Source organism: Myxine glutinosa, chromosome 9, assembly GCF_964187855.1.
Source record: "Myxine glutinosa chromosome 9, kmMyxGlut1.1, whole genome shotgun sequence".
NCBI classification, from domain to species: Eukaryota; Metazoa; Chordata; class Myxini; order Myxiniformes; family Myxinidae; genus Myxine; species Myxine glutinosa.
The window spans coordinates 83,813,621-83,957,799 of record NC_136269.1 but is presented as its reverse complement, the minus strand read 5'-3'; the positions used below and the strand labels follow the sequence as shown (position 1 = coordinate 83,957,799).

Here is a 144,179-nt window from a genome sequence, read left to right as displayed (position 1 = left end):
AAGAATATACAGAAGACGAAGAAGCAGGACACAGGGCAGCCTTATTCAGTCTTACTTAGCAAACGCCCAGACAGAACGAACACACGTACACTCAAAGGGATGGAAGGGAAGGAAAGGCAGGAAAGGAGGAGCAGGTCCAAGCAGATGGCACCGGCGTCGAGGTCCGCTCCAGGTCACCCTCCGGTCCACGCTCCGGGCTTGAGCAAAAACCCGGCGGCAGCTGCGCGTATGGTTTGCACGCGGTCGGACAATGCCAATATATTTCTCGGGGAAACTGGCCTCGTGCATATGTAATAGGTCGACACCGCGCTTCTCTTCTCTTGCTCGAACCTCTGGTGTCGCCGTCGTGCTCATCTGCCAAGAGCTCATCTACTCTTCTTCTCATCTCAGGAAGCAGTCCCTCGTGGCCGCTTTTATGGGGTGTTTTCAGATCAAGCTGCCGGCTCCCAGGACACGCCCAATGGTGAGCTTGCCTCGGCCATGGTTGGCTTTCAGAGCTCACCGGTCTGCCCCTTGACGAGACGTTGACAGGGCCATGCCTTGTTCTTGGCGCCCAACTTACTCCTCCCCTTTTTCCTCCAGAGGACCGAGCGCGTGATGGCGTTTGCACGGGTCGTAGAAAAGCACTCTTACTGTAGCGGCTGCCGCTGGGGTTTCACAATCGCCTTGCACCTATCAAGGACGCGGAGCGATCACCATGCCGGGCTCGTCCAGGACGCCCGGGCAGGCCCGCGCTCAACTTGCCAGGCCTCGGTCGGGACGCTGGGCCACGCCCCCTGGCGCCGGGCCTGGGCAAACCCCCTGGGTTAATAGATATATATTGCTGACCGATAAACGGGTTTTCAGAGTGCCTGAGTGTTTGATTTCATTAAAGCAACTCGGATGAATTCTAGCTTTTTGTCGCGTCCATTCTTCCGATCGACGTGGGAGCCCCAGCTCCTTCATTGGTGACCTATCGACATGGACACGGCAGTCGCCCTTAAACTGCCTACCTTCTGGGAGGCTCACGCGGCGGTTTGGTTTGCACAGGCGGAGTCCCTGTTCGCCCTGCGAGGCATCACGGCCGACGACACCCGCTTCCACCATGTGGTAGCTGCGCTCGAGTCGGCTACCGCGGCACGCGCCCTGAGCCTCCTCGAAAGCCCGCCAGCCGCTGACAAATACGGCGCGATTAGGAAGCTTCTCCTCGATGCTTTCGCCCTCCCATCGGCGGAACGCGCACGGCGCCTGCTCGATCTGCCTGAGCTCGGCGACACGCGCCCTTCCGTGCGAATGGACTACATGCTTTCACTGCTCGGCGAGCACTCTCCGGCATTCCTGTTCCGGGAGCTGTTCCTCCGTCAGCTGCCTAACCCGGTACGCCTCGCCCTGGCAAGCACGACGATCACAGATCCCCGGGCCCTTGCCAGAGAAGCCGACAAGATCTCCGCCGCAGGACAGCGCATCGCAGCGGCGACATGGGACCCACCGCCGTCCGACGCAACACCCAGGGCGCCCGAGCACCCGGCACGGTCGATGGCCGAACTGCCGACGCCATTGGCGGCCGCTCTACCGAGCCGACCACCTCCAGCACGACGACCGAGGCCTCCACCTGACGAAGCGTGGTGTTACTATCATGCCAGGTTCGGACAGAAGGCCCGGACATGCCGACCCCCGTGCACCTTCGGCAGGCCGGGAAACGGCCGGGCCGGCGTTCATTACCAGCCATGAGCGCCGGCCACACGGGCAACTTACTGTTCATCACGGATAAAGCGTCCGGACGGCGCTTCCTGTGCGACACCGGCGCCCAACTGAGCGTCATACCCGCCTCTGACCAGGACAGGCAATCCGCGGTTTGCGGCCCCTCCTTAGTTGCGGCCAACGGATCGACTATCCGCACCTTCGGCCCACGCAACGTCACCCTCTGCTTCGGCGGCCAACGCTTTGCTTGGACGTTTGTAACCGCCAACGTGCAATGTATCCTACGTGTTGCTCGTGGACTAGCTATCGGTGCGATCTTTAACGTTGGACAAATGGGGGTATTTACAGGGGATTATTTATAAGGGAACATTTACAAAAATTTACCAAGTGGAGGGTTCTAAAAACCATAACAATATATTCTTTATTGTGGTCCATGTAAAAACATGGAAATTTTTCCTTCCACTGGCAATTCAAATACAAATAAATTCTCCTTGAATTTTAATTTATTTCACGTAATTCTGAAGGGTTCTGTTTGTTTCTCGGCTTAATCTAATTCATCTTTAAAATGCCAAACTGAATGGCTTCCTTTGGACGCGGGTGCGATTTTTTTTACTCTGTCTGCCTGCCTGGTAGTCAAACAAATTTGAAAATAATTTCAAACGGGGAATTGACTGTTTTTAAGAACATCATAAAGGACACAAACACATACACAAACAAGAAACAGCAATCAGAGATTGCTCCCTCGCCAGGACGTGTTTTAGTGGTTTTAAAGGCTTTTGTGTTAAAACAAATATGGCGGCCGAACCACGTGACCGATGACGTCATTTTTCTTTCTCCACCAATTTATCGCTAGGTGACGTTTAACAAATTCCATCCTGATCGGAGGAAATTTTTAACTTGTAGAATTATGACGTCATAATGGAGGCACCTATGACATCATCATTAACGCATTTTATTCCCCATTGAGAGTTCTTTACAATGAGCCATGTCTCAATTTTTTCTATGCAGCGCTTTCGGAGATATAGAGGTGCAAGGTTTTTCGGTTTTCTCAAGATGGCGCCTGTACCACGTGACCTATGACGTCATAATTTTACAAATTATACAGGAGGAGTTGCACCTATGGTGAAATTTTTCTGTCAATCGGACCAACGGTTGCAAAGAAAATCATAATTATTCTGTGGGGACAAACAGACAGACAGACAAGCAAACAAACGGCTCAAAGGCAATACCCTCTCCTCTGGCGAGGATAACTAGAACGGTACTCGGTAGTGTGCATACCTCCGCTAGGCTGAACAGTTTATGTTTTGTATCACACTGATCTAAAACTATCACTTAGTATTATCTTATCGGTAGAAACTCGGTAGAGACTCCATTTCTCGGTAGAAACTAAACTTATCACTTAGATCATATCACTAAAAGAGCGTGCACAGCTGTAAGGACGAAGGACGGGAACAGTGGTGAGTTTGAGGTGAAGGTGGGAGTGCATCAGGGGTCGGTACTAAGTCCATTACTATTTGTAGCTGTGATGGAGGTGCTGGCTCAGAACGTAAAGGAGGGTTTACCGTGGGAGTTGTTGTATGCAGATGATCTGGTGTTGATTGCGGAAAGTATGGATGGACTGAAGGAAAAGATGAACAAGTGGAAGGAATGTATGGAGACAAAAGGTCTGAAGGTGAATATCGGAAAGACAAAGGTGAGGGCAAGTGGTAAAGCATGTGGTGAGGTGGAAAGAACTGGGAAGTGGCCATGTGCTGTGTGCAGGAAGGGTGTCGGAGTGAACTCCATTCAATGTACAATGTGCGCTGAGTGGGTTCATCAAAAATGTAGTGGTCTGAGAGGGTCATTAACCAGTGTGGCAGCTACATTCAAATGTAAGGTGTGCACAGATGGAGCTGCAGATGGAGGAAATGTTGAGTTGGATCTTGGAGACGGCGTGAAGCTGGAAGGTGTGAAATCATTTTGCTACCTCGGAGACATGCTGAATGGAGAAGGTGGATCAGACTCGGCAACGGTTGCTCGAGTGAGATGTGCATGGAAGAAGTTTCGGGAACTGAGTGGCGTGCTGACGAGGAGGGGAGTGTCGTTGAAGCTGAAGGGAAAGGTGTATGCTGCATGTGTGAGAAGTGTTATGATTTATGGGAGCGAGACATGGGTATTGAACGTAGAGCAGCAACGAATGCTGGAAAGGGTGGAAATGCGAATGGTTCGGTGGATGTGTGGAGTATCGTTGAGAGAGAGGAAGACAAATGATGAATTGCGAAAGATGATGGGAATAGAGCCTGTGATTGATGCTGTGAAGAGGAACAGGTTGAGGTGGTTTGGTCATGTTTTGAGGAAGGATGAAAGTGACTGGTTGAGCAGAGTGATGGAAATGAATGTAGAAGGAAGTAGAGGACGGGGAAGACCGAGAAAGACTTGGTTGAAGATGGTGGAAGAAGAAATGCGGGCAAGGGGGTTAACAAGGAGAGATGCAGAAAAGGGCAAAATGGAGAAGATTGTCATGGGGACGGCAAGGCTATCCCCCGCTCTCGCAGGGAAAATGGCCTTAAAATGCATGTTGTTGTTGTTGTTGTTGTTGTTGTATCACACTGATCTGGGTTTGGACCTGAACCAAAACCTCATCGGATTGTTCTTGTCACCGAACCAACTCGTCCACCAAGTTTAGTCATAACTCGTCCATAACTTTTTTGAGATATCGTGCTATGTATCGGTTTTAGCCCGATCTCTCAATGGTGAAGAATCACTTCTTTTTTTTGTATACAAGATCGAGGCTCGTGAAAGAGCTAACATTAATCACACAAAAAGTCAAACCGACACACAAAACACAAAAAACAAGGGGAGCTGCAGACAAGATGGGAAGAAAGGGGGAAGGACACAAACAACATTTGAGAGCAGGGACATCGGGAGGACTTGGGGGGAGGTGGGAGAGGTATAAAACATATGAACACTGCAAGGACTCTGGGGTGAATTACCGGGGGTAGAAAAGATCAAGGTTTTGGATGGGGGAAGATAAGAGATGGCGGTGAACAGCTGATTTAAAGACCTGGAGGGAGGAGTGGGATTGAAGGGAGTGGGGGAGTTTGTTCCAGAGGCGGGAGAAAAGGGGAATGAAAGAGTGAAGGTGAGCAGAAAGCCTAGATTTTGGCAGTTTAACCATAAGAGGGTTGCAGGCAGATCTTGTGCGACCTGAAGGAATATTGGGGGGACAGAGCACAGAGAGAGCTGGGGGAGCAAGGCCGGAGAGGAGTCGGTAGAAGACAGAAAGACCACCAACCTGCCTGCGGTGAGTGAGTGAAAGGCCCTCGGAGTTGACTTCATCGCAGGACATTCCAATGATTCTGAAAGCTTTGGCCTCAACAGCGTGAAGTCGAGCTAAGTGTGAGGCAGGAGCACCAGCCCAGAGGGGGGAACAGTATTCCATTGAGCTGCGGATGAAAGCCTTGTATGTGGTGAGGAGCTCAGGTGTGCCAAGGAAGGACTTCGCACGACGGAGGATGCCCAGTCGGCGACTGGCTTTGGAGGCCAGCTTGGAAATGTGGTTTTCCCAAGAAAGATCATGGCAGATAGTGAGACCCAAAAGCTTGAGCGACAGAACTTCTTGGAGAGGATTGTTGAGAAAGTAGATGGGATGGTTTTCCAGTCGGTCCTTTCGGAGAGACATTGTAAGAGTGTGAGATTTGTCAGGATTGAAAGACATGTGCCACTTGTTTGACCAGTCTGTGATTTTGTCCAGGTCTGCAGAGAGTGAGGAGGCTGCAGACTGCCGATCTGAGGGATGAGGAATGGAGCGGCAGATAGTGGAGTCATCAGCAAAGAGATAGAGAGGATTTTCCAGAGAGTCAGAGAGATCATTGATGAAGACCAGAAATAGCACAGGGCCCAGAACACTACCTTGGGGAACTCCAGCCAGAACAGGAAGGGGAGATGAGAGAAATCCATTCAGGGCCACACGTTGCCTATGACCAGAGAGGAAGTCCGCAAGCCATGAGTGGAGATTTCCATGAATACCATAGGAGGTGAGTTTGGTGAGCAGAACTGGGTGCCAGACCGTATCGAAGGCATGTGATATGTCAAGTGAGACAGCTCTGATTTCCTATTTGGCATTGAGGACCTCCATCCATTGTTGAGACAGCAGAAGCAACATGTCCAGAGTAGAATGACCTGGTCTGAATCCAAATTGATGATCAGAGATCAAGCCATTGGAGAAGAGGAAGGATTTGATATCTGAAGCAATGATGGATTCCATGACTTTGCTGATAATTGGGAGCAGGCTGATTGATCTGTAGTTGCAAGGATCTGTTTTTGCACCTTTTTTGTGTAAAGCTGTAATGTTTGCTGATTTCCAAGATGCTGGCAGATGACCTTGAGCAAAAGAGAGGGTGAAAAGAACAGAGAGAGGGTGAGATAGAGCGGAAGAGCAGGATTTTAGGACCCGTGGGCTGATGCCATCTGGTCCAGTTGCAGAATCAGAGTCGAGGTTTGATAAAAACTTCTCCACCTTGTCAGGAGAGAAGGACACAGAGTCCAGGAGCAGTTGGGTTCGACTGGGAAAGGTGGGAAAAGAGAGAGATGGGTTTGGGACACAAGATTTTGAGGCAAACACAGAGTTGAGGCATTCGGCTTTGTCACGTGCGGTGTCAACTGTGTAGCCCTTTGAAGTAAGGGGGGGGGGGGGGATGGAGGGGGAACAAACACCAGAAACGGATTTGACCAAATGCCACCAGGATTTGGAGGAAGGAGACAGGTTTGAGAGTTCAATCTTGAGTGTGGAAAGATAGTGCTTCCTGGCACTCCTGAGGGTAGAAACACACTTGTTTCGAGCTTGGTGGAAGGAACTGAGATTGCCTTCAGTTGGATTTGCCTTCCAGGACGCAAAGGCAAGTTGTTTCAGGGCAACTGCCTCACCACAAGATTCATTGTACCATGGACGGGAGGAATGGTAAGACAACTGAAGACGAGATGGGATAAATCTGTGCATGAGAGAGAGCAGTTTGCTTTGGAAGAATTCCCAGGAAGAATTGATGTCAGAGGTATTAGAGATGGGAGACCCGTCCAGTTGATTGATGGCTGCTTGCAGACCATGCCAGTCGGCCTGAGTGAAATGCCAGACTCGTCGGCGCTGAGGAGGCTCTCTGAGAATGGCCAGTGAGATGTCCACTTTAACAAGCACATGATCAGAAGAACCGAATGGAGCAGAAGAAGAGCAGCAGACATTTGCAGGGAAGTTAGTCATAACCAAGTCCAGAAGAGAAGATACTCCATTGACTGAGATCCGGGTCGGGAAATTGACAGATTGTGTCAGTCCCAATGAGTCACAGAAGTCCTTTGCTGAGGTGCCATGGCTGGTGAGAGATGAACCCACACCCAGCCAGCTGGCATGATGACAGTTGAAGTCGCCACATATGAGGAAGAGAGAGTTTGGATGAGTTGATAGAAGTTGGTCCATGTTGTCCGACAGCGAAATGTAAATGGAGTCATCACTGTTTGGAGGACGGTACAGAACACATATGAACAAAAGGTGGGAGCGAAGAGGAAGCCATAGCCAGAGGTACTCCTGTGGGTGGGGTGGAGAGAGGGCAGTGCAGGGAGAGTGAGGAAGAGAGTTTTTGATAAAGATAGCCACCCCACCACCAGGACGAGGCTCAGGTCTATCGTACCGGAGGAGGGAGTAACCAGGAAGAGATATTAAGGAATCAGAGACATCTTGAAGGAGGAAAGTTTCTGTTAAGCAGATCAAGTCTTGGTTGTCAGAAGCAACCTGAATGGAGAGATCAATCAGGTTTGAGCGAAGGCCCCAGATGTTTGAGGTCCATACCGTTAGTGAGGAGAGAGGGGGAGCATCGGGTGCAGGACAGGGGAGGGGAGGGGTAGGGTCAGATGAAGGGTGAGAGGGGGATGTAGGAAGAGCAGTTGATAGTGTGTCAGAGATTACAGAAGAGTTACAAGAAAGGGAAGGATGAGGAGGACGAAAGGTTTGATGGTGATGGGATGAGGCACAGTGAGAGTTTGTTTGAGGGGGGGCAGAGGAAAGTAGAAGGTTGGGGGAGGTGGAGGTATGACATAGAAGGGAGACGAAGTGGGGAGGAGGCAGCTTTGAGAAGGAGGTGGGAGGAGGGAGAATTTGGGAGGGATGGTTGGGGGGGAGATTTGAAGGGGAGGGGTTGGGGGAGAGTTTTGAATGGGAGGGGCAAGGGGGGAGTTTAGAAGGGGAAGGGCAAGAGAGGAGTTTAGGAGGGGAGGGGCAAGGGGGGAGTTTCGGCGGGGAGGGGCAAGGGGGGAGTTTAGGAGGGGAGAGGCAAGGGGGGAGTTTAGGAGGGGAGGGGGGAGATTCGGGGAGGAGGGGCAAGTGGGGAGATTCTGAGGGGAGGGGCAGGGGGGGAGTTTAGAAAGTGGATGATTAATGAAAGATGAACATATATAACAAACTGGGTTTGTTGTGATTTTCAAGTTAGCGATTCGTTTAAGAACGATGGAGGAGGGATGGAATGAATGAGAATTTAGAGCATGGAGTGATTTGGAATCATAAGAGATTGAATATTTTTTTGAAATGGAATGAGTTGAAGAGGAAATTGAAAGGAGCCTTTTAAATAAGAAGAAAAACAGCGTGTTGTAATAAACCACTGAATAAAACACTGAAGGGGGTAGTTTAAACATATTTAAACAGAACTGTGAAGAACAATCTTATATTCACAAAAATACCAATGGGGAGAGGAAGCCTAGAGCGACGACTACGAGTCACTTGAACAGGGCAAAAGGTGGAAGGCAAGGGGTAAATGGGGGCGGGGCGAGACAGCGCACGTGGGCAGAGGCAAAAGCACATGAGGATAAAGGGAAATAAAAGTTGTTTTTTGTTTGTTTTTGTTTTTGGGGGGGGGGGGGGGGAGGTTACAACGTTGGGGTCAACGTTAGACAAATAGTAGATGTTCAGTGAAAGTTTGGGGGAGAAGGGAAAAATAAAAAAACCTAGCAAAACCAGCAAGGGAAGAAACAAACTTCGACGGGGGAAGCCTGAGGCTGCAAGGCCTCACACCCCGCGCGGCAAACAAACGATTAATTTATTAAAGATAAACACCGAGAAACATCCAAGGGACTCCCTATAAGTTCACACGCCGAAAGATAAAATACAGTTACGACAAAATACAATTGTGAACAGACTTAACTTTGAAAACGTGGAGACCGTGTGGAGCTTCGAAAAATTCGTGACGTCGTCAATTATTAACTAATTAAACTTAAATAATTAAATAATTATCGTATCCGAATCCATATTCAGATCTTCACCAAAATCGAATCGATTCTTCCTCGTCACACACCCAACCTCTCCACCAAGTTTCGTCCAAATCTGCCCATAACTTTTTGAGATATCGTGCTTTGTATCGGTTTTAGCCCTATCTTCCAATAGTGAGGAAACACATAAAAATTCTACTAACATGATCCGGATCAGGATCTTCAGCAAAATCTAATAATTTCGTCCTTGTCTCATACACTACCTCTCCGTCAAATTTCGTCCGAATCTGTCCACAACCTTTTGAGATATTTTGTTCACAAACAGACAAACAAGAAGACGTCATGCAAAGCACGATACTTGCAAAATACACCCCTCCCAACCCCCCTCCTCTGCCCAAAAGGATGCCATGATTCATCAAATTGTCCATTTCATCAAGATTAAAATTGACGATCTCGATCAAAGCTCGGGTTAATCGGATGGAAAGTGACCATTTTTCAAATGAAGATTGATGCTTTTAGAAGTTTCACCTTGAGTTGACCTTTGACATTTTCACCTCAAAATAGTTGGTTTCCCAATAAAGTGAGGCGCTTTGCAAATGCTGTTAAATTTTCAAGTCAATCGGATGATAATTGATGATTTTTCTGATGAAAATTGATGATTTTGGAAGTTTGATCTTTTGACCTCAAAAATAGTTGGTTTCCTTATTTAGTGACTCAATGTGCAAATGCTGTTCAATATCCAATTCAATCGGATGATAATTGATGATTTTTCTGATGAAAATTGATGATTTTGGAAGTTTGATCTTTTGACCTCAAAATAGTTGGTTTCCTTATTTAGTGACTCAATGTGCAAATGCTGTTCAATTTCCAATTCAATCGGATGAAAATGGATGATTTTTCAGATGAAAAATGATGATTTTGGTAGTTTGACTTTGAGTTGACCTTTGACCTTTTGATCTCAAAAATAGTATGTTTCCCCATTCAGTGAATCAATCTGCAAATGCTGTTCTATTTTTAAGTCAATCAGTAAAAAATTGACGGTTTTTCAGATGTAAATTGATGATTTTGGAAATTTGACCTTGAGTTGACCTTTAACGTTTTGACCTCAAAAATAGTTCCTTTCCCAATTCAGTGAGGCAATATCCAAATGCTGTTCAATTTCCAAGTCAATGGGATGAAAATTGACGGTTTTCAGATGTAAATTGATGATTTTGGAAATTTGACCTTGAGTTGACCTTTAACGTTTTGACCTCAAAAATAGTTCCTTTCTCAATTCAGTGAGGCAATATGCAAATGCTGTTCAATTTCCAAGTTAATGGGATGAAAATTGACGGTTTTTCAGATGTAAATTGATGATTTTGGAAGTTTCACCTTGAGTTGACTTTTGACCTTTTGACCTCAAAAATAGTTGGTTTCCCAAATTTAGTGACTCAATGTGCAAATGCTGTTCAATTTCCAATTCAATCGGATGAAAATGGATGATTTTTCAGATGAAAAATGATGATTTTGGTAGTTTGACTTTGAGTTGACCTGTGACCTTTTGATCTCAAAAATAGTATGTTTCCCCATTCAGTGAATCAATCTGCAAATGCTGTTCTATTTTTAAGTCAATCAGTAAAAAATTGACGGTTTTTCAGATGTAAATTGATGATTTTGGAAATTTGACCTTGAGTTGACCTTTAACGTTTTTACCTCAAAAATAGTTCCTTTCCCAATCCAGTGAGGCAATATCCAAATGCTGTTCAATTTCCAAGTCAATGGGATGAAAATTGATGGTTTTTCAGATGTAAATTGATGATTTTGGAAATTTGACCTTGAGTTGACTTTTGACCTTTTGACCTCAAAAATAGTTGGTTTCCCAAATTTAGTGACTCAATGTGCAAATGCTGTTCTATTTTCAAGTCAATCGGATTAAAAATGGCGATTTTAGAAATTTGACTTCCAGATGACCTTTGACCTCAAAATCAATAGGCTTCTCTAATGTGACGATCTCTACAACTTGGTGAAGTTTGGTGACGATCGGTTTAGAATTGTGACCTGTAGGCCGGTGACAAACAAACAGACAGAATAACAAGAAGACGTCATGCGTAGCACGATACTTGCAAAATCCGCCCTCCCCCAAAAGTTTTCCAATGATACATGATGGCCTATGTTGACCTTTTGGCCTATGGTGACCTCAAAAATACTTGGTGGTTGAATTCAGTAACCAGATATGCAAGTCCCCTTCAAATTTCACATCAATTAGATGAAAATTTCGGATTTTAGAAATGTGGCCTATGTTGACCTTTTGGCCGATGTTGACCTCAAATATACTTGGTGGTTGAATTCAGTGACCAGATATGCAAGTCCTCTTCAAATTTCAAGTCAATTGGAAGAAAATTGAGGATTTTAGAAATTTGGCCTATGTTGACCTTTTGGCCTATGTTGACCTTTTGGCCTATGTTGACCTCAAAAATACTTGGTGGTTGAATTCAGTGACCAATTATGCAAGTCCTCTTCAAATTTCAAGTCAATTGGATGAAAATTGAGGATTTTAGAAATTTCGGCCTATGTTGACCTTTTGGCCTATGTTGGCCTCAAAGATACTTGGTGGTTGAATTCAGTGACCAGATATGCAAGTCCTCTTCAAATTTCAAGTCAATCGGATGAAAATTGAGGATTTTAGAAATTTGGCCTATGTTGACCATTTGGCCTATGTTGACCTTTTGGCCTATGTTGACATCAAATATACTTGGTGGTTGAATTCAGTGACCAGATATGCAAGTCCTCTTCAAATTTCATGTCAATTGGATGAAAATTGAGGATTTTAGAAATTTGGCCTATGTTGACCTTTTGGCCGATGTTGACCTCAAAGGTACTTGGTAGTTGAATTCAGTGACCAGATATGCAAGTCCTCTTCAAATTTCAAGGCAATTGGATGAAAATTGAGGATTTTAGAAATTTGGCCTATGTTGACCTTTTGGCCTATGTTCGCCTAAAATATAATTTGTGGTTGAATTCAGTGACGAGATATGCAAGTCCTTTTCAAATTTCAAGTCAATTGGATGAAAATTGAGGATTTTAGAAATTTGGCCTATGTTGACCATTTGGCCTATGTTGACCTCAAAAATGCTTGGTGGTTGAATTCAGTGACCAGATATGCAAGTGGTCTTCAAATTTCAAGTCAATCGGATGAAAATTGAGGATTTTAGAAATTTAGCAAAGTTGGTGACCTTTGGCCTATGTTGACCTTTTGACCTATTGACCCAAAAACAATAGGCTTCTGGCATTTGACCAACTCTACCATTTGGTGAAGTTTGGTGAAGATCGGTTGAAAATTGTGACCTGTCGGCCGGTGACAAACAAACAGACAAACAAGAAAACGTCATGCGTAGCACGATACTTGCAAAATACGCCCTCCCCCAAAAGTTTACCATTGATACAGCAAATTGTCCATTTCATGAAGTTTAAAATTTACAATCTTGATCAAAGCTCGGGTCAACAGGATGAAAAGTTACGATTTTTCAGATGAAAAATGATGATTTTGGAAGGTTGACCTTCAGTTGACCTTTGACCTTTTGACCTCAAAAATAGTCAGTTTCCCTATTTAGTGACTCAATGTGCAAATGCTGTTCAATTTTCAAGTCAATTCGATGAAAATAGAGGATTTCAAAAATTTGGCCTATGTTGACCTTTTGGCCTATGTTGACCTCAAGAATACTTGGTGGTTGAATTCAGTGACCACATATGCAAGTCCTCTCCAAATTTCAAGTCAATTGGATGAAAATTGAGGATTTTAGAAATTTGGCCTATGTTGACCATTTGGCCTATGTTGACTTCAAAAATTCTTGGTGGTTGAATCCAATGACCAGATATGCAAGTGGTCTTCAAATTTCAAGTCAATCGGATGAAAATTGAGGATTTTAGAAATTTAGCAAAGTTGGTGACCTTTGGCCTATGTTGACCTTTTGACCTATTGACCCGAAAAACAATAGGCTTCTGGCATTTGACCAACTCTACCACTTGGTGAAGTTTGGTGAAGATCGGTTGAAAATTGTGACCTGTAGGCCGGTGACAAACTAACAGAGTCACAAACACAACCGACCAATATACTTGAAAAATCTTCGATTTTGCAAGTAACAAACAGACAGACAGACAGACAGAACCACAAACACAACCGATCAATATACTTGAAAAATCTTCGATTTTGCAAGTAACAAATGCAACCGACCAATATACTTGAAATATCTTCGATTTTGCAAGTAACAAACAGACAGCGGTGTGTAATGTAATAACTCGTGTAACATGTTAAATAAGGTGGTGTAAAAGATGCTGCATCAACGGCAGTAAACTTCCGAAGTTCTTTTTTTCTACAACCTTTAAAATCCTTATTTTATTACCCCCCGTTTTACTTAGTCCGAAACGGGGGCTTATGGATTGGGTCTCATTCGTCCGTCCGCAACCATATCTCGGAGATGTATCGACCAACTTTGTTCATACTTAACACAAACACAATAGATGATGGGATCAAAGATGGCCGACTGGTGGCCATTTTAGTTGAAAAAACCTGATGTTAAACACGTCGTCAACCATTTCTCAGACATGCATTTACCGATCTGGCTCAAACTTTGCACATATATGATGAATGATGGCCTGCATATGCACGTCTTTTTTTTTGAGATCAGATCCAAGATGGCCAACTGGCGGCCATTTTGTTAGTTAAACGCGTCTCCAACTATTTATTGACATGCATGGACCGATTTTGTTCAAACCTGTCACAAAGACGATACATGAGAGTATACAAATGCAGAATTTTTTTTTTTGTAATTCGACCAAAGATGACTGACGGATTGCCTTTAACTCCGTACAGCAAAATTACTAAAACTACAGGGATATTGAAGTGCGCGGTGCTACGCGCGCGACTTGCTACCAAGGAGGAAGCGGCCAACGCGGTAAGTTTAATGTTCTTTATTAAAAGAGGTCACTGTAGCACTGGTGCGCTCTGGGCTGCGTGCCCGGTGTATATCCTGAGGCCACGCCTACCCCTCGGCGTGGCCGCCACCCACTTGGTGCGCGGAATGATGTCACCACGCCAGTGAGCTTCCGTGTCCGCCACACGCGCCCCCCCAGAATTCCCGCGCACCTGGAGGGCCAGTTTGCGGGGCAAACGGATGACCCGGCCGAAGCGCCCTCTGGCGACCGGCGGCGTCCGGGGTGCAGGGATGCCAGGTGGGATGCCCCCGGCTGTACCCGGGATGGGTGCCGGACCGGGGGGGGCGGCGTGCCTGCGGTCCACTCGCAGGGGGGCGGCCCCGACGCGGGGGCCGAGCCACCGGCGGTGGGTGGTCCACGTCGAGGTGGGCTGGCTTGAGGCGGTCTATGGAGACCCGGTCAGGAGTGCCGCCGATGTCCAGGGTGAAATGTTTCACCCCGGTCTCCAGCACGTAGAAAGGCCCGTCGTACGGGGGCCGCAGTGGTGTCCGGTGGGCGTCATGCCGGACGAAGACGTACTCCGCGGTGCGAAGCGCCGGGGCGACGTGTGTAGGAGGGTGCCCGTGGTGCGCCGTCGGCAACGGGGCGAACCTGCGGGCGGTCTCCTGCAGCGCAGAACGCTCCTGCGCCGCGGACCATGGTGCCGTGGGGTCGGGGAGGAACTCGCCCGGCACCCGCAGTGGTTGTCCAAAAACCAACTCCGCCGCGGAGGCGCGCAGGTCGTCCTTGGGCCGTCCGGAGGCCCAGCAGGACCCAGGGGAGCCTGTCGACCCAGCCGCCGTCGCGGAGGGTGGCCCGGAGCGCGGCCTTCAAGGAGCGGTGGAAGCGCTCGCACAGGCCATTGGCCTGGGGGTGGTAGGCCATGGTTCGGTGCAGCTGGACCCCGAGCCCCCGCGCGACCGCCCCCCACAGCTCCGAGGTGAACTGGGGGCCACGGTCAGACGAGATGTCCGAGGGGGCGCCGAACCGGGCGACCCAGGTGGCGATGAACGCCTGTGCGACGTCCGCCGCCGTCGTCATCGCCAAAGGCACGGCCTCCGGCCACCAGGTGGTGCGGTCCACCATGGTGAGGACATGGGTGAAACCCCGCGAGGGGGCAAAGGTCCCACCAGGTCTACGTGAACGTGGTCGAACTGACGTTCCGGCACCGTAAATGGGGCCAAGGGGGCCTGGGTGTGTCGGTGCACCTTTGCACGCTGGCACGCGAGGCACGTCCTGGTCCAGCCGCGGACGGCCTTCCGGAGGCCATGCCAGACAACCTTGTCGGCGAACAACCTCTGGGAGGCCTTCGTGCCCGGGTGGGACAGGCCGTGGATGGCATCAAAAACCTGGCGCTGCCAGCCTGCGGGCACGATGGGGCGAGGCCGCCCGAGGGAGACGTCGCAAATGAGGGCCGTGCCCGTGCCGTCGAAGGGCACCTCGGTGACGCGGAGGCCCGTGACGGCGGTCCACAGGGCCTGGACTCCGGGTTCGGCGGCCTGGTCCGCCGCCATCCAGGCATAGTCGATGCCAAGGTGGACTGCGTGGGCGACGGCCCGGGAAAGGCAATCGGCCACCGGGTTGTCCTTTCCCGCGACGTGCCGGATGTCCATCGTGTACTCGGACACGGCCGCGAGGTGATGCTGTTGCCGGGCCGACCACGGCTCGGCGACCTTGCCCATCGCGAAAACCAGCGGCTTGTGGTCGACGAAGGCCGTGAACGCACGGCCCTCGAGCAGATGGCGGAAGTGCCTGACCGCCAGGTGAAGCCCAAGCAACTCGCGGTCGAAGGTACTGTACCGGCGTTTGGGCGGGCGAAGCTGCCGGCTGAAGAACGCCAGCGGTTGCCAGGCACCACGCACCCATTGCTCGTACACCACGCCCACCGTGTAGTCCGAGGCGTCGGTGGTGAGGGCGATCGGTGCATCGGGCGCCGGGTGCGCGAGCATGGTGGCGTTGGCCAAGGCGAGCTTCGCGCCCGAGAACGCCGCATCCATTTGCCCGGTCCAGGTAACGTCACCTTTGCCCGGCTTCCCTCGAAGGGCCTCGTGTAAGGGGCGCAGGAGCTGGGTGATGCGGGGCAGGAACCGATGGTAAAAGTTTACCATGCCCAGGAACTGCTGGAGCCCCTTGATCGTGCGGGGGTGCGGAAACCCCTTCACTGCCTCCACCTTGGCCGGTAGGGGGACGGCCCCGTGCCTGGTGACGCGGTGCCCCAAAAAGTCGACGCTGGTGATGCCAAACCGGCACTTGGCGGGGTTCACGATGAGGCCATGCTGGTCCAGGCGTTCGAAGAGCATGCGGAGGTGATGAAGGTGCTCTTCGCGGGATGCGCTGGTGACGAGGATGTCGTCCAGGTAGACATACAAAAAATCCAAGCCGCGCAAGACGCTGTCCATTAGGCGCTGGAACGCCTGAGCCGCATTTTTCAAACCGAAGGGCATCCGAAGAAATTCGAAAAGCCCGAACGGCGTGATGACAGCCGTCTTCGGGATGTCCTCTGGCCTGACAGGAACCTGATGGTAGCCGCGCACGAGGTCCACCTTTGAAAAGAAGGACATGCCCGCCAACCGGGCGGAGAAGTCCTGTATGTGGGGGACGGGGTAGCGGTCGGGGGTGGTGGCGTTGTTGAGGCGCCGGTAGTCCCCACAAGGTCACCATGCCCCGCCGGGCTTGGGCACGATGTGGAGCGGCGACGCCCACGCGCTCTCGGAGCGCCGCACGATGCCGAGCCGCTCCAGCGTGGCGAAATCCGCTTTCGCTACCGCGAGCTTCGTCGGCTCGAGGCGGCGTGCCTGGGCGTAGACCGGTGGCCCGGCGGTGGGGATGTGGTGTTCCACCCCGTGCTTGACGGTCCCCGCCGAGAAGGTCGGCCGCGTGAGGGCCGGGAAACCCGCGAGGAGGCGGGCGAATTCGTCCGCTGCCGGAAGCGTACAGATCAACCTGGCCGGAACCGAACCGCTCAGCAAGCCGCTCGGCGAGCTGCTCAATGAGCCGGGCAGCGCGCACACGAGCGAGCTGAACGTCTCAGCCTGGACAAGCCTTCTGCGCTTTACATCGACCAGTAATCCATTAGCACATAAGAAGTCCGCGCCGAGCAGTGCCATGGGCACGTCGGCCGTAACGAACGACCAACGGAAAACCTGCCCTCCGAACCGCAGGGAGAGACAGCGTTTTCCGTACGTGCGTACAGACGTATCATTGGCCGCAAGCAACGCGGGACCTTGGCCCGCGGTTTGCTTGTCGGACATACCGGCAGGAACGACACTCACCTGCGCTCCCGTGTCGCACAGGTAACGGCGCCCGGACAAGGTGTCCGTTATGTACAGAAGGCTGTTTGAATTGCCGACGCTCACAGTTGCCACCGAGCGTCGGCTCGCCCGTTTCCCGACCTGCCGAATGAGCACAGCGGGCGACACTGCCGAGCCTCGTGGCCGAACTTGGCGTGGAAGAAACACCAGGTGGGTGGCTGCGGCGTCGGAGGCCGCGGTTTTCTTTGCGGCGGCGGCGGTGGTGGTGGGCGTGGCGTGGCGGTGGACATGAGGTGCGGTGCATCAGAGAAAGCCTCGGGAGCCTCGGGAGCCTCGGGAGCAGCGACCGCGCCAAGACTCGCCTGCGTGTCCAAAGCCGCGTAGTATTTGTCGGCTTCGGCAGCGAGCGCACGGGGTTCCGTTAACGCGGAACCGGCCAAAGCGAGGCAGACTCGTGCTGGCAGCTGGCGTCGAAATAACGCCCGGAATAGAGCGTTTGGGGTTTCGTCGCCCATGAGCGCCAGCATATGATCCATATGGACCGACGGTCGCGTGTCCCCGATCTCGGGGAGGTCCAAGAGGTGATCGGCCCGTGCGTCCACCGTAAGGCCGAACGTGGCGAGGAGGAGACGCTTGACTGCCTCGTACTTGCCGTCGGCAGGTGGATCCCTTAGGACCGATACGACGCGGGTGGCCGTGCCGGGCCCGAGGGCGGTGACCACGTGGCAGTACATGGTCTCGTCCACCGTGATGCCTCGAAGTCGGAACTGGGCTTCTGCCTGCAGGAACCAAACTTCGGCTTGTGACTCCCAGAATTCGGGGAGCTTGATGGAGACTGCGTTGGTATCCATTGTTGCAGCGCTTTCGGGTGGTCAGCGACGGCTGACTCGAATGTCGGAGGTCACCAATGAATTGCGCGGTGCTACGCTTGCGACTTGCTACCAAGGAGGAAGCGGACAACGCGGTAAGTTTAATGTTCTTTATTAAAAGAGCTCACTGTAGCACTGGCGCGCTCCGGGCTGCGCGCCCGGTGTATATCCTGAGGCCACGCCTACCCCTCGGCATGGCCGCCGCCCACTTGGTGCGCGGAATGATGTCACCACGCCAGTGAGCTTCCGTGTCCGCCACAATATGACGTTTAATGTCTTTTCTTCTTGTTTCAATTTAATTATATACGTGAACAATGTAGAACACAAATTGCCTTTTGGCACTTTCAAAACCCTTCCATGTAGCAGCACTTGAACAAAATATTACAGCATTTTACGTCATCATGACCAATCAAATTTGCTTGTCGTTGACCGCACAATGTCCTTCTTTTGCAGGACCGCGTCACATGGGGACAGATGTGATGCTGGGGTGCCAGCCCGGAGCAGAGAGCAGTACCCCACAGCCAAAAGCTTCATACGTAGGCATTGTAGATCATGAGTACCTCTGATGTTCTAAAGAAAGAGTTGGATCGACGAAGGATGCCCAGGCTGTGACTGATTTTGAAGGCTTTGCTATGTGGTTGGCCCAGAAAAGATCATGGCTGATGGTAAGGCCTAGAAGTTCAACAGACTGAACCCCTTCCAGTGGATGACGAAGGAAACTGATAGGTGGGTTTGTTAGTTTGATGATGATTCCGGAGTGATCGAGTTAGACTGAGATTTCACAGGATTGAAGGACATGCTCCATTTATCAGATCAGTATCTAATCATTTCCAGATCTGCAGAGAGAGACATGCAGCTGCTGTCGGCCTAGCAGAGGGATGGGGTACTGTACGACGCAATGTGGAGTCATCTGCAAAAAAAGAAGAGAGGGTTTTCCAGAGCATCAGATATTTCATTAATATAGATGCGGAACAAAACTGGATCCAAGGATGCCTTTCTCTATGTCCTTCTGACTTCCCTGTCTTTTCTCAGTTGATTTATAATATATAGATCCCTTAAAGTGATGCCATCAATTTTAGCAAATTAATTATATGTGGACAGAATTCAGTTACGAATTTGTTCTACTGGTTGGATATTATTGAGGCCTAGCTTGTATATGAAGCAAATGCTAGCAGATGGGTGTTCACATGAAACACGGGAACCATCGCATGAATTTGGTTCCGGTACAGAATCTTCTGCCAAGATAGCAGCAACCACACTCTAACATATAGTAAGCAGAGCTATACCTGGTGTCAGTGAACTTCCAAGAAGACCAAAGCACTTGCTATACCTGCAGTCCAGGCAGGAATTTGTAAATTGCTCAAACGTTGCCCCACCGGTGTTGTGTTAGTTGGGTATAGATCCCATGCTTGAGACAGCATGGGATCTATAACGTCCACCAACGACCAGTGCTGGCGAATGGGTCTTTTGATTGAACGTCCATCTGATGGAGGGGGCATTGATAACTGGTTCGCTCTGGAAATAGCAGGGAGGCCAACTAGCTCAGTCTGGATACAGCAGGAAGCCATTTATAGCTATATGGGGAGGGGGAGGAAGATCAGGTGTCTTTTGTTACCTGCATGGTCAGCTAATGAGCTGGAGAGAATAACCACAATGCAATTGAAATTGGTTTAAAATATCATGATACTGTTTAAAATACCTTTAGTTGGTATAGTATAAGGCATTCTTCTACCAGGTGAGCACTCAGGGGTATTGCTCCTATTATTTTATTTCTAGTAGGTGTGCGAACCGACTCTGAGCCTATACACCGCCACGTGTGCGCAATAAAAATGCACATAACTCGGAATTGTGTGGACATTAATACATTATAAACTCCACCACCGAAGGTACACGGTGGTTATGTTTTCACCCATCTGTTTGTTTGTCTGTTTGTTACTTGCAAAATCGAAGATTTTTCAAGTATATTGGTCGGTCTTGTGCGTTATTCTGTCTGTTTGTCTGTCTGTCTGTCTGTCTGTATGTCAGTCGCCTACAGGTCACAATTTTCAACCGATCTTCACGAAACTTCACCAAATGTTAGAGTTGGTCATAAGCAAGAAGGCTATTGTTTTTGGGGTCAAAGGTCAATAGGTCAATATAGGCTAAAGGTCACGAACCTTGTCAAATTTCTAAAATCCTCAATTTTCATTCGATTGACTTGAAATTTGAAGAGGACTTGCATATCTGGTCACTGAATTCAACCACCTATTATATTGTCGTGTCCCCGGATTTAAGACCCCTGGGTGACGGATGACCGAAACGAGCTATAATTCTGAGGCGTATTCCGAACTTGGCGGGATTATCTTTTCGCGAGTGCTGGAAAGCCCGAAGCCTTACTTGATAGGACGGCTGACACTGGGTTAATCCGAACCCACAAACACAAATACGGGACAAGCAAAATCCACAATACAAGAATGGAATGCAAAAATAAAGGATTTAAAGAAAATAAATGCAAGAGACAAAAATGAAAGGCGAGGTAAAAACTATAATTCCTAATTGAGACATCTCCCCTTAGACTCATATACAGACAAGGGGAAAACGAAAGTAAAAATAAATAATGGCCTTCTTTTATAGTATCGGCACGTATCTCTCTCCACGAGGTCGTTGAAGGAAATAGTAGTTCAAGGTGGCCCGAAGTTGCTCGTGTGGGAACCGCTCCAACAATGGCGACAAGACGCTTTTTCGTTGTACCCTGACCGTGAGGTAATCCGTCAGGCAGCCCTCCTTTGCTAAAAACGGCTCAGGTGATCTCTTTGGCACACACAGTCGAGCGCCCGTCGTCCTCCCACGCAAAACAACCAAGCAACCACCGCGATCAAGACCAGGACAAGAGAAAAAGGCAAACGCAGCCGTCCTCTTTGAAAGCTAGCACAAATGAGAGAGAAAATGTCGTCTCCTGTTACTTTTTCTCCGAGCATCCTGATGACGTCATCCTTTTGACCAATTGCCCAGTGCCATCCAATCGTCCCAACCAATCGTCCTTTGGGACGTGGCTTCATGGCCATTCTTGACACCCAATGACGAAGCTCAGGGTGTGGTCTGTCAATTCCGGTCCTCCAAGGCAGAGCCTAGCCGTCCTTCAGAAATGTTCAGGGGCGGGGCTCCCTTGCCAATCGGCAAATGTTGTTTCTGGTGGCCCTGGCGGCGTGGTTGGCTAATGGAGCCCATCGCCTGGGCGGCTGGGTTTCATAAGAACATTAGGGAAAAAACACAGGGAGGCAATACATACTGGGAATTATTAACCATAAGCCCTATAATTAATTAGCAAAAAACCACCCTCCTTATGGCGACATGCAAACACTCTTAACCTGAACATTTACCCTGCTTATGTACATCGAGATGGGCTTCTCCTTCTTTGCGTCACACGGTCCATACTAAAACCTACACATTCATACTTTCCTAAGGTATTTCATGCCTACTCCCACTAACGTAACAATATTTTGGTCAACATAGGCCAAAAGGTCAACATAGGCCAAAAGGTCAACATTGGCCAAATTTAGAAAATTCTCAATGTTCATCTGATTGACTTGAACATTTAACAGCATTTGCACATTGAGTCACTAAATTGGGAAAACAACTATTTTTGAAGTCAAAAGGTCAAAGGTCAACTCTAGGTCAAACTTCCAAAATCATCAATTTTCATCTGAAAAATCATCACTTTTCATCCTATTGACCAGAGCTTTGATCAAGATCGTCGATTTTAATGTTGATGAAATGGACAATTTGTTGGATCAATTGCAACCTTTTTTTCGATTTTGCAAGTATTGTGCCCCACATGCCATGCCGTCTTCTTGTTTGTTTGTTTGTGAACAGGATATCTCAAAAAGTTGTGGAAGGATTTGGCCGAAATTTGGTGGAGAGGCTGGGAATGTGACATGGAAGAAATGATTAAATGTGGGTTATGATTAAATGATTAAAATTAAAATTAAATTAATTCAATAAAAATGATTAAATCCGAATCCAGATCCGGCTATTATAATTTTCTAAGTGTTTCTTCACTGTTGAGAGACAGGGCCAAAATCGAAATATAGCAGGATATCCCAAAAAGTGTGGATAGGTTCGGACAAAATTTGGTGGACACGTTGGGTGTGTGACAAGGAAGAATTGATTCGATTTTGGTGATGTTCTGATTATGCATCTGGATACGAGAATTATTTAATTTTTAAGTGATTCTTCACCATTGAGAGATCGGTCAAAAAGCGATATACAGTGTATATATATACAGTCACGTGAAAAAGTAAGTACACCCCATGTAAAGTTTAGACTTTTTCAACATATTTCAACATACAGCTATTTGATCTTCATTTCAACAATATTGATAGATAAAGGTGATATAATATAACAAATATCATGAAACATTTACATTTTGTAGTCCATTGTATAATTTAAATAAACATAAATGCAAATTTCGCTTGTGGAAAAAGTAAGTACACCCTTGGCCCTAATAGGTGGTATTGCCCCCTTTGGCAGAAACAACCTCAAGTAGGCGTTTCTTATAACTGTCTACCAGTCTCTGACATCGACTGGGAGAAATTTTTGCCCACTCCTCCATGCAGAATTCTTTCAACTGTGCGATGTTTGAGGGGTTTCTTGCATGCACAGCTCGTTTCAAATCCCCCCACAACATCTCGATGGGATTTAGATCCGGGCTTTGACTTGGCCATTCCAGAACCCTCCATTTATTTCTTTTCAGCCATTCCTTGGTGGATTTACTGGTATGTTTAGGGTCATTGTCATGTTGCAAGGTCCACCTTCAGTTGAGCTTCAACTTTCTGACAAATGGCCTCACATTATCATCAAGCACCCTCTGGTACAATGAAGAATTCATAGTGGATTCTATGATGGTGAGCTGCCCAGGCCCTGATGCAGCAAAGCTGCCCCAAATCATAATATTTCCACCACCATGCTTTACAGTTGGTATCAGGTTCTTGTGGTCAAATGCTGTCTTTGGTTTTCGCCAAACATGTCTTCTGGTACTGTGGCCAAATAGCTCTACCCTTCACTCATCTGTCGAGAGCACATTGTTCCAGAAGTGCTGGTCTTTGCCTCGGTGTTCATTGGCAAACTTTAGTCTTGCCCTGATGTTCTTTCTGGACAGCAAAAGGTTTCCTCCTGGCACACCTCCCATGTAGATCAAATTTGTGCAGCCTCTTTCTAATGGTAGACTCGTGCACTTTGACATCAACAGTGGCAAGAGCTACCTGTAGGTCCCGTGATGACATTCTGGGGTTATTAGAGACTTCTTGCAGCATCTTGCAGTCTGCTCTCGGGCTGAACTTGCTGGGGCGGACTGGCCTGAACAAGTTGGCAGTTGTTTGGAATCTTCTCCACTTGTAGATGATCTTCCGGACAGTTGAATGATTGATTTCAAATTGTTTGGAGATCTTTTTAAATCCCTTCCCAGACTCGTAGGCATCTAAAATCTGCTTTCTGAAGGCCTCAGAGAGCTCTTTTGATCTAGGCATGGTGACGCCGCACACTTCAACAACAAAGAGCAAACCAAACGAAATGTCTGAGGTTTAAATAAGACAGGTTCCTCCAAGATCCTCTCTAACGATGTTCTAATCATTTGCACCTGAGCTGGTGCACCTGATTCTAATTTTAGGTATTTGAAGTCGTGATAAATGTAGGGGTGTACTTACTTTTTCCACATGCGAAATTTGCATTTATGTTTATTTAAATTATACAATGGACTACAAAATGTAAATGTTTCATGATATTTGTTATATTTTATCACCTTTATCTATCAATATTGTTGAAATGAAGATCAAATAGCTGTATGATGAAATGTGTTGAAGAAGTCAAAGCTTTACATGGGGTGTACTTACTTTTTCACGTGACTGTATATATAACATGATATTTCAAAAAGTTGTGGACGAGGACAAAAATTTGTGGATTCGTTGGGTAGGTGACAAGACCAAACTGATTAGTTTTTGGTTCAGGTGTGGATCCAGACCTGGCCTATCAATGGGATACAAAACGTAAACTGTTCAGCCATTGGAGATCTCGCGAGATCACGGCGAGGTCACGTCTTTTCGAAGCTGCTCCATGCGCTCACGCTCTCGAAGCTAAGTGATCTTTCACAATCGTGTTTTTGTCGAGACTGTATCTATCTTTCGGTGTGTGTACCTAGAGCGTATCTTTTGGAAAATTTTCGGTGCTAATTTTTCGTACATGTATACACAATCGTCGGTTAATGGTATCGAGTATTCTGCGGCCTAGTACTCGTAGGCTTAGACTACCGTACCGTCTCCGACCTTGTGGTTTTGTTTTTCTCTCAGCGATTCGTCGAATGTGCTGAAATTATTTTCGTTCTCTGTTTCGTCCCAGTCGTTCACCCCGTACCTCCTTGTTTAATATCTGTACTCACAAAAAAAAAAAAAAACCCCCAAAAAAAATATTTCCTTCCCAGGTCTTATTCGTTTATTTGTTGTTCTTTTTGTTCGTTTGTTCTTCGTTCGCGATCACGCGGTTAGAAATGTATAATCTCTCCCCTGAACAACTATTTTCTCTCATATATTATAACACCCTTTTCTTCTTTTCCTACAAAAGGATGCTTTCGTCTTGCTCACCAAATCTATTCATTCCAAAAAATATATATAATACCATCTCTTACAGTTCCTCCTTTCTACATTCCCTAAACTATCCAGAACTCCACCCCTCCTCCAGTGTCCTCAAACGTATTTTTGACTCGAAGGTCTCAAACTCATTTTGCAAAAAAATGTTCGTTTCCCATGAATCGTACACTTTTAAAATCCAATCTCACCCCTCCCCTCCAAATCCTCCCCATCACCCATCCCTTTCAAATCTCCCCCCTTGCCCCTTCCCTCCCCTCCATCCTAAACTCCCCCCACACCCCTCCCCTCTGAGACTCTCCCTCGCTCCTCCCCTCCTAGACTCCCCTCTCACCCCTCCTCCTCAAAGCATCCTTCCTGCTTCTTCCCCCTTCCAACTTTCACCTTCATCTCCCCAAACCTTCTGCCTCGCTCTTCCCCCTCCTCAAATAACACCTCACTGTGCCTCACCCAATCTCCATCAAACCTTTTGTCCGCCCCATTCTTCCCTTTCTCCAAGCTATTCTGAAATCTCTGAAATCTCTGACACACCTTCAACAGCTCTCCCTACCTCTTCCTCCTCTTCCACATCTTACCCTACCCCTCCCACCCCTGTTCTGGACCCGATGCTCCCCCTTCCTCTTCATTAACGGTATGGACCGCAAACATCCGGGGCCTTCGCTCAAACTTGACTGACCTCTCCATACAGGTTGCTTCTGACAAACCAGATGTGATCTGCGTAACAGAAACTTTCCTCCTTCATGATGTCTCTGATGCCTTGGTATCTTTCCCAGGTTACTCCCTCCTCCGGTATGATAGACCTGAGCCTCGTCCTGGAGGTGGGGTTGCTATCTTTATAAAAAACTCTCTTCCTCACTCGCCCTCCACTGCCCTCTCTCCACCTCACCCCCAGGAATACCTTTGGCTACGGCTTCCCCTTCGCTCCCACCTTTTGTTCATATGTGTGTTGTACCGTCCACCAAACAGCGATGACTCCATATACATCTCACTGTCTGATAATATGGACCAACTTCTATCTACCCATCCCAACTCTCTCTTCCTCATATGTGGTGATTTCAATTGTCACCATGCCAGTTGGCTGGGTGTGGGTACCTCTCTCACCAGCCATGGCTCTTCAGCAAAGGACTTCTGCGACTCACTGGGACTGACACAATCTGTCAATTTCCCGACCCGGATCTCAGTCAACGGAGCATCTTCTCTTCTGGATTTGGTTATGACAAACTTCCCTGAAAATGTCTGCTGCTCTTCTTCTGCTCCAATCGGCTCATCTGATCATGTGCTTGTCAAAGTGGACATCTCTCTGACCATTCTCAGAGAGCCTCCTCAGCGTCGACGAGTCTGGCATTTCACTCAGGCCAACTGGCACGGTCTTCAAGCAGCCATCAATCATCTGGACTGGTCTCCCATCTCTACCGCCTCTGACATCAACTCATCCTGGGAATTCTTTCAAAGTAAATTGCTCTCTCTCATGCACAGATTTATCCCATCTCGTCTTCAGTTGTCATACCCTTCCTCCCGTCCATGGTACACGGAATCTTGTGGTGAGGCTGTTGCCCTGAAACAACTTGCTTTCGTCTCCTGGAAAGCAAATCCAACGGAAGGAAATCTCATTTCCTTTCACAAAGCCCGAAACAAGTGTGTGTCCACCCTCAGGAGAGCCAGGAAACAATATCTCACCATTCTCAAGACCGAACTCTCTTATCTGTCTCCCTCTTCCAAATCCTGGTGGCATCTGGTCAAATCTGTTTCTGGTGTTTGTTCCCCCCTCCATCCCCTCCCTCACCTCAAACGGCTTAACGGCTGACTCCGCACGTGAAAAATCTGAATGCCTCAACTCTGTGTTTGCCTCTAAATCTTGTGTCCCAAACCCATCCCTCTCTGTACCCACCGTACCCAGTCATACCCAGCTGCTCCTGGACTCTGTGTCCTTTCCTCCTGACAAGGTGGAAAAGTTTCTGTCAACCCTCGACTCTGATTCTGCAACTGGTCCTGACGGCATCAGCCCACGGGTCCTAAAATCATGTTCTTCTGCTCTTTCACTCCCTCTTTCTGTTCTCTTCACCCTCTCTTTTGCTCAAGGTCATCTGCCATCTGCTTGGAAATCAGCCAACATCACCGCTTTGCACAAAAAAGGTGCAAAAACAGATCCCAGCAACTACAGACCAATCAGCCTTCTCCCAATTATCAGCAAAGTCATGGAATCCATCATTGCTTCAGATATTAAATCTTTCCTCTTCTCCAATGGCTTGATCTCTGATCATCAATTTGGTTTCAGACCTGGTCACTCTACTCTGGACATGCTGCTTCTGCTTTCTCAACAATGGATGGAGGTCCTCAACGCCAAACAGGAAATTAGAGCTGTCTCCCTTGACATTTCACGTGCCTTCGATACGGTCTGGCACCCTGCTCTGCTCACCAAACTCTCCTCCTTTGGTATCCATGGAAATCTCCACGCATGGCTGGCGGACTTCCTCTCTGGTTGTAGTCAACGTGTGGCCCTGAATGGGTTTCTCTCATCTCCTCTTCCTGTTCAGGCTGGAGTTCCCCAAGGTAGTGTTCTGGGCCCTGTGCTTTTTCTGGTCTTCATCAATGATCTCTCTGACTCTCTTGAAAATCCTCTCTATCTCTTTGCTGACGACTCTACTCTCTGTCGCTCCATTCCTCATCCCTCAGATCGGCAGTCTGCAGCCTCCTCACTCTCTGCAGACCTGGACAAAATCACAGACTGGTCAAACAAGTGGAACATGTCTTTCAATCCTGACAAATCTCACACTCTTACAATGTCTCTCCGAAAGGACCGACTGGACAACCCTCCCATCTACTTTCTTAACAATCCTCTCCAAGAAGTTCTGTCGCTCAAGCTTTTGGGTCTCACTATCTGCCATGATCTTTCTTGGGAAAACCACATTTCCAAGCTGGCCTCCAAAGCCAGTCGCCGACTGGGCATCCTCCGTCATGCGAAGTCCTTCCTTGGCACACCTGAGCTCCTCACCACATACAAGGCTTTCATCCGCAGCTCAATGTAATACTGTTCCCCCCTCTGGGCTGGTGCTCCTGCCTCACACCTTGCTCGGCTTCACGCTGTTGAGGCCAAAGCTTTCAGAATCATTGGAATCTCCTGCGATGTAGTCAACACCGAGGGCCTTTCACTCACTCACCGCAGGCAGGTTGGTGGTCTTTCTGTCTTCTACCGACTCCTCTCCGGCCTTGCTCCCCCAGCTCTCTCTGTGCTATGTCCCCCCAATATTCCTTCAGGTCGCACAAGATCTGCCTGCAACCCTCTTATGGTTAAACTGCCAAAGTCTAGGCTCTCTGCTCACCTTCACTCTTTCATTCCCCTTTTCTCCCGCCTCTGGAACAAACTCCCCCACTCCCTTCAATCCCACTCCTCCCTCCAGGTCTTTAAAACAGCTGTTCACCACCATCTCTTATCTTCCCCCATCGAAAACCTTGATCTTTTCTACCCCCGGTAATTCACCCCAGAGTCCTTGCAGTGTTCATATGTTTTATTCCTCTCCCACCTCCCCCCAAGTCCTCCCGATGTCCCTGCTCTCAAATGTTGTGTTTGTGTCCTTCCCCCTCTTCCCCCTCTCTTTTGTGTCCTTCCCCCTCTCTCCCTATCTTGTCTGCCGCTCCCCTTGTTTTTTGTGTTTTGTGTGTCGGTTTGTCCTTTTGTGTGATTAATGTTAGCTCCTTCACGAGCCTCGATCTTGTATACAAAAAAAAAAAAAAAAAAAAAAAAAAAGCCATGCAGAGAGAGGTATGTGTTCTTTCGGGTGTCGGTCTCGTTAGCAATTGCACTGTCCGGACGCAAGAGTTCGTAAATGATGTATCATTCAGCATTGTACGTGCTGTGGTTACGACGTTTACCCTGGGCAGACGCAATCAGGCAACCTATTTGTATATACATGGAATATATATATATATATATATATATATATATATATATATATATATATATATATATATATATATATATATATATATATATATATATATATATATACATATATATACATATATATATATATATATATCCCTTGTTTAAAGATATCCTGCATCACACAGATTAATAAAGAAATATATTGTTTGTTTTTGAAAAGACTGCTCTCTGTTGTTGTTGGCAAAGTCAAACTTGTGGATTCATCAGAAAACAATTGTTTACATCATGACTTTATTGGAAAGAAAGTTTTTTTGCTTAAGTTTGTTAATAATTACTCGAAAATGCGGCAGATTTTAACATTTGACGCGTTGCAGTAAAACTTTCTGGGGCAGTGAGTGCAAAGGTTTGTTATGGCTCGATATAAATAAGGGAGAATCGTAAAGTTAACGGGCTTGGGGTTGGGGGTTTTCATGGGTAGGTGGTTTGAGAGGTAGTTGTGTAGTTGGAATTAACACTTGCACCGAGGCCAAATGCTGATATCAGGAGCCAAAGGACGAATTGCACGACGTATTTAGATTGTTCAAACTTTTGATTCGAGTGACATCATTCGAATGATGAAAAACTCCAGCAGGCGACGCGCGACGGTGCGCGCTGCACCTGGCGCTCGAGAAGTCCGGTTTCAAGTCGACCGTCATTGGTCCAAAACCGACGGCCTTCGGAAGCCGGAGCAAATCAGGGAGCAGGGATGAGCGGCCCTCGCGAGGAGGTGGAGGTGGGGTGGCGCGATCGGGCCAGCGGGGCATGCGCAGTGGGCGTCCCGGTATTCCGCGGGGCAGGGCAGGGCAGAGAGATGGGGTGGGATGGGACTCGCTCCGCTCGCGTTTTTTTCCCCCATCTCCGGGCGCCCTGAGCCGCCGCTGCCCCGGACATGTCAAGGCGCAAGCAGGCGAAGCCCCAACCCCTGCGGACGGGTCCCGACACGCGGGCGCTCTCGGAAAGCGGTAAGCTCCGTTCGCAGTTTGGACGCTCTTTGCCTCTCCAACTCACCGTCCTTATCTCGCACCGCACCCCCGGGGCAACTTCGCGACGCCGCTTGAAAAGCTTGAGCGCGCCCCCCGCGCCGGTACCTACTAAAGTTCGAGCAGAGAGCAGGGGTTCGGAAATCGCGGAGCTACCGGGACGCGTCTCCCCGCGGAACGCGGTCAAGTTCGACAGGCACATTATAGGTACGTAACAGAGACATGGACTTTTGAGGAAGAAATGCGATCCGACCTGCATGACGGATTGACCCATTAAACCCGCGCTCTTCTCACCAGAGCAAAGAGCAAAAGCAAAAGCCAGAGCAAAGTCCGCGTCGCGTGTTCAGCTCAGGCCCCTGCGCTACCCCGCACGCTGACCCGGGTTCAGCTCAGGCCCCTGCGCTACCCCGCACGCTGACCCGTGTTCAGCTCAGGCCCCTGCGCTACCCCGCACGCTGACCCGGGTTCAGCTCAGGCCCCTGCGCTACCCCGCACGCTGACCCGTGTTCAGCTCAGGCCCCTGCGCTACCCTGCACGCTGACCCGGGTTCAGCTCAGGCCCCTGCGCTACCCCGCACGCTGACCCGTGTTCAGCTCAGGCCCCTGCGCTACTCCGCACGCTGACCCGGGTTCAGCTCAGGCCCCTGCGCTACCCCGCACGCTGACCCGTGTACAGCTCAGGCCCCTGCGCTACCCCGCACGCTGACCCGGGTTCAGCTCAGGCCCCTGCGCTACCCCGCACGCTGACTCGGGTTTAGCTCAGGCCCCTGCGCTACCCCGCACGCTGACCCGGGTTCAGCTCAGGCCCCTGCGCTACCCCGCACGCTGACCCGTGTTCAGCTCAGGCCCCTGCGCTACCCCGCACGCTGACCCGTGTTCAGCTCAGGCCCCTGCACTACCCCGCACGCTGACTCGGGTTCAGCTCAGGCCCCTGCGCTACCCCGCACGCTGACCCGTGTTCAGCTCAGGCCCCTGCGCTACCCCGCACGCTGACTCAGGTTCAGCTCAGGCCCCTGCGCTACCCTGCACGCTGACCCTTGTTCAGCTCAGGCCCTTGCGCTACCCCGCACGCTGACCCGTGTTCAGCTCAGGCCCCTGCGCTACCCCGCACGCTGACCCGGGTTCAGCTCAGGCCCCTGCGCTACCCCGCACACTGACCCGGGTTCAGCTCAGGCCCCTGCGCTACCCCGCACGCTGACCCATTTTCAGCTCAGGCCCCTGCGCTACCCCGCACGCAGACCCGGGTTCTCCTCAGGCCCCTGCGCTACCCCGCACACTGAATCGGGTTCAGCTCAGGCCCCTGCGCTACCCCACACACTGACCCGGGTTCAGCTCAGGCCCCTGTGCTAACCGGCACGCGGACCCAGGTTCAGCTCAGGCCCCTGCGCTACCCCGCACGCTGACTCGGGTTCAGCTCAGGCCTCTGCGCTACCCCGCACGCCGACCCAAGTTCAGCTCAGGCCTCTGCGCTACCCCGCACGCTGACTCGCGTTCAGCTCAGGCCCCTGCGCTACCCCGCACGCTGACTCGGGTTCAGCTCAGGCCCCTGCGCTACCCCGCACACTGACCCGGGTTCCGCTCAGGCCCCCGCGCTACCCCGCACGCTGGCCCGGGCTCGTCTTCGGTCACTCCGCTACCCTGGGTTGTTTCTGTACACAGCCAACTAAAGGCGCGCCTCTCCATACGGTTATGAGCACATGGTGTTTGACACAGAACACGATGGCTGCAGTGGTTAAATTAGAACAACAACACAAACATACACACAGCAACACACACGCACACACATACACACAAACACACACACATATATATACACATACACACACACATACACACACACACACACACACACACACACACACACACACACACACACACACACACACACACAACACACACACACACACACACACACACATACACACACACCACCACCACCTCGCCGTTATCCATAATCTTTTTCCGAACTCCCAATCGCTGGCGCGTTCGTTTTTAACATTAACCTGGTGGATGTTTGTATTGTAATGAAATTGGAGCAACAGTTGTGCCAGTTTTCCTGTTCTTGTTGCGTTGATATTGGGGTTGAAAATGAAATGCGGCCAAACGGGTCAGTGATTTATTTAGATAATGATACTGTATATTCGTCGTTATGAATTACACGTCATATTTAACCACTACACAAGGTTATGTAAAGGAAACCTGCGGGTGGAGTATACAGTAGTTGTAAAGGTTTGTTGTTTTTTATTCAAATTACAGTTATTTATATAAACACTCCAGTCAAACCCAATAATTCAAACGACCTTTTTCATTCCACCAACCCCCTACCCACCCCCCCCCCGGCAATATGATGATGTCGCCGATATAATAATTATTTATGTGGTTGGATTCGTTAGTTCGGGCGCCATGTTCTGGTGAATAAAATAACAGCTGCTGTAAGTTCACGTGTTTTAAGGAGACGCGGAATCTAGATGCTGTATAGGGGGGGGGGCGATGGGGGTTGGTTGGTGTAACGTAAGAGTAGGGAGGGGTAGGGGTGTGTGTGCTGATAAGGGTAGATGGGAGTCGGGGTCCGTGTGCTGTTTCTGAGAGAGGAGGAGGTGCGCGGGTCTAAATCCTGACCACGGTGATGGGAGACAATCCGTTTGTTGTAAAAGGAGTCCATGTTCTGTGTCAAATGAACTTCCATTTGCCTTGAGCAGGGTTTTGTTTGCTGGAAGGGTGTCCGCACGATGAAAGGAATACGCGTACTGCGTGCAGAGCGGCTCCGCATGCCGTAAGGGGGTCCAGCAGCAGTATCCGGGGGTCCGCATGGTGCGCTAAAATAGGGCGCGCTGTGAACATGATGTAACCTGATTCTCCCTCGCCAACGCCACCTTCGGCACCTTAAAAACCACACCTGACACCTTAAAAACCGTGTTTGGCTGGCAAATCATCTCATAGCGGCTTGGACAACTTTCGGCTTATCGTCACAAATACATATCATGAGGTAGATTTTACCCAAAAGAACTTATCATATCCATGAAAAAGTTTCCGAATTACTCGTTTTATCTCTGAAACAACAAGAAGAATCTGCAATTGCTTATTAATTTAACTGATGCAATATATACTTTATATATGTACATGTAAAAAAAATTATACATATATATATATTCACACATATATACATATGCACAGCGTGCATGCATTGTTTTAACGGGAGCTACATCAGAAGGGAAGTGTCAACATAAAGAATAAATGTTTATGAAGCCGCTATGAGCGCACTATTTTCAAAGGATTTACAGAGGAATTCAACCCGTTGTACATATATATATATGTGTGTAGTATTAATCAATCTGAGTACATTGTTGAATGTAAATTGCCAGTACGTGCTTTATATGTTGTGAAAGTTTAATAGATGGTTGGCCAATATGACATTCTCAAATGCATTCCATCCGGACTTTCACTCCATTTGGAGTACACAGCAAACAAGCCACGTTTGAATGTACCGATTTGACCCCTGTCCCAGATCTCATGTGTGTCTGCACGTGTGTATAATACATATATTTGTGTATATATGTGTGTATGTATATATTTATATGTACATGTGCATATATTAAAATAATAATAATAATAATAATAATAAATAAATAAATAAAATTGTATATATGTATATATACATACAGTCATGTGAAAAAGTAAGTACACCCAATGTAAAGTTTTGACTTTTTCAACATATTTCAACATACAGCTATTTGATCTTCATTTCAACAATATTGATAGATAAAGGTGATATAATATAACAAATATCATGAAACATTTACATGTTGTAGTCCATTGTATAATTTAAATAAACATAAATGCAAATTTCGCATGTGGAAAAAGTAAGTACACCCTTGGCTCTAATAGGTGGTATTTCCCCCTTTGGCAGAAACAACCTCAAGTATGCATTTCTTATAACTGTCTACCAGTCTCTGACATCGACTGGCAGAAATTTTTGCCCACTCCTCCATGCAGAATTCTTTCAGCTGTGCGATGTTTGAGGGGTTTCTTGCATGCACAGCTCGTTTCAAATCCCCCCACAACATCTCGATGGGATTTAGATCCGGGCTTTGATTTGGCCATTCCAGAACCTTCCATTTCTTTCTTTTCAGCCATTCCTTGGTGGATTTACTGGTATGTTTAGGGTCATTGTCATGTTGCAAGGTCCACCTTCGGTTTAGCTTCAACTTTCCGACAGATGGCCTCACATTATCCTCAAGCACCCTCTGGTGCAATGAAGAATTCATAGTGGATTCTATGATGGTGAGCTGCCCAGGTCCTGATGCAGCAAAGCTGCCCCCAAACCATAATATTTCCACCACCATGCTTTACAGTTGGTATCAGGTTCTTGTGGTCAAATGCTGTCTTTGGTTTTCACCAAACATGTCTTCTGGTACTGTGGCCAAATAGCTCTACCTTTGACTCATCTGTCCAGAGCACATTGTTCCAGAAGTGCTGGTTTTTGCCTAGGTGTTCATTGGCAAACATTAGTCTTGCCCTGATGTTCTTTCTGGAGAGCAAAGGTTTCCTCCTGGCACACCTCCCATGTAGATCAAATTTGTGCAGCATCTTTCTAATGGTAGACTCGTGCACTTTGACATCAACAGTGGCAAGAGCTACCTGTAGGTCCCGTGATGACATTCTGACGTTCTTTTAGACTTCTTTCAGCATCTTGCGGTCTGCTCTCGGGCTGAACTTGCTGGGGCGGCCTGGCCTGAACAAGTTGGCAGTTGTTTGGAATCTTCTCCACTTGTAGATGATCTTCCAGACAGTCGAATGATTGATTTAAAATTGTTTGGAGATCTTTTTAAATCCCTTCCCAGACTCGTAGGCATCTATAACCTTCTTTCTGAAGGCCTCAGAGAGCTCTTTTGATCTAGGCATGATGACACCGCACACTTCAACAACAAAGAGCAAACCAAACGAAATGTCTGAGGTTTAAATAAGACAGGTCCTCCAAGATCCTCTGCAACGATGTTCTAATCATTTGCACCTGAGCTGGTGCACCTGATTCTAATTTTAGGTATTTGAAGTAGTGATAAATGTAGGGGTGTACTTACTTTTTCCACATGCAAAATTTGCATTTATGTTTATTTAAATTATACAATGGACAACAAAATGTAAATGTTTCATGATATTTGTTATATTATATCACCTTTATCTCTAAATATTGTTGAAATGAAGATCAATTAGCTGTATGTTGAATTATGTTGAAAAAGTCAAAACTTTACATGGGGTGTACTTACGTTTTCACGTGACTGCACATATATACACACATATATATGTGTATGTGTATGTGTATGTATATAAATATATATACATACATATATATGTGTGTGTGTATGTATATAAATATATATATATGTATATATAAATACATATATACACACATATATATGTGTATGTGTAGGTATATAAATATATATATATATATATATATATATATATATATATATGTATATATAAATATATATATATATATATATATGTATATATACATACATATATACACACATATATATGTGTATGTATATAAATATATATACATACATATATACACACATATGTATGTGTATGTATATATATATATATATATATATATATATATATATATATATATATATATATATATATATATATACATGTATATATATATATATATATATATATATATGTATATATATATATATATATATATATATATATATATATATATATATATATATATATATATGGTATGGATATGTACATGTACATATATATATATATATATATATATATATATATATATATATATATATATATATATATATATATATATATAGACATACATACACATATGGGTCAGAGGTTTGAAACCTGTCGGAAACACACCAAGGACTTTTAAAAGGTATGTGCTCCTAATGCTGAGCATTTGAAAGGATAGTGCACGGGCAAGCAATGCTGGGAAGGTAATGGCAAACCACCCAGTATAGCCCTTGCCAAGAACCTGCTTCGACAGCACTAACGCTCTGCAAGGGGTATGGTACATCAGAATCAAAAAAGTATATGGATATGCATATAAATATTTCATTTCTTCTTCCGGCCCTGTCGAGAGTTTTCAATGGAATCCTGAAGCGCAGTGTTTGCAGCTACAAATAAACAGTTTACGCGATGCAGCCATAACATGAACTCTCGAAGTCGCAACATGATGGCTGCCAAAAGTTTGCGCTGCGTGTGCTTTTGATTGTTTTAAATTTTTATCATCAAATTGCCCCTATTTAGTTTTGTTGGAGCTGTATTCATTTATAACAGACTTTGTTTTCCTCTGTCGATGTGTGTTCTGCTACAATAATGCAAATTTTCATTATCACCAAAAGCTTTTTACTGCACCTGAAGCAGCCCAAGTTTTTGGAATGCAACACCCTAATGACCCGTCGGTGTCTCTCACCATGATCTGTAATACAATATAAAAGGTGAGCAGCAAAGCAGTGCACCATTGAGCTTGGAAGGGGCCTGTGATTTGTAAATCTGAAACTCCGCCAGATTTGCCTTTCCCACGCTATTTGCAAACGGCCAGAATTGCACAAAATGCTCCTCGGGTTACTCATTGGCAACCAGCGCCCGTGGAACGATTCGGCTTTTCAAAGAACTCGCAATAAACTAATTAAGGATGTTACGGTGTCTCGTTTTAAAGGTGCAGTACCATTGTCCTCACTTTCTCGTTTGTCTGTTACTTTTGCACAGCCATGGCATCATCCGCATTGTGGGTGGCTGGAAAGAAAATGAGGTTTCCTTTTATTTTTTTTCGTCGACCGATCCAAATAATTCTGGGTTATTATAGGAAGGTTGTAGTTTTTGGACGCACTTCATGAGAAATCCCAGGAAGGTGGTCTGCGTGTTTGAAGGTGTCTTCTCGCAGCAGGTGCATTTACCTGTCGATATATTATGAGGCGTAATCAACCAAACGTGCAATTGCAGAGTTGCGTTGCAAAATGGGAATTCTCATCGATCAATTGCCATGGAATTCTCATCTGATTTTACTGCAACAATTTAAAAGGAAGAAGAAGGAAGTTTCATTAGGTTGCCATTGAAAACAGCATTGCTGGAATTACTGGGAACTCCGATATTGAGCATAAAAATTAATTAATTAATTATCTATTGATTGAGTAGGGAGGATGTTGCTTGCCTTTAGTGATTGCTTTATCGCTGGGAGCAGTTGTTAGCATGAGGATCAAAGACAAATCGACATGTCTGTTGAGGCCACAGATCGAATTTCCTACCTTCTTTGAAGTACCTGTGATGAAAGATTTTTTTTTTTTTAAACACCGTGAATAAATAATAAGCTGTGTTGTGTAATTCAGCTCATAATTCAACCTTGTGTAATGCTGTGCCTCAAATGCTCACCCTATCCCTCGGCTGTCCTCAAGCAGGTGCCACGGAACCTGGCGCAGAGTTTTGCGGGATGTTGTGCTTTTGGCTTGCGCCAGCTGCCAGCAGGGACAGTTGAGGGGATAAGGGGGAGGGAGGGTCAAGCCCAGGGGCCGGGTGGCACTGCACTGTGCCAGTTGGCCGGTTTGTGCGCGTTCCTCGGACAGCAGGCGCGTGGTTGTGCATTGTGGGATTGTATGGCCGCTATCTCCTGGTTGAATTCCAGCGCTGTTGTACGAACTCTCATAACTGTATAACAACTTTTTGTTTGACTGCTCATTTTATTCTTAACGTGATAGCTCGAGTCGTAGTAATAATAGTAATAATCCGGATAATGGCAATCAATAATGTATGAATTTAAGTACAAAATTGTGTTCCTCCAAAAACATATTAAACCAATGGCAGCCATGAGTTTTTGGAGGTTTGCGATTTATAAATTTACTCCAAATATTTACAATAATAATAATAATCATTATTTTTACATTATTATTTCTGTTATTATTTTATTTTTCAAAACGAAATCTGGTGCTCTGCCTCAAGGCCTATTCAGTGCTTCCAAAAGCAACCTCATGGCAAGGGTTACACTGGGTGGTTTACCATTACCTTCCCAGCCCTCAGTCATAGCAGGAATTTGTTATCTGTTCATGGTGCCGGCGATAACTCGCCTCCTCTTAATGAAGTACACTGTGGGATCTTTAATATCTCTTTAATATCCACCAACCAATGTAGATGGGATACACAGTTTAATGTCCATCCGAGGGATTAGGGATAGCACACATTGATGGATTACCCAGTCTGTGAAACACCAGGATGACAATCTACAGCTGGGTCGAGATTCGAACCAAGGCTCGACAGCTCGCAAGTGAATGAGAGCAACAGCTACGCTTCCCTGCCGGCCCGTTAATTTTTCATACCAAGTAATTTTTATACCTATTTATACATATCAATATTATTTCAGTCTACCCACATCATTTTGCAAAAATTATTGTACTTACCAAAGCACTATTAATTCATATGATGCATTGAAAGTATTCTCAATTACTTGACTTTTTACCTCCACCACTGAAGGAGGATGGGGGGGGGGGGGGGTGAGGTTATGTTTTCACCCCGGTTTGTTTGTTTGTCTGTCTGTGTGTGAACAGGATAGCTCAAAAAGTTACTATAACTTTTATATTTTCAAAAATTTGAGTTTTCTTAAAAAAAAAAAAATTCTCAGAAATGTACGTTTACTATAATTTTAAAAGTGATTTATCAACACTAGGGCATGCCCGTACTATATATATATCTAAAAGTATATCCCCCCCCCCCTCTATTTACATGCAATGGTTTGGTCCAAAGCTAACGGCTTGCGAGTACGGTGACAACCCCCCCCCCCCCCTCTATTTACATGAAATGGTTTGGTCCAAAGCTAACGGCTAGCGGAGTTTGGTAAAGAAATCGCCATAGCGTGCACAAATGCGCAGGAAAGCGAAAGAATCGCAAATTAGTTTTAATTAGTTTTAAAACATAGTTTAACGCCAACATAGCGGCAACATAGTTTGCCAACGTGAAATAAATGAATACGCTCTCAAATGTGCCAAAAAAAAAAAAAAACGCTACCCGTACGCTCTACCCCGCCCGTACGCCCGTAAACAAAAAAAACAACGCTCTTCGCTTCCGCCCTTCGCTCTGACTGAATTGGGAGAAATAATGCGCATAAGAAATCGAGAAATTATTATTTTCTCCGGAAGAAATCGAATTACGTACCGTAATGGCGCACGCGCTGGGCTCAGCATCAGCTCGCTCTCACATCGGCCACGCCTACGCAATAACGCGTTCTGTGATTGGATGCCGGAAGTGCAGTCCTCACTGTCCGGAAGGTCGTATATCGCAGTTACGATGAATCGCAAATTAGTTTTTATTAGTTTTAAAACATAGTTTAACGGCAACATAGTTTGCAAACGTGAAATAAATGAATACGCTCTCAAATGTGCCATCCGAGGCAGAGTGTGTCCGCCACGTTCGGCACACGCGATAGCTCGCTGCTCTCTGATTGGTTGAATCGTTTTTTGGACATAGCTCGGTAAGTAATTGTCCGATTAATATGAAACCTTGAAAAGGCACATCCTCGGGTCCCCAGCAATATACCTGGCAAGTTTCAAGTATATCGGACCGGTAGTTGTCGAGAAACAGCGGTCACAGACATACAAACAAACAAACAAACGTACAAACAAACATACACACAGAGATTAGTGGAATTATAGATAGATTGAGTGATGGTGCCAAAAACGGTATATAGCATGATATATGAAAAGTTGTGGACAGATTATGACAAAATTAGTTGGATGAGTTGGTTAGGTGGCAATAACACGACGATTCGATCTTGGTTCAGGTCCGGTGGGATACAAAACGTAAACTGTTCAGCCTGGTGTAGGTATGTGCTCTACCGAGTGCTGTTCTACTTCTCTGTTTGTTACTTGTGAAAATCGAAGATTTTTCCAAGTACAGTTTATTGGTTGGTCACATGTATTAATTATTCTGTCTGTCTGCTAGTCTGTCTTTCTGCTTGTCTGTTTGTATGTCAATCGCCTACAGGTCACAATTTTAAACCGATCTTCAAAAACATCAACAAATGATAGAGTTGGTCGTAATCAGGAAATCTATTGATTTTGGGGTCGGAAGGTCGACATAAGCCAGGTTTCTAAAATTGGCAATTTTCATCCGATTGACTTGAAATTTGAAGAGGATTTGCATATCTGGTCACTGAATTCAATCATCAATTATTTTTGAGGTCAACATAGGCCAAAAGGTCGACATACGCCAAAGGTCAACAACGTAGGTGGAATTTCCATAATTATCAATTTTCATCTGATTGACTTGAAATTTTAAGGTCAAAAGGTACAAAATAACTAGAGATCCAAAGGTCAAAAGGTCAACATGGACCTAATTTCTAAAATCATCAATTTTCATCTGATTGACTTGAAATTTGAACAGGATTGGCATATCAGATCACTGAATTCAACCACCAACTATTCTTGAGGTCAATTATTTTTATGGATTTCACAAGTATCATGCTATGCACGACATCTTTCTTGTTTGTATGTCTGTCTGTGAACAGGATATCTCAAAAGATTGTGGATGGATTTGGATGAAATTTTGTGGGCAGGTTGGGTGTCTGACATGGTCAAACTGATTCGATTTTGGTGTAGATTCGAATCCGAATCCAGATAATCTGGATACAAATCTGGAGAATTGTTTTTATTTTTCAGTCATTCTTCACCATTGAGAGATAGGACCAAAATGATATACTGTATAGCATGATATCTCAAAAAGCTGTGGATGGATGCAGACAAAACTTGGTGGATGAGTTGGGTAGGTGACAAGAACAAGCTGAATAGATTTTGGAGGATCCGACATATCAGTGGGATACAAAACGTAAACTGTTCAGCCTTGTGGAGGTACGCGCTCTACCGGGTGCCGTTCTAGTTCACCATGTGTCTTCATTCTCAGATAGTAAACATTCCACCTTATGAGTCAAAAGTGTTGCTGTTTTCACTCATTCTGATGTCATATTCATTACCAGCCATTTTTGCAAATGGGATGATGGGATTCCATAAATGCAAATGATATTCCATTGGTCAGAAGTGGATTTACTACATGGATTTGACTAGAGCGTGGTGGGTATGTGGTACCTGAATTAGAGGATCGAGGAAATGTGTTAAATGTAAGAGATGATAATTATTATTGTTAATATAAAAGGTTCGTTTAACATTGCTTCCATAAATGGTGGCAAGACATTTTCATCCAAGTATCAGCACATGGGTTAGATAGATAAACATTTGGGATGCTATGAAAATAAGCTCGCAACAACCATTTGCTTGCAAATTCCACAGATCGCCGGTGGACGAGGGTTAAGTAAGCGGAGCAGGCATCTTTATTGCTGGGCTTGTCAGTGTAATTGTGGAGTGCAGCTTGCTGGCCTGGGCACATTCCAGCACGGGTCACACCACACGCGGAGCGCCATACGGCCACACACACGCTTGGGTTGTGACCCCTGCACTCTGACCACGGCCCGATTGCAGTCTTCTCGGTAGAAGAGCACTGGTGCAGCCAGACATGCCGTTACTTATCGAAGCGTCCTGCAATGTCCGAAGCTCAGGAATTTGAAATGTCTTATCCTTATGCCCCTACAACTTCAGTAATATAGTTTAACAAGTCTGTACAGTAGATACATATGTATATATATATATATATATACACATACATGGTGTTGCTATATATATATATATATATATATATATATATATATATATATATATATATATATATATATATACACATACATGGTGTTGCTATATATATATATATATATATATATATATATATATATATATATATATACACATACATGGTGTTGCTATATATATATAACTGTGAGAGATTTCGTTTGAACTTGAGGAAGACTGAGAAGAAGGCCTGTCTGGCCGAAAGCTTGTCAGAAAATAAAATATCTATCGTCTTGAAGCTACGTCCATTAAATTTCTTCCGATTATATATATATATATATATATATATATATATATATATATATATATATATATATATATATATATATATATATATATATATATATATATAATCCCTTACAATGAACTTTGATGCAGGAGGAGGCCATTGGGCCCATCAAAGCCTGCACTATTATTACCAACTTATGGTTGTTTGTCCATACTCGATCCTTTTTAAATATGGAGTGTAAGCAAGGAAGCAACACGTACCATTTTAAGGTATTTTGTATAACTCAGCTGGGGGTTGAACCACAGACTGCCCAGACTCAGAGGAGACACTCTCACCATTATGCCATCGAGACTGGTTTAAATATATTCATACTAAGATATGGCAGTCCTCTGTATGTACATCTGATGATTATATAACTGTAAATGTCTGAGTCTGCAAATCTCTACCCAATTTTGCATACATGCTCGGAGTACCCAGATGTCATGAGCACAAAATAATTCCTCCCTCATCGCCCCCCACCCCTTCCCTCTCAGCAAGATTAGTGAGACAACTTGCGATTTTTGCCTGTACACAGTGAATATTGCAATTGGTTAAACCACTGATGCTGAACCCCTGTCGGGGGCGGGGGGGGAGGGGAGGGGTGAGCGGTTGTTGACACCTTTGGTGTTGCTGGAGAGAGTGGGTGTTGATATTATTAGAAGACATGCATGTCTGTCTGTCACACGAAGAAGAAGCAGGACCTCAAGCTTTAATGTAGCAGTTTCTGCTGTCATAGAATAATCTTACTATAATTCACCAAATGTCCGTCCGTCCGTTCGAAGGTACCGCAAAAACGGCTCAACCGATCGCAACGATATTTTGGGTGGGTATTCCTGGGACCACTGGGAGTAAAATAGGCTATATTGTTTTTCCAATTTTTCCAAGTTTTCCAATTTTCCCAAACATGATGGAATAATATTTACCGATATGAACAGTGATGTGGCTTTTGTTGAAATTCTACAAATACTGTTTATTCTACGTACCAGGAGAGAGTAGATAGACTCCTGACGAACCCTTCCTATATAAACGTGGGGCTCGAAGTAACATGGCAGCGTGTGCAAAGTGACTGAGAAACAGGTGTAGCGGCCGCTTCCGTGTTACAGATTCGGCGCGCACTCTTCACACATAAACGTGCGACTGAGAAAGACGTGTAGCGGCCGCTTCCGTTTTGCAGAATTCAATCTTTTTTCAAAATGTGCGCCATGTACTGTTTAGATTTTGATGATTTGCATGCGATACGATTCAACGGATGTTTATATGAATCGTTTAAAATAAAAAAAAGCCTTCAATTTCTGATATTTTGCCTTTTCATTTGGGCCTCCCAATTGAAGCCCCGCCCATAGGGCGGGTACCGTTGCTAGTAAAGATAATAAAGCTCATTCTGTTGGAAAACAATTTACTTGGAACAAAAATTTGTGTCCGTTTAATCACAAAGATGCTTGTTTTTCAAAGCCTGTCTTTCCGGAATTGGAGAAGAAGTGGGAATGGAAGCTTAATGCAGTGGTTCGAACGACACAACAACACAACAGGCATTTTAAGGCCATTTTCCCTGCTAGAGCGGGGGTTAGCCTTGTGGTCCCCATGACAATCTTCTCCATGTTCCCCTATTTTCTGCATCTCTCCTTGTTAACCCCCTTGCCCGCATTTCTTCTTCCACCATCTTTAGCCAAGTAAGTGGTTCTAACGATAACATTTATTATTCTATGACAGCTGAAACCCTTTAGATTTTAGGACACAGAAGGAACACACAAAAGCAAAATAGTAATACTTCTCAAAGCAATAAAAAAAAGTACATGGAAGAAGCACAAAAACAACAGAAGCACACAAACATGACGACAGCAGCATCTAGAACGGCACTCGGCAGAGCGCATACCTCCGCCAGGCTGAACAGTTTATGTTTTGTATTCCACTGATAGGCCGGATCTGGATTCAGACCTGAACCAAAATCTAATCGGCTTGTTGTTGTTACCTAACGAATTCATCCACTAAGTTTAGTCATAACTCGTCCATAACTTTTTTAATATCATGTTATATATCGCTTTTCGCCCAATCTCTCAATGGTGAAGAATCACTCTGAAAATTTAATAATCCTCGTATCCGAATCCATATTCAGATTTTCACCAAAATCAAATCAATTCGTTCTTGTCACATAGCCAATTGGTCCACCAAGTTTCGGCCAAACCCGTCCATAACTTTTTGAGATATCGTGCTATGTATCGGTTTTAGCCCTATCACTCAATCGTGAAGAAACACTTAGAAATTAAATAATTCTCGTATCCGAATCCATATACAGATCTTCACAAAAATCGAATCGATTTGTCCTTGTCACACACCTAACTTCTACACCAAGTTTCGTCCAAATCCGTCCACAACTTTTTGAGATGTCCTGCTATATATCATTTTTGGCTCTATCTCCCAATAGTGAAGGACCACTAAAAATATTCCAGTAGCCGGATCCGGATCCTGATCTTCACCAAAATCGAATCATTTAGTCCTTGTCACATCCGCTACCTCTCTGCCAAATCTTGTCCGAATCCGACCACAACTTTTTGAGATATCTTGTTCAAAGACAAACAAACAGACAAACCAACAGACAGACAGGGGTGAAAACATAATCTCCATCCACCTTTGGTGGCAGAGGTACCAACAATAATAACGTGTTATAAAAGAGCCTTTTTCACACGTTTCACTTTTTGTATGCATATGTATGTATGTATATATGTATGTATGTATGTATGTATGTTTGTATGAATGAATGTTTGTATGTTTGTATGTCTGGACCTCAGAATCAAACGGCTTGTCCAATCTCCATCAAATTTTCCATACGTGCCCGTGTCAGGTCCTGGGCACAAATACCACCCCCATTTCCGAGTTAGGGTGGGGAGACAATACATGTGGAATAGTGCAACTGGTTCAACAACATATTTCACTCCTGGAGGGAGCGCGTATTGCTAGCATCACAAATTAGGAGAAAATATGAATTTTTATTTTCTAACTTTGACTACCAATTGTTGATTTAATTATTTAAGTCTTTAAGTGCCACATTGGCATCTTAGAATATTTTCTATCAAGCTTTGTCAAATCAAAACGTATAATTGTGACTATTGGAAGTAATTATACTTCATGTAATGACTGAACAATAAAATAAAATGCTGTAAAATATATTAGGAAGTGAATCCGTTTCTAAACTGAATGGTTATTCTAAAATAACTTGAGCCTCTTTAAGTTTGTGTGCCAGCTTTTCCAAGATGGAGATCTCTATGACGTCTTCCTCTACTACTCAACCTCCCCCTTCTTGCTGCTCACTCCAGTTGTTCCTCTCCACCTCCCTCCATTTTCCTCCTTACCTTCTACAATATTTTCGCATAGTGACATTTCAGTTCATACCAGTTAGTTATCTCGGCATCAATAATTATGATAAAAAATAATCATTGCAATATTTCATGGCGGGAAGTGATGTCATTGGCGGTGCTCTTTGACAATGTGAGAAATGAAAGTGTATTTTGCCTTTGCATTTTGATTCTCCATTCAATTTCTGTCTCCATTTCTCTGCAGAAAAAGGGGAACCATTTATATACTACGTGTGTAAAATTTTTAGAATTATTAACCCTTCTGTTCCCACATATAACAACATCTTTCTTTCCGCCATCTTTCTTTCCGCCCTTCCATCCTCCCTCGTCCTCCTTTCTCTCTCCAATTGCTCAAAACTCCCTTTTCTCTGTCATCATCCCTTCCCTTGCTTTTCTTCATTAATTTTTCTTAATTCCCTTACCACCCCCACACCATTGTGCCTTCCCAATCTGATACATAATTATCTACTTGATACTAGAGTATTTGTATTGTAATTATCATTGAGGTTGTCACCATCTTAAAAGCTAGACGTTAGCTTGCTTTCCGTTAGCGTTCCATAAACATTCTTGCCTTGCTGATGAGAAATCGCTCGAATTTTTGTACGCTTGGCCTTTAGGTTAATGGGCCTCTAAGGCTATGTTTCACAATTATTTGGACTAACACGTGTGGCAGGTCGCCTTTTTATTATATGATCTTAAAATTCTTGTATTAAAACGTTTTGATAGCTTTGAGTAATCGGACAACAACGTTGTTGACGTAAACCTTTCAGACCCTTGCACACTGCCCCTTGGGTAATGGTTCTGATCTTGGAATTCCTTTTTCTCGTGGTGTTCTTATTTCTCATTTTTCTTTCTCTTCTAATAACCCTCTTTTATGCAAGGGACTAAAGGGTCATTTTCATGGAATAAAAGTGGGACTGGGATGTTGCATATGCTGTGTGTAGTGGAACAAGTGAGGAGCATAATCGTTGATATTAGGAATCTAATAAATCAATATTTTAAGCCGGGCTTATTCACTTTTTAACTGTTCAAAATGTGCGATTCTTTCCGAATTGATATTAATGAGAGGAATCTATCCAGACAATAAACCCTAATGAGAAGGGTGCAACTTCAGCATACTTGCATGCATATTTTTTGCCTTCAGTGTTCATCAGTAAGATTAGTTAAAAATGCAGAGCTTACAGCTGTATACTTTTTGATAACACTTGCCATATAGGGTACTAGTAGACAAAGTGAGTCAGGATTCTTCTTTTGCATAGTCTAACACATCATCACTGACACCATCATTACATCAAGGTGCTCGAACGATCAATTGAGAGATCAATAAACTGAATTCACCAATCCTGAGAGACATCTCTCCGTAGACATTCCTAAACGGAAGTATGCAAGCTCACCAGTTTACGCATCAGTCTTGAACATCCTTTTCTGCCTTCAGGCTTCATGAGCATAGAAGGGATAAAGGAGGGATAGGCTTATGCACATGTATGGGGTGACACCTGTGAGAATGGGTGCCCCCGCATTGACAGATAAATGTAGAGACTACATTTGCTACTTCCGTTATTCATATATTCTCGTCCATGTTCTAACTGAGCTATCAAATGTCCACCAGATCCATTTTCACTTCTGTTGCTTTCTTCATTACCCAATGATTTAAACATTACCTTGTTTTACCTTTATCTCAATCTATATGACAAATGCATATCTCTGAGGAAGATTTAATTATTAAATCGATTTGCTCATTGCATCCTTACTAGGTTGTGGCTACACTGCTCATGCTGTGCCCCATAAATTTGGGCAGGGATTAGGAATTTGCCCAACGTAATGGCGCATAATGTCCCACTCTTATCAAAAGGTCCATCGAGATCTTTAATGTCCACTATGCCGCAGTGAAATCTTCAGATTAGTACACATCACCCAGTCCAAGGCAATAAAATAAGACAAAAACCATTGGGATGTATTTAATGAGCCTGACTTACACATCTGCACATATACAGGCCGTGGAGCGTGCGAGGTGTGACCGTGCGTCGTCTGCATGGAATGGCATGGATTTCTAAGGCAAAAAGGAGCGCCTGTTTTGGTTATAATCAATTTGATTATAATTCGCCAAACGTGGTAATGGCATGCTGATCACGACCTTGCTTCTTCAACATAAGACCGCAATGCTACATGAGTTGGTGAGTGAACATTGGGACAGTTTTACTGGTTTATAGCGTTTTCAGGAAGTCATAAGCTTCATGTAGTTCATCCAGTAAACCGAGGGAATGGCGAAGGTCTAGGAATGGAGGGAAGAATGGTGGGAAAATGAAGAAGAGTGTGGAAGAATGGCAGCAGTGCTCGTTTTTTTTGGATCATGTATTTGCTTGCTTGTAAATTGTCCACCCTCGCTTTAAAAAAAACAGTTGAAAATATATTTATTTTAAAATGCTTGTGACTTTATGATGTTCGGAATTCAAGGCTGAGTAGTTCTTCAATCCTTGTCCGAGTCTCGTCATGTTCAACATCGTATAATTGCTCCGTCAGTTTCAATGCGAACCAATTTTTATTTTTCGAATACGCTTAACTTTTTAATGTGTAAACTGCAAGCAATTTTAAAAATCATTTTCATCGATAAGTTTTGCTTCCATGTTTATGAATATTTTTCTGTTGAGCATGTAGGCCCTCACTCATTCTCTCAAGAAAATTAGCTTTAAAACAACGACAACAAAAATACCAAATTGCAAAATGCCATCCAAAATCATCTTAGACTGCAAGCTGATTGGTCGTCGAGTCTCCATTACAAACTTTCACTCAAACAGACGGTACCATCATTCCTAGTTAAAGCTTCTTGGAGGAAATATATGGTATGAAAAATATATTTGGTCTTATTATCTGCTGTGCCGTGATCTTTCCTGGGAAAGCCACATTTCCAATCTGGCCTCCAAAGCCAGTTTCCGACTGGGCATCCTCCATTGTGCGAAGTCCTTCCTTGGCACTACTGAGCTTCTCACCACTTACAAAGCTTTCATCCACAGATTGATGGAATACTGCTCTTCCCTCTGGGCTGGTGCTCCTGCCTCACACCTAGCTCGGCTTCACTCTGCAGTAACCAAAACTTTTAGAATCATTGGTATCTCCCACGATGAAGCTGATCCTGAGGGTATTTCACTCTCTGACCGAAGGCAGGTTGGCAGTCTTTCTATCTTCTACCAACTCCTCTCCGGCCTAGCTCCCCCTGCTCTGTCCCCCAAATATTCCTACAGGTCACACAAGATCTGCCTGCAACCCTCTCCTGGTGAAACTGCCAAAATCAAGACTCTCTGCTCACCTTCACTCTTTCATTCCTCTTTTTTCCCACCTCTGGAACAAACTCCCTCACTCTCTTTAATCCCACTCCTCCCTCCAGGTCTTTAAAACAGCTGTTCACCACCATCTTTTATCTTCCCCCATCCAAAACCTTGATCTTTTCTACCCCCGCTAATACACCCAAAACCCACCTCATTCAAATTCCCTGTTTTGACCATCTTGTTTATCCTCGCCCCGGCCCTCTCTCTTCCACAGATCTCCCGATGTCCCTGTTTTATACTGTTGTTGTGCCTCCCTCTCTCGCCCCCTCTTATCTCCCGCTCCCTTTATTATATGTTATATGTATTATCTCTTATATGAGCCTCGACTAAGTATACAAAAAAAATCTTCACAAATATTGATGGAAATTGGGCCTGACCTCATATGATTGTTGTACTCCAGTCAATTCCATTATCCGTGGATCATATTATGTCCTTGGATCGGGTGCTGTATGCCAATTGTAATTTAACTGTATTATTTTAGCCATTTTTAGACCATCAAAACATCTTGGTGTTAAAAGAAAATGATCACTATTGGTTTTCCCACAAAGCCCAACTATAGTAAATGGTGGTATGCATATATATATATATGTATGCCGGAGTTTTTTTTCTTATTTCCCTTCTATCGACACCCTAAACTATTATTAAAAGTTGAAGCGTCCATCCTTGCGTATGTCACGCTTCATTCTAAAGGGTTCCTGCTGTCGTAGAATAATAAAGATAGTCCCATTGCAAAGCAAATCATCAGGCTACTTAGAAAAAAAATAGAATCTGTTTGATTATAAGGATGCCTGTTTTAAAAGCTCTGTTTTCGGAATTGAATAGGAAGAAGCAAGAATAGGAGCCTAATGCAGCACAGTTCCAACGGTAACATTTATTATTCCACGACAGCAGGAAGCCATTATTTAGGAGGACACAGAAGGAGCACCCAAAAGTATCTTTTTCGTCATATTTTGCGAAGCAGTAGAAAACTAGAATGCGACTCAAACAGTTTACGTTTTGCATCCCACTGATAGGTCGGATCTGGATTCTGACCTGAACCAAAATCTAATCGGCTTGTTCTTGTCACCTAACCAACTCGTCCACCAAGTAACTTTTTGAAATATTGTGCTACATATCGTTTTTGGCTCAATCACTCAATGGTGAAGAATCACTTGTAAGTTTCTAAAAAAAATTTGATCCAGATCCGGATCTTCACCGAAATTGAATCAAATCTTCCTTGTCACACACCCAACCTTTCCACCAGGTTTAATCCGAACCGTCCACAACTTTTTGAGATATCATCCTACATATCGTTTTTTGCTCTATTTAGTAGCCGGATTCTGGTGGTGAAGAATCACTTAGTGGTGAAGCTCAGTGGTGAAGAATCACTTTTAAAATTCTCAGATCCAGATCCAGATCCAGATTTTCACCAAAATATAATCATTTCCTCCTTGCCACATACCCAACCTCCAAAATTTTCATCCAAATTCAATGTCCACAAAATTTCGTCCAAATCCATCCACAACCTTTTGCGATATCCTGTTCACAAACAACCAGACAGATAAAGAAACAAACAGGAAAGATGTCGTGCCTAGCATGGTACTTGCACAATCCACCTCCCACACCCCCAAAAAGTTGCAATGGATACATCAAATTGCCCATTCCATTAACATTAAAATTTATGATCTTAATTAAAGCTCAGGTCAATGGTTTTAGAAGTTTGACCTTGAGTTGACCTTTGCCATTTTGACCTCAAAATAGTTGATTTCCCAATTATGTGATGCACTGTACTAATGCTGTTTAATCTCCAAGTTAATAGGATGAAGATTGATGATTTTTCAGATGAATAGATGATTTTAGATGTCTCACATTGAGGTGACCTTTGACCTTTTGACCTCAAAAATAGTTGGTTTTCCAATTCAGTGAGGCACTGTACAATTGCTATATAATTTTCAAGTTTATAGGATGAAAATTGATGATTTTTCAGATTAAATTGATTATTTTAGACATTGGACCTTGAGCTGACCTTTGACCTTTTGACCTCAAAAATAGTTGGTTTTCCAATTCAGTGAGGCACTGTGCAATTGCTATATAATTTTCAAGTTAATAGGATGAAAATTGATGATTTTTCAGATTAAATTGATTATTTTAGACATTGGACCTTGAGCTGACCTTTGACCTTTTGACCTCAAAAATAGTTGGTTTTCCAATTCAGTCAGGCACTTTGCAATTGCTATTTAATTTTCAAGTTAATAGGATGAAAATTGATGATTTTTCAGATTTAATTGAAGATTTTAGACATTTGACCTTGATTTGACCTTTGACCTTTTGACCTCAAAAATATTTGGTTTTCCAATTCAGTGATGCACTTTGTAATTGCTGTTTAATTTTCAAGATAATAGGATGAAAATTGATGATTTTTCAGATTTAATTGAAGATTTTAGACATTTGACCTTGATCTGACCTTTGACCTTTTGACCTCAAAAATATTTGGTTTTCCAATTCAGTGATGCACTTTGTAATTGCTGTTTAATTTTCAAGATAATAGGATGAAAATTGATGATTTTCCGATTAAATTGATTATTTTAGACATTGGACCTTGAGCTGACCTTTGACCTTTTGACCTCAAAAATATTTGGTTTTCCAATTCAGTGAGGCACTGTGCAATTTTCAAGTTAATAGGATGAAAATTGATGATTTTTCAGATTAAATTGATGAATTTAGACATTTGACCTTGAGCTGACCTTTGACCTTTTGACCTCAAAATATTTGGCTTTCCAATTCAGTGAGGCACTGTGCAATTGCTATATAATTTTCAAGTTCATAGGATGAAAATTGATGATTTTTCAGATTAAATTGATGATTTTAGGCATTTGACCTTGAGTTGACCATTGACATTTCGACCTCAAAAATAGTTGGTATCCCAATTCAGTGGCCCGATATGCAAATCCTGTTCAACTTTCAAATCAATCCGATGAAAAATGACGATTTTAGAAATTCGACCTCTAGATGACCTTTGACCTGAAAATCAATAGGCTTCTCAGTGGTGACTACCTCTACAATTTGGTAAAGATTCATGATGATCGGTTTGGAATTGTGACCTGTAGGCAAGTGACAAACAGGTAGACAGAATAGCAAAGTCGACCGACCAATATACTTGAAAAATCTTCCATTTTGCAAGTAATATACAAACACACAGGGGTGAAAACATAACCTCCATCTAATTTCATTGGCAGAGGTAAATATATAAAGCTACATGGAAGGAATACACAAACAACAACAATCACAGCCACCATGTTAGCCTTTACAAACAACAACAATCACAGCCACCATGTTAGCCTTTACAAACAACAACAATCACAGCCACCATGTTAGCCTTTACAAACAACAACAATCACAGCCACCATGTTAGCCTTTACAAACAACAACAATCACAGCCACCATGTTAGCCTTTACAAACAACAACAATCACAGCCACCATGTTAGCCTTTACAAACAACAACAATCACAGCCACCATGTTAGCCTTTACAAACAACAACAATCACAGCCACCATGTTAGCCTTTACAAACAACAACAATCACAGCCACCATGTTAGCCTTTACAAACAACAACTACACGTTATAAAACATTAATTTTTCACGTGTTCCACTTCATTTTACATCTTTATTGAGATTCACAGATCGACATGCAATATGTATGTGAAGTACAACATGCTGTCTTTTGATTAAACCCATCAGCGAAGCGACACTTGGGCACACCTAATCATTATGCGACCACCCCACCTCCCCTTGCTCTGCCTCCCTCTCCCACCCCCATCCACCTCCATCCCAAGTGCATTTCTGGAGGATGGTATATGTGTTCCAACTTTTAGGAGGGGATTTTCCTTTTTTTTTTTACGTTTCAGAGTCAAAAATATACTCTTTCAAAAGCATCACTCAACTCCCTCGCCACTGGGAAAGAATGTAACACAACCTGGAAGGTACATAGAACAGGACCAACATTTGTGCTTAATTTCACTGGTGCAGGACATGCATTCCTTCATGGTTGGGGGGAAATTGTTTTCACCTCCCTCCCACCCCCTTCCCTCCCAGTCCTCCCTCCCTACATTGAGTTTGACATTATTCTTTATTTTCTGTTTTGGTGTTTACACGACTTTTATTTAGGGCCAAGGCAGGCAAGCAAAGCAAAGCCATGGGATGTTGTGCTTTTATTTTAGTAACAGTTAGACCAGTGCAGGAAAAGTTGCACAAGTAGCAGGACTTGTGAACCTTGTTGGGAGCTATTATAGGGTCAAATATATGTACCAAGAATGTCAGGGCATGTTGGAAAATGGGCCTACAACCACAGGAGAAAGCGCTTATAAAGACGACATGGATTGTTAAATAACCAAAGGTAAGGTTTTTTCTTTGACATAGTAATATAAGAACACAACTTGGAAGGATAGAGAATATCACTGACGTTGTTGTTGTTGGTATTATTATTACTAGTAGAGAACCCATCCTAAGGGTTCTCTACTAGTTTTTCTCTCTACTAGTTGTTCTAAAAAACACATTTTTCTGCCATTGGATATTTTCTGCTCACACAACCGATTTGACTTGGATTTCTTGCTGATTTCCTTTGTTAATATTGCTCTTGCTGATTTCTGTTCAATGGAGGTGTCCTTGGTTTTTGAGGCATCTCAATTTTCGAGAAAAAATAATAATCAAACATCACCCTTGCTAACATCACCCCGTCACCTCTTCACCTCGATGCTAATACCCACAACCAGCCCACACCCCCCTTTCCCCTCCCCTCCCCCATCCCCCATCAAGCATCACCCTACCTAACAATACCCATAACAACCCCACACCCCTCCCCCACTCCATTTACCCCACAATCTCCCTTCAACCTACACCCGAGCTAACAATACCCATGACCATCCCACACCCCTCACCACACTCCACCACCCCCCCCCTCACAACCCCCCATTAACGGTCACCCTAGCTAACAATACCCCACGACCACCACACACACCTCCCCGCCCCCCTTCATCATCCCCAATCAGTATCGGAATCCGAGCTCGCAATGCGCCGTTTCTCCATGTACCATCAGTCTTTGGGGTCTTTTTGGTCTTTGGGGTCTTTAAGGGTCTTTAAGGGTCTTTGGAGTATTTTGGGTCTTCAGGGTATTTTGGGTCTTTGGGGTCCATTGGGTCTTTGGGTCTTTTTGACCGTTTGGGTCTTTCATGGTCTTCAGGGTCTTTTTGGACCTTTGGCTCTTCAAGGATCTTTTGGATATATTGGGTCTTTGAGGGTCTTTAAAGTATGTTGGGTCTTTGGGTCTTTTGGATCTTGAAGGGTCTTCAGGGTCTTTTGGTTCTCTTGGGTCTTCAGGGTCTTTGGGGTATTTTGGGGCTTCAGTGTCTTTTGGGTCTTCTGGGTCCTCTGGGTCTTTAAGGGTCTTCAGGGCCTTTTTGGTCTTCAGGGTATTTGGGGTATTTTGGGTCTTTAAGGGTTTTTGGAGTATTTTGGTTCTTGATGGTCTTTTGGGTCCTCTGGGTCTATGGTGGTATTTAAGGGTCTTTTGGTTCTCTTGGGTCTTCGGGGTCTTTAAATGGCTTCAGGGTCTTTTGGGTCTTCAGGGTTAAGGGTCTTTGGAATATTTTCAGTCTTTGGGGTCTTTTTGCCTGGTGTTAGCTTAGTGTTAGCAGCCTGGTGTTAACTTAGTGGTTAGGCTGCTGGCTTGGGATCCTAGGATCCTGGGTTCGAATCCTGGTTGATCGCTGAATTAACACCAGGGGGGTTGACTCAGCCTGTCATCCTTCCGAGGTCGGCAAATTGAGTACCAGTTCACTGGTAATTCCCCGTGTGTCGCAAGGGGCGACCAACAGGGTTGGCGGCAGGAAGGGCATCCGGCCACAAAACATTGCTTCAAAAAGGGGCCATGGTGCCCCAAAAAAGGCCAACCCCTGCTCTGCGGGGAAAAATGGTCTCTAAAGGTGGTTCCTTTGGGGTATTTTGGGTCCATTGGGTCTTTTCTGTTTTTTAGATCTTTGGGGTCCTTTAGGTCTATTGGGTCTTTTGGTCCCTCTGAGTCATTTGTGTTCTCGGGGGCTTTAGGGTCCTCAGGGTCTTTTGGGTCCTTTGGGTATTTTGGGTCCTCTGGGTATTTTGGGTCCTCTGGGTATTTTGGGTCCTCTCGGTTTTGTATATCCTCAGGGTGTTGAGTGGGGGCGGGGGGGGGGGGTCTTTTGGGTCCTCTGCGTACTGTAGGTTAAGTATTCCAGGTTACATTTGTGGGTGGAGTCAGGTCGGCTGTCCAACCAATGGGTGAAGAGCGGACATACATAAACTTGCTCCGTTATATATATATTAGACTCGTCTTAAAGGGATACGCATATGTTATAATCGCCATGTGTTTGTGTGTGTCCTAATTTAACCATAAGTGGATTTTAGGCTTTGAATGTGCATCATGTCCAGGTTAGCCAAGCCTGTTCCTGAAGGTGTGTTTGTCCACACCTTGATCTACTATAATCTATACCGTTCACCAGGAGGCATTTTAAATATTACGTCACATACATGCAGCTTTACGCAGCAATGAAATAGAGTTATACAAAAATACATATCTGCAGGATTTTAAAATATTTTTAAATTTATAAGAGGGCAGCATACTTGGTTGCATGTGTGAAAGGGATCATACAAGGCTTTGTACTGTTAAATGCTTTGCCTTGTCGTTTCCTTTAGCAGTACATGATAAATGCGTTATGTCAGACTCTCATCGCATACCTTAAAAGTTTGACACTCGTGTTGCTTGCGCGCCTACGCCTGTAAAAATTCCAATCAAGATGCGGTCTACACGTTCTCCAAACTAGGCGCTTAAGACACTATGTTTAAAATAAGCATCAAAAGTCCAAACTTGTCACCAAATCTAATGATGTGCATTGGAAAGCTGAACAAACAAAACATGTGGAGGATGAACAGAAAGCAAAGAGCTGTTAGCGTGGGAGAAAATACTTTTTTCCGACATATCTGAGACTTTTAGATTCCGAGTCCGTCGTTTTCATAACCAACAAAAACTCCCGCCGGAAATCCCGTACAGGAAATAATCACAAAATGAATCAAAGCTAAAGCATGTTGACATTAATAAGCAAAGACAAAATGATGCCACAACACTACGCCCCCTCCTAAGTGCTTTTTATCAAACAGAAGGTACAACAAACAAAGTGCATAATGTTGTAGAATAAGAGATGTAGCCTGCCATGTAAAAATAAAAGTCACAGCAAGGAGAAATATCCAACAAGCAAAATATCTATATATATATAAAAGAAAGTTTTTTTTTGTTTTTTTTTTTGTTTTTTTTTGTCTGCACACGCTAATCTCCTGAACGCTGAAAGATAGGAGGAAACCTCTAATACAAAAAATGTTGGGACGGGCCCCGGGAAGGTTATAGGCTAGGTGGCGAGGCCGGTCGAGGCCGCTTCCGCCGGGCTGGGCCCATTTCGCAATTAAAAGCTGAGCTGAATTATAGTAGTCAATCTTCTATGGCCACGAGTAAAAGCTGAATTATAGTAGTTGATTAATTCAAAAAGAACCCGAGCAACACCAGGTGCTTTCGGCTAGTACTCTATAATTATCGTGCTGGGAAGTGTACATGACACCCATAGCGAGTCATATACGGTGGTTAGGGTATTGTTGTAGTCGGTGTCGACCTGGTAGTCAGTGAGAAGGCTGGCTCTGGTGCTGGGTCACGAAAAGCTGGTTTCAAGCAATCTCTGGAGACCACATCACAGTACAAAGGTCTTAGCTGAGCATTGTAGAACTTTGTAAGGCCCGTCAAAAGGTTGCTGCAAGGGTTGGCGGGCAGCGTCTCACCGTACGAATACACCTGAGCACGTAGAAAACTCCTGGGAAATAAAAGTCTGGTGTTACGAAGACGTACGTGTCGGGCCAAACGAAGTTGGCTGGCATAATTGTTGGCATAAGGAAAGGTGTCATCAGATGCTGAGAAGAATTCTCTAGAGAGACAAAGCGGTATACCGTACACTAGCTCTGCAACCAAGTGGAGCAACCATGGGCGACTTTTACAGCAGCTCACATACCAAGCAGGACTGTACACAGAGTTGTCATGTGCTTTCAGGGAAGACGAGTTGGTGGAAATGCTTGACCATACCATTCGCTGCTGGATGGTAAGCCGTGGTTTGCACGTGGTTGGTACCTAGGAGTTGAGTCAGCTCACAAAATAGAGCCAATTCCAACTGGCCACCACAATCCATAGTGATAGTTGATGGCAAGCCAAAACATGCGATCCATTTGTGGACAAAGGCCTTGGTGATAGTAGGTGTAGTGATGTTAGCTATTGCTGTAGCCTACAGCCAACGAGTGAAGTGGTCGACACAAGTCAGTAAATAGCAGTGTCCGATTGAAGGTGCAAGATACTGACAAGAGCCACGTGGACCCTGTTGAAACTTCTATCCGGTGTTGAAATGGTACCGAGTGGTGTTACAGAGTTGTGCGACGTTGGAATTTGGAGTCTTGGCCTTGAGAACACTGCTTGGCCGAATACCACACATCACCGTTGATGCATGGCCAGATATAGCTCCTGGCAATGAGTCGCTGGATGGCTAGAATACCGAGGTACGTGAGCGAGTGAAAAGTGCCGAAGACCCTATGACGGAATGCAGCAGGAACGAAAGGGCATGACTGTCCCATCAGTGTATGAAAAGCAAGGGTATTGTTTGTCCCTGGAAGCGGTACTTTGTGAAATGTAAGTGAACCGGTTGCAGACTACAGACGGAGGAGCTCCATGTCCTCCTGTTGGGCTGCTGAGACCTCGATACCTCGATGCATGAGAAAGTATCGGCAGCTGAGTTCGCGATTCCTTTGACGTGCCGGATGTTGGTGGTGAACTGCGGGATATAACTGAGTTAGCAACATGTGCAAGGGGAGTGAGAGTCCAAATATGTGGATAGCACATAAGTTAAAGGTTTGTGGTCAGGCAGCACTGATAATTATGTGGCCTCCAACAAGTGGCTGAAGTGCTTGATGGCAAGGTACACGGTGAGTAAATCCTGATCGAAGGCACTGTATTTGCGCTCTGGTGGTTTCAGCATTTTAGAGAAGAAGGCCAGTGGCCACCAGTCAGCCACCTCAAGCTCGGGCGCGTCCATCATCAGGCCACTGTTGGTGCTTATGGCTTCAGATGAATCAGGAGTGAGGCATTGGCCAGTGTGTCTTTGATGGTGTGCAAGGCCAACAAGGTTGGCTCCAACCATCGGAACACATCGGGGTGCTTACCAGTTGCGAGTAGCTCGTTCAGCCGTTGCAGCGTTGTAGCTGAGTTTGCAATAAATCGATGGCAAAAGTTGACAAGGCCCAAAAACTCTCATGGTTTGCGTTGAGATTACGGTAATGGGAAATCCCGAATAATCTGCACCTTCTCCAGTGGACGGATGCCTGAGCAATTAACGCATTGTCCAAGGAAATTCAACTCTGGAATGCCGAATATGCACTTTATGTGATTGCTGACAATGCCGAAGGCCTGCAAACAGGTGAAGAGGAGACGTAGTTGTTCCTGATGTTTTTCTGCTGTTACGCTGGTGATTAGAATATCATCTATACACATGTAGTGGAAGTGTAATCACCAGAGCACCTCATCGATAAAACGTTGAAAGGTTTGTGCGGTATTGCGTCGGCCAAGCGGCATCTGAAAGAATTCAAACAGGCTGAAAGATGTGGTGACTACAGTCTTCAGGTTGTCTTTTGGATCCATGGGTATTTGATGCATGGTGAGCATGAACAAGGTCGACCTTGTAGAAAATTGTAGTGCCATGGAGTGTAGCGGTAAATTCCTGAATGTGTGGAATGGGGTAACGGTCCAGAACAGTTGGGCTGTTTTAGTAACAGTGATAACTGCAAAGACGCCAATCCCCGGGGGTGTTTTTGGGTGCCACGTGTAGCGGTGAACCCCAATTGCTGGATGATGGTTTGATTGATGATCCAACATTGTAACATATATTGTCAAACTACTGGCGGGAAATACATAATTTCTCAGGTGCTAGTCGGCGACCAAACGTGAATATGGGAAGGTGGCAGGGGAGGGTTCCCTTTGTCCCAATGTGATGCATGATCTGGTGTTTGATGGACTGAATTGTCACTGATGGGCAACGTATGGACGGGTTGTCATAAAGTACTTTCTGAAAAGGGCATGTGGGCATGGAAGGATGACGTGATATTCAGCGATGCAACTGTGGATACTTTATCAAGAACGCAAAGCTATTTCGAGGCATCCAATAGACAGCTATAAGGAGATTGAGATGGCATAAAAAACATCTACACGTGTACAAGTACGACAATGGATGATGTTAACAGGAAGTTGATCCAGGTATAGCAAGTTGCTAGCAAGGGCAAGCTAGCAGCAGTCGAAAGCAAGGGGAAGCTGACGTTTCCTGCTCTAACTCTTCATCGGTGCTAAATAGCATATGAAGGGTTAACGTCCGTACCGTCAGCTTCTCCTTACTTCTCACAGCGTTTAGCAAACCTCAACCAACTTTCTGTTGATTTCATACATTGAAACATCCTCGATTCCATCTCTTTCCCTTTCTTTCTTTCAATGATCCCGACATTCACTCAACCATTTTCCCTTCTCTCCCTTCTCTCCCTTCTCTCCCTTCTCTCCCTTCTCTCCCTTCTCTCCCTTCTCTCCCTTCTCTCTCTCTCTCTCTCTCTCTCTCTCTCTCTCTCTCTCTCTCTCTCTCTCTCTCTCTCTCTCTCTCTCGCTCTCGCTCTCGCTCTCGCTCTCTCTGTCTATATCTCCTGTCATCCTCCTTACTTTCCTTGTTTTTATTTTTTAAGGCAGATCCTTGACAGGAAATTATCACGTACTGTGCAGCCAATTGTTACCTCTGTCTCCGAAGGTGGACGGAGGTTATGTTTTCATCCCTGTCTGTTTGTCTGTCTGTGAGCAGGATATCTCAAAAAGTTATTCATGGATTTGGACAAATCTTGGTGGCCATGTTGGGTGCATATGACCAGGATGAATTAATTCGATTTTGGTGAATATCCCGAGATGGATCTCGATCCAGATAGTATAATTTTTTAAATGATTCTTCACCATTGAGAGATTGGCCACATGATATATAGCATTATATCTCAAAATGTTACTGACGGATTCGGCAGAAACTTGGTGGACAGGTTGTGTCTGTGACAAGGACAAATTGATTAAATTTTGGAGAAGAAGTTTTTAAAAGTGAATATTCACCATTGAGAGATAGGGCCAAAAACTATATATATATATATATATATATATATCACGATATCTCAAACAGTTATGGACAGATTCTGACAAAACATGGTGTACGAGTTGTGTAAGTGACAATAACAAGCTGATTAGATTTTGGTTAAGGTACGGATGCAGATCTGGCCTATCAGTGTGATACAAAACGTAAACCGAGTATACCGAGTTCTAGTTAAAGTTCTGATTTATAAATTTAGTCAGGCTGGAGGTTTTCATTAACCGGAAATGTCATTATTATTCATGGCTTCATCCCAGTTGTTACCTCATCTGAGGCCATATTGGTTTGCTGTCAGGCATTAAATCAAGGAACCACGTTATCATTGATATTGGTAACCAAATGTGTCACTCATTAACTTCTTACGTGAAATCACAGATTTACTAAAACTCTTCACAGTCAGTATAATGGTATATGACGGTGCAACACAACAAATGGCAGCATTTCATGATCCTTATTAATGAATGACCTATAAACATTCCAATTTGAGGCTAAACTGAGGGCAATCTTTTTATTTCTGTCATTTTATTCCAATGTTGCTCAGCCTTTGTCCTGTACATATTTAAGTCGATATTGTGACACCATTTGGCTTCGAGACCTGCCCAAGGTTCATCATCATCAAGATAATTTATTTTTTGGGTCATGTTCAGGTTCTTTGTACAGTACTTAAAAATAATTTACACGTGAGAAAGCCATTGTGAGATTGACTAATTCTCACCACCTGGTAATTTCCATATTCATATATATTTAGGATGTCGTATGTGGACAACATTGATGGAAAACCACAAAACTCGAGCACCCAACTCCTCATATTGAAATGTTGGCTCTCAAGGTGAGGGTGTCCTCGGTCCAAGACCAACAACAGCACGTCTATTTTGGGGGAATTTTACAGCAGTTGTTGCTTCAAAGCAAGTTGAGATATATCCTTAAAAATTCCATGCCAACTTTTCAATTGTGACATGTGATGCATTGTTGGAGAACAAGAACCTGGAGGAGTGGCTTGATGGTGGAGTGGGGATACTCTTGTTGCATTACCCTCACCGGTGTGGGTTTGATTCTCAGAGGAGAAATTTCCAAAACCTGCAATGGAGTGGCAACCTATCTAGGATTGGTTGTTAGCCAGAATAAAAATTCATGACCTGTTAGCCCTGATGCTTTGTCAAGAATACAGACCTCCATCATAACCACAGCTGCCATAAAATCCTGCTCATGTTCTACATCCTTTCAAGTAGAGGTTTTCTTTATATCTGCAAAATATTAACATAGTACTGCGTATACACATGCAGTAAAAAACAAGTGTCTATAATTCATCAGGGGTGTACACAGGCCTCTACATTTTCAGCTCTTGTATGGACTGGATTCTGCAGAGGATGTCGGAGAGATGTAGCTGCAATGCATCGTTTGGGAATGTCAAAATATCTGGCCTTGATTTCACAGATGATGCAGTCATCTTTGTGGACATATCTGGGCATCCTTATGGGGACCCTCAAGGTGCTGACTGACAAGTTGGAGCTGCTGGAATTATGGGTCTCCTTGGTCAAGACTATTATACAGGATTTCAATGACATATTGGATGCTGCTATCATGTCTGTACCTGGCTGTGGTGAGGATGTTGAGGTCACAGAGAGATTCATCGATATTGGCAGTGATATTCATTTATCCGCATGTTGTGAGCCAGAGGTCGATAGACATCTGGGTCGGGCCTGGGGAGTGACAGATTTACTGGACTATGGGGTGTGACCCTGTCGGTACCTATGCAGGAGAACGAAAGTCAGAATTTTTAAGTGCTTGTTCCTTCCAGTCTTGCTCTATGGATGTGAGACTTGGACTTTGAACAGGGATCCGAGACAAAGATTTAACTCCTTCGGTAAGGTCTCTTTGGAGAATTATTGGTTATCGCTCATGGTCAGACTTTTATCTAAGGAGCATTTGCTGAGAAAGACTCAGATGGGATTTGTTACTGAATGTGTCTAGATCGGTTTGAGGGTAGAGGAGTAGCAGTTGAAACCTCAATCCTATCCAGGTTCCTCTTGATGACCCCATAATTGTCTTTTTGTGTTCTTCCTGGTACTCCAGTGCTGTATTTGGTTAGTTATTTGATTACCTGTGTAGTCTGTGAGCGTCAGCTGTGACTGTATAGACATGTGCTCGTTTTCCTGATGCTGATCCCGCTCACCAGATTCTCTCAATGAGGGAACCTCATGAATGGCGGAGGCCAACGGGCCGACCATGTACCTCTTGGTTGCAGCAGGTTGATCGTCATCTCAAGGAGATGGGGGTGGGACGAGCAATTGCCTGGGGGGTGGCCAGAGGAAGGCCCCTGGAGTATCGGCATAAATCGGACGTGGCGACCTTCTGCTCCAGCGCATGTTCCCTACCTGACAGTGTGGGGGTAATTTGTCAGGGGTTTAATGGGGCAGGTTAAAGATGAAGTCAGATAAGGTTTAGGGATAGGTAAAATAAACAGATTGATGGAAAACACTGGGGATGACTGCAGCAGTTAGTTTATGATCTCGTGATAAACAACATTGTGTATTAAACATCCCCCAGTGCCATGTCGAACCCTTCGGTGAAATCCTGACTGTTCTCCAAATTATTCTTTTTTACATTTATGTTAATACGTTCATAATTCAACATATAACTTGCTAAGTGCCTATGTGTTTGTTTGTGTGTTTTACAGCAGCACTCCAAGTCTTGCTGCCTCTTCCTCTCGTCTATAAGAATGTGCTTTTTATCATAATAAAAAACATTAATAATAATAAACTATGTTTATCATGTAAAAATCACTGTGGCCGAGTGGTTTAAGTTGCTGACGTGTAAGTTAGCGAATGCGGTTTGACTCGAGACAAAATTGAGCTTGGAATTTTTTTTTCTTTGGTGTAAAAAGCATTATGCATACAGTACATGGAAATGGCTCCTTTTAATATATATGTGTATGTATATACTATATATATATATATATAATATTATATATATACATTCTGTAATATTAACTGTAATTCTGCAATAATATTAATATTAACATAAGGTTCTGTAATATTAACATTGAAATAAAGAATTGTGGAGACCAAATACTTTTGTCAGTTTCAACTTATTTTTAGAGAAAATTGCGACTTATTTGAAAAAAGTGCATGGGTGCCAATATTTTTGGCCGTGACTGTGTGTGTGTATATATATATATAATATATATATATATATATATATATATATATAATATATTATATATATATATATATTATATATATATATATATAAATATGTATATATATATATATATATATTGTTGCGAATATGGAATTTGACCTCCATATCCGCTTGTAAATATTCCCCTATCTTCTCCGATACTCCCCAACTCTCCCCTTACCCCATTCCCTAGTCCCATTGTCTGTAAACAACACCCATTAGAGCCGATCTTCCCCTTCATTCCCCCATTAAATGTCGTGCCCAGGTCCCCCGCACCACACGTAGACAATTATAGGACATCTTGCTAGTTATTCTTAATCTATGTCAGTTAAGGACTTGTTTCCATTAATTATGACTCTTCGTTGCACCAGAATGTGATGATATGGCACCAGTAGGAGTTTAGGACCTTCCCATACCTCCCCGCATCTCTTCCCATCATCTCAAGCTCCAACAACAACCACAACAACAGCGGCTTTGCGTCCTCACTCCGGCTCGGTTGGCCGCCATTGAACATGTGCTCGACGGGGTTACCCAGAAGGGGGCTCCCTGTCGGCCCCTCGTCAAGGGCGGAGCCGGTAACCCCCGCACCCAATGAGAAGCCATGGGCCGATGCCATATGGGGCGGAGCTAACGAGCGAGGGCGTGACTCCCCGCCGGATATACGCGGCCCCGCGCCGGATGTGACGAGAGATGCGCCCCGAGCTTGGAAGGAAAAGACGCCACCCTCCCGAGCGCTGAGCGACCTCCCCAGCTTGAGACCAAAGTCGCGACCCACAAGCGCTGTGATACCTTCACGCATCTCTGGACACCACCGTACGTGATCCTGCCCTGAGCACAGGTGCACCTGGAGCGATCGCTACCCGCTTTCCTGGCCATCAAACCCCGTGTGAGTGAGCCTTGTCCCGCGTTTATCTGTGGTCTGTCTAGGGTTAATATAAGAGTGTGTCTAAGTGCCTGTCTTCCTATGCTGTCCCTCTTGTAGTTGTAATCTAACCTTTTTCCGTACGAATATACTTGAGAACTGAACCCCTGGTGTCGTATTGTGTCATTATAACCCAGCCGGGTGTCTTCTCTTTCCTATTGAGCCAGCGTAGCGCGATTAGTTAACATTCGGGCACAATCGGGTAACTTGTACGGATACGGCGGCCATCCCGCTCGGCCCACCATACCATCAAAGTCGTATCTGTAACAATTGGTGTCAGGAGTGGGATTCGAACCTGGGACTAAATTTATTTAGCCCAAATTTTGGACACCAATTGTGTTAGTACTGTAACAATTGGTGTCGGGAGTGAGATTCGAGGCCCGACCAAATTTTGAAAAAAAAAAAAAACGAATAGAGAAAAAAAAAAAATTTGGTCAAAATTTGGAGCGGCCGAAATTTGTTTTGTTTTACGAAACTCGAATTTTGCAAGTCGCGCTATGGCGGATCAAGACGGCTGGGGTCCGGTAGGGGAGAGTGAGGCAGGGTCGGTCCAGGACCAAATTGAGGGACGTGAGGAGAGCGAAGCAGCGAGGGTAGCAGACGCGCAAAATGGCGCCTCGCTGGTCACCGCGCCCGTGACCGCGACAGCGCCCCTGGTGGATCCGAACCTTTTCCTCCTGCAAATGGGGGCCCTTATGGACAGGCTAGAAGCCAAAATGGGACAAATGGGGAACCGGATGGATGCTCAGGGTGAGCGATTGGAGGGCCAAATGGGGGTAATGGGAAACCAAATGGGGGTAATGAGGGACGAAGCGAGGGGTACCGGTGAGAAGTTAGACAATAATTTTGAGGAGTTAGACAAGAAAATTGGGAAGTTAGACAATAATTTTGAGGAGTTAGACAAGAAAATTGGGAAGTTAGACAATAATTTTGAGGGGTTAGACAACGGGATAAAAGAAGTGAAAAATGGGTTAACGGGGGTAGAAAACAGAATGGCCGCTCAAGAGAATCAAATGGAAGGGATGCAAAAGGGGTTAGAGGGGTTAGAAAACAGTATGGAAGGCAAATTGAGGGACATGAGGGACCAAGCGGAAAGGGAAGTTAAACAAATGGAGCAGCAGATAGAGGGGGTCAGAGTGGGGGTAGAAACCAAACTGGATGCTCACAGGGAGGAAATGGAGCAGATGAGGGTGGCATCTGGGCAGGAGATGCAAGTGATGGGAGAGGAGATCAGAAGAGGAGTGAGTGAGGAGGTCGGAGGAGTGCGCGAGGAGGTGAGGCACTGTAGGGAGCACATGGAGAAGGAGGTGAGAAAGGGGACTGTAAAGTTACAGGGGGGCATAGAGGACCTGACGCAAGAGGTGGAGCAGCTGACGGTGGGACAGACGGAGTTAGTGGAGCAGGTTCAAAGGAACACTGCGGTATTAGGAGGGTTGAAAGCGACACAAAACGACATAAAAAACGACTTGATAGCGACAAAGAGGGAATGTCAGATGGTACGTGAGGGACTGACAACGAGGTTGGACGAGGTGATAGAGGTTATGGAGACGACGGACCGGCAGGTGAGGACGCACATGGAAACGGTCAAGGTAGCCTTAGAGGATGAGCTTGAGGAGACGTACCGGGACATAAAAGAGGTGAAGCAGAAATTAGAGGAAGTGGAAGAAGGGGTGAGCGAAATTAAGAAGCGACGGAGAGGGGATAACGAAGAGATAAAAGAGGAGATGAAAGAATTGGTCCAAAGTCTGTGTTTGGATCGTGATGATGTGCTCATTAACCGGATGAGGGATTCGCAGGTGATGGAGGAGAAGCGAAGAGGAAGAGGACCCGGTGTAAGTGGTGACCAATATGGTCGTGCGTATGATGCGCCAGGGGATTTAAGAAGCTTGGGGATTGGTTTGGATCCGGGTGTTCGTGAGAGGCCGTTGGTGAAGTGTGCGACAGGTCTGGTGTGCGAAAGAGGAGGTGTGCAAGAAAGTCCGACTCTGGGGTGTGTGAGGAAAAAGTGTGTACCAAGGAGTGAGTGTGCTGGCGAGAGTGAGTCGGTCGTAGCGTGTGTGCGAGGGAGCACATGGGAGCGCGGTGTGGTGAGTGTTACAGAGGGTGTGACGGGAGAGTGTGCGCAGGAGTGTGCGCGAGAAAGGTGTGTGACGGACAGGTGCATGAGGGAAGAGTGCGCTGTCAGAAGTAAGGAAGAGTGTCCACCTGTGGTGAGTGTTACCGAGGGTGTAACTGGAGAGTGTGCGCGAGAAAGGTGTGTGACGGACAGGTGCATGAGGAAAGAGTGCGCTGTCAAGAGTAAGGGTGAGTGCGTTGTCACGAGTGGAGGTGAGAGTAGTGAGAGTGACAAGGAGCGTGAGTTAGTTGTGACAGGTGAGCGAGGATGTACACCTGGGATGGAAGGATGCACACCTGGAGTGGTAGAGCGTGAGTGGGAATGCACGCTGGAGTTGGTGGTGAGGCACGTGGTTGGGTGTGCGAATGAGAGCACACCTGTGATTGTCACAGAGGAGGTGACTGAGGAGGGGGCGCGAAGAGGTGTTTTGGTGAGGTGTGCGACCAACGAATGTGTGCCAAAGTGTTCGGTGGTCAGGTGTGTGACCAAGGCTGTGAGTGGAATGGGTGTACCGAGGTGTGTAAGGAACGGTACGAGGAGCATGGAAACGGCTGGATGTGTGAGCAAGGAACGGGCTGCGGGGTGTAAGCGTCCAGGTGAAGCATCGACGTTACACGGGTTAGAGGTTAGAGCGACTTTTAGCCGAAGCAGGCCCTCGGTGCGTGCTGGGCCTCGCTTTGAACGGCCGCGTCCGTGCTCCACTAGGCGGAGCTGGCAGCCCGATAGAAAGGGTCGTCATGGCGACCACGTTTTGTTGAGACGTGCCGGCAGGTCGAGATCGGGGCATTGGATGGCTCCACGCCGAGGTGATGCATGGGATCTCGGCCCGGGTAAGCCCCCGTCCCTGCACCGAGTGCCGGACGCATCCAGCCGCAGGCACAAAACAACCAGCATCCATTGCTTGGCTTTACGAAGCCGGGCTTTGGACAGGGATTGGCGCACCGAGAGGTATTAGTGAGTAGACTGGGAGATGAGGTTAGTGTTTTGGACCCAAAATTAGAGAAAAACAAAATTTGATGATTGGCAAGGGATTGGCAGTAGTGATTGGCAGATGATGGGCAGTGATTGGCAATTTTTTAATTTGTTGAAATTTGATGTGCAAAATTGGTAGTGAGAGACCCCCGATGTGGTGGGATGGCAAATCCACCATCCTTCCCATGCGGGGGGGCAAAGGAGCAATAGTTTATGGGGTGGCTATGACAACCGAGCCAGGGAGGGCTTGGATAATGATAGGGATCTAGAAGAGATTGACATTAGGTAACGTTAAGTTTAGTTAGTGACTGATACCTGTAGTGGGGACGCAGGTAGATTAGTGTGGATGATAATGACGTGGGAGCGCAATAGTTTAAAGGGACGACTGGGAAGCGCCAGTTCAGAAGGGAGTAGTTAGCTGGAGAATTGAACAGGTGTGATTGCACAGGTGTGCAACTGGACAGGTGTGTGGAGCAGTGTATGAGTAGTGAGTGTGTGGATCAGCGCGAATGCGCTTGGGGAGAGAAGGGTGCAGGTGGCACCAGGTGTGAGAGCACAGGTGTGCAGGTACAGGTGTGTGGAGAGAGTTGGAGTGAGTGGTACGGAGTGGTGTGCATGGTGCGAAGGTGTGGATGGGGGAAGAGTGGACCCCTTTCACGAGCACCCGGGGCGGGTAGTGTAAGTGTTAGGTAGAGGGTGCAGGTAAATTGTGGTTGGGTATTGGCATTTGTGGTGCGGTTGCAGAATGGTGTTGTGGATGGGTGCATTAGTGTTGTGGAAATGGCTGGGCGTGTAGCCTGTTAGTGTGTGTAGTTGGTTGGGCACTCCACCACTGTGAGGATGTCGGCCAGGTGGGGCCGCAGGTGGGCTCTGGGAGCCGGTAGAGTTGTGGATGGGGCCCGAGGATCCGGAGGATGGACCCGGGTAGCCCAGTGCCAGAGAGGGCACCGAGTGGGGAGAGTGCCAGAGGGCCTTCCCCAGGTAGTTAGGTTAGGGCAAGGAGCAGGTAAGCTCGGAGGCAACTGCAGTGGTGGAGGTGTGCAGGTGGGTAGACCCACTGGGAGAGGTACACGCCACAGCCCAGAAATTGTACGAGGGCACCGGGAGATGAATCGGGGGAGTGAGACCCCAAATTGAAGAGCACCACAGTTTGGCCAATGGGAATTGGTTTGTAGAACCCATAGTGTAAGAGGGCCAATGGTTTGGCCGGAGAGAGACCCCGGGTAGTGTAAAGTTGTTAAAGTCATTTAGGAGATAGTTAGGATTGATGAACCTGTCGCACCATACGCAGCCACTTACCTGTGGTGATGATGATGACTCCACACCTGTGTTTTCTTTGTTTGTTGCAGGAGATGAATTGCTGTGTGGGTTGGTGAGACGCATCACGACGTGGATGAGACATTGGGGTGATTCCATCTCTCCCTCCCTAGGAGGGACTGATGATGAATTGGTGATGGCAAATTTTGATGTTGAGTTGAAAATGGCAAATTTTGATGAGAGTTGAAAATGGCAAATTTGATTGGTTAGGAGGGAGAGAAGACGAATTTGGTATATGGGAGGAACGGGGAAGACAGTAGGGATGTTTGTGGATTTGTAAAGTAGATGTTTATGGGTAGTGTTGTGTTTTGTTGATACAGTAAGGGGTAAGGGAGGGGCCATGTAGGTTACCTGGTGGGGGGGGCGTACGGTAGGAACGTACCTGTCTCACCTGGTTCCCATGTGCCCCCAGTGTGCATCACCTTGCGTTGCGTGCACTTTTGCGCCCTTACCACCTTGCTCACTTGTCTTGTTTTTGTCTCCCACCTCCGAGGATCTGGCTTTGGGGTAGAGAGAGAGGAGAGAGAGGTGCTGGCGACGCAGTTGTGGGCCTGCACTTTCGCTGCTTGCTGCCGGGATCGATACACCATATGGACCGCAATGTTTGTGGCCACCCACGATGGACCGCAGTTCGTTTGCGGCCAAGCACCACCCGGGGATGGACCTATGGGTCAACGTGGCACCTATGCCATACAGGTGAACCACTTTTAAGTAACACCAAGTGCACCACAAGAAGAGCAAGAGACACCTGCAGGGTTAGGGGTTGTTGAAGTTATTTTTATTCCAATGAACAATGGTGACTGCACCGATTGGTGGTGGGGTGGTGCTTTTGATGCTCGGAAAGGGTGCTCTGCACGTTATTAAAGGCCGTCGGCCACAGAGCACTCGTGGGTTGGTGTATCGATGTTGGCAAGCGCTCTCTCTCTATGCATAACATCTGCATGTGTTCCTCCAAAGACAGGTCCTGGATCGTAGTGTAAATATCAGCGTAGTCTTGTAAATAATGCTCCCTACCGGCTGTATGTTTAGTTTGAGGATTCTTTCCGGATTCGGTTATCCTGTGGGTGTGTTTCTGAGAGGAGAAGGGTGCAACGTCGCAGGGGGACATATTTACTCATTTGTGAATATCTATAAAACTGTCGCACTCAGGGTAAAGTTAATAGTAGAGGGAACTACATTGCGTGCCACACTAAAGTAGGTAAAGATTTATCGGGTCGGGACGCCCCGAGGGTAGAGAAGGGTGCAATGTTGCGAATATGGAATTTGACCTCCATATCCGCTTGTAAATATTCCCCTATCTTCTCCGATACTCCCCAACTCTCCCCTTACCCCATTCCCTAGTCCCATTGTCTGTAAACAACACCCATTAGAGCCGATCTTCCCCTTCATTCCCCCATTAAATGTCGTGCCCAGGTCCCCCGCACCACACGTAGACAATTATAGGACATCTTGCTAGTTATTCTTAATCTATGTCAGTTAAGGACTTGTTTCCATTAATTATGACTCTTCGTTGCACCAGAATGTGATGATATGGCACCAGTAGGAGTTTAGGACCTTCCCATACCTCCCCGCATCTCTTCCCATCATCTCAAGCTCCAACAACAACCACAACAACAGCGGCTTTGCGTCCTCACTCCGGCTCGGTTGGCCGCCATTGAACATGTGCTCGACGGGGTTACCCAGAAGGGGGCTCCCTGTCGGCCCCTCGTCAAGGGCGGAGCCGGTAACCCCCGCACCCAATGAGAAGCCATGGGCCGATGCCATATGGGGCGGAGCTAACGAGCGAGGGCGTGACTCCCCGCCGGATATACGCGGCCCCGCGCCGGATGTGACGAGAGATGCGCCCCGAGCTTGGAAGGAAAAGACGCCACCCTCCCGAGCGCTGAGCGACCTCCCCAGCTTGAGACCAAAGTCGCGACCCACAAGCGCTGTGATACCTTCACGCATCTCTGGACACCACCGTACGTGATCCTGCCCTGAGCACAGGTGCACCTGGAGCGATCGCTACCCGCTTTCCTGGCCATCAAACCCCGTGTGAGTGAGCCTTGTCCCGCGTTTATCTGTGGTCTGTCTAGGGTTAATATAAGAGTGTGTCTAAGTGCCTGTCTTCCTATGCTGTCCCTCTTGTAGTTGTAATCTAACCTTTTTCCGTACGAATATACTTGAGAACTGAACCCCTGGTGTCGTATTGTGTCATTATAACCCAGCCGGGTGTCTTCTCTTTCCTATTGAGCCAGCGTAGCGCGATTAGTTAACATTCGGGCACAATCGGGTAACTTGTACGGATACGGCGGCCATCCCGCTCGGCCCACCATACCATCAAAGTCGTATCTGTAACAATATATATATATATATATATATATATATATATATATATATATATATATATATATATATATATCTTTTTCTATATATATATATATAAAAAAGAAAGTTTTTGTTTGTTTGTTTGTTTGTTTGTCTACATGTGCTAATCTCCTGAACGGTGAAAGATAGGAGGAAACCTCAAAAACAAAAAATGTCGAACGGGCCCCGGGAAGGTTATCGGCTCGGTGGCGAGGCCGGTCGAAAGGATGAAAGTGACTGGTTGAGAAGAGTGATGGAAATGAATGTAGAAGGAAGTAGAGGACGGGGTAGACCGAGAAAGACTTGGCTAAAGATGGTGGAAGAAGAAATGCGGGCAAGGGGGTTAACAAGGAGAGATGCAGAAAATATGGCAAAATGGAGAAGATTGCCATGGGGACCGCAAGGCTAACCCCGCTCTAGCAGGGAAAATGGCCTTAAAATGCATGTTGTTGTTGTTGTTTGGCGAGGCCGGTCAAGCCGCTTCGGCCGGGCTGAGCCCATTTCGCAATTAAAAGCTGAGCTGAATTATCTGTAGTCAATCTTCTATGGCCGCGAGTAAAAGCTGAATTATCTATCTATAATTCCAGTAATCTCTGTGTGTGTGTGTGTATGTGTGTGTGTATGTGTGTGTGTCTGTGTGTTTGTCTGTGACCGCTGTTTCTCGACAACCACGGGTCCGATATACTTGAAACTTGCCAGGTATATTGCTGGGGACCTGAGGATGTGCCTTTTCAAGGTTTCATATTAATCGGAGAAGTAGTTACCGAGCTATGGCGATTTATTTACCCGTACTCGCAAGCCGTTCGCTTTGGCTTTGCGAATGGACCAAACCATTTCATGTAAATAGAGGGGGGGGGGGGGGGTTCTACCGTACTCGCAAGCCGTTCGCTTTGGCTTTGCGAATGGACCAAACCATTTCATGTAAATAGAGGGGGGGGGGTTCTGTGGTCGTTACTGCCACGTGGTTTCAAAGTTTTTTTTTGTTGTTGTTGTTTGCACGCATGTTTTTTTGCACCCACGTACGGGCACGCCCTAGTAGTAGTAAATTCATTCAAAAAGTACCCGGGCAACGCCGGTTGCTTTCGGCTAGTATATATATATATATCTATCTATAATTCCAGTAATCTCTGTGTGTGTGTGTGTGTATGTGTGTGTGTATGTGTGTGTGTCTGTGTGTTTGTCTGTGACCGCTGTTTCTCGACAACCACGGGTCCGATATACTTGAAACTTGCCAGGTATATTGCTGGGGACCTGAGGATGTGCCTTTTCAAGGTTTCATATTAATTGGAGAAGTAGTTACCGAGCTATGGCGATTTATTTACCCGTACTCGCAAGCCGTTCGCTTTGGCTTTGCGAATGGACCAAACCATTTCATGTAAATAGAGGGGGGGGTGGGGTTCTACCGTACTCGCAAGCCGTTCGCTTTGGCTTTGCGAATGGACCAAACCATTTCATGTAAATAGGGGGGGGGTTGGTTCTGTGGTCGTTACTACCACGTGGTTCAAAGTTTTTTTTTGTTGTTGTTGTTTGCACGCATGTTTTTTTGCACCCACGTACGGGCACGCCCTAGTAGTAGTAAATTCATTCAAAAAGTACCCGGGCAACGCCGGTTGCTTTCGGCTAGTATATATATATATATATATATATATATATATATATATATATATATATATGTACCGATGGGGGAGAGGTGGTCCAAGTGGTAAGAGGTGGAAAGAGGAGGAGGTGGAAAGCAAGAGAGGTGTCAGATGCTTGTGATTGGCAAGTGGTGGCAGACCTAAAGCCACAACTGGTATTGCCATAGGAGATCTGTGTGACAAGGTTGCGACCTGATATTGTCATCTGGCCAGGTACAACAAGACAGGTCATCTTAGGGGAATTGTCTGTACCTTGGGAAGAGACCATGGAGGAGGTGCACGAGAGGAAGAGAGGAAAGTACAGTGAGCTGGAGGCAGAGTGTGATTTCCATGTCAGCCATTTGAGGTGGGTTGTAGAGGATATATTGGCAATTCCTTTTCTGCATTTATTGCTTGGCTTGGAATGTGTGGGACAGAAAGAAGGAGGATGTGTGACAAGGTGGTCCAGGTTGCCTTGAAAGGCTCACTTTGGATTTGGAGGAAGTTTATGGAGGCATGTCGAACGGTGGTGGTTGAGGTTGTGGGTGGTGATTCATTTCAGCCTAAAGGGGTAGTGACTGAGCATGGAAGAGAAATGGAGATGTGTGAATGGTGTGTGTGTGTGTGTTTTGCAGGAGTGGATGTGGTTTTGCATGAATGTGTTTTTGTTTGAATGGTGCATGTTGTAAGCGTAGGTGGTCGGTTGGTTAGATGTGTTTTTTCTGGTGTGTAAGTGAGTGGTTGAGGGGCTGTGGATTATGGGAATGGGAGTGGTTTTGTTGTTGTAGTCTGTGTTCTCACTGTCTGGCGGTGGGGGTATGTACGCATCCAGGTGTAGCTGCTGCATGTGGAGGCGCATGTTCCTCTGCTGACCCACCTTAGCTGACCGTATTGAGGTTGAAGGGCCGAAACGGGATGATGCTGAGGACCTCGACTGAGGACCCAGTCAGTGAGGCACACTTGTGACCAGGTGTGTTTTGAAATTATATGTGTGTGTGTGTGTGTGTGTGTGTGTGTTTGTGTGTGTGTGTGTATGTCAATATATATATATATATATATATATATATATATATATATATATATATATATATATGTATATATATATATATATATATATATATATATATATATATATATATATATATATATATATATATATATATGTATATAAATTCCAGTTATCTGGTCAAACGTTGCCATTGAAGCTTTCATCTCTCTTTGAAATTATTGGTTAGCAGAGGAAGACATTTCAACAAATTTTAGGAAAGGCTACAAGTTCTAGCGTCACTTTGTGGTCTGTGCTTTGGAAGGATATTGCTTGACTGGTATTGAAAAACATCGATGGTTTTGCTGGGTGGTTTGTCATTGCTTTTCTCGCTGTGTGAGAATACTGTATCCCAAATCATTTTGTGAAGAATCCTCTCCTCTGGTCAGACAATTTACATATATAAGGAGTTGTGTGTGTTTTTTTTTTGTATACAAGATCGAGGCTCGTGTAAGAGTTAACATGAATCACAAAAAGACAACTGACACATAAAGCATAAGATAAAGGGAGCGGGAGACAAGATGGGCAGAGAGAGGGAAGCATACAAGTACAACATTTGAGAGCAGGGACATCGGGAGATCTGTGGGAGGGAGAGGGCTTGTGGAGAGGAGGCACGGGAAAGGGGGGGGGGGGGGATATGGGAGAGGTATAAAACACATGGACATTGCTAGGACTTCCAGGAAAGAAGTCGGAATTTCAAAAAAGTGGATCTGGGGTGAATACTTTAGGATTTGGATGCTACAACTTTAGGATTTTCCATTAATGATGTCTGGGTAACATGTACCAAAAAAAAAGAAGTAATAATTTTGAGATGGTCAGGTGGTGAGGCTCATTGGCGTTTGTGGATTTTATGTTGATTAACTCACAATATTTGTATTTGTATCCGAGAATATGCTTTGCAATTTTGGTTGCAGATTTTCTTCGATGTGGTTTTGATTTTCTTTTGCGAGAGTTTTGATTTTCTGATTTGGTGAAGACACTGTAAACTACAACAGCACTCAGTAGAGCACGTATCACCACCAGGCTGAACAATTTACATTTTCTATTCCTTTGATAGGCAGGATCTGCATGCAGACCTTCAGCAAAATCGAATCAATTCGTCCTTGTCACACCCAGATTGTCCACCACGTTTGGTCCAAATCCGACCACAACATTTTGAGATAACATGCTTTACCTGTTTATCGTTTTTGGCCCTATCTCTCAATGGTAAATAATCAAATCCGAGTATCCGGATCCAGATAAGGATCTTCACTAAAATCTATTCAATTTGTCCTTGTCACACTCCCAACTTGTTTTTCTGCCTTGGTTGTCCCACATGTCCCACTTGTCCCACATGGTTTTCACACTCCCAACTTGTCCACCGAGTTTCCGCCGAGCCCGTTTATAACGTTTTGAGATATGGTGCTCACTGACAGGTAAACAGAGGCGAAAACATAACTTGCATCAAACTTTGATGCTGGAGGTAATAACAAGAGGGTAGTTTCTAAATAAAATAACAAAGATGACACTTATTCCGAAAGTAGATTTAATGCAAGTCATGCGTTATTATTCATTTTAGTTGAAAAAAAAAGAATCTTAAGTCTTGACTTCAAATAGATTTGAAATGAATTAACATGAACTGATATACAGTGTTGTATTTGGCGTTTATTAATAGAGAATCAAAATGTAATCTGAATGATGTCTTTATAGATTGTGGGACATGTGAGTAATTGCATTGAACTTTTAGAATGAGGGAAGAAATTCCTTTCAAGTTTTTGTATTTTTGTCTTTGCACATCATGCTTGATGGCGATAGGAATTGTTCAGTGGTTATTACCTCTCAGCTACGTATAATGATGGCTATGTGTGTTTTGTCAGTACTCCTATTGTTAAATATTTTTACACATCATCCACTTATCCACTTCCCATTTGCAGCCTCCAAAATTGGAAAGAGTTAGTTTTACGAAAACTAAAAATGTAAAAAGGGAGAGGGGGGAGTGGTCAGGTGGAGGTTGGGAGGTGGAAAGTTAATTTCTCATTTTGAGATATATGTATGTGTCCGCTATACATATTATGTTCTGTTGCCATTAATGAGAGAGAGAGAGAGAGAGAGAGAGAGAGAGACACACACACACACACACACACACACAGAGACACACAGAGAGAGAGAGAGAGAGAGAGAGAGAGAGAGAGAGAGAGAGAGAGAGAGAGACAGACAGACACACAGAGACACACACACAGAGGGGGGGAAGAGAGAGAGAGAGAGAGAGAGAGAGAGAGAGAGAGAGAGAGAGAGAGAGAGAGAGAGAGAGAGAGAGAGAGAGAGAGAGAGAGAGAGACACACACACACACAGAGAGAGACACACACACAGAGAGACACACACAGAGACACACAGAGGGGGGGGGGGGGGGGGGGGGAGAGAGAGACACACAGAGAGACACACAAAGAGAGACACACAGAGAGACACACAGAGAGAGACACAGAGAGAGACAGACAGACAGAGAGAGAGAGAGAGAAACAGAGACACAGAGACACAGACTGACTGACTGTTAAGGAAAATAACAGGTGATAGCTTCGTGGTAAGGATACTGGACCTGCACGCTTAGATATTGTGTGTTCAAATCCAGCTTAGGGCAGCAGCGATAAATATATGACATTGAACCTTCAAGGAGATTGAAATGGTATCAGAAGTATTCCAATGTCGATATCGGATTGCCAGTAAAAATCCAGCTGGCTCATTAATGACCTACGGTAGCGGGGTAAATCTCGCTCACCTGCCCGTTCCCGTTTACATACGAGACCACTCTGTAGATTGTGGTTGACTTTCATTCCCTTGGAAAAAATTGAGATGGGTAGCTGTACAGGATGAGCATCGCTAACATGACCAATCTACATAGAGTGTGTTCTCGTAAGTTGCGAGTGTACAGCAAATGCACAAGCGTAACCAACTCAAACAAACGTTTGGGAAAAAGACAAAGGCTCTGAAAGTCCAATGTTTCAGCCACAAATTGGCCTTTAACAGAAGTATGCAATCCTGTGCGCTCAGACATTAAATACCTTCCTGGAGAAGCATAGCAACACAAGGCCTGCTGTAGAATGGAAGAACAAGACAACCATTCTAATCATTGCCTGATGGCCTTTGTATTGGTGTGTTAACGTGAAACAGAAGATCGGTTTCTAAAACTAAAAACTACGTGAACTGATCATTTTATGAAATCTTTCACATTGCATCTAAATTGCTCCATTAAGCTGCAAATAAATGCAACTCCAGTGAATTTTCCAGTCATTTCTCGAGAAGCGGCTAGGTCTTACCTTTTTGTCATCTCAATTTTCTTATAAAGTTGATTCAAGTGTTTTCTTTAATCCTGTATTTGTTAAAAAGCATCTTTCCTTTCTTATATAAAAAGTCATTTCAGATCATTCTTCCACATCTGGTTATTTAAACTGCTGCAACTTATTTGAGGTACCTATGTTAGGTAATTTAGGGTACCTATGTTATGTTTGGTGTTAGGTACCTAAAGCGTACCTACCTTAGGGTACCATATATTGACATTCAAGGTACAGTACTGCAACTTTCAAGTATATCGACAGCATATTGATTATGTTGAGGTTAGGATACTGAGCGGGCCAATCAAGCATCTTGACCTTATTCTTTGTCAAAAAAAAAATTGCATCTGTTGACATGACCTTCTGCTCGGGGTCATTGCAATGCTGGAAGAAAAAGAGGGCGGCAATTGCTGCTGCAATACCCTCTTAGATACTATTTTTCCTTTGATCCACATATAATATATAGATGGCCGGCCAGCACCTTCACTGCTAAAATATCCTCCAACTATTATTAATCCACCTCAATGTTTCACCGTGAGGACTCATCCTATTCTTCTCATGCCGTGTAGTACATACACACATATCTTCATATGTGATCATATCTTTGATCTTCATTTCAACAATATTGATAGATCAAGGTGATATAATATAACAAATAACATGAAACATTTACATTTTGTAGTCCATTGTATAATTTAAATAAACATAAATGCAAATTTCACATGTGGAAAAAGGAAGTACACCCTTGGCTCTAATAGATGGTATTGCCCCCTTTGGCAGAAACAACCTCAAATAAGCGTTTCTTATAACTGTCTACCAGTCTCTGACATCGACTGGGAGAAATTTTTGCCCACTCCTCCATGCAGAATTCTTTCAGCGTTGCGATGTTTGAGAGGTTTCTTGCATGCACAGCTCGTTTCAAATCCCCCCACAACATCTCGATGGGATTTACATCCGGGCGTTGACTAGGCCATTGCAGAACCCTCCATTTCTTTCTTTTCAGCCATTCCTTGGTGGATTTACTGGTATGTTTAGGGTCATTGTCATGTTGCAAGGTCCACCTTCGGTTGAGCTTCAACACTCCGACAGATGGCCTCACATTATCCTCAAGCACCCTCTGGTACAATGAAGAATTCATAGTGGATTATATGATGGTGAGCTGCCCAGGCCCTGATGCAGCAAAGCTGCCCCAAACCATAATATTTCCACCACCATGCTTTACAGTTGGTATCAGGTTCTTGTGGTCAAATGCTGTCTTTGGTTTTTCGCCAAACATGTCTTCTGGTACTGTGGCCAAATAGCTCTACCTTTGACTCATCTGTCCAGAGCACATTGTTCCAGAAGTGCTGGTCTTTGCCTAGGTGTTCATTGGCAAGCTTTAGTCTTGCCCTGATGTTCTTTCTGGACAGCAAAGGTTTCCTCCTGGCACACCTCCCATGTAGATCAAATTTGTGCAGCCTCTTTCTAATGGTAGACTCGTGCACTTTGACATCAACAGTGGCAAGAGCTACCTGTAGGTCCCGTGATGACATTCTGGGGGTTCTTAGAGACTTCTTTCAGCATCTTGCGGTCTGCTCTCAGGCTCAACTTGCTGGGGCAGCCTGGCCTGAACAAGTTGGCAGTTGTTTGGAATCTTCTCCACTTGTAGGTGATCTTCCGGACAGTCGAATGATTGATTTCAAATTGTTTGGAGATCTTTTTAAATCCCTTCCCAGACTCGTAGGCATCTATAACCTTCTTTCTGAAGGCCTCAGAGAGCTCTTTTGATCTAGGCATGGTGACGCCGCACACTTCAACAACAAAGAGCAAACCAAACTAAATGTCTGAGGTTGAAATAAGACAGGTTCCTCCAAGGTCCTCTCTCACGATGTTCTAATCATTTGCACCTGAGCTGGTGCACCTGATTCTAATTTTATGTATTTGAAGTAGTGATAAATGGAGGGGTGTACTTACTTTTTCCACATGCGAAATTTGCATTTATGTTTATTTAAATTATACAATGGACGACAAAATGAAAATGTTTCATGATGTTCGTTATATTATATCACCTTTATCTATCAATATTGTTGAAATGAAGATCAAATAGCTGTATGTTGAAATATGTTGAAAAAGTCAAAACTTTACATGGGGTGAACTTACTTTTTCACGTGACTGTATATGCATACACGACTGGTCAAAATTTTAGGTACACCCAACATTTTAATTTTATTTTACTGATTAATGTGCAAAATAGACATAAGATGTGAACAAAACTCTTACCAAAGATAAATCTGCTTATCTACTGATAATATATTGTGCTTCAATGCTTCTTTCTTGTGTGAAACGTAGGTTTAAAGCAATTTTTGGAAATAGGTCGAAAGTGCAATACAAAATCTAAACTGAAACGTGAAGTTAATGTTACTAGTGAGGTACCCGTACCTCGCACGGGTGGGAGCCCAGGAGCAAACAGACAATGCAGAAACGGCGAATGCTAAAGCATGAAACCAATAAATTCCACATTCCTGTAGCACCTTCAATCGCACGTCAGACATGGACAGCAAGTTCGTGAGGACTTCCATGAAAAACGTACCCATTTGCAAACAAACAGGTACGTGTGTTCCATACCCAGTCAATGGCGAATCTGCATATGGCGATCTGCGAATGTCACGTTTAGAAAGTAGAAACCATCACGTCATTCCGTCATTCACTTGAACTCGATATATGAACTCGATAGGTCTGCAGAGAGTGAGGAGGCATCAGACTGCCGATCTGAGGGATGAGGAATGGAGCGCCAGAGAGTGGAGTCATCAGCAAAGAGATAGAGAGGATTTTCAAGAGAGTCAGAGAGATCATTGATGAAGACCAGAAAAAGCACAGGGCCCAGAACACTGCATTGCGGAACTCCAGCCTGAACAGGAAGGGGAGATGAGAGAAACCCATTCAGGGCCACTCGATGACTACGACTGGAGAGGAAGTGGCAAGCCATGCATGGAGATTTCCATGGATATCATAGGAGGAGAGTTTGGTGAGCAGAGCGGGGTGCCAGACCATATCGAAGGCATGTGATATGTCAAGGGAGACAGCTCTAATTTCCTGTTTGGTGTTGAGGACCTCCATCCATTGTTGAGAAAGCAGAAGCAGCATGTCCAGAATAGAGGGACCTGGTCTGAAACCAAATTGATGATCAGAGATCAAGCCATTTGAGAAGAGGAAAGATTTGATATCTGAAGCAATGATGGATTCCATGACTTTGTTGATAATTGGGAGAAGGCTGATTGGTCTATAGTTGCAAGGTTCTGTTTTTGCACCTTTTGTGTAATTCGGTGATGTTGGCTGATTTCCAAGCTAATGGCAGATGACCTTGAGCAAAAGAGAGGGTGAAGAGAACAGAGAGAGGGAGTGAAAGAGCGGAAGAGCAGGATTTTAGGACCCGTGGGCTGATGCCGTCAGGTCCAGTTGCAGAATCAGAGTCGAGCGTTGACCGAAACATTTCCACCTTGTCAGGAGGAAAGGACACAGAGTCCAGGAGCAGCTGGGTACGACTGGGTATGGTGGGTACAGAGAGGGATGGGTTTGGGACACAAGATTTAGAGGCAAACACAGAGTTGAGGCATTCAGCTTTTTCACGTGCGGAGTCAGCTGTGTAGCCATTTGAGGTAAAGGAGGGGATGGAGGGGGAACAAACACCATAAACAGATTTGACCAGACTCTACCAGGATTTGGAAGAGTCAGACAGGTTTGAGAGTTCGGTCTTGAGAGTGGAGAGATATTGTTACCTGGCTCTCCTGAAATCCTGAAATTTAAATCCTGATGTGAAGTTCCATATGGTTGGGTGAATACAATTACGAATTCAAAATCGTAATTGTATTCACTCAATTCCAATCATCAATTGATACTTTAACAAAACTACTTTAAACATTACGATTGAATGACGGTTGTATTGGGATATTATCAAACCCGCGCATTGCCGTCATCTGTCCACTTCCGGATTCGCTGCAGGTTCATGATTCTCATCAAAATCTAAACAGTATTTGTAGAATTTCAATAAAAGCCACATCACTATCCATATCGGTAAATATTATTCCATTGTGTTTGGAAAAACTGGAAAATTGGAAAACTTTGAAAAATTGGAAAAACAATACAGCCTATTTTACTCCTGGGGGTCCTAGGATTACCCACCCAAAATATCGTTGCGATCGGTTCAGCCGTTTTTGCGGTACCTTCGAACGGACAGACAGACGGACATTTGGTGAATTCTAGTAAGATTGGAGGTCACGTCTCTTCAAAGCTGTCCATGCGCGCACGCTTTCGAAGTTAAGTAATTTTTCACAATTGCGTTTTTGTCGAAAATGTATCTTTCCTTCAGTGTGTGTACCTATTGGTGTGTCTTTAATAGGATTCTCGGTGTTGGTTTTTCATACCAGTGTACAGAATCGTCGGTTAGTTCGTGTCGCGTATTCTGAGGCCTAGTATAGTAGGCTACCGTGTCCGACCTGGCTTGAGGCTTTGTTTTTGTATCAGCGGTTCTTCGATTGCGCTGCAATTACTTTCGGTCTCTGTTTTTCCCGGTCTTTTCACCCCATACTTCCTTGTTTAAAATCTCAACTAAAAAAAAAAAACCAAAAAAATATTTCCTTCTCTGTTCTTATCCGTTTGTTCGTTCTTATTTGTTCGTTCGTTCTTCGACCATGTTGTTCGTGATCACGTGATCAGTGATCACGTTGTTAAAAATGTTTAAACTGTCCCCTGAAGAACTGTATTCTGTCCTATACTGTAACACCTTTTTCTTCTTCTTCTATAAAAGGATGCTTTCGACTTGCTCACCAAATCTATTCATTCCAAAAAAGAAATCCATCTCCTACAGTGCTTCTTTCATACATTCCCTAAACTCTCCAGCACTCCACCCATCCTTCAGCGTCCTCAAACATATTTTTGACTCGAAGGTCTCAAGAAACTCATTTTGCAATAAATGTTCGTTTCCCATTAATCGTACACTTTTCAAAATCCAATCTCACCCCTCCCCTCCAAATCTTCCCCATCACCCCTTCCCTCCAAAACTTCCCCATCATCCCTTCCCTCCAAAACTTCCCCATCACCCCTCCCCTTCAAAACTTCCCCATCACCCCTCCCCTCCAAATCTACCCCCTTGCCCCTCCCCTCCAAATCTTCCCCATCACCCATCTCTTTCAAATCTTCCCCCTTGCCCCTCCCCTCCAAATCTTCCCCATCACCCCTACCCTCCAAAACTTCCCCATCACCCCTCCCCTCCAAAACTTCCCCATCACCTCTCCCCTCCAAATCTACCCCCTTGCCCCTCCCCTCCAAATTTTCCCCATCACCCATCCCTTTCAAATCTCCCCCTTGCCCCTTCCCTCCTAAACTCCCCCCACACCCCTCCCCTCCGAGACTCTCCCTCGCTCCTCCCCTCCTAGACTCCCCTCTCACCCCTCCTCCTCCTCAAAGCGTCCTCCCCACTTCTTCCCCCTTCCAACTTTCACCTTCATCTCCCCCAACGTTCTGCCTCACTCTTCCCCCTCCTCAAATAACACCTCACTGCGCCTCACCCAATCACCATCAAACCTTTTGTCCGCCCCATTCTTCCCTTTCTCCAAGCTATTCTGAAATCTCTGACACACCTTCAACAGCTCTCCCTACCTCTTCCTCCTCTTCCACATCTTACCCTACCGCTCCCCCCCCCCCTGTTCTGTATCCGATGCTCCCCCTTCCTCTTCTTTAACAGTATGGACCTCAAACATCTGGGGCCTTCGCTCAAACTTGACAGATCTCTCCATACAGGTTGCTTCTGACAAACCAGACGTGATCTGCTTAACAGAAACTTTCCTCCTTCATGATGTCTCTGATTCCTTGGTATCTCTCCCAGGTTACTCCCTCCTCTGGTATGATAGACCTGAGCCTCGTCCTGGAGGTGGGGTTGCTATCTTCATAAAAAACTCTCTTCCTCACTCGCCCTGCACTGCCCTCTCTCCACCTCACCCCCAGGAATACCTTTGGCTACGGCTTCCCCTTCGCTCCCACCTTTTGTTCATATGTGTGTTGTACCATCCACCAAACAGTGATGACTCCATCTACATCTCGCTGTCTGATAATATGAACCAACTTCTATCAACCCATCCCAACTCTCTCTTCCTCATATGTGGTGATTTCAATTGTCACCATGCCAGTTGGCTGGGTGTGGGTACCTCTCTCACCAGCCATGGCTCTTCAGCAAAGGACTTCTGTGACTCACTGGGACTGACACAATCTGTCAATTTCCCGACCCGGATCTCAGTCAATGGAGCATCTTCTCTTCTGGACTTGGTTATGACTAACTTCCCTGAAAATGTCTGCTGCTCTTCTTCTGCTCCAATCGGCTCATCTGATCATGTGCTTGTTAAAGTGGACATCTCTCTGACCATTCTCAGAGAGCCTCCTCAGCATCGACGAGTCTGGCATTTCACTCAGGCCAACTGGCACGGTGTTCAAGCAGCCATCAATCATCTGGACTGGTCTCCCATCTCTACCGCCTCTGACATCAACTCATCCTGCGAATTCTTCCAAAGTAAATTGCTCTCTCTCATGCACAGATTTATCCCATCTCGTCTTCAGTTGTCATACCCTTCCTCCCGTCCATGGTACACGGAATCTTGTGGTGAGGCTATTGCCCAGAAACAACTTGCTTTCGTCTCCTGGAAAGCAAATCCAATGGAAGGAAATCTCATTTCCTTTCACAAAGTCCGAAACAAGTATGTGTCCACCCTCAGGAGAGCCAGGAAACAATATCTCTCCGTTCTCAGGACCGAACTCTCTTATCTGTCTCCCTCTTCCAAATCCTGGTGGCATCTGGTCAAATCTGTTTCTGGTGTTTGTTCCCCCTCCATCCCCTCCCTCACCTCAAACGGCCACACGGCTGACTCCGCACGTGAAAAAGCTGAATGCCTCAACTCTGTGTTTGCCTCTAAATCTTGTGTCCCAAACTCATCCCTCTCTGTACCCACCATACCCAGTCATACCCAGCTACTCCTGGACTCTGTGTTCTTTCCTCCTGACAAGGTGGAAAAGTTTCTGTCAACCCTCGACTCTGATTCTGCAACTGGACCTGACGGCATCAGCTCACGGGTCCTAAAAGCCTGTTCTTCCGCTCTTTCACTCCCTCTCTCTGTTCTCTTCACCCTCTCTTTTGCTCAAGGGCATCTGCCATCTGCTTGGAAATCTGCAAACATCACCGCTTTGCACAAAAAAGGTGCAAAAACAGATCCCAGCAACTACAGACCAATCAGCCTTCTCCCAATTATCAGCAAAGTCATGGAATCCATCATTGCTTCAGATATGAAATCTTTCCTCTTCTCCAATGGCTTGATCTCTGATCAGCAATTTGGTTTCAGACCTGGTCACTCTACTCTGGGCATGCTGCTTCTGCTTTCTCAACAATGGATGGAGGTCCTCAATGCCAAACAGGAAATTAGAGCTGTCTCCCTTGACATATCACGTGCCTTCGATACGGTCTGGCACCCCGCTCTGCTCACCAAACTCTCCTCTTTTGGTATCCATGGAAATCTCCACGCATGGCTGGCGGACCTCCTCTCTAGTCGTAGTCAACGTGTGGCCCTGAATGGGTTTCTCTCAACTCCTCTTCCTGTTCAGGCTGGAGTTCCCCAAGGCAGTGTTCTGGGCCCTGTGCTTTTTCTGGTCTTCATCAATGATCTCTTTGACTCTCTTGAAAATCCTCTCTATCTCTTTGCTGATGACTCTACTCTCTGTCGCTACATTCTTCATTCCTCAGATCGGCAGTCTGCAGCCTCCTCACTCTCTGCAGACCTGGACAAAATCACAGACTGGGCAAACAAGTGGAACATGTCTTTCAATCCTGACAAATCTCACACTCTTACGATGTCTCTCTGAAAAGACCGACTGGACAACCCTCCCATCCACTTTCTGAATAATCCTCTCCAAGAAGTTCTGTCACTCAACTTTTGGGTCTCATTATCTGCCATGATCTTTCCTGGGAAAACCACATTTCAAATCTGGCCTTCAAAGCCAGTTGCCGACTGGGCATCCTCCATCGTGCGAAGTCCTTGGCACACCTGAGCTCCTCACCACATACAAGGTTTTCATCCACAGCTCAATGGAATACTGCTCTCCCCTCTGGGCTGGTGCTCCTGCCTCACACCTAGCTCGTCTTCAAGCTGTTGAAACCAAAGCGTTCAGAATCATTGGAATCTCCCGCGATTAAGCTAACTCCAAGGGCCTCTCACTCACTCACCGCAGGCAGGTTGGTGGTCTTTCCGTCTTCTACCGTCTCCTCTCTGGCCTTGCCCCCCCAGCTCTCTCTGGGCTCTGTCCCGCAAATATTCCTACAGGTCGCACAAGATCTGCCTGCAACCCTCTTATGGTTAAACTGCCAAAATGAAGACTCTCTGCTCACCTTCACTCCTTCATTCCTCTTTTCTCCCACCTCTGGAACAAACTCCCTCACTCTCTTCAATCCCACTCCACCCTCCAGGTCTTTAAAACAGCTGTTCACCACCATTTCTTATCTTCCCCCATCCAAAACCTTGATCTTTTATACCCCTGCTAATTTCACCCCAATTCCACTTTTTTGAAATACCAACTTCTGTCCTGGAAGTTCTTGGTGTCCCTGTGTTTTATACTTCTCCCACCCCCCCCCCCACCCCCCTTCCCACGCCTCCTCCCCCCAAGCCCTCTCCCTCCCACACATCTCCCTGCTCTCAAATGTTGTGTTTGTGTGCTTCCCCTTCTCTCCCCATCTTGTCTTCCGCTCCATCTTTTTATATATTTTGTTTGTCTGGTTGATTTGTTTGTGAAGTAAATGTTAGCTCTTTCACGAGCCTCGATTCAGTATACAAAAAAAAAAGAAAAAAAAAAAAAGATAAACTTTCCATGTAAGGAGCAAAAACTGTTTACAAATACTCTGCTCTGTGTGGAATGAATGTTTGTTCTTAGTTTCTTCATCATGTGCAATGTCTATTATTGCCAGGTGTTGCAAAAAATGTTTACAGAAAGGCCGGTCATACAATCTAATGAGTGTGTTTTTTTGTTTCAGATTGCATGAACATTGGTGTCAAAGCTCAGCTAATGACAGAAAAAAGGCAGGCAATTGTAACTTAGAAAATAAGGCCTTGAAACAGTTGCAATGCTGGAGCTGTTTAGCTCGGCTCTAATTTCCGGTGCTGTAAGACGTCTGTTGGGCAGACTGGTGACTCGGATTACTTGTCCTGCGATTCTGTTGTGATTCTTGGTCGACCAGAACGTTTTCTATCCGCATTTTTACCATTTTCATTGTCGTTTAATGGCACAATCAACTGCATTTACTGACACTTGTAAATGTTTTGCAATTTCTCTCAAGGATTGGCCTTTTTTTCTCAAAGTTACAATTGCCTGTCTTTTTTCTGGCATTAGCTGAACTTTGGCACCCATGTTCATGCAATCTCAAAAAAAAAAACCACTCATTACATTGTATGGTCGGCCTTTCTGTAAACATTTTTTGCAACGCCTGGCAATAATAGACATTGCACGTGATGAAGAAACTAAGAACAAACATTCATTCCACATAGAGCAGAGTATTTGTAAACAGTTTTTGCTCCTTACATGAAAAGTTTATAACTAACTTCACGTTTCAGTTTAGATTTTGTATTGCACTTTTCGACCTATTTCCAAAAATTGCTTGAAACCTACGTTTCGCACAAGAAAAATGCATTGAAGCACAATATATTATCAGTAGATAAGCAGATTTATCTTTGGTGAGAGTTTTGTTGACATATTATGTCCATTTTGCACATGAAACAGTAAAATATAAAAAAATGTTGGGTGTACCTAAACTTTTGACCAGTAGTGTATATATATATATATATATATATATATATATATATATATATATATATATACAGTATATATATATATATATATTATATTATATTCTCCATAGATGATTCTGTCTGCCTGTCTGCGAGTTTGTCCGGGGGTGTGGCCTCCCCCGTTGAGTGAGTAGCTCCACCCATTCTGGAAGAGGCTTAAAAAACAAATCACCACCATTTTCTTTCCTCACATAGCTTTGAGGCCTCTTTTGTTAGGCCCATGGTGGCTTGCTCTCTCTCACAGTTTTATTTCAACTCTAATTCGATATCTCATTTCATTTTCCACAGTCGCTAACATGGTTTTAGACTCGGTTGCAAAAAACGGGAATAAAATTCGATTAAAGTTACCGTTTATCGAACAAAATGCATTTTCAAAGGCCTGTAACATAAAGGCCATTCATTGAGTCTCCCTCACGGCTTTATCTCGACTCTAATTCACCATTACAGTCGCTGGGATGGTTCAAGTCTCAGTTTCAGCTAAAGTTGAGAAAATACATATACGTGTACATATATGACATGTATGCCAACAGCCGTTTTGAATGTGTCGACTGGTTGGATGAGATGTGGGCACGGGGAAGGAGAGAGGAGAAGGAGATAGGGGAATGAGAGAGGGGAAGGAGAAGAGAGAACGTTCCCAGGACTTCGTTATTTATATTATTACTTAGTAAAAGTACAGCGACTGATTACTGAAGTTCGGGATCGAATCAAAGTCGAATTATATATTTACTTATTCCTGGGGTGCATATACAGAGTTTGTTTAAAGCGAGTCAACTCTTTTCCAACCATGGAATTAAACAATACAGTACTTCAAAAATGTACATAATAATGTAAACTAACTATGGAATACAATATTTATTAATAACGTTTGGTTTTAATCTATTTTTACTTTGTAAAGCGAAAAGTTTTCGATACATTCAAGTTTTAAAATGAAGAGTCATGGCTCCATCGGCCACTGACAGGCCTCTGATGTGAATTTTAAGACTGAATCAACACGTCTTCGATCATAAATGACGTTTTGAAGAAACAAGGGTACATTTTGATTACAACTCAAGCAAAGGAAACCAGGTAATGCCTGTTTCGTTCGGAGTGATTACACACTGCCCTAAGAAGATGCGTTTCATAGCTATAGGAAATAAAATCGTGAAATCTTTCATAATTTTTTTGGCTTCTTTAGCTCAAGGTTACATAATGTGAGGCATGTGGGTGGTAATTCCTGCTTCTTTATATCAGCGCTGTCTCAATGAGTTGCATGAGGGTAATTTGTAACTGCCATTTTCAAAATGAATAAAAGAATGAGGGAACAGAACGAGACCACCAATGAATGTTGTGAACCTCTCCCCACTCCCCCATGTGTGACCCACTCCCACTCCCTCATGTGTGACCCACTCCCTCTCCCCGTGTGTGACCCACTCCCACTCCTACCGTGTGTGACCCACTCCCACTCCCCCATGTGTGACCCACTCACACTCCCCCGTGTTTGACCCACTCCCACTCCCCCATGTGTGACCCACTCCCACTCCCCCGTGTGTGACCCACTCCCACTCCTCCGTGTGTGACCCACTCCCACTCTCCCATGTGTGACCCACTCCCACTCCCCCGTGTGTGACCCACTCCCACTCCCCCATGTGTGACCCACTCCCCTGTGTGTGACCCACTCCCCCATGTGTGACCCACTCCCACTCCCCCGTGTGTGACCCACTCCCCCGTGCGTGACTCACTCCCACTCCCCCGTGTGTGATGCACTCCCACTCCCCCGTGTGTGACCCACTCCCCCTCCATCGTGTGTGACCCCCTCCCCCATGTGTGACCCACTCCCATGTGTGTGACCCACTCCCATGTGTGTTAAGTGTGACCCACTCAACCACTTAAGCAAATTACCCCCAGGGGCGCTACCCATCTCAGACCAAAACCCAAACAAGATAAGTCAAGACACAATGCTAAATCTTACATTTGTTTAGTACAAGGAAGAAAGAAATTGGCTGGAGAAATGGTGGTTGGGATTCAAATAAGGATTGGCAGGAAAACAGAAATAGGCGGTACACAGATATACACATTTTATAGGCACACATACATTTCCCCTTGTCCTCTTCATGACAAAACTGCCATCGGATGCCTTAAATCAATCACTTAGCCCTCGAGATAAAGGCGCCAGACACCCAAAAAAATGAGAGTGAAGGAGGAGGAGGAGTAAGAAGTGGTAGTAGTGAGGGGTCATCTACATGATCAGACACACCTTCCACAACACAGCTGTGTTATGGCTGCCCAATGGTTCAGTGGTGCTAGCTCGCCCACCGGACTCTCACTTCCGGGTTTCTCCCTCAGCTCCGTTCACACCCGGATGTCTGGGGTGCCTGATTATCTTTGGCTGAACGCGATGTACAGCGCAGCTCAAGTGGGGATAACAGCCGGTGATGCGAGATGAGGCAGGCAGCTCTGCTGTGATCGGGTGTCTTAGCAGCAGCCGGACTGTGGCAAAGGCGTGCCGGGCTTGGTGTTCGTGTTCATGTGTGTGGTGAAAAAGCTGCAAAGAATACGAAAATAGTGAGTCAAAAGTTCAGCAAAGACTAAAGAACTTCGGAAAGTGAAGAAGACCCACTTCAGGGAGGCTCATAGAATCTTGTTTCTCACAGTCTGAGAGTCCTTTAGGAGCTTTTTCCAAACTCCAAGCAGGCTTTCATGTCTCTTTCACTGAGGAGAGGCTTCCGTCTGGCCACTCTGCCATAAAGCCCAGATCGGTGGAGTGTTGCAGTGATGGTTGTCCTTCTGGAAGTTTCTCCCATCTCCACACAGAATCTCTGGAGCTCAGCCAGAGTGACCATCGGGTTCTTGGTCACCTCTCTTACCAAGGCCCTTCTCCCCCGATTGCTCAGTTTGGCCGGGCGGCCAGCTCTAGGAAGAGTCCTGGTTGTACCAAACTTCTTCCATTTAAGAATTATGGAGGCCACTGTGCTCTTGGGAACCTTCAATGCAGCAGAAATTTTTTTTGTAGGCTTCCCCAGATCTGTGCCTCGACACAATCCCGTCTCTGAGCTCTGCAGGCAGTTCCTTCGACCTCATGGCTTGGTTTTTGCTCTGATATGCATTGTCAGCTGTGAGACCTTATATAGACAGGTGTGTGCCTTTCCAAATCATGTCCAATCAATTGAATTTACCACAGGTGGACTTCAATCAAGGTGTAGAAACATCTCAAAGATGATCAAGAGAAATGGGAGGCACCTGAGCTAAATTTCAAGTGTCATAGCAAAGGGTCTGAATACTTATGTAAATGTGATATTTCAGTTCTTTCTTTTTAATAAATTTGCAAAACTTTCTAAAATCCTGTTTTCTCTTTGTCATTATGGGGTATTGAGTGTAGATTGATGAGGGAAAAAATGAATTTAAACGATTTCAGCATAAGGCTGCAACATAACAAAATGTGAAAAAAGTGAAGGGGTCTGAGTACTTTCTGAATGCACTGTATATATATATATATATATATATATATATATATATATATATATATATATATATATATATATATATATATATATATATATATATATATATATATAGATATATATATAGATATATATATAGATATATATATAGATATATAATATAAGTTCAAAACACAACTGGTCACCAGTGTGCCGCACTGACCGGGGCCTCAGTCGAGGTCCTCAGCATCATCCCGTTTCGGCTCTTCAACCTCGATACGGTCAGCTAAGGTGGGCCAGCAGGGGCACATACACATCCACATGCAGCAACTACACCTGGATGCGTACATACCCCCACCCCCAGCCAGTGCAAATGCAGACTACAACTGCAACACCTCCACATCCAGAATCCACAGCACCAACCAAACATGGTGGAACACTCAAACACCCACATTTATACCCTTCACCACTCACCAACAAAACACACCAGATCATTCATCCACACACATCCACACACACAACACCAACCAACCACCTACCCTTACAACATACACCACTCAACATACAAAAACACACACACTCATGCAAAAATTCATTCATGCAAAAACACACACCCTCACCCACTCACTCACTCACATACACAAAATAAGAAACAATAATAGTAACAAAAACAAACAAACAAACAAAAAAAAAACACCCTCACCCACTCACTCACTCATATACACAAAATAAGAAATAATAATAGTAACAAAAAAATAAAAATAAATAAAAATACCACACACAACCAACCACCTACCCTTACCAACATGCACCACTCATGCAAACATGCAAAACCATTCATGCAAAACCACACCCACTCATGACCCACTCATGCAACACACACACACACACACACACACACACAAACACCTCCATTTCTATTCCGTAACCTCAACCAACACCGTTCGACGTGCCTCAATAAACTTCCTCCATATCCAAAATGAGCCTTTCGAGGCAACCTGGGCCACCTTGTCACACATCCTCCTTCTTTCTGTCCCACACACTCCAAGCTGAGCAAGAAATGCAGAAAAGGAATTGCCAATATACCCTCTAGACCCCACCTCAAATGGCTGACACGAAACTCGCCAACCCTTCTCCCGGCACTCTGCCTCCAGCTCACTGTACTTTCCTCACTTCCTCTCATGCACCTCCTCCATGTTCTCTTCCCAAGGTACAGACAATTCCCCTAAGATGACCTGTCTTGTTGCACCTGACCAAAAGGCAATGTCAGGCCACAACCTTGTCACACAGATCTCCTCTAGGAATACCAATTGTGGCTTTAGGTCTGCCACAACCTGCCAATCACAAGCATCTGACAGCCCTCTTGCTTTCCACCTCCTCCTCTTTCCACCTCTTACCACTTGGCCCTCCTTAACAAACCACACCTCTCCCCCATCTGTCTCCTTCTCCACTCTTCTCTCTCTCGACCTCAGCAACTCTTGTTGAACCATCTGCACCACCACCGCCAGCACCTGATCATGTCGCCACCTGTATTGTCCTGCTGCCAATGCTACTGAACATGCACTCATTGCATGCTGCACCGTTCCCACACCTCCACACAAAAAACATCTCTCCTCCTGCAACAACCCCCACAATCTCAAGTTTACTGGTGACTGAAGCACATCATACGTTGCCCGCAACAGGAAATTCAACAATATTGGCTCCATCCTCCAAATCTCTTGCCACTTCAACATCCTCACCCGCACACCTTCCCACCTAGTCCAAGCACCTTGCTGTGCCTGACCGACTGCTTTCACATATCTCCCCTCCTCTTCCTTTCTTCTCACCTCCCTCTCAACCATCTTCCTCCTCTCTTTCACACATGCCTTTCCCCATCACTCATGCTCCATCCACCCCAAGCCATGCTTCCTGTGCTGTACCATCCCCATGACCTCCTCCTGTTGCAACCGCTCCTCCATCTCGTCCACCTCTGCTCTTGTGTTCCACTTCCGACTTCCCTTCTTCTCTGGGAGAGCATTCTTTACCACTGCATCACTTGAATCCCGCAACATCATGAACTCCCGCATCCTCACCACCTTAAACTCCTCGGTTAATGATGTCAAGGGATACTGGAGTTTCCACCCTGACCATAAAAGGCAATGTTCGTCAAACAGCGTCTTTTCAGGTCTTTTCTCCTCCTTGCCTGCATCCACTTTTTCTCTGTAACTCACCTGTGAAGAAAGAACAAGTTAGGTGAGCTCGAATTTATCTTGGACTGTTATTGCAGCCATAGGCAGTACACACTAACACATGTGCCGATTCTCAGGAAATGGCATTGGTCTGGCTTGAGGATTGTAGCTGAACCTAGTAATATCACCCGATGACGTGACCTACTCCATTAAAATTCACAATTTCTTCTTATGTTTCTGTTGCAAAGTTGGTTTTAGCAGATTTTAGGATATAATTATCAAAATTCTCACCATTGAAGGTAAAATAAGTCACCATAGTTTGCTTTTAAGGAATTGTAAAGTCTCATGATCACTATGTGCTTAATCTCTGAAACTTCACCTGTAAGTAAGATTAGCTACCCAACTTGTCTATACATCTTACTATAATTCACCAAATGTCCATCTGTCTGTCTGTCTGTCCGTTCCTAGGTACCGCAAAAACGGCTGAACCGATCGCAACGATATTTTGGGTGGGTAATCCTGTGACCCCCTGGAGTAAAATTGGCTATATTGTTTTTCCAATTTTCCAATTTTTCCAATTTTCCAGTTTTTCCAAACACGATGGAATAATATTTACCAATATGAACAATGAACAGTGATGTGGCTGTTATTGAAATTCTACAAATACTGTTTAGATTTTGATGAGAATTATGAACCTGCCGCGAATACGGAAGTGGACAGATTACGGCAATGAGCGGGTTTGATAATATCCCAATACAACAGTCATTTAAAACAGTATTTTGTTAAAGTATCAATTGATGATTGGAATTGAATGAATACAAGTACGATTTTGAATTCGTAATTGTATTCACCCAACCGTACGGAACTTCACATCAGGATTTAAATATTTGTTTATGTCACGAATGTTGTTAAAAGTTTATTTTTTATATTAATGTTATTTAATTTGTGATTGCAGTTATGCTGTTTGGAATGAAAAAAGAGATATCGAGTTCAAGTGAATGACGGAATGCCGTGACGGTTTCTACTTTCTAAACGTGAAATTCGCGGATCGCCATATGCAGATTCGCCATTGACTGGGTATGGAACAAACGTACCCGTTTGTTTGCGAACGGGTACGTTTTTCATGGAAGTCCTTCACGAACTTGCTGTCCATGTCTGACGTGCGTCTGAAGGTGCTACAGGAATGAGGAATTTATTGGTTTCATGCTTTAGCATTCGCCGTTTCTGCATTGTCTGTTTGCTTCTGACCTCCCACCCGTGCATAGCATGGGTACCTCACTAGTTGATCAAATTGAATGAACAGAAGATTTTCATTTACCTTCTTTCTTACCTTCATTTACCTTCTTTACTGTTCTTAAAATAACGTGTAATGTGCTTCTGTAAATTATATTCTTATATTACTCCACTCTGCCACCATTAAAGGAGCTTCATGAACACAGCACTATAATAATTATCGGAGAGCTAATGGCTTCACTCAAAGCTGAAAATTTTAGTAGCATTTAATTTGTGAATGAGTTGTGGGGTACTGTATGGTGCGTAGAGGTGAGGAAATTAGACTAGCATCCCAAAGGTTGTGGGTTTACATCTGATTGGATTATTTTAACCTAGGAACTGTAATACCCCAGTGGAAGTACCATGTCCCAATGTGATTGTTGATAAGAAACAATCTGGCTTTCTAATGACCTCCAGAGAGAACAGCTTGCCCCTCCTGGTTTGTCCTACAAGTGATACTAGTCCACGGTATGCACTTGGTTCTTTTTTTCGCCGGGATAACTTTGGATTGGCACTTTAAGGCCCATCTATAATAACGGCAGTACTGCCGAAACACCTCTAAGTGTATGAATAAACATCTTGAATACTCAACTGTATGTTTTACTGTGCCTTTCAAAATGAATAATCCATTGTTTTCTGTTACTCTGGTCAATTTCCAATTTTTATTTTGGCTGAGAGCTGCTGTGGCAGCACCCTGTGATGGAGTAGTCAGCTATTAAGTCTTTGTCACTGGCCATGAACACTCTAATGCCTCACAGTAAGTATGTGATATATCGGTGAGATCTGTGTTATTGGCTTTTATGATCAGGAAAGGAAAATAGAAGAGGCACTAGGCTGAGGGATGAACATGAGCTAATAACTAGCTGTATGTCTCATGAAACAATTTATTATTGGTCACACGTAACTTGGAAGTGATGGGTTTTTTTCTGCTCTTTATTCATACATGGAGGGTGTTGTTGACATTTATTCCGTCAAGTTAATAATAATATGAGTTCCCTTACAAGAACTTAGATGCAGATGGAGGACATTAGGCACATCAAGGCCTGCACAGTGATTGCCAACATATGGTATGTAGATCTCATCTAGAATATAGCTAAGATCTATCCTTTTCAAGCATGGAAGTAGCACCTACCATTTTTGAAGTCTTTGGTATTACCCGGTCGGGGTTTGAACTACCGACGTCCCAGGCTCAGAGTGGATGCTCTAACCATATACAACACCGAGGCTTTTTTTTTTGTATACAAGAGGCTCGTGTAAGAGATAACATCAATCACAATTTTAAGTTAAGTTTTTAAGTAAGAGGATGGTTAAGTTTTCAATTTTGTTCATGTTCCGCTGCTTGATTTCTCATGTCCGCATGCAGAAGCGAGCAAGCAGAGCAGCTGGATGGACCACGGCATATACAGCTGTTGTGGCCGAGCTTCCCGGCACAGGGTGCACTTTGTTAGATTTCAAAGCAGGTGGATTGTAACCAAGTATCATAGACAGAGATAGTGTTCTTTTCTTGAGACTGTTTGGTGCCGACACCATAATCGAAGAGCAGGATTATCAGGGAGAAATGTACCTGAATGTCAAGATGAGAAGAATCTTTAATTGAATGAAACTTATTTTATGATAAAATACGCTGCTGGAATTCTCGCTATCACTACGAGTGTCAAACCATCAACAATGAAACCTTTATTCTGGCAAGGAATAAAGGCTCGAGGAATAACTGAATACCTAGTTATAATACTTCTAACGTTACAATACTAAGTGGCGACCCATCGACCTTTCTAACCTAAAAGGTTAGATTCACATTTCTACTTATCTCTTGTACATTCTTTTTTACATTTTTACTCTTACATATTTACTTTGGGGTCATCAGGTCAAAGGCCAAAGGTCAGAGGTCATGTTAGGTAAAAATCCTGTTACTGCCATAACTTGTGAACCAGTGATGGTATTCTGACCAAATTTGGTACAATTATGTAGAATGATGTAAAGATGAACCGATTAGATTTTGGCGTCAAGAGGTCAAAGGTCAAATTCTGTAATATATCTATAACGAGAACGGCTGAAGTGATCTAATTCAAACTTGGTACAGGTATGTATAAAGATGTAAAGGTTAACTGATTAGTATTTGGAGTCAATAGGTCAAAGGTAAAAGTCTGTAATAGGTCTATAACTTGAGAACAGCTGAAGTGATCTAATTCAAACTTGGTACAGGTATGTCTAATGATGTAAAGATTAACGGATTAAATATTTTTGGGTCAAGAGGTCAAAGGTCAGAGGTCATGTCAGGTAAAAATGTGATAACGTGTGAACAGCTGAAGGGATTTAAATTAAAACTTGGTACAGGTATGTATAATGATGTAAACACGAACTGATTAAATTTTGGGGTCCCGAGGTCATAGGTCAGAGATCATGTCAGGTAAAAATGTGATAACTTGAGAACAGCTGTATGGATTTAAAGCAAACTTGGTTCAAGTATTATAATGATGTAATAACGTGGGCGGAGGCATATCTTTCGACGTCGTGACGTCGAAGAGTGTCGTTCTACTTTTTACATTTTTTCCTACATTTTTTTTACATTTGTAGTTTTATCTTCCTTATTTATTTTTTTACATTTTTTATAGCCTTTACATTTTTTCACAGGCTGGCAAAGATAAAATAATTTTATTTTTATCACTAAAAATATCCAAAATGCAGTCGTTAGATTCGGTGAACACAGATTTTTGCAGCGTCTTGGGCGATGATGTACTTTAAAAGTACCTGGTCATTTAAGTACAGCTTGTGTACACAATTTTAATATACAGTACTTAAAATTAAATACTATGGTACTTTGAAGTAAATGATGCAGAATACCAAAACATCGGATACATGAACCTCATGAGATACATAAGCGTTAAACAGCAGGGTATTAAGGAATGGCATTAAAGTGTGTGGGAAAGGTTTCTGCACTAATGTGCTATTGTTGCATTCCTTAATCATAAAATTTTTGCATACCACATCTGTTTCGTAGAATATTATATATATTTTGACGCCGACCTATTCCTTCAAATAAGTTTGGGTGTGTATAAAAGAAAAACTCAAAATGGTGTATCGCTTCACCTTGAAATAGACTCGTTATATGATGAATACTGGACGAATGAATGCCACTTTTTACATGGCACTCTCATTATGTTGAATGTCATGGGGTGAATGTGACAGCTTTTGAAAGCGGCTCATAGAGGAGCTAAGCCTGGTGTTGCTTTAACGGTTAAAGTGGCTGGCTTAAGATCTTAGGTCTTGAGCTCGAGCCCCTGTGTTGTTGTTAAACAACACCTGGTGGGTTGACTCGGCTTGTCATCCTTCCGAGCTCGGCAAAATGAGTACCAGCTTGTACTAAGCTATTTGAGTATCATGCATCAGAGTGGCGACCCATCCAGGATTGTACTCCTCCTTAGCCAATGAAATATTGCAGCTCACAGTTTCAAAAGGAATGGTTTTGGTTATTCAAAGAGGAGCTTGTGCTTAGATGATGTTCAGGGCACGGACATTTTTTTTTTTTTTTTGTATACAGAGTCGAGGCTCGTGAAAGAGCTAACATTTATCAAACAAACAAATCAAACAAACAAGCAAACAAAGTATATAAAAAGGGGAGCGGTCGACAAGATGGGGCGAGAAGGGGAGGAAGCACACAAACACAACATTTGAGAGCAGGGACATCGGGAGATGTGTGGGAGGGAGAGGGCCTGGGGTATTATGAAAATATTACTCCATCCAGTGTTTAACGGGGGGGGGGGGGGCAGGATAGGTATAAAACGCAAGGACACCATGGACTTCCAGGAAAGAAGTCGGCACCTCAAAAAGTGGATTTGGGGTGAAATTAGCGGGGGTAGAAAAGATCAAGGTTTTGGATTGGGGAAGATAAGAGATGGTGGTGAACAGCTGTTTTAAAGACCTGGAGGGTGGAGTGGGATTGAAGAGAGTGAGGGAGTTTGTTCCAGAGGCGGGAGAAAAGAGGAATGAAGGAGTGAAGGTGAGCAGAGAGTCTTGATTTTGGCAGTTTAACCATAAGAGGGTTGCAGGCAGATCTTGTGCGACCTGCAGGAATATTTGCGGGACAGAGCCCAGAGAGAGCTGGGGGAGCAAGGCCGGAGAGGAGTCGGTAGAAGGCGGAAAGACCACCAATCTGCCTGCGTGAGTGAGTGAGAGGCCCTCGGAGATAGCTTCATCGCGGGAGATTCCAATGATTCTGAATGCTTTGGTTTCAACAGCGTGAAGACGAGCTAGGTGTGAGGCAGGAGCGCCAGCCCAGAGGGAAGAGCAGTACTCCATTGAGCTACGGATGAAAGCCTTGTATGTGGTGAGGAGCTCAGGTGTGCCAAGGAAGGACTTTGCATGACGGATGATGCCCAGTCGGCGACTGGCTTTGGAGGCCAGCTTGGAAATGTGGTTTTCCCCAGGAAAGATCATGGCAGATAGTGAGACCCAAAAGCTTGAGTGACAGAACTTCTTGGAGAGGATTATTCAGAAAGTAGATGGGAGGGTTGTCCAGTTGGTCTTTTCGGAGAGACATTGTAAGAGTGTGAGATTTGTCAGATTTGGCCTGTGACAACAATGGCGGCCAGTATTCAAAAAAGGACAAATCTGCGATGGCCCTATAGCCAAATATCTTTCTTAGGACATACTCTGACTGTGTGCCAAATGCCATGCTTGTATCATCAAAGGCACAATGCCTGCACCTATCTGCCATACTACAACAAACCGTAAAGGGTAAAGCCTAACCCACCTTGAGTAGTGTTTAACGGTTATAGGGTTGGATATTGGTGGGGTGGATGGTGTAGAGGTGTGGGGCGGGGCGGGGGGGGGGGGGGGGGTAATCGTCCTGAGTCTAAATGTGCACGTGACTCTTTGATGGTGAAAGTGGAGTTGTGCGGTCTGTTTGTGAGATTACCAAGCTTTTTCATTGTAATAATTTGCAGAAATACAGAAGTGAAGAAACTATCCTGAAGTTGTGGTTTACAATGGCATTTATTATTTATAAAAGAGTAAGAAATTCCAACGCTGCTATTTCCAAGCAACATGCTATATGATGCAATGCAACCACGTGACACCACACCCACGTGTCTCAAGGTGTGCATGACGTCATTAGCACGAACAGTAAAAGACAATGACTATATTCATTGCTGTAGTGCTCAAGTGCACAAACTGAATGAACGAACGACTCTCTTGCAGTATGAAAGTATAATTTGGGTCAAGTTGTCCACAGGCCTCGCTATTTCATGAGCCTCGATCCTGTATTTGTCAAACAAAAAAGAAATATGTCCATCTCAATCTTCCTCTCCATATACCTATATATAGTTACTGGTGGGGTATGCTTACACATTGGAAGCAACAACGAACCGTGCTTCTTACGCAGGTACATAATAAATAGAACCTTCATTCATTCATTCATCACCGACCTGCTGCCAGGTATCAATTGAAGTTTTTTTTTTTCTTTACGGATGCCATTACGGTTTCTTTACGTAAATTTTCATTTATGGACGCTTTCTGATGGTTCTGTGATTTTCCCGGGATATCGGCTTCAATGTCCGGCGGCACGCCAAGTTTCAGCTCTCCGCGTCACCTGGATGGTTCCCAACATCAATATCAGTCATTCAGTGAATGTTGTTGAATGAGCTTTATATATTAGATATAGTTCCATCAGGTCGTGACTGACTTCTGGTGACATTCAAATCTGATTTGTCCAAACTTCCCTATCTTGTCACTGCTTCTGGCAATCTCTGGCACCTGGTTGCAGCCATTACTCCATCCATCAAGTTCAAAAAAGTCTTCTTCTTCCTCTTCATCCCATAACCCTGCCCAGCATGGTTGACCACTCCAGGCTTTTGTTTTTGTTTTCTGTTTGTTTTCTTTTGGTTACTAATGCACATGGTGGTTTCAATTCTTCAAGCACTGATTTTTTAGCTCACCTGGAACGACGTTCGGGGGAGCTCATGCGATGGCGCGTTGTCCGTCCGTCAGTCCGTCCGTAAACACTTGAAATTTCTTCTCCGAAACCGCTGATGGGATTCCGACCAAATTTGGCACAAAATATATTTGTTATGTTGTGACTAAAGTTTGTTCACGGCATAAAAAAAAATTGGGAGTCTAAGAGGGTTTCCCAAGGGTCAAAGTGGGTCCAGGTTTGACCCCCCAAAATAGGATTTTGATTTTTCCTCTGAAACTACACACACTATTTCGATGAAACTTGACCACAACCTTCACCACCCGTGATGTACCAATGTTTGTTCAAATCATTAGAAAAATTGGGGTCTGAGGACGTATACGGGATTGGGGGGGGGGGGGGGGGGGGAGTGGGAGGGAGGAGGGTTGCCCTCCAAAATAGGTATTTTTTTTGTTTGTTTGTTTGAAGTCTTATGATTATGTTAGCATGATTCTACATGCTGCCCTGTCTTCTCACAACCATTGAAATTGGTTTTAAATACCTTTAGTCAGTGTAGTATACTGTTTATTCTACCAGGTGGGCGGGCGCCAGGTGTATTGCCCCTAAGTTTTTGTTCTTCTTGCAGTCCATGGAATTTTAAACATTCGCCTCAAACAATAGATTTCAAAACTGTCAATCTTCTTCATTTCCTCACTTCTTCTCACTGCCCGCGATTCACATCCATACATTGCAACTGGAAATACCAGATCATTCACCGGCCTCTTGGTTTGTTTTATCACATCTTTGTCTTTCCAGACCTTTGTCAATCCTGACATTGTTGTTCTCCCAAACACTAATCGTCCATTAATTTCTCCTCCACATTCTGCACTAACTTCAATTTTATAACCCACCATATACACGTTATCCATGTACATAACTCTTGCAAATCTCTTTCAATTCCGGGGGGAAAATATGGTTTGTTAAACTTCTAAAAACAAGATTTCCATTAAAAAAATACTTACTTTGATTTATGTTCAACTTCACATAACTTTGGAAACTACTGTACAAACAAATCTGCTCATTCCTCTTTGTTGACAGGCAAAATCCTGCGCTACACTTCTGGGGGATGGGGATGCTGTTTTAATGACCACGCCCACCCAACCACTGACATGCCAGCCACACAAGCTCAAAGAGTTGTTACTTTTTGTGTTGGAGCAATGTTAAAAAAAAGAAAAAAAGGAGAAGGAATCAGAAGCGTCCCACAGGTGTGGTCCTGGTTGCGTGGTGACCATGCCGTCACCCCGTTGTTATTAATGAAAGGACGTTCCAGTTTTTTATTAAAAGCTTGGATTTTGGGTAAAGATCAACTCACTTCACAAAAATATGCTTTGAGGTTTTTTTTGCAGGCTTGTAGTTAGTCAAGTGGAACGTAATTGCAGCAATGCTCTGGCAGTGGGAGGCTTGGCTATGAGGCCTGGAATTATTAGGCCGCGTGTCACACAGGTATTCGCTGAGTTATAAACACGGTTTTATAACTACAGAAACAAAGCAACAACGTTGCAGGGCAAATGTGTTGTGCGTTTAATTTGTTGTTTCATTGGTGTTGGAGTGCTTTGGTATGAACGCTTTATAAACTCAAATGCAATTCCACTGCATGACCAACCAGTGGCTAACGTGATTATGAGCATCCACCAGGGGTGCATGGAGGTTGTTTTCACCCTTGTCTGTCTGTCCGTTTGTGAACAAAATATCTCAAAAAGTTGTGGACGGATTTGGACGAAATTTGGCAGAGACGTAGCTCATGTGACATGGACGAAATGATTAGATTTTGGTGAAGATCCGGATTCGGATCCGGCTAGTATAATTTTTTAAGTGATTCTTCACTATTGGGAGATCGGGCCAAAAACGATACATAGCAGGATACCTCAAAAAGTTGTGGACGGATTTGGACGAAATTTGGCAGAGATGTAGCTCATGGGACAAGGACGAAATGATTAGATTTTGGTGAAGATCCGGATTCGGATCCGGCTACTAGAATTGTTTAAGTGATTCTTCACTATTGGGAGATAGGGACAAAAACGATACATATCAGGATATCTCAAAACGTTATGGACGGATTTGGACGAAACGTGGTGGACCGGTTGGGTGTCTGACAAGGACGATCCGATTCGATTTTGGTGAATATCTGAATATGAATTCGGATATGATAATTATTTAATTTTTAAAGTGATTCTTCACCACTGGAAGATCGGGCCAAAAACGATACATAGCAGGATATCGCAAAAAGTTATGGACGGATTTGGACGAAACGTGGTGGACATGTTGTTTGTTTGACAAAGAAGAATCGATTCGATTTTGGTGAAGATATGAATATGAATTCGGATATAATAATTATTTAATTTTTTAAGTGATTCTTCACCACTGGAAGATCGGGCCAAAAACGATACATAGCAGGATATTGCAAAAAGTTATGGACGGATTTGGACGAAACGTGGTGGACATGTTGTTTGTTTGACAAAGAAGAATCGATTCGATTTTGGTGAAGATATGAATATGAATTCGGATATAATAATTATTTAATTTTTTAAGTGATTCTTCACCACTGGAAGATCGGGCCAAAAACGATACATAGCAGGATATTGCAAAAAGTTATGGACGGATTTGGACGAAACGTGGTGGACATGTTGTTTGTTTGACGAGGAAGAATCGATTCGATTTTGGTGAAGATATGAATATGAATTCGGATATGATAATTATTTAATTTTTAAAGTGATTCTTCACCACTGGAAGATCGGGCCAAAAACGATACATAGCAGGATATTGCAAAAAGTTATGGACGGATTTGGACGAAACGTGGTGGACATGTTGTTTGTTTGACAAATAAGAATCGATTCGATTTTGGTGAAGATATGAATATGAATTCGGATATAATAATTATTTAATTTTTAAAGTGATTCTTCACCACTGGAAGATCGGGCCAAAAACGATACATAGCAGGATATTGCAAAAAGTTATGGATGGATTTGGACGAAACTTGTTGGACATGTTGTTTGTTTGACAAGGAAGAATCGATTCGATTTTGGTGAAGATATGAATATGAATTCGGATATGATAATTATTTAATTTTTAAAGTGATTCTTCACCACTGGAAGATCGGGCCAAAAACGATACATAGCAGGATATCTCAAAACGTTATGGACGGATTTGGACGAAACGTGGTGGACATGTTGTTTGTTTGACAAAGAAGAATCGATTCGATTTTGGTGAAGATATGAATATGAATTCGGATATAATAATTATTTAATTTTTTAAGTGATTCTTCACCACTGGAAGATCGGGCCAAAAACGATACATAGCAGGATATCGCAAAAAGTTATGGACGGATTTGGACGAAACGTGGTGGACATGTTGTTTGTTTGACAAAGAAGAATCGATTCGATTTTGGTGAAGATATGAATATGAATTCGGATATAATAATTATTTAATTTTTTAAGTGATTCTTCACCACTGGAAGATCGGGCCAAAAACGATACATAGCAGGATATCTCAAAACGTTATGGACGGATTTGGACGAAACTTGGTGGACATGTTGTTTGTTTGACAAGGAAGAATCGATTCGATTTTGGTGAAGATATGAATATGAATTCGGATATGATAATTATTTAATTTTTAAAGTGATTCTTCACCACTGGAAGATCGGGCCAAAAACGATACATAGCAGGATATCGCAAAAAGTTATGGACGGATTTGGACGAAACGCGGTGGACATGTTGTTTGTTTGACAAGGAAGAATCGATTCGATTTTGGTGAAGATATGAATATGAATTCGGATATGATAATTATTTAATTTTTAAAGTGATTCTTCACCACTGGAAGATCGGGCCAAAAACGATACATAGCAGGATATTGCAAAAAGTTATGGACGGATTTGGACGAAACGTGGTGGACATGTTGTTTGTTTGACAAATAAGAATCGATTCGATTTTGGTGAAGATATGAATATGAATTCGGATATAATAATTATTTAATTTTTAAAGTGATTCTTCACCACTGGAAGATCGGGCCAAAAACGATACATAGCAGGATATTGCAACAAGTTATGGATGGATTTGGACGAAACTTGTTGGACATGTTGTTTGTTTGACAAGGAAGAATCGATTCGATTTTGGTGAAGATATGAATATGAATTCGGATATGATAATTATTTAATTTTTAAAGTGATTCTTCACCACTGGAAGATCGGGCCAAAAACGATACATAGCAGGATATCTCAAAACGTTATGGACGGATTTGGACGAAACTTGGTGGACATGTTGTTTGTTTGACAAGGAAGAATCGATTCGATTTTGGTGAAGATATGAATATGAATTCGGATATGATAATTATTTAATTTTTAAAGTGATTCTTCACCACTGGAAGATCGGGCCAAAAACGATACATCGCAGGATATCGCAAAAAGTTATGGACGGATTTGGACGAAACGTGGTGGACATGTTGTTTGTTTGACAAAGAAGAATCGATTCGATTTTGGTGAAGATATGAATATGAATTCGGATATGATAATTATTTAATTTTTAAAGTGATTCTTCACCACTGGAAGATCGGGCCAAAAACGATACATAGCAGGATATCTCAAAACGTTATGGACGGATTTGGACGAAACTTGGTGGACCAGTTGTGTGTGTGACAAGGAAGAATCGATTCGATTTTGGTGAAGATCCGGATCCGGATCCGGCTAGTGGAAGTTTTAAGTGATTCTTCACCATTGAGTGATATGGCCAAAAACGAGGGGTAGATCAGGGTATGAAAGACTGGACCTCTGGTGATTCCTGTGATTGATTTTGATTAAATGTGATTCTGTATTGTGATCTTCTGGTCTACTCTGAGATACAAAACATAAACTGTTGACCAGGTGGAGGTATGCCCGCTACTGATTGCCGTTCTCGCTATAGTTTTTGAGTAAACGTGACAACTAAGATGAAGTTTTTTTAATACGGAGTAATCAAACAGATTCAAGACATCAATAATACAGGGGCACGGTCAGCAGTGGAGTAAGTTAAACAGCAACATGTCCCTGCCCCGGAAGTACATGAGCGCAATTGTTCATATATGGCATCATGATGGCGTGCTTATGGTTTCATGCTCCTTGTCACTCCTTACTCTGGCACATGACCGGAAGATGCTTGTGAAGGGAATAAATCCAGGTCACGTGCCTGAGTGAGGACTTAAGGCCTGAGGAAGGCCATGGTTTTTTGATCAAATGTCACCTGAGATGATATGAGCTTTGTTCTCTTTGTTGTTCACCTAAACACACTTCGAAGCCTGCATTTGGCAAACTCTGCTCAGGCCAAACTTTTGTTTGTGGTGAATTTTGCTTCCCAAAATGGTCGCTTTCACTAAATGTGAACGTGCTAACTCTTGGAAAGGTAACCTCGTTCATATACCTTGACGTTTTACCGTTATTTAATTTTTAATCACAGCCAACGTTGTTAAATCAGTTCAAGTTAAACGAGTATCAGAGACCCGCTGCTGGGAATAATGTGAGACTCCCCCGATTGATTGATCGATTACCTTTACCGGGCCATCACCAACATACTCCGCCACCCGACACGATCCATTGCGATTCGTTTCACCTGAGCGATTCGTTTCACCTGAGCTGTTTCGATCAGGAAAGACTTCTATAACCCTCATCACCGGTTGCTTATTCTCCTGTCTCACCCAATAGCCATACTTTCCCAGTTATTGTCACTTAACATACAAATTGGTACATCAGCTTCATCTTTAACCCACTTGTTTGTTCTCATCTCTGTCCATATAATTTTTCACATTTTCCTCAAACTCCAGTTTTAAAAGGCCGCAATCCTTCGCTTATCTGATTTCTTCCAAGCCGAGCTCTCACAATCATGCAACATTTGCTCCAGACCAAAGTCCTCACTAAATGCTGTTTCACATTGTGGTTGATGTCCACAGTGCCTGCTATATCCTCATCAAATAATGTGTGTATATCTTGCCCATACTTGTGATTTTTTTCATGAACCATACACTTTGCAGTGTGTGTGTGTGTGTGTGTCACTATCTGTGTGTGTGTGTCACTGTATCTGTGTGTGTGTGTGTCACTGTATCTGTGTGTGTGTGTGTGTGTCACTATCTGTGTGTGTGTGTGTGTCACTGTATCTGTGTGTGTGTGTGTGTGTGTGTCACTATCTGTGTGTGTGTGTGTGTGTGTCACTGTATCTGTGTGTGTGTGTGTGTGTGTGTGTCACTGTATCTGTGTGTGTGTGTGTGTGTGTCACTGTATCTGTGTGTGTGTGTGTGTGTGTGTGTGTCACTGTATCTGTGTGTGTATGTGTCTGTGTCACTATCTGTGTGTGTGTGTGTGTGTGTGTGTGTTACTGTATCTGTGTGTGTGTATGTGTGTCACTGTATCTGTGTGTGTGCGTGTGTGTGTGTCACTGTATCTGTGTGTGTGTGTGTGTGTGTGTGTGTGTGTGTGTGTGTGTGTGTGTTTGTGTGTTTGTGTGTATATACTATATATTTATTACTAGCGCTACCCTTCAATCAATGACGTTTTTGACGATTTTGTTACCCTCGCCTGAGGAGAGAGTATTGCATTTGAGTCCGTTTGTTTGTTTGTTTGTTTGTCTGTTTTTCTGTCTGTTTGTTTGTCTGTTTGTCCGCACAGAATAAATATGATTTTCTCTGCAACCGTCGGTCCGATTCACAGGAAATCTTCACCATAGGTGCAACTCCACCTGTAGAATTTTTTTTAATGGCAATTATGACGTCATATGTCACGTGGTTCGACCGCCATCTTCGAAAAAACGAAAAAAATTGCACCTCTATATCTCCGAAAGTGCTGAATAGAAAAAATTGAGACATGGTTCATTGTAAAGAACTCTCCATGTGGAATAACATATGTTAATGATGATTTCATATGTCTCCATTATGACGTCATAATTCGACAAGTACAAAACATCATCCAATCAAGATGAAGTTTATTGAGCATAATCTAGGGATAAATTGGTGGAGAAAAAAATAATGACGTCATCGGTCAGGTGGTTCGGCCGCCATATTTGTTTTAGCATAAACGCCTTAAAAACCACTGAAAACACGTCCTGGCGAGGTTTGCAATCTCTGATTGCTCTTTCTTGTTTTACATACCATACTACCCAGGCTAAACATGTACCTATCTATTATTATACAGGATGGCCTAGAGGTGTGCTCACTCACCTCGAAGCTGTCTAGCCTGGGTTTGAATCCCGACCCAGCTATAAACTGTCAGTTCAGTGTTTCACATGTAGGGTGATTCATCAATGTGTGTTCCGTCACTCGGATGAACGTTAAACCGGGCGTCCTGCCCACCAACATGGGTTGGTGGACGTTAAAGATCCCACGGTGTCCTTTACAAAGAGTAGGCAATTATTTCTGGCACCACGGCCAAATTCAAAATTCCTGCCCTAACTAGGCGAACGTCTGGCCTGGCCAAGCCGGATCGTGAAAGACTTCGGCCAAGATTCCCACGGCCGACCCCACAAGGTGGGATAATAGTGTCCGTTAAAGAGCAACAACAATTAGTGGGTGTACGTTAAAGATGCCATGGTGTCCTTTGCGAAGAGCAGGCAATGTATCACCGGCACCCTGGCAAAATTCCAAATTCCTGTCTTATCAGTGGCACAGCCGCACCCTCAGCCAATGATGCTATCCCGCAGCCTTGTGCCAGAAGAGGATTACTTGTGACTGTTTAGAACTTAGCAAGTTTAGATGTACTTTGTCTATTGGAAGTGTTCAACATTTATTTATTTATTACTATTTAAGTAAATGTACTCTTCGTCATAATTCAGTCCTTTTCAATCATTAGGCAATTAGCGTACTTCCAATTTATTTCTTTGAAGACTTGTGTTGAATTTATCGTTATCTCACTGCTGACATTGGGGACTTGCTTCTTCAAGTCGCAAGGCACAAACACCTCGGTTGCGACGTTGCAGTTGTGTACGTTTTCCAGTTGGCGCAAAGAAGGGTGTAGTTCATAGCCGCAAGAGAGGTGTGCGAGGTCCCAGAGGCAGAGCGGCCGAGAGTACCTGCTGCGAAGTTGGTATCCCTCCCCCCTTGCCTCCCGTAGACCCTCACAGGGGCAAACATCTAGCCATGGACCATTTGATGATAGCTGCATTTCTGCGTTGAATCACATGTTTCCCCCAGTTGTTCCAAGAAAAATACTTTGGATCTCCGATGGCGTGTCCATCAGGTGTCATCTTATTGCGATCAAAATGTTGTGATGTTTTCTAATGATCAGTTTCCCTGCCCCCACGTCTTAGCAGTTTCTTTAAAAAGCGTGCAGCAAAGTCTGATCTAGTGGAAATTTCACCCTTGTCACGCTCACCATGAATGGATATTTTTCCACTTTATTTACAGAATGTGAAGTATAAACATAGGGGCAATACCCCAGGCGCTCACCTGGTAGAATAAACAGTATACTTCACTGACTAAGGGTGTTTTAAACCAATTTCAATGGTTGCTAGAAGACAGGGCAGTAAGTAGAATCACGCTAACATAAGCATAAGACTTCAAACAAACAAACAAAAAAATACCTATTTTGGGGGGCAACCACCCCCTCCCCCTCCCACCCGGTGTACCTCCTCAGATCCCAATTTTTACAATACCTTGAACAAACATTGGTACATCACGGATGATGAAGGTTGTGGTGAAGTTTCATCAAAATTGTGTGTGTAGGTTCTGAGAAAAAAGCAAATACCTATTTTGGGGGACAAGCCCCCTCATACACCACCTTAGACCCAGATTTTATAAATACCAGGAACACAATTTTGTACAACACAGGTGATGAAGGTTGTGGTTAAGTTTCATGGGAATTGCATGTGTAGTTTTTGAGAAGAAAGCAAACACCGATTTTGGGGGGCAACCCCTCCCCCCCCCCCCCCCACCCATAGACCTCCACAGGGGCAGATTTTTAAAATAATGTGGTGAACAAACTTTGGTACATCACGGGTGGTGAAGGTTGTGGTGAAGTTTCATCGAAATATTGTGTATAGTTTCAGAGAAAAAGCAAATTCCTATTTTGGGGGGTCAAACCTGGATCCACTTTGACCCCCGATAGATCCCCTTAGACCCAGATTTTTTTTAATGCCGTTAACAAACTTTAGTCAAAACACAACAAATATAATTTGTGCCAAATTTGGTTGCAATCCCATCAGCGGTTTGGGAGAAGAAGTTTCAATGTTTACGGGCGGACTGACGGACGGACGACGCACCACGGCATAAGTTCCTCTGAACCCCGTTCCAGGTGAGCTAAAAAGCAGATGCACGTCAAAACACCATTTTGAGAATTTTGCAGAAAATTCTATGAAGGAAAACAACTTAAAACTGGTGCAAGTAGACTCTCGGCAACGATCGTATACATCAGCAGAAGTAAAAATCTATAGCAGACAACGCTACCGGAAGTATGTATGATGAAAAAAATTGTCAATTTTAATTTATTCCAGCATGAATAGTGCCACCTGTGGCAGTGATTTGGCCTTTTAAGATATAGACTAGACGGATTTATGGGAAAAGGCCATGTATAAGCTTCTCGGTGCATTTTTGGGTAAAAGTTGGGAACCTCACTTTTTAACATACGTATTTAACGTTTTAACATACGGATTTTCGTTTTTGACAAAATGACGGAAAAACTTGAACAACGCTACTGCATCAAATTTTTTGTTTTTTGGCCTCGGGGATGTTGGATGCGTGGCTCCTAAAGTTTGGTTGAGTCTGGTGTTGGCTTAGCGGTTAGGGTACCTCGGGGAAGTATAATTAGGGTATGCTGAATTCGATTAACCCGGTTCCCAAGCCGAATTTTGAGGTTTTTTTTACCTTCTAATTAGCATGAACAAAATGGCCACCAAATTGCCATTTTTGGACAATTTCTTTGAACAAGCATTTATATATCATGTATATACATGCAGCTTTTTACTTTAACTTTACAACTTTTACCCCAAAATGCACCTACAAGCTTATACATGGCCTTTTTTCATAAATACGTCGTCTATATATATGGTTCCGGCGACATATTGAAAGAGGCATTCAAACTGATATTAAAATTGGACACTATAAAATGGGAAATGGTTTTAATAAGACAATGTTTCATACAACCATTTATTCTAATATTAGGTATACATGGCCATGAAGCACAAACATTCAGGAATGTCACACATGTTGTTTTGCCAAACTACATCAAATTCATACAAGGGGTCTGATCATCACTCTGTTGCTGACAGGCACACATTGATGTGCACCTCAACTCTGAATAGCGACATTTGCAGCATCGAGTCTTGCATTGCTTCTGGCATGCACAACAAATCAACTCGAGGAAACTTTCTGGGATTGGACTCAGTGTCATCAGAATAGGCTCTGGTCCTGAATCACCATGTTTCCATCCCATTTCCACAGGTGCAGGAAGGTCGATGAACAAAATATGGCACGATGACCATTTCTCCATACCATAGCTTGATAGTGTACTCGCATCAAATGGAAATGAAGAGCATCACTTGTCGGTGACATTGCTTCTGGTTTACCAGTCTTGGAGAACAACATATGTCGTGCTGAATGAACAGAGGTTGTTCTGTGCACATTATATATTCTGCAGACGAACGCTTCTGCAGATTTGATTGTCTCCTCTGTGAGTTCACCAGTGCCCAAGTTCTTCAGCAGTTTATTCAAAACTCAAAAGAAACCCCTCAAAATTCGGTTTGGGAACCGGGTTAATCGAATTCAGCATACCCTAATTATGTTAAAAAGTGAGGTTCCCAACTTTTACCCAAAAATGCATCTAACATTCACATTTCTCAGAGATCCATCTAGTCTAATAGGCCCAATTGACTAAATACAGGACAAATTGGAATCAGTGAATCCTTTTGAGGAGTCCCAGTTTGTAGCCATGCTACGTTGGCTTTAGTAGACCTTTCTCAATGTGTGTGCAATGCTCGATAACGTTACGGTGTTCTGGTGGCTTTGAGGCCAACATTCAAGGGATTGTTACCCTGTGCGAACTGAAGTGAAAAGTGGGGTTAAGCCATTGTCCACTTCTGTCAGTCTGTTCATCTACAAATGTCATTTTATGATTGAGGAACAACTTAATTTGAATTGAATGTTAAATTTTGAACATTAATCAGAAAATGAACCTGGAGTTTAGCAGTACTGTGCCTCTGAATTTGTTCTGATCGCGCATGCATAGACAGAAGTGAGATAATGTTTTTACTCTGTCTGCCTGTCTGTCTGTCAAACAAAATTGAAAATTATTCCAAACAGGAAACTTACTGGTCAAACATCATAAAGAACTCAACCAACAGGCACGAATAACTGATGTAACATGTTGTTGTTGTTGTTGTTGTTGTTGTTGTTGTTGTTGTTGTATAGCCCCGGACAGTTCTCTCGAACAAGCCCGGAGCACGGAGACAGCCGATTGATCTCACAGGAGTGACCCAGATATCCCCCACATCCAGGATGGTGTACTCCTGCCTTCATGAAGTCAGGGCCACGACAGAGTTAGAGAGAGAGAGAGAGAAAGAAAGAGAAACAGAAGAGGGAAGGGACCGATCAGCACTCTGACCGTGACCGCGCTGCCCTGACGGATACGGGCAGCAGGGAAGAATGGGGAAGATTTGGCTCCCGACTTGCATTGGGGGGTACAACCACCACGAAGAGGCGTCCCTGGTAGTTATGTGTCATGTTAAATAAGGTGGTTTACAAGTCACTGAATCTACAGCAGTAAACCTCCAGATTATGTTTTTTTTACGACATTTAAAATTTTTATTTCATTTAAATTATATTATGTACTTCAACATTGCGTGGGATAAGCTATTCTATGAACTCTCTCATTGTTATTGTTCTTGTCTCCATTTAATCTATTTGTCATCACATTGTTGTTGTTCTATGGCCCTCCCGCCCTATCAAAACCCATCATCCATCTTTGACAGGTATATCCCCAAGTTCCTAAAATTTCCGTCTTAACTCATATGAGTCATTGCGTTGGTGGCAGAAGCTGCACTCCTTCACAATGATGCTGCCAGCAGTCACATGCTGCATTCCAGAGAAAAAGCTTCTAATAGGCTACCATATTTTGACACTATATATGTCCTCTCGTACTTCTGACCCACAGCAGTCTTGGTGTCTGTGTCTTGGTTTTTTGTGTTTTTGTTGTTTTGATGTCAGTGTGTGTGTGTGTGTGTGTGTGTGTGTGTGTGTGTTTTGATGTGAATGGCAATTGTATTGACACTTGCTTGACTTCGTGAATATTAGAATCCATTTCTTAATACTGCTACCTTCACTGTAAATTAATTTGGACTACTGCTACCTTCAGATACCGACAGGACAACACTGTACATCAATTTGTGGGTGCTTGTGTGTGATTCACGATTTATCATTTATTTAATGGTGTTGATTCACTGACATTATAATGATGCTGTTACAGTTTCATGACCGGTAGTATTTGGCCAACAGAGAGGATATCCACGTGTCTGTGAGGCGTATACATATACAATATTGGGAATAATGATTATGGAAACACACAGGATAACAATGAGTACCGGTAAGTGCAACTGAGAGATGTATATAATGTATATGCAACACTTGACAAAGGAAATATACAACTAAATGAATGTGTTTGGTGTACAGTGCATTCATATTTGGAATGTGAGTTATTTGCTTTATATAGAGCATGACACCTTGTTTTCCTGCTCCCATACGGTTTATCATAGTGCGACTGTGGAATGTTGTTTCAAATATCCTGTAACAGTTTGTACAATTCATCGAAGGCATTTGATTGCCATTTAACTTTCTGAGTACCCACATAGCCCCGAATGCCTGAAGGATATTCATAAAAGGACTGGGCAGGTGAGCGCATCCTTGTGATGCTTCCATCAGTCTTTTTACGTTCCGTATAGTTTTTCACCATTCTGGATGTACAGTGTGCTTGTTCGCCTGTCCCCTGCGCAGCAGGAGGTGGGGTTTTGCAATCACTTGTGTTTGTGTGTGTGTGTGTGTGTGTGTGTGTGTGTGTGTGTGTGTGTGTGTGTGTGTGTTGCATATCGGGTCACAGAATTGGTTGACTTATCAAAAGGTAAACGCTGATTATTATTTTTTTAGTTCTAAAGGTCAAAGGTCAAGGCTGCGTAAAATCATCAGTTTTCATTTTGAATATTTACCTCCGCCACCAAAGGTGGGTGGAGGTTATGTTTTAACCCCTGTCTGTTTGTCCGTTTGTGAACAAGATATCGAAAAAAATTGTGGACGGATTCGGACGAAATTTGGCAGATATTTAGCGTATGTGACAAGGACGAAATTATTAGATTTTGGTGAAGATCCGGATTCGGATCCGGCTAGTGGAATTTTTAAAGTGATTCTTCACCATTGGGAGATCGGGCCAAAAACGATACATAGCAGGATATCTCAAAAAGGTATGGACGGGTTTGGACGAAACGTGATGGACCGGTTGGGTGTCTGACAAGGACGATTCGATTCGATTTTGGTGAATATCTGAATATGAATTCGGATGAGAATTATTTAATTCTCTAAATGATTATTCACCATTGGGAGATCGGGCCAAAAACGATACATAGCAGGATATCTCAAAAAGTTGTGGACGGATTTGGATGAAACTTGGTGGACCAGTTGGGTGTCTGACAAGGACAAATAGATTCGATTTTGGTGAAGATCTGAATATGATTCGGATATGAGAATTATTTAATTTTTAAAGTGATTCCTCACCATTGGGAGACAGGGCCAAAAACGATACATAGCAGGATATCTCAAAAAGGTATGGACGGGTTTGGACGAAACGTGATGGACCGGTTGGGTGTCTGACAAGGACGACTCGATTCGATTTTGGTGAATATCTGAATATGGATTCGGATGAGAATTATTTAATTCTCTAAATGATATTCACCATTGGGAGATCGGGCCAAAAACGATACATAGCAGGATATCTCAAAAAGGTATGGACGGGTTTGGACGAAACTTGATGGACCGGTTGGGTGTCTGACAAGGACGATTCGATTCGATTTTGGTGAATATCTGAATATGAATTCGGATGAGAATTATTTAATTTTCTAAATGATTATTCACCATTGGGAGATCAGGCCAAAAACGATACATATCAGGATATCTCAAAAAGTTATGGATGGATTTGGACGAAACTTGGTGCAGAGGTTGGGTGTGTGACAAGGAAGAATCGATTAAATTTTGGTGAAGATTCGGATCCGGCTCGTATAATTTTTAAAGTGGTTCTTTGGGAGATATGGCCAAAAACGAAATATAACAGGATATCTCAGGAAGTTGCGGACAGATTTCGATTAAATGTGATTCCGTATTGTGATTTTCTGGTCTACTCCGGGATGCAAAACGTATACTGTTCACCTGGCGGAGGTATGCTCTCTACTGAGTGTCGTTCTAGTTTTTAAACGGCTTTTGTTATTTTGAGCATATGGAAGAAGAAGAAGACGTCAGAATACAAATGGACGCGGACGGGCTTTGCATTTTCAGATGCTGTTTAGTTGTCATTCCCATGTAAGATAAATCCTCGCCCAATGATCAGACGTGTTCCTGTGAGAATGGCAAGATGGATTAGAACTTGGTTGTACTTACAGCCCCGATATTTATTCTATTCTGCCTTTCAAAAGTAAAAGTTAAAGTAGATGTTTCTCAAAGTGTGTGCAATGCCCGATAATGTCACGGTATTCTGGTGGCTCCTAAAGTTTGGTTGAGTCTGGTGTTGGCTTAGCGGTTAGGGTACCGGCTTGGGATCCTCGGATCATGGGTTACAGAATCCCAGTCGATAGCTGAATTAACACCGGGGCGGTTGACTCAGCCTGTCATCCTTCCGAGGTCGGAAAATTGAGTATCAGTTCACTGGTAATTCCGTGTGTCGCAAGAGGCAACTAACAGGGTTGGCGGCAGGAAGGGCATCCGACTATAAAACATTGCTTCAAAAAGGGGACCAAAGTGCCCAAAAAAGGCCAACCCCGGCCTATTGTACACTGACTGTTCTACTGATTGAAGGTATAGACAGACAGTCATGGTTTTGAATACAAGTAAGGTGGTCTATCTTTTTTACCCCCTGGTATCATGAGAAATAATGGATTGTTTGGCTTTATATTCAAAGCTCTGTATTTGCAAAAATTGTACTCTGTCCCTCGCTATTTAATCTCCATGTGCTGCACGATGGAATCGCTGGGCGCCGAAGGCCGTCAGAGCCTGGCGATGACGCGCGCCGAAAGGGAGTACCCAGTTTTCACTCCGTTTTTTTTTTTTTTTTCTTGTTTGATTGTTTTCTTGTTTGTTTGTCCGGGCGATATCTCAGGCATCCTTTGAGCTAGGAAGATGATATTTGGGCATGAGAGTGACCAAGTGATTTGGCTATAAAGGGTATTTGCGATTTATCGATTGATCAATTAATTGATTGAATATTTAATTTTTGATTAATTGCTTAATTTTCAAAAAGTTACAGATTCGGATGAAACTGTGGTGGTTTAGGTATTCTATTAACAAATTGATTAAGAAATTAATTATTTCATGATTATTATTTATTTTAATTACGCAATTAATCAATAATTATTGTACACTGCTCCATCCCAATTATAGCCTGGTGTTGGCTTAGCGGTTAGGGTGCCAGCTTGGGATCCTAGAATCCTGGGTTCGAATCCCGGTCGATTGCTGAATTAACACCAGGGGGGTTGACTCAGACCTGCCTCATCCTTCTGAGGTCGGCAAATTGAGTACCAGTTCACTGGTAATTCCCTGTGTGTCGCAAGAGGCGACCAACAGGGTTAGGCGGCAGGAAGGGCATCCGGCCATAAAACATTGCTTCAAAAATGGGACCATGGGGCCCAAAAAAGGCCAACCCCTGCTCTGCGGGGGAAAATGGCCTCTAAAGGTGGTTCTTCTTCTTCTGTTCCATCCCAATTAAGCTCCATCCCGAGGGTAGAAAAGATCATGGTTTTGGATTGGGGATGATATCAGGTGGTGGTGAATAGCTGTCTTGAAGACATGGAGGGAAGAATGAGATTTACCCTCTTTTCCCACTTTCACTTCTTTTTTCTACTTTTATTTCTACTTTTAGTTTAGTTTTTTGTTATTTTCCAGTAAAGGTATTTGTGCAATATATTCTTCGTCCTACATGATGGTGCAGAGGTGACGCACTTACCCTTGAGCTGTCTTGTTTTTGGTCTTTTCTCTGGCAGACTATAAACTCTGGGATTGGTGTTTCAAAGGCAGGGCCTTGCATCACCACGTACTCAATATCTGAAATGGACGTTAAGCCAGGCGTCACATCTGCTAACATTATTCGGTGGATGTTGAAGATCCCACGGTATCTTCTGTGAAGTGTAGACGAGTTATCGCCGGCACCCTGAAAAAAATATTACAAATTCCTGCTGCCATCTGTTGAATGGCAGACCTGGCAAGCCGGTCTGTGAAAGACTTGAGCCAATCCCATAACATGAGATTAATTGAGACCGTTAAAGAAATAGTAGTTATATTCTTGCCATTATATTGTGTACTTCACTATTACAACTGGATTTTTGTATTAGTTTTGAATCAATGTTTTTGTCTTGACTGGAGGCTGACACTATACAATAATTATGTTGAGAAATATTTTACAAAATAATATAGGTGACCATTTTGACACTTCCTGCTTTGGTTGTCGTCTGTGTTTCCACATTGTGGAAACCTTAACACTAACCGGGTAATTGTTCTAATGAAAACTGAATGGGATTAGCGAAGGATTTGTAACCAAAGCACAAACCAGCATTGGATATGCAAATAAAACTTGTATCATTCATTCATTCTATCTTTGTAATCGTAAAACTTTTTGGAAATAAACAAAATCCACGTATTACGTATACAGGTAGTTATTGCCTTTTCATTAAAATGCCAAACTTCCTGTGGATTTTCTACACGTTGCTTTTCTTCTAACTTCGTCCATGCAATGTGAAAGTCTTAGCACATAACTACTCTTACTACTTATATTAGGACCAATAATAACGTTGTACTAGTATTATAACAGAATAGTAATAATAACTCATTGTGACGCCTTTCTGAGAATTTGTGAATCCTTGAGCAAGCGTGCGAACTGGATGTGCTCGACTTCTTTCCCTACTGTGGAATTTTGCCATTGCTATTCTAGACTTTACACATCCCATGAAGAAATATTTTTAAATAATTCAGCCTCTCAGACATGATGGAGGAATGTTATATCAAGCCGCTGTCACACCTTGACGATTTAGCCAGCGTATGCCGACGTATCAAAATTGAGTGCTGGTGTGAGTCATACGCTGGCATACGTCGACAAATTTTGTGCATGCACAAAATTTGTCGACGAGCTCGGCGTGCTACGACGTATGCCAGCGTGCTTCAGCGTGCTCTTAACGTATACAAAACTTACCCATAACGTATTCGACGTGTGCCAGCGTATTCGCCAAATTTTTCATACGTCGGCATACGCTGGCTAAAACGTCAAGGTGTGACAGCGGCTTCAGTAACTATGTGGTATTTATCAGTTCCACAACCATCCTGCAATCTTCTGGAGTCACTGAAGGTTATAAACTAATGGAAATGTTAAAGAATCTGTATGTTACCCTGCAAGTAATAATTATCGAATGTTCACTGCTTTGTGCAAAAAATTTTTTTAAACAACAGCTGCTGATAACCATCAGAGTACAGGAGTCGAGAGTTGGCCTTCGGAAAGACAGGTCCAATGATTAGTCATAATCTTTGCTGCTTGCACTGTCCTCCGCCCAGTGATAATGAACAAAATTAATGCTCCAAAAAAAGCAACATGCGTGTTTCAGATTCACAATTGATAAAGCCTATTAGTATGACTAAATGCAAACATGAGATGTAACACTGCCTATCTTGCTCCCCGAAACCCGTGGGTGCGAGCTGTGCACTCCAAGCGATTCCACTCGCGGTGCTCAAGCCACACCAGTAATAACTGCTGGTGTTTGTCAATCCATAGGAATCCGAGGCAGTTCGAAAATGATGAACTAAGCAGTGCGAGCATACAGTTACCCAGAAAACAGGGTCATAAACTTTCCGATTGTGTACAGAAAATGCTTTGCTGTACCTGTTCGCTGGCCTTATAAAGCCACGATTAGAGCAAAGTGCTTCTGGCCCACATAAGTTAAAGAGAGCAGGATCGATGCACGATTTGTTATGATTATCATAGAGTTGCTCCATTGCACGGCCACGGTTCAAGCAGATCCAAAACAGCCGCCCTGGAAGCTCACAGCTTTGTTTGGCAAGTTGGTGTTCCACACTTTTTTTGGAACCGTAATGACAATAAGAATTTATTTATACGAGGTCTATCAGTATCATACAGTATAAACCGGATTTCTAAATAATAAGACCAAAGAGTCTAACAGCGGCGTAGCCGGGCTTGTAAAATATTATAAACCACAAACACATATGTTTAGCTTTTCAAACAGTCGCTAATGCTGCTTATAACATTAAACAAAGAAATTTGGAGGAATCCTGACATCCGTGAGGTAAATTTTACTGACAGAACTGAGCGAAGACCTACTGTAATCTATATACCCCACAAGGGTTGGAGGTGTGCTCATTTACCAAGCAGCTAGCTAGCACTTGCCAAGCCAGCCGTTCCTTAACGGTTTTGAATGGAGTGCTTGATCGAATGCTTAAAACACTTGGCGATCTCTCCACAAGAAACTTGGTAAATGAACACACACCCAATGTTCTTGAGACCCGACCATATATCGACTGTAATCTATATACCCCAAAGAGGAGTCATTCCTCTTCCTGCCACTCCCGTAGTGAGCAGGTGTAATAGTAAATTAAAATGTCGGTCGGTGGAGTCCGCCGTCGTAATGACGTCGTAATGACATCATAGACGTAATGACGTAATGGACACAAAACTTCATCTACTTTAATATGTGGAAGATTGTGGCGGGCACAAGGGTCAATAATTCCGTGCACCAGTGGGTGGCGCGAGCGTCCAGGCGGGGAACCGAAATACATGCCCCGGCAAGGCGTGGCCTCGGGACATATATGCGGGCTCTAAGCTCGAGCCCGTCCAGTGCTGATATGCGAGCTTGTAATAAAGACTCTTGTTTGGATCCACGCGTTGTGGCCTACCTCTCTGGCAATCGAGTCGTGTGTGCACAGCACCACACTGGTGACCCCGATTAGTTCAGCCGTTGCTGACCCCCGAACGCGCCATGGCGACCAACGCCGTCGCAATCAAACTCCCGGAGTTTTTGAAAGCGCAAGCCGACGTTTGGTTTGTGCAGGCCGAAGCTCAATTCCAACTCCGGGGCATCACGGCGGACGAGACCAGGTACTACCACGTGGTCACCGCCCTCGAGCCCGGCACTGCCGCCCGCGTCATGTCCATCCTTCGGCGCCCGCCGGGCGACTACAAGTATGAGGCACTCAAACGTCTCCTCCTCGCCATGTTCGGGCTCACGGAGGTCGAACGTGCCGACTGCCTCCTGGACCTTCCCGCCCTCGGCGACACACGACCATCCGTCCGGATGGATTTCATGCTGGTGCTGCTTGGAGACCAGTGCCCGGATTTCTTATTCCGAGCACTTTTCCTACACCAGCTACCTGTACAGGTACGCCTCGCGCTGGCCGGTTCCAAAATAACGGAACCCCACGCCCTGGCTGGAGAGGCCGACAAGTATTTCACGGTCTGCGACACGCGGTACGGTGCTGCCGTAGTGGATCCCGGCGCGGAGGCTACAGTGCCCCCTGCTTCCCTCGTGGCCGCTGCTGTGCCCTGCCCACTACCGCCGCCGCCACCACCACCGCCGCCGGCACGGCCGCCGCGGGGGCCACCGCCGCAAACCTGGTGCTACTACCATGCCAGGTTCGGCCGCAAGGCTAAAACGTGCCGCCCGCCGTGTTCTTTTGACGGGTCGGGAAACGACCGGGCCGGCGCTCACTTGCGGCCATGAGCGTCGGCCATTCCGGCAGCCTCCTGTTCATCACGGACACCTCGTCCAGGCGCCATTTTCTTTGCGACACGTGAGCGCATGTAAGCGTCCTCCCTGCCTCCGCGTCCGACAAGCAAGCCGCGGGCCGGGGCCCCGCTTTGCTTGCCGCCAACGGTACACCCATCCGCACATTCGGGAAGCATTGCCTCTCACTGCGGTTCGGAGGGCAGCGCTTTCAATGGTCGTTCGTCACCACCAGCGTGCCAATGGCCCTGCTCGGCGCGGACTTCCTATGTGTGCATGGGCTGTTGGTCGACGTTAAGCGCAGACGTCTTGTCCAGGCCGAAACCTTCAGCTCGCTCGCTTGTTTGCTGAGCGGCTCGTTGAGCAGCTCGCTGAGCGGCTCACTGAGCGGCTTGCCAAGCGGCTTGCTGAAAGGTTCCGTCCCCGCGAGGTTAGTCTGTACACTTCCGGCAGCGGACGAGTTTACCCGCCTCCTAGCCAGTTTCCCGGCCCTCACGCGGCCCACGTTTTCAGCGGTGGCCATCAAACACGGGGTGGAGCACCATATCCCCACGGTCGGGCCGCCGGTCTATGCCCGGGCACGCCGCCTCAACGCCACGAAGCTCGCCGTGGTGAAAGCGGAGTTCGCCATGCTGGAACGGCTGGGTATCGTACGGTGCTCGAACAGCGCTTGGGCCTCTCCTCTGCACATTGTGCCGGAGCCCGACGGCGGATGGCGGCCGTGCGGTGACTACCACCGGCTCAATGATGCCACCACCCCCGACCGCTACCCGGTCCCGCATATCCAAGATTTTTCCGCCCGGTTGGCAAACACGACCGTATTCTCCAAGGTGGACCTCATCCGGGGCTACCACCAGGTCACCGTACAACTGGACGATGTCCCAAAGACGGCCATCATCACCCCTTTCGGCCTCTTTGAGTTCCTGCGGATGCCTTTTGCGTTGAAGAATGCGGCCCAGGCGTTCCAGCGGCTCATGGACAGCATCTTGCGCGACTTACCTTTCATCTATGTCTACCTGGACGACATCCTAGTCGTGAGCGCGTCCCGGGAGGAGCACCTGCTCCACCTCTGCACGCTTTTCGAATGCCTGGGCCAGCATGGCCTGATCATCAAGCCCGCAAAGTGCCGCTTCGGCGTCGCCGCCATCGACTTCCTGGGGCACCGCATCACCCCTCACGGGGCCATCCCTTTACCGGCCAAGGTGGAGGCCGCCAAGAGTTTTCCGCGCCCCCGCACGATCAAGGGGCCCCAGGAATTCCTGGGCATGGTCAATTTTTACCACCGCTTCGTGCCCCGCGTCGCCCTGCTCCTCCGCCCACTGCACGAGGCCCTCCGGGGGAAGCCGGGCAAAGGTGACATCGCCTGGTCGGAGCCGATGGCCACGGCGATTGCGGGCGCAAAGCTGGCCTTGGCCAACGCCACCATGCTGGCGCACCCGGCGCCCGATGCACCGATCGCCCTCACCACCGACGCGTCAGACTACGCGGTGGGCGCAGTGCACGAGCAGTGGGTGCATGGTGCTTGGCAGCCCCTGGCGTTTTTTAGCCGGCAGCTTTGCCCGCACGAACGCCGCTACAGCACCTTCGACCGCGAGCTGCTCGGGCTCCACCTGGCGGTCCGACACTTCCGCCATCTGCTCGAGGGCCGCCGTTCACGGCTTTCATTGATAACAAGCCCCTTGTGTTCGCGATGGCCAAGGTCGCCGAGCCATGGTCGGCCTGGCAGCAACGTCACCTCTCTGACGTGTCCGAGTACACGACGGACATCCGTCACGTTGCGGGTAAAGACAATCCGGTGGCGGATTGCCTTTCCCGGTCCGTCGCGCATGCGGTCCACCTCGGGATCGACTATGCTCGGATGGCGGAGGACCAGACCGCCGACCCCGGCGTCCAGGCCTTGCGGACCGCCGTCACGGGCCTCCGCGTCACCGAGGTGCCATTCGACGTCGCGGGCGCGGCCCTCTTGTGCGACGTCTCCCTCGGCCGGCCTCGCCCAATCGTACCCACTGGCTGGCAGCACCCAGTTTTCGACGCCAACCACGGCCTGTCCCACCCGGGCACGAAGGCCTCCCAGAAGCTCGTCGCGGCGAAGTGCGTCTGGCATGGCCTCAGGAAGGATGTCCGCGACTGGGCCAGGATGTGCCTCGCGTGCCAGCGCGCAAAGGTCCACCGCCACACCCAGGCCCCGTTGGCCCCATTTACGGTGCCCGAGCGTCGGTTCGACCACGTCCACGTCGACTTGGTGGGACCTCTGCCCCCCTCGCGGGGGTTCACCCACCTCCTCACCATGGTGGACCACACCACATGGTGGCCGGAGGCCATGCCATTGGCGGCGACGTCTGCGGCTGATGTGGTGCAAGCCTTCATTGCCACTTGGGTTGCCCGGTTCGGTACCCCCTCGGACATCTCATCCGACCACGGCCCGCAGTTCACCTCGGAGCTCTGGGGCGCAGTGGCGCAAGGGCTCGGCGTCAAACTGCACCGCACCACGGCCTACCACCTCCAGGCCGACGGCCTGTGCGAGCGCTTTCATCGTTGGATGAAGGCCGCGCTCCGGGCCATCCTCCGCGACGGCAGCTGGGCCGACAGGCTCCCCTGGGTCCTGCTGGGCCTCAGGACGGAGCCCCAGGACCACCTGCGTGCGTCCTCAGCGGAGCTGGTCTTCGGACAACCGCTGCGGGTACCGGGCGAATTTATCCCCGACTCCAAGGCTCCTTGGTCCGCGGCGCAACAGCTCTCCACCCTGCAGGAGACCACCCGGAGGTTCACCCCGGTGCCGACGGCACACCACGGTTGCCCGTCCTCCCACGTCGCCCCGGAGCTTCGCACGGCGGAGTACGTTTTCGTCCGGCACGACGCCCACCGGGCACCGCTACGGCGCCCATACGATGGGCCCTTCCGCGTGCTGGAGACCGGGGACAAACATTTCACCGTGGACATCGGCGGTGCCCCGGATCATATCTCCGTGGACCGCCTCAAGCCGGCTCACCTCGATCTGGACCACCCCCCGCAAGCAGCTCTGCCTCCGCGTAGAGGCCGCCCCCCGGCGGTCAGACCCCCCAGCCCCCCAGCCCCACCGTCCCGCTACCCCCCAGCCCTGCACGCATCGCCAGGGGGCATTTCGGCCGGGTCATCCGGTTTCCCTACAAGCTCACCCTTCAGGTGCGCGGGAATTCTGGGGGGCACGTGTGTCGGGCACAAGGGTCAATAATTCCGCGCACCAGTGGATGACCCGAGCGTCCAGGCGGGGAACCGAAATACATGCCCCCCCTTTCGGCCGATCGGCCACGCCCGGGGGCAAGGCGTGGCCTCGGGACATATATGCGGGCTCTTAGCTCGAGCCCGCCCAGTGCTGATATGCGAGCTTGTAATAAAGACTCTTGTTTGTATCCACGCGTTGTGGCCAACCTCCCTGGCAATCGAGTCGTGTGTGCACAGCACCACAAGATGATATATTTTAACTTCCAGTACCGTATGTTTGCAGTCACGATGAAGGGATTAGTGTTATGATTAGATTTACTATAATATTAACGTTAAGTTATCATTATTATGAAAATGATATTACTGTAAAAAAAACGAGGCTATTATTCCTTACTTTTATTCTCTGTTAATACTGCGGTTAAAGCGCGGCGTTACGCGCACTGCTTGCGAGCAAGGAGGAAGCGGACAAGCGGTAACTTATAAGCGTCTTTATTTCAGGAGCTCACTGTAACACTGGCGCGCTCCGGGCTGCGCGCCCGGTGTATATCATGAGGCCACGCCTACCCCTCGGGCGTGGCCACCGCCCACTTGGTGCGCGGAATGATGTCACCACGCCAGTGGGCTTTTGTGTCCGCCACACGCGCCCCCCCAGAATTCCCGCGCACCTGGAGGGCCAGTTTGCGGGGCAGACGAATGACCCGGCCGAAGCGTCCCCTGGCGATCGGCGGCGTCCGGGGTGCAGGGATGCCAGGTGGGATGCCCCTGGCTGCCCCTGGGATGGGTGCAGGACCGGGGGGCGGCGTGGCGGCGGGGCTGGGCGGTGCCGGGGGTCCGCCCGCAGGGGGGCGGCCCCGACGTGGGGGTCGGGCCACTGGCGGTGGATGGTCCACGTCGAGGTGGGCCGGCTTGAGGCGGTCCACCGAAACGCGGTCAGGAGTAGCGCCGATGTCCAGGGTGAAGTGCTTCGCCCCGGTCTCCAGCACGCGGAAAGGCCCGTCGTACGGGGGCCGCAGTGGTGTCCGGTGGGCATCGTGGCGGACGAAGACGTACTCCGCCGTGCGAAGCTCCGGGGCGACGTGCGTCGGTGGGTGCCCGTGGCACCGGGGCGAACCTCTGGGCGGTCTCTTGCAGAGCGGAGCGCTGCTGTGCCGCGGACCATGGTGCCGTGGAGTCGGGGAGGAACTCGCCCGGCACCCGCAGCGGTTGCCCGAAGACCAACTCTGCCGCGGATGCACGCAGGTCCTCCTTGGGCGCCATCCGGAGGCCCAGCAGGACCCAGGGGAGCCTGTCGACCCAGCCGCCGTCGCGGAGGGTGGCCCGGAGCGTGGCCTTCAATGAGCGGTGAAATCGCTCACACAGGCCGTTAGCCTGGGGGTGGTAGGCCGTGGTTCGGTGCAGCCGGACCCTGAGCCCCTGCGCGACCGCCCCCCAGAGCTCCGAGGTGAACTGGGGGCCGCGGTCGGACGAGATGTCTGAGGGGGCGCCGAACCGGGCGACCTAGGTGGCGATGAAAGCCTGCGCGACATCGGCCGCCGTTGTTGACGCCAAGGGCACGGCCTCCGGCCACCGGGTGGTGCGGTCCACCATGGTGAGGACGTAGGTGAAACCCCGTGAGGGGGGCAGAGGTCCCACCAGGTCCACGTGGACGTGGTCAAACCGGCGTTCCGGCACCGTGAATGGGGCCAACGGGGCCTGGGTGTGCCGGTGCACCTTGGCGCGCTGGCACGCGAGGCACGTCCTGGCCCAGCCGCGGACGGCCTTCCGGAGGCCATGCCAGACGAACTTGTTGGTGATCAGCCTTTGGGAGGCCCTCACGCCCGGGTGGGACAGGCCGTGGATGGCGTCAAACACCTGGCGCTGCCAGCCTGCGGGCACGATGGGGCGAGGACGCCCGAGGGAGACGTCGCACAAGAGGGCCGCGCCCGCGCCGTCGAACGGCACCTCGGTGACGCGGAGGCCCATGATGGCAGTCCGCAAGGCCTGGACGTCGGGGTCAGCGGCCTGGTCCGCTGCCATCCGGGCATAGTCGATGCCGAGGTGGACTGCGTGGGCGACAGCCCGGGAAAGGCAATCCGCCACCGGGTTGTCCTTCCCCGCGACGTGCTGGATGTCCGTCGTGTACTCGGACACGGCCGAGAGGTGACGCTGCTGCCGGGCCGACCACGGCTCGGTGACCTTGCCCATCGCGAAGATCAGCGGCTTGTGGTCGACGAAGGCAGTGAACGCACGGCCCTCGAGCAGATGGCGGAAGTGCCTGACCGCCAAGTGAAGCCCGAGCAACTCGCGGTCGAAGGTACTGTAACGGCGTTCGGGCGGGCGAAGCTGCCGGCTAAAGAACGCCAGCGGTTGCCAAGCTCCACGCACCCATTGCTCGTGCACCGCGCCCACCGCGTAGTCCGAGGCATCGGTGGTGAGGGCGATCGGTGCATCGGGCGCCGGGTGCACGAGCATGGTGGCGTTAGTCAAGGCGAGCTTCGCGCCCGTGAACGCCGTGTCCATCTGCTCGGTCCAGGTAACGTCGCCTTTGCCCGGCTTACCTCGGAGAGCTTCGTGCAGGGGGTGCAGGAGCTGGGCGATACGGGGCAGGAACCGATGGTAAAAGTTCACCATGCCCAGGAACTCCTGCAGCCCTCTGATCGTGCGGGGGCGTGGAAACCCCTTCACCGCCTCCACCTTGGCCGGCAGGGGGACGGCTCCGTGCCTGGTGACACGGTGCCCCAGAAAATCGATTATGGCGGCGCCGAACCGGCACATTGCGGGGTTCACAATCAGGCCATGCTGGCCCAGGCGTTCGAAGAGCGTGCGGAGGTGGCGTAGGTGCTCTTCGCGGGACGCGCTGGCGACGAGGATATCGTCCAGGTAGACGTAGACAAAATCCAAGTCGCGCAGGACGCTGTCCATCAGTCGCTGGAACGCCTGAGCCGCATTCTTCAGACCGAAGGGCATGCGCAGGAACTCGAAGAGTCCGAATGGCATGATGACCGCCGTCTTCGGGACGTCCTCTGGCCTGACGGGGACCTGATGGTAGCCGCGTATGAGGTCCACCTTCGAGAAGAAGGACATGCCCGCCAAACGGGCGGAAAAGTCCTGAATGTGGGGGACGGGGTAGCGGTCGGGAGTCGTGGCGTCATTGAGACGACGATAGTCCCCGCACGGTCACCATCCCCCACCGGGCTTTGGCACGATGTGCAGCGGCGATGCCCAAGCGCTCTCTGAGCGCCGAACGATGCCGAGTCGCTCCAGGGTAGCGAACGCCGCTTTTGCCACCGCCAGCTTCGTCGGCTCGAGGCGGCGTGCCCGGGCGTAGACCGGTGGCCCGACGGTGGGGATGTGATGGGCCACCCCGTGCTTGACGGCCCCCACCGAGAAGGTGGGCCACGTGAGGGCCGGGAAGCCGGCGAGGAGGCGGGTGAATGCGTCCGCTGCCGGAAGCGTACAGACCAACGTGGCCGGAACCGAACCGTTCGGCAAGCCGCTTGGCAAGCCGCTCGTTGAGCTGCTCGCCGAGCTGGGCAACGCACAAGCGAGCGAGCTGAACGTCTCGGCCTGGACAAGACGTCTGCGCTTGACGTCGACCAGGAGCCCATTAGCGCACAGGAGGTCCGCGCCAAGCAGTGCCATGGGCACATCGGCGGTTACGAACGTCCATCGGAAAACCTGCCCTCCGAACCGCAGAGAGAGGCAGCGTTTTCCGTACGTACGGATGGGCGTCCCGTTCGCGGCAAGCAGCGCGGGGCCCCCACCCGCGGCGTGCTTGTCTGACGTGCCGGCGGGAACGACACTCACCTGCGCTCCCGTGTCGCACAGGTAACGGCGCCCGGAGGTGTCCGTTATGAACAGCAGGCTGCTCGAACGGCCGGCGCTCATCGCCACTATTGAGCGCCGGCCCGGGCGTTTCCCGACCTGTTGAAGGAGAATGGCGGATGACACTGCCGAGCTTCGTGGCCGAACTTGGCGTGGAACCAGCACCAGGTGGTGGAGCTGGAGGAGCGCGGCTGGCTCTGCCAGGCCGGTGGAGTTGGCGGGTTTCCCCGCGGTGGCGGTTTTCGCCTCGGCGGTGGGCGGGGCGTGGCGGCGGTCATGAGGTGCGTATCAGCATGCTGCGTATGCTGTATAAGCTGATGCTGTGGACCAGCAGCATCAGCAGCATTAGCAGCATCAGCCACGAGGGCCGTGACGGCCACGCCGACTCTCGCCCACGTGTCCGAAGCGGCGAAGTACTTGTCCGCCTCGGCCGTCAATGCTCGGGGTTCCGTTAGCCCGGTCCCGGCCAACGCGAGGCGAACCTGCGCTGGAAGTTGGCGATGGAAAAGCGCCCGGAATAGAGAACCGGGGGCTTCGTCGCCCAACAGTGACAGCATATGGTCCATTCGGACCGACGGGCGCGTGTCACCGAGCTCGGGGAGATCCAGGAGGCGGTCGGCCCGTGCGTCGTCCGTGAGGCCGAACGTGGCTAGGAGTAGCCGCTTGAGTGCCTCATACTTGTAGCCGTCCGGTGGGTGGCGAAGGACGGACACAACTCGAGCGGCCGTGCCGGGCCCGAGGGAGGCGACGACGTGGCAATAGCGCGTGTCATCGCCGGTGAGGCGCCGAAGCTGAAATTGGGCTTCGGCCTGGACGAACCAGACTTCGGCCTGAGCCTCCCAAAATTCGGGAAGTTTGATGAAGTTGGCCATGGCAATGGCGTCGCGTGTGGAAGGATCGCTCCGGCAGATCCAACGTCCAGGGGGTCACCAGTAAAGCGCGGCGTTACGCGCGCTGCTTGCGAGCAAGGAGGAAGCGGGCAAGCGGTAACTTATAAGCGTCTTTATTTCAGGAGCTCACTGTAACACTGGCGCGCTCCGGGCTGCGCGCCCGGTGTATATCATGAGGCCACGCCTACCCCTCGGGCGTGGCCACCGCCCACTTGGTGCGCGGAATGATGTCACCACGCCAGTGGGCTTTTGTGTCCGCCACACGGTTATTAATATCAGTGCCGAACAACGCTCATCATTGATCATGACCCATACACCGCTTCAATCCATTAACCTTGTATTCAGGACATTGGGATTAAAGTATTATGGTTATATTTACTACATTATTATTATTACTATTACGAAAATGATACTATTGAAACGGCTGGGAGGCTGGAGGTCTAAACTCTGGCCGAGTCATACAAAGACTTCAAAAATGGTACGTGTTGCTTCATTGCTTGATGCTCAGCATTTAAAAAGGATTGAGCACAGACAAACAACCTTATGTTGGCAACCATAGCACAGGCTTTTATGGGCCTAATGGATTCCTCGTGTGTTGTTCATTCATTTTCTCATGGCAATATTGAAACTTTTTGGAAATATACAAAGTTTCACTTATTAAGTCTAGTTAATGCGTTTTAATGCCAAACTTCTTGGAGATGGGACCTCATATTATTATCCTTGTAATATAACTCATTTTATTAGCCCGTCTCCTGCTGTGCAGGGTATGGGGTTTTGCAATCACTTTTGTGCGTCTGTGTGTGTGTGTGTGTGTGTGTGTGCGTGTGTGTGTGTGTGTGTGTGTGTGTTTGTGCGCGTGTGTGTGTGTGCGTCTGTGTGTGTGTGTATGTGTGTGTGTGTGTGTGTGTGTGTGCGTCTGTGTGTGTGTGTATGTGTGTGTGTGTGTGTGTGTGTGTGTGCGTATGTGTGTGTGTGTTTGTGCGTGTGTGTGTGTTTGTGCGTGTGTGTGTGTGTGTATGTGTATGTGTGTGTGTGTGCGTCAGTGTGTGTGTGTGTGTGTGTGTGTGTGTGTGTGTGTGTGTGTGTGTGTGTGTGTGTGTGTGTGTGTGTGTGCGTGTGTGTGTGTCCGGGCTGTAACATTTTTACCATTTGAGCTATTGTCATCAAATTTTCAACAAAGCTTTATCATGAGAATATGGAGAAGACATATTAATAATTTGGTCAAAAGGTTAAAGGTCAGCGTCACCTAAAATCATCAAATTTCATGCAGTTTACCTGAAATTTCAATTTACCATTTGAGTTTTGCCATGAAATTTTCAACAAAGCTTTATCATGAGGATATGGAGAAGACAAATTAATAATTTGGTGAAAAGGCCAAAGGTCAGCAACACATAGAATTGTCAATTTTCACCGATTGACCTGAAATTTAATAATTTGCATATTGGGTCACAGAATTGGCTCACCAATGAAAAGCTAGAATCTGATTATATTTTTAGATCTAAAGCTCAAAGGTCAAGGCTGCATAAAATCATCAATTTTCATTTTGGATTTTTTTTCAACTTCTCTTTATTTTGAGTATACGGAAGAGTAAGAAGATGTTGTATATAAACATACTCGGACAGGCTTTGCAGTTTCAGATGCTTTCTAGTTATTAACATTTAATTAGCAAGAAAGTCTACTATAAGATCAAGGCTCATTGAAGAGCGAGTGACGAAGGGTAAAAAGGCAACAAATTTACAATGGGACGATGGGGGCAACAGTTGGACACAGGAAAAGATGAGAGAGAGGAAGGGAGAAAAGCCAGTGACCTGCAAGTGAGAGGGTTGGGTTAGGGATGGTTCATGGGGGTAAAAAAGATCATGGGTCGGAATGGGGGTTACAGGAGATGGTAGTGCACCGTCTTATTGAAGCTCTGGAGGGAAATGTGAGATTGAACAGTCCCAGGAAGGTATATGCACAAACCACGTACCTGTACATATGATCTTGTGGCTCACATGATATTATGGACCTCTCGCTTTTGGATCTTGGTTGGGTCTCGCATTGAAAAAGAAAAGAAAAATAAGGTATGGCTTCTAAAATAGCATCATTAGGATCATCATTGAGCAGGAAACTCTTCTTGTTTTTTCCAATGAGCAGAAATAAACTTCTGCCAGTAATCCTCTTCTTGTTAAACTCCCAAAAATCCAGGCTCACCTCTCACCTTCACTCATTTGTTCCTCTTTTCTGTCACCTGTGGAATCAACTTCCCCAGTCTGTTCAGTCCCATTCTTCCCTCCAGCGCTTCAAGACAGCTGTTTACCACTACCTCAGGTCATCCCCCATCCATTACAGTATCATGATCTCTTCAACCTCAAATTACCCCGTTCCCAAGCATTCCCTATTTCCAGGTTATTGTGATTTCCTCCCCCCTCTCCCTCACCTGTTTCTGTTTGCTAGTTGTCGGGTGGCTTGTTTTTTTTTCACGGTTTTCAAAGTACCACCACCGAGTACAACTGTCCAGTAAGTAAGGCTGAAGCCTGGCGTTTTGAATACCGAGTGGTCTTCATATGGTGCTGTGCAGGCATTGTCCGCCATGTGTTAGGTCCCCTCCCAAGGGGGAGAGGGCATCACATGACTGCGTTTTGGAGATTATGAGACCTAACGTTTCATCATCACATTGCGTGTGGTTGTGGTCTTATGTGGGTGTATGTGGGTGTATGTGGGTGTTCTTGTCTATCTGAATGAATGAATGAATGAATGATCGTTTTAAAGCCATTGGTCTTGTGTGTTGTGTGTATGTGGGTGTTCTTGTCTATCTGAATGAATGAATGATCGTTTTAAGGCCATTTTTCCCCGCTAGAGCGGGGGTTAGCCTTGCGGGGCCCATGACAATCATGGTTCCCTGTTTGAGGCAATGTTTTTATGGCCGGATGCCCTTCCTTACGCCAACCCTTGGTCACGCTCTTACGATGCGCAGGGATACGGTGTACCTATTCTAAGCCAGGGTACACACCAGAATCATTCATCCCAGCAAGCTGGTACTCAATTTGCCGACCTCGGAGGGATGACAGGCTGAGTCAACCCCCCTGGCGTTGGTTCAGCGATCGACCGGGATTCGAACCCAGGATCCTCGGATCCCAAGCCGGCACCCTAACCGCTAAGCCAACACCAGGCCTATCTATCAGGCCTATCTATCAACACCAGGTCTATCTAATGCTTTATTTTTGGTTCTTCATCCTTTTTTGCACTCTGTGAATTAAAAGCATCAATGAAGTGTTACAACCCTTCGCTAAACATATATGCTCCGTGTCCTAGCGAATTGCTAATCCCATAGTTGATAGCACTGCGCAATTGAGGGATGCTGAAATTTTCTTTCAAATCGAGCTAACCTGTGTTCTAAGGATGTTAAATCATGGAGACTGAATGGCAGAAAGATGGAGGATGCAATCTGTTACTCGTGCTTCTGTATAACTATGAGTCGTGCTATATGGAGATGGAATGCATTGGCAGCTTGCTTGATACCTCGAGGATATTCGTTTTCCCATTCCTGATGACATCAGTGTGTACCACAATATTATTCAATAAATTGAATTCATAAAAAATCTGCTTTTAAAAACTTTTATTTATTTATTTGTAATTTTAAAAAGAAAAAAATATTTCAACGATTTTAAGTTTCATGTCATTCAGTTTACCCAAAACTGAATGAATTACAAATATATTAACAATATATAGTAAAGCGCAATGTCAGCAGTGTCAATATAAGGAAATGAAAGCGTGTTTCAGACTGCAAGCAGGCTACCTGCTTATAAAAGATGTTGCACCAACTTTTTCTTATGCACATGGGGGTCCCAGTGTATTATTTGCTTATGTTTTAAGATTTTATCATAGAGATGACATCACCACCCTATGACCAACGCAAACAGGTTGATGGCGAGTCAGGTATAACCACATATAACGAGCTATTTTATTAGCCTTGGAAAATAAAGTTAATGGACTTAAGAACTAGGCCGCAGTGTTCCTTTGCATCACGTAAAGTGACATTTCTGAGTAGCAAAGAAATTTGCCACAGAGTAACCTTTGCATCCGCCATCGAGTAAAAAAGGGTCATTGTCATCAGGATGTACATGCACTCCATTTCTGGCTGTTACCAACACCAAGATAGTAATATGATAATACTAGCAGAAGTACCCGGCATTGCCGGGCAGGGGAGGGGAGGGGGAAGGGGGAGGGGAAAGGGAGGGGGAGGAGGGAAGGGGAGGGGAGGGGGGAAGGGGAGGGTGTAGGGTGGAGGGGGAAGGGAGGGGGGAGGGGTAGGGGAGGATGGAGGGGGGAGGGGAGGGAGAGGGGGGAGGGGAAAGGGAGGGGGAGGAGGGAAGGGGAGGGGAGGGGGGAAGGGGAGGGTGTAGGGTGGAGGGGGAAGGGAGGGGGGAGGGGTAGGGGAGGATGGAGGGGGGAGGGAGAGGGGGGAGGGGAGGGCCAGTCAACAGTGATGTTGCAGTTCTCATGGGAGGAGAGCAGCACAACAATCGTGACATCATCCTGCATCTTCGCAACAACAGCACGAAGCGGATTTTGGAGACTCACCGATCCTGTGACACCCTCCAGTACCAGCGTTGCCGGCGGGGGAAGGGAGACCCATACATTCGCCCTCTCGACTCAAGCTCACTCGGACAAAAGCCTCGCACAAATTACACCGTGAAGGACCAATGGCCATGTCTATGCCACAAATCAAGTATGTGAGCGAGTCTGGCGCACTGAATTGAAAATATATAGAACGCTCATACTCCGTGAAAAGTGTAGCCGCCGTGTCGCCATCTTGGTTAGCACGACTCGACCAACTCGCTTCGCGGATCTCGTTTGTTTTGAACGTGTCCCAGAATTTAAAAGTGAGACAACTGTTAAAATGCCATTTTGTGCGGCAATAAACTGCTTCAATCGGTTAAGGAAGGGTTGTGGAAAGACGTTTCACAGCTGTTGCAAAGACGTTTAATTCATATCGCCCAAAATCGCCAAAATCGACACAAAACACGATTGCACAAAAGGTGAAAAAACGCAATCGCTTTTCGCTCTGAATTACGTGCAAACGTGTGACGGAAATCACCATCGCCCAGCATCGAGTGCCAACCAAGATGGCGCCCGGTAGCTGCATCTACACCTATGTGGTGCGAATTGCAATGGTCATTCTATATATTTTCCATTCAGTGGTCTGGCAGCGAGGATGGAACATCACGTGATCGCTCTGAGCGAATCAGCGAGCTGCTCTGTCACCGGCTGAGATTCCGTGTATAATGTTCCTCGCTGAAATGCGCTGAGGTAAATATGAATAAAAAAATATGGATCTCGTCAAATATTTTTAGTAGGCCATGTCCTTCCCAGGCTCAATGGCCATGTCTATGCCAAATATCAAGCACGTGAGCCTCTCCGTTTAGGAGTCTATCGGTAACATACACACATACACATACACACACACAAACTGTGTTTTATTTATATAGATAATAATGTTCTTTTATAAGGAACCCCTCAAAGCTTGTGCTATATTTGCCAAGCATGTGGTTGTTTGTCCGTGCTATGTCCTTTTTAAATGCTTGAACGTCAAGCAAGGAAGTAGCATGTACCATTTTTAGAGTCTTTGTATAACTCGACCGGGGTTCGAACCACCGACCCCCCAGAATCGGAGCGGGCGCTCCATCCGCCACCGCGAGTCTGGTAAGATGGAACTGCAAATCTGGACGTGCATCGCAGAGACATTTAAATGCACCGCTTCTTGTTACGAGCAACAGCTGAGAATTTCCAAATGGGAAAAAGCTTGTCATATCTTGCAGTTTCTGTGTGTCGGAATGTGGTGACTGGCATATATAGGTTTTGCCATTTAAATATACCTCCCCGAGTTAAATGCGGTGAGTGCTGCAGTCACAGATCGGTCCTTTTAAAGCAAAGGGGTAAAAATTTCTTTGCTAATATGTCATCACCATCTCATACAGACGTATCGCAAACAGAAGTAGCACAGCATGATTTATTATCTCGGGACATCCCTGCTATTCCTGGTGTGTGATAATATAAACCACCTTGCCTTTGACTGTGTAAAGCCTGTGCTAATAATATTCTCAGCCTGCTGCTGTGCAATATTGGTGCAAGCACTGGGGGTTTCTTATTTTCGAGGAAAATAGGATTTTTATTTTTCTTTACTTGTTTCATTTAGTGATGATAATACACGTACTTTGAATACACTGAAGAATAAACTTGCTTCCCTTCCTGCCGAACTTTGCCTTTAATTTGTCAGGACTTTAAGGTCAGCGAAGGATTTATCGCAACAAAATTGACTCCACTATATTTTGTTGCTAATGTGTTTTAAAGTCGATATTGTAAAATTACTTTCGTGGACTATGAATTACAGGCCTTTCTTTTCAGCCAAAAATTGTAAAATGTACACTTTAGAAAAACTAAGATGTTTAGTTTTTGTAAAAACAAAAGTCAAATTTTTGTAGTAAAATGTGAAAAAAAAACTTTTTAAAAAACCTAAAATGGATGGTATGGTTTTTATGGTCGAACCATAAACAGGTGGGCATTTACCGTGAGGATTTGTTGGTTTAGTAGATCAGTTATACCTCCTTAATATTGTAAATTAGAATATATTAAACATAAAAATTCATTTTGTTAATTTTTTTTTACTTCTGTGTGATATTTTTATTTGTACAGAAACCGCCGTCCCAGAGTGCAGCCAACATGACGGCGGCATATACTCGAGAGACAACTGCGTACCTGCAACACAGTACCTGCAACCCACCCTCTCGCTGGAGCACTCGGAGAGTTGCTCACAAGGAACTCCACCTTGCATCGTGCAGGACGAGGACAGGATGGTTGGACATAATAGCTACAGTGGTACATTGATCGATGAGAACTCCGCGGACCAGCACGAAAATACTGTCAAAGATGTGGAAGACCTGATGTGCTCAGCCAAAGTGAGAAGGATTCACGAGAACGAAACTGATATGACAAGGGGGTTGTACAGGTCAACAGGAGGTTGTAGCTTGGACACTCTTGAGAGACGTAATCTTGGAAAAAACAGTAAAGACCAAGGCGAATATGAGATGTTGTCTTTGAAAACAACCAACCCAGGCAATGATGAGGATCACATATTGCAGTACAGGGAAGCAGACATAAATCAAGGCCAGCAGTTGCCTGGTAAAATGGATACTCGAGGTAATGAACTCTTGAATGTCACCCCATCTGCTCTGCCCATCATAATGGACCAGCTTACAACGCTGCAGCAGCAGCAACTTCACCAACTAAAGCTAGTAGACCAGATCCGTGGACAGCTTTTGCTTTGGGCTTCATGCTCCCCGCTCCAACAGCAAAACAGTTCAACCACAAATGTGCTTGGAACCACAGGTGTCTTATTGGACTCATCCTTGCCATTGGTCCAGTTCCCACAGCTCAAGCAAGAACATCTACCTCAGTTAAACCAAAACAGGTTGATATCGGGCACAGGATCTCACACACAATTAAGTACTGTTGACCAAGCCAGCAACAACAATCCTGAAAAATTCCTTCTTTCACAGGAGAAAGGCATACAGTCACACATTCCTTCCCATTCAGTTACGAATGGGAGTGGATTGTCCAGCATAACAAACTGTTCTAGTCCATTATGGTTTCAGTCCGTGTCATCCAGTTCACCAGTGCTCCCAAGTCCCCTTGTAAGCATTGCTGCGTCCACGGAAGCGTTGGACCCCTATGTTGGTCTTTCCAGGCAGTTAGGAGGCACCAAGAGTGGAAGCGATACAAAGATCCAGCCAGGTGAACCCTTTACCAAACATAAATGCCGTTTCTGCTCAAAGGTGTTTGGCAGTGACAGTGCTCTGCAGATTCACCTAAGGTCTCACACAGGAGAGCGACCATTCAAGTGTACTGTTTGTGGAAACCGCTTCTCGACTAAAGGAAACCTAAAGGTGCATTTCCAACGACACCGTGAAAGGTATCCACACCTTGAAATGAGTGTCCACAATGTGCCTGAACTACTGGACAAGTCACCAATACCGGATGCTGTTCCATGCTTTGCCTCATTTGCAGCAGTGGGCAAGACTGAACCTGTATTTTCACCTGCACCAACATTGTCGACTACTATACCTCTACCTTCAGCGATCACTGGCACTATTACCTACAGTACTAGCCAACCCCTCTTACCCTTCCCAAGGGTGTCTCCAACCCTCTCACCAAGTTCCACAAAGGACTGTTCAGTTCCTTTGAGCAATGTGGGGCCCACACAGTGCAGCAGCCCTCCAGGTAATGACATAGTTGTTTCCAAGATAGCTGAGCAGGTTGATCATTCCAATGTTACTATAAGCCAACACAACGACAATAAAATGATTAGTTCTCCAATTATGGAAACTGTGAACCTCCAAAAACCATTGCTGCCTGCCATAGCTGAAAAACTCAAAGCTAAGTTTTCAATCAGCTTGCTGGACTCGCTGCCGACCTCAGAAACATCAAAACTGCAGCAGCTGGTAGAAAGCATCGATCAGAATCCAGCAGATCCAAATGAGTGTGCGATGTGCCACCGCATCCTCAGCTGCCAGAGCGCACTCAAGATGCACTATCGGACGCACACAGGTGAGCGCCCATACAGATGCAAAGATTGTGGACGAGCCTTCACCACCAAGGGAAACCTTAAAACGCACTTTGGTGTGCATCGCTCTAAACCGCCTCTTCGCATCCACCACTCTTGTCCCATCTGCCAAAGGGGCTTCACCAATGCCGTGGTCTTACAGCAGCACATCCGTATGCATCTCGGAGGCCTCATACCAAATACAGTGACACCTGGAGATGATAATAGCATGGCTGAGAGTGATGGTAGTTGTATAGATGAGAACAGCTCAGAGTCAGCTGCGATGGAGATAACAGAGCAAGCACCTTCTGAAGAGATTAAGGAGATGAAGGTCAATGTGTCTGAGCGTGATGAAGCAGGCCAGCCTATTGCTGCATCTTCATCTGCAGCATCTTCAATCGGAACTTTGATGTTCCTCGATAATCCGATGAAGCTGCTTGATGCTGGCTTAATGCATCAGTCACAGAGTGGGATTTTGTACACTGAACAAGTTTCAGAAATAAAAGACCCAATAAACACTGGTACTATACTGGCCACAGACTTACTTTCTTTTAGCAGTCCAGCAGTTTCAAGATCTATCTCTCCGAGTCAAATCTCTCCACCCAACACTCGGAATTCTGACCATTCCAGTGTAAACTCTCCAAGCAATATGGATCACAAGGATGTTGAAGATAAGCAAAACTGTACCTCCAACACTTCCAATTCGGGGCAATTCATTCTACACAACACACCTTATGATGTTACTTTGACATATGGAGGTGTAGACGATACACGATGTAATGATGTTAACGCAAGTAAAATAGACATGGAAGGACATCTGCCAAACCTGTCTTGTGATATATGTGGCAAAGTGTTCAGCAGTGTGAGTGCTGCGGAGGTTCATTTCTGCAGCCAAATCAAGGAACGACCATTTGTTTGCCCCGTTTGTGGTCGACATTGCTCAACAAGAAGCAACCTGAAGCAGCACATGGCAACTCACCAAGCAGAGATTACAGGACAGTTGCTCGCAAGCTCATCAGCAAATTTGATTGACCAGCTGCCATCTAGCTGCAACCTGACAATCATGTCCAATCCAAAGGAGTCAGACTCCACCTGCATGACTACAGATTTTCACTGTGGTGTAACTGCTTCTACTGCTGCTATAAGCCAGGTTAATGTCCAGGCCTCTCGAAGACTCCCCAAGCAGCATACCTGCAGCACATGCGAGAAGGTTTTCTCTTCCTCTAGTGCTCTCCAGATTCATAAACGGACTCACACTGGAGAAAAGCCTTTTGGCTGCACCATCTGTGGTCGTGCTTTCACCACTAAGGGCAACCTCAAGGTCAGAATGGCAATTGTTTTCAAAGTAGTTCTTGTGTAACTTTTAAAATCGTTTTTATTAAGTATGTACTCATGATGTATGCGATCTTCCTTGCCAGGTGCACATGGGAACACATATGTGGAACGCAAACCCAGCCCGCCGGGGTCGCCGCCTTTCTATAGACCACCTGCTCTCCACTGACCTTACCAAGTTCCCAGAAGCCTTTACTGCATCGTCAGAAATGACCGACATGATTGCGAGCCCCAGTGCTACATTTTGGCCTCCACATTTTGCCTCTTCTGTTGTCAGGCAGCCCAAGGCCAACGCTATCTCGGTTATCCAAAATGGCACCCTGCCTCCGACTACAAGCTCTGAACCTCATTCAGAGGGTGGTAGCAACAGCAACCAACTACTGATAAGTTTTGGGGGTCATCAGGTACCTCCCACAACTGAAAGCATTGCATCCACCTATGATGGCCTATCAAATGGCCAGAACCACAACTTGCCCTGTTACGCTGATGGAGAAAAGCAAATAACTATAACCCCAGGGGCTCATGGGAAAGCAGATTCGCTCGCATAAAGTATTGACAATATTTTAAGCATTGATCTGGATGTTGACACAACAAAACGAGAAAGACTTTGGGGTAAATTTACACTGTCTCACAAAGGACCTCATCACAGGACTGGCTGCGAACATGAAAACAAGTAGAAGCTGAGCAATTGATGTTTGATGAATTTGTTTAGTGAAGTTGTGAATTGTTTAAAAAACAAGCAAATATTTACTTGACTGTACTGTTTTTTTTGTTTTGTTTTTTTTTAAACAAAAAAGGCCCTTGTGTCAGTGAAAGAGCAATGGCAATTGTGTTGGACACCAGATTATATAAAGTAAGCATCCTGAAAATAACTGAAATATGGCTTCCTACATTTGCATCAGATTAGCCATGCCTTCGAGAACGTAAAAAAAAAAAAATCCATTCCTTTATTCTTGGTTTGGGTAATGAGGACCTGGGAGCAACAAAAATTGGATTCGCTAACTACTCAGGATGTGCTGGTTCCTGTTTACGTTGCGTGCAAGTTAAAGTTTGCTATTTTTAATGCAATCTTCACTTGGAGTAAAAAACAAAACAAAAAAAAACATGCTGTGTACTAGAAGCAGATATGAAGTCAGCTTTTCCTGTATTATTTCTTTGCTAGGAAGACATCCGGGAATCGTTATGCATTCAAGCCATTTACGCAGGCCCTTTCTGTCGACATCCAGCTATTAGCAGAACATCATAAAAAAAAGAAATAATTCAGCATGTGTATTTCCTGCAGCTTTCGAACCCGAGGGCCGCAACAACATACCAATTTATTAAACTCAATGCAAAGACCCCGGCCTATGGGCCTATAACTTGGCAACTCCTGGCAAAGTACGACTTAAGTGGCGCTGCTTCATAGTGGTGAGCAGTTGTCTAAGCAATCTGGTTATCCAAGTGATCGCAATGCGAATGGAGTCTTATCCAAACAGAGACTTATTCTTGGCCATGACGATGCCAAATTATTAAAAAGATATAACTGATGACATCCAGCCATGCTGACATAGAAGATATTTTTGTCCATGACTTGTTGGCCGATTGATATAGATGGGTTGCAGATGTTTCAATGAAATGACAGTATTTGCAAGTTACAACACTGAGATATCAAAATGGACGCAGTGTGATATGTAATGTTTGGCCTTTTAATCTTGCTGTTTGTTTTCCCTTAGTCCTGTCCATGTATTCTTCGAGTCCACCTCGGTGAGCCGTTGCAGCTTTCTTTCAGTGACCGCAGTAGGTGCAAAGCAGTAACTAAGGGACTTCTGCGCTGATCAAAGATGTTTTAATGAGCTATGTTAAAGTGAAGCAAAAGTTGTATTTCAAAAACGGAGAATCAATTGCAGGAGCTTGTTTGTTTTGAACTTCACTTCACGTCATTGGAATTTAAATCCCACCAGTGAGCCATAAGTACAATTTCAAGATGGCGTTCCTTTTAATCTCGGAGAAATCCAAGATGTGCGGCTGTGTTTGAAAGCACCTCCGCACCCACAAAGTTTGCCATTCTGTATGAAAGTGAGGCTATTTAACCGGAAGGCTGTTTAATGGTGTAAATATAAATGCTTATTAAAATACTGCAATATGTAATATTATCTTGAAAACCGGCAGCTGGATTGTTGAGCAATTAGAAACAAAAGAAAAAGACAGCCATGTGCGTGTGTGGAGTTAATTTCGAAATCCCAATGCGGCCAAAATATATGGACTCGGAGATTTTAAATCTCATCATCTTCCTTGTTTTGTATTTATGGCTGACTGGTGAGATTTTTCGAATATGAGAAGAGAATCCATGGATAATACACGGGTCGAATGCATTGTTACTCATTTTTTAGTTTAACTTTTGTTTTTACTTTTTAAGTGTTTCTTATCAGTGATGTATTGCGCTTTCATCCAAGTAGAGCTAAAGGCGTGGGTGCACCACCTGCCTGCTACCATTGCACTGCAAACAATCAGAAAATTATTATTATTATGTCAAATTATCGGAGTTTAAAGTTAAACGTCCTAATCAAAGCATAATGACTTAGTGTATTTTATCCGTATGTACCAATGTTTAGGAAATACCTTTCGCTCACTGGAACTTCTTACACAATTGTCCAACCACACAATGCATATTTCCTGATTGCAGGATGATGGTACAGGAAGTTAGGAAGCACTAAATTTATATTCCGATTCCACGGCAGGTCCACCCCACATGGTAATTTGGCCAGGGTGGACCAGCAACAAATGTATGTACAAGCCACATGTAAACATTACATTCTACCTCATGAAATGCCTGAGCTTTGATGTTTATGAAAACATTTATTCAGTGTTTCACAACATTGGACTTAAATATGCAAAGTGTGTGCCTAAAGTCTGGGTGTAACCTGACAAGGCGAGTCCAGTATTATTGGTATTGAGGTACGGTTACTGTAAAATAACAAAGCTTTTGGCATAGCCTATGTGTTACTACTATGATACTGTGTATGTACATGAATGGCAGATAGAGATTGGTAAATCACTTGCCAGAATTAGCAAAATAACACAAGGGGACAAAATGTTACCTTTGGGTTATTGCCAATGCTAAAATGTTATTCAACCAATTGAATGCAACAATGCAATTGGCTAGGCACACATTCATGTAGGTTTTGGAATGTTGTAGGTGTAGTGTAATTATAGGAGACCAGTTCTGATGGGAAATAATTAATGGGCATAAGGGAAGAGGGCATAATTCTTAAAAATCATACCTGACAATTAGCAGTTGGGTTAAGCCTGTGATGATGGGGAGGTGGGAAAGGGAGGAGACAGCTTTTGAAAAATTCTTAGTGACGTCATAATTGAACGTCACCATAACCGTTTTATGAAGTAGCCTGTGTACCAGTCACAGTGCCCAAGCGAGTGTCGAGACTGAGTGTAACATACCACAACTGTGCACATTCGACTCTAAGCAAAACATTTGCCTCAAATACACTTCACTTCGTGTAATGAAAACAATTGAGAATTTCATCTGATTTGTTATCAAAAAAAGCTGACAGTATTATTGGAATAACATGGCTTTCGGTTTGCAAAAAGGATGGAATTTTTTATAACCCGGAGAATTGATTCCAGGGTTTGAAAGAGTGGAAGTAAGAACTTTCAAACAACCACCAACCCCTTCCTAAGTAGTCCCTTACAATATTTAAAACAAGGGAAGTTTTGGTTTTTGAGATTGTTCCATGAAAAGTCCTCAGTTTTTCTGAATTGATTGCATTTTAGAATAGAAAAGTGTATGTTATTAAATGTACAGTATAACAGCTTCATTATCCACTCGTTCCATTTCTTTACAATCATCTGTTGTTGGTTCAAACATGACAGCTGTTTTAGCAATGATGTATATTTACTCCATGATGTGTTTATTTCTTATTTTATTATGTGGCAGTTTTTAGATAGTAATTTATGGATCCATTTCATTGGTCGTGTAAATAGATGACATTCGGGTTTAAAATGATACTTTTATACCTTGTGGAATCTGTACAGCCACACGCCATGTATGGAAGGATTATATTTTTATACTTTAGTGATAGCTCCACTTTAAGTAAACTGCTGAGAAGGGGGTTTTCATTTCTGTTGTTCTAACGTTGCAATTACATTGAATGCACACTGAATCACATGGCGTCGTGTTGTGCGCAAGGACGCACCATTTTGTAAAATATACGTTTTGAATTTGCTATCCACTGAGTGTTTTCCTTCCACATTTGCACGGATTATTAAAGTGATTTCAATCGTCATTAGCTCGGAAGATTTGGAGAATTAGACGTCTTTGTAAATGGATACTCAAGCTGACCTGCAGCTTTTCCAAAAAAAATTTGATCCGTGACCACAGCTGCCAGGTGGATTTGACGAGAACAATTTTTCCATTTTAAAACATTTAAGGATGCAACAATTTCACCTATAGATTGAAATGCCGAGAGAGGAAAGGCAACTTGATATATCATATCTATGCCATATATTCATTACTTGGGTGGCATTGAGACAATTGCCACACACTCAATACATACATACCACACACTCAATACAGTGTACCCAAAAAGGCAACGATAATTGATATATGCAAGCAGGAACCCACTGATCCTCCATGGTTTTTGTTGTATAGCCCCAGACAGTTCTCGCGAACAAGCCCACGGCATGGAGACAGCCAATCTCGATCTCTCAAGAGCGACACAGAAATCCCCCACATCCAGGATGGTGTACACCCGCCTTCACGGTCAGGGCCATCCATGACAGAGTTAGAGAGAAAGAAAGAGAGAGAGAGAGAGAGACTAGAGGGTAAGGGCCGGTCCATGAGCCCGATTGGCCATGACCGCACTGCCCTGACGAATCCAGGCAGCAAGGAGGAATGGGGAAGATTTGGCCCCCGACTTATGTTTGGGGATACAACCACCATGAAGAGGCGTCCCCGATAGGTGTCCCCCATGGTAAAAGCCCTTGCTCGAGAAAATGCCACATAGTTATTTGGGTGGTGTATAAGCAACAGACCATGACCTCGATCACTCCCAAAAATAAAATTAATATTCCGGGTGTGTAGCAATAATACATCACGGTTCTACAGCTCGGATATATTCCAAATGAACTGGCACATTGGCTTACACGAGAGGTCTGAAGCTTGAGTCCTATTCTTACTGTGGCCTTCACAAGGCCCGTGATGCCTATCGGTTCCAACCTTTCGATATTTGATGATCTTTTTAACAGTCGCGTTGGTTGTTTTACACTGAACTGAAAACTTATGGGAAGGGCATGGCGATTGCAAATAGGTATATCACAGCTCCAAAGATGTCTTTGGCTTCGCATAGCACCAAAATAGTGGGTGTATGATTTTTCAGGTTACAATTGTGAGTGGGGTCAGACCAGCTGTTTAGCCAATGGGTGGAAAGGAGCATTACACATGGACTAATAAACAAGCAAACTATTGTATGTATTTATGGATATACTAGATATTATATATATATATATATATATATATATATATATATATATATATATATATATATACATACTAGTGAGGTACCCAAGAGAGACCAGAAATCTTCAAAAAACAAGTTTTGAATTTTTTTTTGAAAACTTACTTCAGGACATGTGCTGTTAGCTGCACAGAAAATTTGGTGGAGCTGCCCACAAAACTGTGGTAGTACTGTGGGAGTAATTCTGTGTAAAATCAATGTACCTTTAAACCTAATCCTACCATTCACGTGTACATCAGGCATGAACAGCCGGTTCGTGAATGATTTGGCCAAATCACGGCGAATGCCAAACCATGCACCAATAAATTCCACATTCCTGTGACACCTTCAGTTGAACATCAGGCATGGACAGCCGATTCGTGAAGGACTTAGCCAAAAAAGAATTACTGCGGCTGACCAGAACAGAAGTAAGGTGGGTAATGTTTGAATGTTTTTATCATGTCAATGGTGAAACTGCAAATGCTGAATCCGCTAATGTCACGGATGGAAACCCTCACATAATTTCCTGGCTGGCAGTGGAGCTGGGCACAGATAGACACACACAAGGAAAAGAATGAACAGGAAAAGAGAGAGAACATGGGAGGGTTGAACCTGCAAGTAAGAGGGTTGAGGTAGGTAGAGTGAATAAGGGTGGAAAAGATCATGAGTATGAATGGGGGATGACATGACATGGTCATACTCCACTTGCTCGAAGTCCTGGAGGGAATAATGTGATTGAACAGTCTCTAGAAGACATTTCCACAACAGCAGAAAATAGGAACAAAAGAGTTTAGACAGTTATACACCAGAAGGGGCTTCCTGAAAGAATACATGCATCCTGGAGGAGCTGAGGAGGGTCAAAGGGCCGAGAGAACTCATAGAGAATTAGACTGGGGGAAATCGGTTAAAAAAAAATCAAAAAAATCAGAAGCCACTAACCGGACCTCAACTTTTTTTGATGAGCGAGCAACAGACAGCTGATCAAACCCGCGTGATACATACGGTTGATTAATCTGCGATTTACCCCATGGGGACATCTTTCTCCCCGAGAGCAGAGGGGTTACCCTACCTTTTTGCAGGGGAATAATTACTCGGCTCTCGGGGACGTGTAAACGCAACCTAGGAGAGACACATTTGATGTTGGGCCTCCAGGCCAAAGGGGAGAGAAGTACGCCATTGAGCATTCTACAAATTGAGTAGAAAGTTGAACAAGAAAGCAGACCATGTCTTTTTAAAGACAGGTATGGTTGTTGTTTCGTATGCAGCCTGGGGCTGCTGGTTGCATCATTTTTCTGGAAGCACATTTGTGTCGCTAATGCAGTGCCCCAATTACCAGTGAGGTGGTACTCAATTTGCTGACCTCGGAAGGATAACAGACTGAGTCAACCTCGATCATGGCCTCGATCTGTCGTCCTCGGTGCTCCCTGACTGTAATGAGTGATTCTCTTTGTCTGTAGGATTATAGTGGCCATTTTTAGGATATCAAATAAATGCACCTGTTTCATCCCCCAGGAACAATTTATCACCATTGTGTTACCAATGCCACAGATGAGACATGCATGTCAACATGGATTTTGATCTTTGATCTTTGATCATGTTTTGATCTTTTCTACCCCCGCTAATTTCGGTCCCCTTGTGTTTTATACCTCTCCCCCCCGCCCTCCCCCTCCCACACCTCCTGCCCCCAAGTCCTCTCCCTCCCACACTTCTCCATGCTCTCAAATGTTGTGGTTGTGTGCTTCCCCTTCTCTCCCCATCTTGTCTTCCGCTCCCTCTTTTTGTGTGTTTTGTTTGTCTGGTTGATTTGTTTGTGAAATAAATGTTAGCTCTTTCACGAGCCTCGATTCAGTATACAAAAAAAAATATAGGTAACCCGTTTTTCACATATCTTCCTCGTCACCGATATTTTTGGTCACTCAGCAGATTACACTGCATCCTTTTTTTTCTTTTTTTGGTATACAAGATCGAGGCTCGTGTAAGAGCTAACATCAATCACAAAAAAAAACAATCGGACAAACAAAACATACAATAAAGGGAGCGGGAGACAAGATGGGGAGAGAGAGGGAAGCACATAAATGCAACAGCAGAGAACAGGGACATCGGGAGATCTGTGGGAGGGAGAGGGCTC

At 45.4% G+C, this 144,179-nt stretch overlaps 1 protein-coding gene across 1 annotated transcript; it reads left to right on the top strand.

Moving 5' to 3' along the window:
• The first annotated feature begins 29,274 nt into the window (after positions 1 to 29,274).
• LOC137435290 (sal-like protein 1) lies at positions 29,275 to 140,788 on the top strand. The gene is made up of 3 exons (XM_068128940.2): positions 29,275 to 29,472; positions 133,325 to 136,551; positions 136,649 to 140,788. The coding sequence occupies exons 1-3, from the start codon at positions 29,400 to 29,402 to the stop codon at positions 137,108 to 137,110; spliced, it is 3,762 nt and encodes a 1,253-aa protein (XP_067985041.2). The 5' UTR covers positions 29,275 to 29,399; the 3' UTR covers positions 137,111 to 140,788.
• The last annotated feature ends 3,391 nt before the right edge of the window (positions 140,789 to 144,179 follow it).

Excerpts from the sequence above, each read along its gene's own strand:
- LOC137435290 (XM_068128940.2), top strand. The coding sequence starts at position 29,400 with ATGTCAAGGCGCAAGCAGGCGAAGCCCCAACCCCTGCGGACGGGTCCC. Across the intron at positions 29,473-133,324 it reads GCGGGCGCTCTCGGAAAGCG|AAACCGCCGTCCCAGAGTGC; the intron begins GTAAGCTCCGTT and ends TTATTTGTACAG. Across the intron at positions 136,552-136,648 it reads CCACTAAGGGCAACCTCAAG|GTGCACATGGGAACACATAT; the intron begins GTCAGAATGGCA and ends CTTCCTTGCCAG.